Here is a 143,407-nt window from a genome sequence, read left to right as displayed (position 1 = left end):
GAACTGAAATCGTTCTGGCGAAAGAGCTATCCCACGAACTATGCCCTCTTTTTGCCACTTCCTCGGCATCCTCCTGATCAAGTTTGGTATTTTCTGACGATCTGGGTTCAGTAATCTCCCCATCAAACTAAGCTTGTTTTCCTCTGCAGAACTGAACTCAGGGAGGTCAGGCATGGCAAAAGGAACTTCTTTTTCATCTAGGGAAAGAGCCATTAAGACTTTATCCATTGCTAGCGACATGATTAATGCTCTTCAACAGTAACAAAACTCACAATAAATTTTTCTCACTCTGTTTCCTAGCTTAATGAACGACGAACAGTAAGAAAAACATATGAGATATGTAATAAAGAAGCCAAGTTACACTCAAAACCCAAAATAAGTTTGACAATTTTGTCTAGAAAAGTGTTTAAGACAGTTAAGTCACTAGAACCAATGAGACTTTCTCCTAATAACCACTGGAGAATAAACTTAAGCCCACTAAAGGGTGACTTTTTTGAGAGAATTTTATCTCTCTACTTTATCTCTTTGATTGTATTTCTATATAATTTGGGAGATTACTGTGTGCCACATAGCACTTTATGAATGGTTTTAATTATTATTTATTTTAATTTTAATTACACAGTAAAACTATATTAATATTAAACTCATGAAGTACATTAAGAAATTGTTCCACTAATGCTCTGATACTCTTTTGGGACCAGTCTTAATTTGGGCCATAGCTATATATCAATTTCTAAAATATTATCAGTAATAACAGTGTAACACGTACTCCAATTATTTTTTAATTTGATAATTAGTTCTTCCAATAAGAGTACACCGTGCAGTATTATTTCTCTTTCATTTTCTTTATGATTCAACATTTTGATATTTTCTACAAAGTTTTATTCATATCAGGTTCAAAACTTATTCAACGTATCCATGAAAGTAATTTAACAGTTTTCTATATAACATTCACAATAACTAATCTTAATTAAAGAATATTTTATAATTAAGATAAATGAAATTAATAAAATAAGAAAAAAACTATTACAATTGAAAAGTATATTCATGAAAACTTCAATGTGATTATCTCATTTTTATTTTTATTTTAAATTTATCCTATAAATGTTATAATAATGAAAGTACAGTATAATTCAAGCTCAAGTCAACTTGTTCTCCTTTTCTACAGCTGATTTTTCACTATCAAACCAGAAAACTTGACCAAATATAGATCTAAAAATTGACAATTGAAGCGAGGGGTAATACAGAAATTTCAAAACGGGTCCACAAAAGTGAGCTAATCCAGGGCTAGTTGAGATAGAGAGAAGAGACAGGGCGTGTCTAGAGAAGGTCGCTCAGACTTTTGCACGAACACCTAAAAGTTCAATGGTCCAAAAGGACGGCTCTGGTCTAGAGATAGATAAAGAGAGGACCGCTTCAGAGAACGTTATCACGAAATATCAAATCACCAATTCATCATCCACCACCAGAAAATCCTTATCATACGCCTCTATGCCATTAAGTCCTTTTATCGTACGCATACGCCAGTATTCTCCAAAGTACAAAATAGACAGAGACAGTTAAAGATTTCTTTCAAGTACAAAGCTTTGTCTGAAAACAAATCTTAAGGTCTCTCTCTCTAGATTAGAAATTTTCACCTTTTTTTCTTCTCATTTAATTTAATTTATTTTTTCTTAGCTTATTTTTAATCAATCACATAAAGTTTCATTTTTAATTTGATTGCAAAATAAAGTTAAGATTTTTATGTTTTTTTTTTTAAGTTTCTGGGCTTTCGTTATGTGATTTTTGCTGATAGTAAAATTTCACTATTTTTCTTCTCCTTCAACCTAATGTTTTTTTTTCCAGTGGCTTCTTTTTAATCAGTCACATAAAGTTTCATATTTAAAAAGGATTCGATTGGAAAATAAAGTTCAGATTTTTATATTTGGGGTTTCTATTTGGTGATAGTTTTTAGGGTTTGTTTTTCCTTTTTTTTTCTTGCTAATTCTAGATCTGATTATCTTCTTCCTTTTTTCTTCAGGTATATGATAAAAAAGGAATGCTGTCCCATGACTTCTGTGTCTGCTTCATGCAACATGTTGGTTTAGATTTGGTTACAAAAGATGTAATCTAAACTTTAGGATAAGGTTTTCAGATTTTTATCTTCCCCCTTTTGTAATAGTTTTTGTCAGAGAGCAGGAAAAAAAAGTAAAATCAATGGCGAACCCTTGGTGGGTAGGTAACGTTGCTATGGGAGGAGTGGAGAGTCCAGTAACGTCATCAGCTCCGTCTTTGCACCACAGAAGCAACAACCCAAGCATGCCCCGGTCGGATCCAAGATTGGACCATGACTTCACCAACAACAGTGGAAGCCCTAACACTCAGACTCAGACACAGAACAGCCAAGAGGAACATAACAGCCGAGACGAGGTACTTGCTATTGAACCCGGATCTGGATCCGGGTCTACGGGTCGACGTCCGAGAGGTAGACCTCCAGGTTCCAAGAACAAACCGAAGAGCCCAGTGGTTGTCTCCAAAGAAAGCCCCAACTCGCTGCAAAGCCATGTCCTCGAGATCGCCTCGGGAGCTGACGTGGCGGAAGCCCTAAACGCCTTTTCTCGTAGACGCGGAAGAGGCGTTTCTGTTCTGAGCGGTAGCGGTTTGGTCACTAATGTTACACTGCGCCAGCCTGCTGTATCTGGAGGAGTTGTGTCTCTTCGTGGTCAGTTTGAGATCTTGTCTATGTGCGGTGCTTTTCTTCCGACCTCTGGCTCTCCTGCTGCAGCCGCGGGTTTAACTATTTTCTTAGCTGGAGCTCAGGGTCAAGTCCTGGGAGGTGGAGTCGCTGGACCGCTTATTGCTTCTGGACCGGTCATTGTTATAGCTGCTACGTTTTCTAATGCTACTTTCGAGAGGTTACCTATTGAAGATGAGCAACAGCAACCGCAACTAGAAGAAGCTAAGAAGGAGAAAGAGAAAGATGATAATGAGGGTGGGAATGATGGTAACGAAGGGTCCATGCAGCCGATGTATAATATGCCTCCTGGTTTTATGCCAAATGGTCAACAGATGGCTCAACACGACGTGTATTGGGGTGCTCCACCGCCTCGTGCTCCTCCTTCATATTGATATAATTAGATAGGTGATGGTTGCAACGTGTTCTTTTTAGCTGGGATGATTATGTTTCCATCTGTTGAAATTATTTAGGGGTGGTTAGACTTTTGTTTATTAAGCTCGGATGATGTCTAGCTAGTGTTTGTTTGTCTGTTTGTTTATGGCGGTGATTACTAGTTTTTCTGACTGGTCTCGGATTAGCTTTTTTTATGAATGTTAACTGATCATAGCGTTGATGTTCTTCTCTTTATGAAGTTTGATAGACCTGAGCAAAGTCTTTTATCAGAAATGGTGTGTGTGTTTCTAGTTTCTACATTGAAAACGTTATATCATTCCTTTCTTAATGTCGGTAAGTGTGATTCTTATTGATCTTTAAGTCCTTGTAAGCGTTTGGAGCATTGTTTGAGTCAATTTCTTAGATCTTTACTTTTCAAACTGTTACTTGTTGAGGCTGGTTAGTTTAGTTAGGGTGCATTGTTCTATTATTATGTTCTCCTTGAGTTTGTTATTCGGTGATGCGTCATCAAGGGAGGGGTTTACTTTAAAAGTAGATATGTGGATTTGGGGAGTTCATATATACTTCATTTTTTCAATATCAAGGGAGGGGTTTTATGTTGTTTAAGATCGAGGAGATACTTTCTTACATACATGTGTGCGTTGTTTATCTTCTAGTGAAAGTTGTTTGGTATTTCAACCACGATATTTTCTTTGATGTTCCTAATTTTGGTTTTGGAGCCAACTCTAATGGGACACCAAAATTTGTTGGTGTAATTTCATTTCTAATAAGACACCAAAAATGATCCAAATCTGGATCCCGATCTAACACATGATCTAACACATCTAAAATCTATAATAATCGCGCGCACATAAATAGTTCAGTGATATTACCAAACGAATCTAACAATTGAATTGTTCATTACGCTCTTTCATAATATTAAGGATATACATTGAGTGTCATTGACTATGTTTATCTATAGGCTGCTTTCTCTGTATTGATATACTTAGAAGTTAGAATCTTATGACTCGTATATAACACAGAAACGACTATCGCATTATAGAATTTCTCACATTCATAAGATTAAGGTTTGGTGCATTTAACTCGATTTGTTTTAGTTCCAATTCAGCTCTGGATTTGGTCAAAATAATTGAAAACTACCAATCTTGACCGGTGCAATTGTCCACCCCCGATATTCCTTTCCGGACAACTCCGTTTCAAAACATGATTATATGCTATTTTCTTTCACAATGTTAATTTTTTTTTTACGGCAAACGGTTATTCTATTACTCAAGCTTGAGCTGGTCTGGATAACCAGACCGGAATAGAACAACCAACAAAATGTAACTTCTTATGGAAGAATCTAGCTGTCTTATCTAAAAAGTCTGAGATCTGATTCCGCGCTCTTGGAATATAAGAAATCTTGAAATCCGGGAAGCATATGAGCAATGTCTCTATCCTCTCTAGTTCCATAGCAAAATTTGGCCAAGCATGAGGTTCCTTAATCATAGCAATCAATTCTTTGCAATCTGTTCCGAAATTCTGGCATGTTGAGTGCTGAAGCATATTCTCCATTGCCCATCGCAACGCTTCCACTTCTGAGTGCAGAGCTGATTCTCTTCTGGGGAAGTTCTGTGATCCCATGAGCTGCGTATTTCCTCCACTATCTAACCAGACCCATCCACATCCACTAAATTGCGCATGAGGAGTCAATGATCCATCCAGTAAGCAAATATTGCCCAAACTTATGATTTGGGGTTCCTCTCTATTACTCTCTTGTACTATTGGTGGTATCGTCTCGTTAGCGTTAAACCAAGCTTGACATTCACAATGTTAACTACTATTCAGGTTTTCACATTTTTAGTATTTCGTAACTATTTATGCCATTAATTTATCTGTTTAAATATTTATTTTATTCCAACATTCCAATTATTTTTCTAACAATCAGTCATCACTATCTATAATATTATTTAAGAAGTAAATTTGTTTAGTTGTTATCTTATCCATGATTTTAAAATAAATCATTAGTTTGATTAATATTTTTATCTTAACTAAGTTTATTTGTCTTCTCAATGATTTTCGAATAAATCATTAATTTATTTAATATTATTAACTAAATTTTATTTTAATATAATATATTTATCATGATATTAATATAATTAATAAATAGATATTAACAAAATCTACCGATTTATGTAAGATTATTTTTAAAACTATATTTTAATATACATACTTATCATGATATTTACAATATTTAATTGATAAATAGATATTAACAATGTATATATTAACAAATTCTAAAGATAATATCATAATTATATTTAACTTATATTTAATTTATTTTTTTGTTATTTTTTATTATTTTTATCTTATATTTAGTCTATGATCTGTGACTAAAATTTTGTCAGTTTCTCTGATTATAATTGGAAACTAGATGAATTCCCGCAGTATCGCCGAATGATATCAATTAAATATTATTTGCCGTAAGTAAGTTTTGTATATATTTGAAATTTATAATAATTTTAAAAATCAAATTTGTTAAAAAAAAAACTATATTGAACTTGTAGAGCATTTCCAACAAGCCCCTTCATTTTTTATAGGGTCCACCTTCAAAATAAAGAGTTGAAGGAGTGATTCTCCAATGATGACATTCAATTTTTTTTTCTTGAAAGCTTATATTTTACACTTTAGTCCTCAATTTCAGTAATAGTTCATTACAGTCATTAAAATTTTATAAATTAACAATAAACACATATTAATATTTATTATTGACATAATTAGTAAAAATATTTAATTATAACATCAAATTACTTATAATAAAAGATAAAAAACATAAAAACATAAAATTACATATAATAATAAACATAAACAATTCAAATTACAATATATATATATATATATTAAAAATACAAAACTAATCAATACGATTATTTCGGTAATGTTCCCAAATATGCTCAATCAAAGCATTTTTAAGTGCTAAATGAGCATCCTTATTTTTTATTCGAAGATTACGTGCTAAAAATTGTTGAAAGCGCATATCTTCGTTTATGGTCATTTCAACATTTATTGGCGGAGCCGGTCTTGCATCTCGAATCGGTGCATTGATATCTCGTTCATCTTCAATTATGCAAAATCAAGCAAAAAAAATTAGCTCTCAAAGAAACGGAGGCTGAAAATAAAATCCTATTGAAAAATATAAACTCCATTGATGATATTAACACTCGCGAGTTTATCCGAGCTGAACAAGCAAGAATCATACAAAAAAGAACTCAGCAACAACAAACCGAAGAGAATGCTCAAAATTTATATCGAGAATACTTTGGTGATTTTGGAGGTTCAAGACCAAATTTACCTTAATATTAGTAATATATATTCAATGTGTAATTTTTCAGCTTATGGATTTATCTGAATATTAGTATTGTAAGATATATTTTAATGTGTAATATTTCAGTTTATGTAACTTTTATTTGATGTAAAATATTATGATTGTAATATAATTTTGTATTTGTGTAAAATTTTCCAAAATATAATGTGTGAAATAATATGTTTATATTTTGTTTTTATTGAATATTAGTATATATTGGTATATAATATTTATTAATATATTATTATTATTTAAAAATAATTTTATAAGACCAAAATCATAATATTTAAGTTTCAATATAATTATAATAGTAGAATGCCAAATAAGAAACAATAAGTACACGGTCATTAAACATATATAAATAGAAGGACTAAAGTGAAAAGTAAACAGTGTTTTAAAGGCCTGTACAGTGCCCTTTCATATTTGGAGGTGTACTGTTCACCCCTTTAAAATTTGAAGAGATAAAAGGCTGTTGGAGTGCAAAAGCTTTTAAAAAATAAAGGGATGAAGGGCTGTTGGAGATGCTCTTAATCAGTTAATATAAATTTTTATTACATAATTATGAAAAGTAAAAAATCAGAAGAGAATCCATCATATATGAGTTGTATCCAATATTTATGTGAAATTCAGAAAATATTAAGTTTTGAAAAGACTTTGTTATATTATTTAGATGTTTAATATGAATTTATTTTGGAATTTACTAAATATTAATTCTTAAATTAGGATTCTAGTCAATATTATTTATAAATTCAGAAAATATAAACAAACTTTGGGATGTAGATAATTTTGTTATTTTATAACTACATATTTATATTTTCTTAAATCATGTAAACTGCAATCATATACAACATCAGTTTATTGTAAAAAAAATTTAGCTATTTAAAACAAACTAACAGATATTAAAATATTAAGTCACATATTCTATAAAATATTATTTTAAACACTGTCTCAAGTAGAATATTTAATATAAGATAATACATGAAATTTTGATTAATATATATTTAGAATTACGTTCTAATATTTATACATGTACTAAGGATATAAAAAGTAGTTATACTTATAATAGAATAGATGAAACTAAACTCAGAACTTAGATGTTATTGGTATTATTTGTTTGAGAACTATGAAAATCTTCAAGTTCTGATTAATTATAATTAAATTACGTATATTATATAGTATTTACGTATTATAATGTTTTCACTAATTAAAAGTTTTTACAAATTAATTGATGCATACTACACTACATATCCTATAATAAACATGATTTTAAATATTGGATCGAGCAAAATATTTAGGATTCTATCATAATTCTTATTTATACTTATTTTATTAAATTAAAATAGTTGTATAAACTTAAATTGATGATTCATGAGTTAAATCATAAAAATGATAAAAAAAATATTACCTAAAATATGAAGTAAAATATTTAGAATTCTATCATAATCTTTATTTTATAAAATTTAAATAATATTATAACTTAATTATCATCAGTTAAAATCATAAGAAAATGACAAATAAATAAAGTTACCTAAAATTATGGAGCAAAATATTTGGAATTGTATCATAGTTCTTATTTCTAATTATTTTAAATAATATTATATTATAAATTGACGATTCATAACCTAAATCATTAAATATGATAGATAAACAAAATTGTCTAAAATCATGGAGAACATGACAAATAAGAAAATTCACGTCTCAAATAATATTATAGATAAATGTTTTTGCTTGTTAATATTTAATTATAATTTTTCTTATCTTAATTTTTCTTAACTTTTATAGTAAAAATTGTTTTGAGATACCAATACACTATATATAAGAATTATCTTATTTTTTAGTTTTTAATAATTATATATATTATTTAACTCTCAAATTTTTAATATTTAATATAGCTTATAAATTTTATATTATTAAAATAAAATTCATTTTAGTTAAATACAAAATTCATTAAAGTTATTGTGGTAGATCTACAAGATTAAAGTGCAAACTACAATTAAAATCCAAAAGAATTAAAGATTATGCAAAAAAAATCTATGACGACAGAAAAAAATTATTTCAGAAACCGTGAAGCCCTAAATAAATTGTGAGAAAGATGATGAGTTATTTAGATAAATGTTACTCATTTAAAAGAAAAATCAAAAGCAAAATTGTGTCCCAAGAGAGTCGAACCCGGAGATGGAAGGAAGGCCAAAAACATTATAACCACCAGGCCATGTAATTTTTTTTTGTGTTGAACATACATAATATAAAATTAAACTAAAAACAAGTTATCAATTAATCCCTATATACTTCACGATTTTTATATTAGTCCGACTAGTGTCTACCGTAGTTTTAAAGAGGGTTACTTTCAAATCTAAGCTTTCTAATTAGATTATTACTATACAAATGATTTTCATCCAAAATCTACATATCGTAAATAAAACTGAAACAAAAAATATAATTTAATACATTGATTACCAACATGAATATTTAAGTTCTATAATTTATAAATATTAATTTCAAATTGTTATCTTATTTAATAATTTTAAATTTGCATAAAATAAACAATAGATTTTAAATATGTTGGGTGTATTTATTAGTCCCATCAACTAGTTATTGGTAAATAATCTTCTATTTTATTAACTTTTAATCTTCCATTTTTGACAACATTAACTTTATCCGCTAATCTCTCCAGACCTTTTGAGAAAATTTTATTGCCTTTTTGTTGCTATCCAAGTTTTTTTGACTGAAGATTTCATATTAAAGACAAATAAATTAAAAACATTTACAAACCATAAGCTATATATAATCCTACCCATTAGTTAACATCAGATTCAGATGTGAGTAGTTGGCCCAAATGTTTCACAAAAGCCTAATGATTCTAGAAATTCACCGGTGGTGGTGAGATTGCTTGGAGAGAGAGTGATGGGTTCAGTTCAGATCTAATTTCTGTTATTTGAGATTTATTTCGCATTTTACAGATATTCAATTTTCCAATTTATTTTGTTTCGTAAAAATCAGGATATCCGACTTTTTGAATATTCAAAAGTTTATACACATTTACGAATATTTACCTATATTTATGGATATCTAAACCACTTCGTTCGATATAAATAAATTTTGAAAAACACACAAATTTATCTTCAAAAAACATCTTTAACATAATATGAAGTATAAAACAATAACTAGATCCTGATCCATGCGAAAGAGGATCATAAAAGTAAGTCTATTGAAAAGTGTACACACAGAAATGATTTGGCCAATCATTTCTTAAAATTATGATTTATAGATAGATTATATATATTTTAAATGTGTTGGCTGTTAATATTTTTGTTAGATGCTGAACTAACTAAAGTTATATCTTAATAAATTTGATTCTTTTTATTATATTGATCACTTTTATATTGTATTTGCTTATAAATTTAACCATTTAATATGCTTGTGTATATTAATACATCTATGTTTCTAAACCAAATATCTTATGGAAAATATTTTTTTTTATCTTTTCAATTTAATATGTCCCTAGAATTAATTTATACTAGGTGGTTGCCCGCAAATTTACCGGTACAAATTTTGATATAATATAATATTTTGTATTTTCGATCTACGATAATATATTTTAATATTTTAAAACAGACAGTGAATTTTTAGTAGATAATTTTCAACATATTTTATTTATTAATACTTTATAAAAATTTAAATAGGATTTATGTAGTATTTAGTTAAATTTTTTACATCTTTTACAAATCAATATTTCATTAAATTGTTTTATAATATTATTTTTAGAACATATATATATATATATACCCACATTTGCAACTAAAGTATAAATATACAAAAAATTATTAAAAAGAAACAAAAAAAATATATGTGAATTTGTTTATAAAAAATTAAGAATATAAAAAATTTCTGGTTATTTAGGAATATACTTTTATTCATAATATTCTTTGGATTTTTGTTATGATTGATGTAATTTTCTGGTTACTTTCTTTTAGATAAAATCAAAACAATTTTTTTTTGTTTTTGAGATTTTGAGATTTTGAATTTTTTTTTGAAAATGATGAACTTTTAAGAAAATAATATTTTACGATTGATTCTGATTTGATAACATTTAGAACCTCTTAGAAAGGAAACTATACAATTATAAATAATACATAAAATATTTACAAATTTTAAATTTGATAAATTATTTCTCAGAAGTTTTAGAATCCTTATAAATAGTTTCATAACTCTTTATAAATAGTTTCATAAATCCTAATAAATGGTTTTATAACTCAAGAAACTAATTTGTTATCAATGATCAATAATTTAAAATCTTAACTTTAAATAATGTTATAAATATTTTATAAATATTTTGTAAACTCATATAAATAATTTTATAAAGATTTTTATAACTTCTCTGATGATTTAAAACCTATTAGCCATCATAAACATTTTGTAAAATCCTATAAATAACGAGAAATTCTTCTTTATAAATGGTTTTATAAATATTTATAACATTTTGTATAGATGTTTATATATTGATTTGTAAGCTCTTATTAATGATATAATAATCATTATTGATGATTTAAAACCTTAAAATGATTACCAAATACTTATATAATTATATACTATTATATATATGGTATAAATCATTACTAATGAACAATATTAATGACTTTAAGTTTTAAAAATATATATATATATATATATATTAATCATCACAGATGATTTTAAACTATATGTTTTATATATGTATATTATGACATATAGAAAAATAAAGCTAGTATATTAGTATTACTAACAAATTTTTAACAACATACTTCATATAATTTATAAATAGACTATTAACGAAAAATGAAATAAATGATATCATTTGATATTATAAATGATTATGCATAAAACTATGTAAATAGTTTGGCAAGTAGCATTAATTGATTCTATGATTTCCTTTTTTAAGTTTGATTAAAATAAATAAAAATTAAAAATCATCGACCAATGAAATTATAAGGATTTTTCTCAGACTACTTGTATGAGTGACCTATCGGCAGAAGCTAATAAAGTGATTTTTCATTTAATATATAGGAGGATTGAAAATAATTGAGGAATATAAAACACTTCAAAAAATAAACAGTTTTAAAATTAGGATAATATTAATGTTGGAAACTGAAATGTTTGACTTCAAAAGAATCACGTTTGATTAGTTATTTACATAATCAATTTGTATTTAAACACATAAAAATTTGGAAATTCTATTTTGTAAGGTTAGATTTCCATTTTGTAAGGTTAGATTTCCATTTATTTTGGTTTTAGGAAAGATAATTAAGAAAACATATCTACTAATCAAGTTTTTGGTAATGAATTCTCCGACAAAATCTAATTTGAATTAATTATTTATTTTAAATCCAGTGGCACAATCTGTAATTATTTAGGAAAAGTTAGGGTTTAGTATTAAATGTATTTCAATTTTAATAGTTTAGATTAGATTTTGATCCGCACTTTCAAAACACAGAATTATTTTTGAAACAAACCAAATGATTTGATATAAAATTGTATTTTTGATTGTGTATTTACACTTAAATTTTATACATAAAACGTTATATTCAGTGTTTTGCAACTCGTTCCGGATCCGCTGTTAAAATGATAAAACCAATGACTATATGTAATCTGGTTTGGTTTTAAAAAAATAACTCGTTATTCAAAAATTCTATAAAATCTACAAAAAACCCTCTAAAACATGGGATCAGACTACTGGTTGAACATGTGGGTGATCCATTATGTAATACAATTTAACTTAAATTTTCATATTTAAAGTATTCTAATTTATCAATGTTTAAATGAATAGTAGATATCTTATGAATGTGATGTTCCAATTTTACAAAAGTTAGCTATACAATTTTTTAGCTAAACTAATTTTTTTTTTTGAATTATACAGAGGTATCCTGGCTACACAGAAGTGGTCCAGACTAGTCATGTGTTGTCACATGTCGGTCCTCTGTCCCTGGCGATGCCGAAATGTTAATTCCCAAGTGGCCGGGATTCGAACTCAGGTGACGGAACTCACAGCTGTGAACCCTTTACTAACTGAGCTAGAAGCCCCGGTTAGCTAAACTAATTTATCATTTTATTGCATGAACAATAGATCAATATTTGAAAGGATGCATACAAAAATAGAAATATATTTGAGCATCAACTATTGGTATATGGTTATTATTACAATTTAGTGATTTAAGTTTGAAATAAATATAATAGCTTATTTATTTTATTTAGTTATTTAATTTACTTTTATTGTTCACATGTAATTAGATTTTTCGATATGCTGTTGTTCTTTTATTATAATTTTTTTTAATTTAGTTTCATTAATCATATTAGATATTTAATATTAATTTAATTTATTATATATATATTTATATCAAATAATAATGTTTTTATTAGATTTTGATCTGCGCTTTAAAGCGCAAGAATAATTTTTATTCAAAAACCTATTTATTGAAAATTAGAAATCTTATATATATGTATTTATTATAAAAACTTGTTTTAAAAGTAAATATATAATAAATATAAAATTTACATGAATATAGTTTTTATGAAACTAAGATAATTCATTTACATAACCTGCCGTGTATCAATTTTACTTATTTTTAAAATTTTAAATTATAGTACAAATTTATTTTATTGTTTTATCTTGTCAAAAACTTTTTATTATATTTTATATTATTATATTTTACATTATATAAAATTAAATTAAATTAATTTACATGAATATAATTTTATGGAAATAAGATAATTCATTCATATAACTCGTCACGTATCAATTTTACTTATATTTTAAAATTTTAAATTAGAGTACAAAGTTTTTGAATTTTTTGTATTGATAAAATTTTATTTTACTATTACATTTTTGTCAACATTATTATACAAATTAACTATCGTCTTTCAACCGTCTCATATTTGATAAATATATTAAATTGTTTAATATTTTTGATTAAAATGATATTGTTGGGATTGAACATTTAAATGACATATTACGTTAAAATCGGTTATAAGAGCATCTCCAATGTATTATTTCAAATTTTATTCTAAAATGGTGCAACTCCAAAATGGAATAAGGTTTTACTCCATTGTATTACTCCATTTTTACTCCAAAAATAGTTACTAATTGTTAATAATATCTTATACTTATAAAAGTTTAACAATTAATCCTAAGTATTTTATGTTTGCAAAAATGCATTAAATATAATTTATTTAAATTAAACATTTATTATTAAAAGGTACAAAAATCTTAAAAATAGAATAAAACATAATATATAAGTTGGTTCAATAATAAGCATTAGAATATTTTCTCCACAAATGATCAACTAATATATTTCGTAATGAAAAACGAGCTTCTTTATTTTTGATATTCCTAAATCGAGTAAGAAAATTTTGAAATCGAACATTTAAATCACTTATTTTATGTTGTTTTTATTTTATATTATTTATGTTGTTTAATTATGTTATGCATTTTATATCAAATTATTAAATAATGAAATATCTTGTTTTTCATTTTATTGTATCATTTTAAAATATTATTTAAGTAAAAAATAAGAACATTAAAGATTTAAAGGACCATTTTATAAAAAAAAATTAACTCCAAAATAGAATAATGTGTAAGATTACTCCATAAATGGAGTAATCCTACCTATTATTTTATTTTTGGAGTTGAAAATGGAGTGGGGTTAGAGAAGATTTTACTCCAAAATAATGTTAGGAGTAGAAAATGGAGTATGGTTGTGTTACAAAAAAAAAAACTGCTGCTTTGTATTTTTTTTTTGAAATATTTTGTACCATATAAAAAGGTATCTAATGGTTTGATTGTTTTTTTTAAATTGCAACTGTTTAAACCATATTTACGTCTCACAGATATTTTTGATATAAATTGTTAGAATTGTATTAGATAATCATCTATTAAATGAACGTGTTGTTAGAATTGTAGTATTAGATTATCATCTATTAAATGAACGTGTCATTGTCTTTATGAAACATGGTTAAACATTAATTTTGTGATGGTTGCTGGAATTAGGGATGGGCGTTCGGGTACCCATTTGGGTTTCGGTTCGGGTCTACTCGGGTTTCGGATTTTCGGAGTCAAAGATTTCAGCTCTATTCGGATATTTCTAAATTTCGGTTCGGGTTCGGTTCGGATCTTTGCGGGTTCGGTTCGGGTTCGGATAATCCATTTAAATTATTTCTAAATTTTTAAAATTCATTATATACTTTAAACTTCACAAAATTTATAAACAAAATAATATATTACATATAAATTTGAATAACATGTGTCAAAATACCAAAACTTGACATATAAATTGGTTTGATTTGAATATTTGGATAGAAGATTAATAAATATTTTATGTATTTTTAGTGTTTTGAGAATACTTTAAATATTCAGACATGTACTTTTGACTTTTTGTATATATTTTCAAGTATTTTGGATAATTTAAAAGTATTATATATATTTTAGATGCTTTATAATATACGTTAAATCTAAAACTAGTTTAAATATATAGGCATATTAATCTAGTTCGGATATATTCGGGTACCCGAAATATTTCGGTTCGGATCGGGTTCGGTTTTGATTCTTTAAATACCAAAAATTTGAACCCATTCGGATATTTAATTAATTTTGGTTCAGAATTGGTACTACTTTTTCGGATCGGATTCGGTTCGGTTATTTGGATTCGTTTTTTTTGCCCATCCATAGCTGGAATAAGTGCTTTTGGAGAACTAAAAAGCTTTGTTCGATGAGAAATGGTCAATATATGGCAATAAAAATCCTTATATATTAAAAGAAAAGTATTTACTAAAATGTGTTGACACATATTGACACAAAAATATTTACGTGTCAGTTCACATTTATTTAGCAATTAATGTGTTTACACACTAATTTTTTTAATTTTAACGCAGACAGTTTAATGTGTTCATACACTAATTTTTTTTATTAACTCCTTTTTAGTCTCCGTATTATTATTATTTTTATTTGTGAATTCAAGTTCTCTCCAGACAAGTCCGTTTCGATTTAATTGTCGTAGTAGGGAAAATTTTTCATTTCAAAATAAGTGTCGTTTTAAATTTTCAATGCAAAATTTATTAAAAAGATTCTCCATTTTATTTTTTTATTGGTTAAAATGTGGTTAGATGTATAGATAATTGTCTTTTTATCATGGAAATATACAAAATTATATGTTTTCTCAATCTGTGTACATTAACCTATAACGACAATTAAAACTTGATTTTTACGGTTTTGATGGAAAATTCGATTTTGTAGTTTTGGCAGAAATACATAATTTTACGGTTTTACCAGGACAATTTAATTTGCGTTTATATAAGAAAAAATCAGTTAAATTTTTTGTTTGTTTCGTTTAGTTTTTGTTGAGAATATAAAATTAAAATAATTAAAAATTAAAACAATAATAGTTTAAATGTGTGTATATAGATCTAAATTGGTACTTGTAAATTTAGCGTGTTCTAAATAGATATCTTTAATAGATTTATTTTAAGGGTCTAAATGAATATGGGTGGGTTTTACATGGGGTAGGTTCAAATGGGGTAGGTTTTATAATTTTAGCAAAGCAACGTTAATCTTTGCTGTACTGTCCAAGAATATTTTTGTATTTCAACGTTTCTTATTTTCCACAATGCACGCTTGCAATATTTTCTAATTTGAAGTGGGTAGTTTACAAAATTTATTCTTTATGAAATTCGTGTCTATACTTTAGCATATTTAGTTCGATGAAATTTCTCGAGTGCTGAAAGTATATAAAGTTTTTTTCTTGGTATTAGTTTATTTAGTGCCTCTGCCCAACGCATCGTCACTAGTGCTGAAGCCACGTTACTGAGTACGTGTCCAGGCTGTATGCGTTGGGGTTACTCCAATGTATGCAACTAGTTCTACTTCTTTTGCATTACTCTTTTAAGAATACTTTCTTACATAGATACTGTTACTAGGCTCTAAAACCGAATGGTATAACAGGGACGGATGTAGTATATATAGTACGAGGGCACGTGTCCCCAACTAGCTTTTTAATTTTCTTTAACAAATGCTTAGTGTATATATGTGCCCCCAACTAAAATGTAAAATACAATGAAATTTTTTTTTGTGCCCCCAACTGAATATGTTTCTTCTGCATCTGCCTCTGTGGTATAATCGAGCAAGTTAAATACTTTTGTATAAATAACACCAGTAGTTAATGGTGGTGATTTGTTGATTTTATTTGTTTTACACTTTTACTTTAGGCCCTTAAGCCTAATTTGATTAGTTAGAGCATCTCCAACCCTTAGCTATTTTCATCTCTATATGTTATAATAGAGGAAAAAGTGCTCCATCCCATCTCTATTTCCACCTCTATAATAGAGGAATGCTATTATAGAGGAAAAATAGCATTCTTCTATTATAGAGTCATACTTTTTTATTTTCAAAATAGTCCTTTAACTTTCAAACTTTTATATTTATAACCAAAAAAATTATTTTATAGAGAAATAAAATGTTTATAAAAATAAAATTATATTTTTTGTTTACATAATAGTTTTTGAATACAAATTTAGTTTAAACAAATTCATAATTTTATGAAAATATTTTAAAAAATAAAAGTAAATAGGGTTAGTTATCAATTTTTATAAATAAAAAGTGTTTTTTGTAAACTTAAAATAGAATCTTTTGAGAATATTTTTTTATAGAGGCAAATATAGAGGAATACATTGGAGACAAACCCATCTCTATTTTAGAGTTCCTCTATTTTAGAGATAAAAATAGAGAAATACATTGGAGATGGTCTTAGAGATAAATTTGGAGACACTATATGAAAATACTAGTAGATAGAATTGTGTTCATTAAATTTTTTTCTGTTATGTGTGTTTACGTTGGTGTTTAGCATGCAATGATAAACCAATTTAAGAATTAAATAGTTGATCAGAAAAGTATTAATAAGAATACTAAAAATGTCATTCCCGATATATATTGTTTCTGAACCAACGTATGCACATTCAAATTATCTAAAAATATTAAAAGAATCATACTATTTCATCCGTTTCACAAAGTTACATATCATAAAAAAAATCGTTTCAAAATGATCTATTTTTAAAATTTTCAAAACATATTTTATTAACTAATTGTAAACTTCAAAAAAAATAATTGAACTTACTAGATTTTTATTGACTTAAAATTATAAAAAAAATAATCACAAAAATTTATGCAAATTTAATGTGTTTTACTAAAATGTGTGAAAATCTAGAATATTTAACATTTTAAAACAATGGAGTAATTTACTCCGTAGTGCCAAAAATATCATTTAAACCATAAACTAGATATTACTAGGTAGTAATCTGTGCGTTGTACGCAGAATAAAATAGTTTATTAGATTACTAATTGTATATTGTATTAAAGAATTTGTTGTATAGCTTTTTAGGGGTGTGCATTTATATATCCGTTTGGATTCAGTTGATCTATTCGGAATTTGGATTTTTAGAGTTAGAAATTTAAAATTTGGTTCGAATCATTGCGGATTCGGATTCGAGTTTGGATACTCGTTTTAATTATGTATTTTTAAAAATTTAAATATACTTAAATCCTAAAAGTCCAAAATAAAATAATATAAAACACTAAAATTTGAATAATGTAAGATTAAATATTTAAATTATATAAAATAAGTTGAATTTATATATTTGGATGGAGAACAAATTAAATATTTTTCAGTATTTTGAACATTTTCTGTTAACATTAGATATATATTTGTGACTATATTGATAATTTTTAGATATTTTCATATTTTAGAATATCTAATAGATATAAATTAAAATAATTAACATATTTAATTATATAATTGCAATTTAAGATATTTTGGTATCGCGAATATTTTAGTGTGGATTAGACTTGAGTCTGTTTATATGAATATTAAACTTTTAGATATATCTGCGAGTACTTAATCAATTTTAGTTTGGATTTAATATTACTTTGAAATCTAGTTCAGTTTGGTTCTATGGATCCAAATATTTTATCCAGACTTACTTTTTTTTACTAATATAAAGCAAAATAAATAAATTTTTAGAAAATATTTTTGGCTTATTTAACATACTTAATTATTGAACTATACTTAATAATACCAATAAAAATAGTTGGCCATAATGTCAATATTGTTGGACAAGTTGCAAAATTGATGTAGTGTATAACCATTAATGTGTACTTTCCTATGAAATTTTTTGGTAAATATAGTAAAACACGATACGATCAAGTGAAAAGTGTTATAGATGCATGAAAAATAATGTGATCTCTACACTCGACACTTGAACTTTTTGTCAATCGATTTCACGAATCTCTTTTTAAAGATTTTCTTATTTCTTAGTTTTATAGTAATTTGGTTATATGTTTCTAATTTTTGGTTAAATGTAAAAATTTCGTAAAGAAAAAAAATATTTGGCTGAAACAAAGATCCTATTTTGTATGTGTGCTGTTTTCTACCTCAGTTTTATTAATTTATAACCAATCACAAATACTTATTGCATTCATGTATAGAAGCTTCATCCATAGCTAAGTTCGACAATATATAAAATTATCAGTTTCTAAAAACATTTTCATTCTAGTATTTTAATTGTATTTTAGTTGATGTGAATTTTAATGATTTTTTAATTTTTTTTAAATGATATTATTCAGTAGTTGTACGGAGATAATTCCAGTTTACTAATACAAAGATTAAAAATGCAGAAACTAAAAACAAATTGATTAAAAAAATTAGTGTAAACACATTAGATTATCTGCGGTGGACTTAAAATATTAGAATGTAAATGTATTAATTGTCGAATTATTGTGAGATCGATACGTCAACATACTTAAATTGAAATTGATATGAGATTGTTATTCCAATGTATTACGAAAGTATTAAATGACAATATTATCTTTTAATATATCAAGGATTACTCAGTTTTAAAATAAGCAACATAGACGATCACTCACCAGTTAATAATAATACTGTCGTCCACAAATATATTCATTCTATTTTACAGTAAATTTTATTCTAATTATTTTATTACACAAAAAGTGTCACTTTACAATTTCGATGCAAATTATACTTATATTCAACTGAACATTAATTATAAACTGTATTTATTTTTTATAAATAATTTTATTTATATCAAATACTATTGGTCAGATATGTATAATTAATAACAACTTTATATTTTCATCTCTTTCTCAATCTGTATAAAAAAATATCAAAATGACACTTATTTAGAAACGAATGGAGTATATATATTTTTAATAATCATGCAGGATTTATAGCATTAAAAACACAGCTAGATACGGTGATATTCAACCCTAGAATGGAAGCCTAACATTAAAAACACAGTTAGATAGTGATGCTATTCAAACATAGAACTAGATCTTGACCCGTGCGACCGCACGAATATTAATTTTTACTTTTAGTTTTTATTTATTTATACAAAATAATATATTTATAATATTTGATCGTTTTATATTGAATAAGTTAGGGGTGGATATTTGGGTATCCACTCGAATTCGGTTAAAATCTATTCGGTTTGAGATTTTCGAGTTTAAAAATTCTAACTTTATTTGTGTATTTATAAATTTTGGTTCCGGTTTGATTTGGATTTTTGCGGGTTTGATAACCCGTTTAAACTATTTTTAAATTTTCAAAATTTATATATCTTTAAATATCTCTAAATCTAAAAATAAAATTAATATAACATGTAAATATGAGTAATGTAATTTGAGTAATGTAAGCCAAAATACCTACATTAAATATTAAAAATATGTTTAACTTGAATATTTGGATGAGAATAAATATATATTTTAAGTATTTTTGGTGTTTTGATTATTGTTTATCTATTTTAGATGTTTACTTTTGACTATTTTTTATATTTCAAATATTTTAAACAACTTTAAAATAGCTTATATCTTTGATATTAACTCTAAAAATAACTAACATATTGAAGTATATAAATATGATTTAAATACATTCGAATATCCAAAATATTTCGTTCGGATCAGGTTTGGTTATGGTTCTCTAGATACCAAAATGGTAAAAATCCGTTTGGATATTATCTAGTTTCGGTTCAAATTTGGTAATATTTTTCGTTCAGATTCGTTAAATGAAAAGTTGATATTATAATTTCTATGAAAAGTTGATATTATAATTTCTATGAAAAGTTAATGGAGAAGTTAATGAAGTGTATTTAATTCAAATTTAATTTTGGAAAACACATTAATCTAAGTGAAAAAAAAAACAAAGTATTAAAATAGTATTAAAATAGAAAGTATTATTTAGTTGTGTATTTAATTTTGGAAAACACATTAACTAAAGTGAAAAAGACAAGCATAAAAATAAGAAATTTAATTAATACTACAGTGGCATGAAGTGTAAATAAAAGTGAAAACTAAATGGTATTTTTAAATGAGTACTTCTCTTTTAATAAGATCGATGGAAGCTTCAAGTGGAATTCATTTACCACTGGTCCAAAACGACTTGACTATTCTAAGAAGACATATTACGAACACAAATTGTTTACATATCCCCACATATTCCGAAATTAAATGCAGATGGGATATATACATATGAAATTCATGAAGTTAAAAGTCATCAATTAAATTAATCAATACAAAAAAAAATTAATCAGTACCGACGATCTCGACAGAAGTTAACAACCTCGATATGTTAAATAGTACTAACCTCGTATAATCATAGTTTAAGTAAGTTCAGTTTGCTGTTTAAATAATGAAAGTAGTTAATACTGTAATCTGTCTAGAAATAATCTCATGTTCCTGAATCACCAACATCATTCTCAGCATCACATGCTTTCATAATCCACACCATCAGTTCTTCCTCTTCTTAATCCACCATACGTTAGAACTAGAACCTAACAGTTTATATCAACCATATATAATCTCTTTATACTTCTTTCACAAGGAAACATCTTGCAAAGAATCCAAAACCTAAAAAACATTATTGATGGAGACCTATGTCTTCATCTGGCTACTCTTCATTTGCTTCACACACTTGGCTTCATCCATAACTCAAGAGTTCTCTTTCGTTGGCTTCAAAACCGCCTCTCCAAATCTAATCATGTCCGGAGTTACGGGGATAGCCGACACAGGAGCCCTCAGGCTCACAACAGACACAAGTCGCATGACCGGTCACGCCTTCTACTCCTCACCAATCCGGTTCAAGCCACCCGGTCAAAACCGAACTCTCTCCTTCTCCACCTCTTTTGTAATCGTCATGGTTCCAGAGTACGTCACGCTTGGAGGCCACGGACTTGCCTTCGCCATCACGTCAACTCCAGATCTTCGTGGTTCTCTTCCTAGTCAGTACCTAGGCCTTTGGAATTCAAGCCGAGCTAACGTATCCAGCCACTTCTTAGCTGTGGAGTTTGATACTGTCAGAGACTTGGACTTTGATGATATCGATGATAACCACGTTGGCATCGATATAAACACTCTTGAATCAAGTAATTCAACTCCAGCTGGCTATTTTCTACCTAATTCAACCAAACAAGAGTTTTTCTTAGACAGTGGTCGAGTGTTTCAAGCTTGGGTTGATTATGATTCAAACAAGAAGAGGTTAGATGTTAAGCTCTCTCCATTTTCCGAGAAACCAAAGTTATCTCTTCTCTCTTACAATGTAGATCTGTCTTCTGTCTTTGGAGATGAAATGTATGTTGGTTTCTCTGCTTCGACCGGTTTGCTAGCTAGTTCCCATTACATCTTAGGTTGGAACTTTAACATGAGTGGAGAAGCTTTGTCTCTGTCTTTGCCATCTCTCCCTCGGCTTCCTCGTCCAAACAAGAACAAGAAGAGCCCTGGCTTGATCCTTGGAGTGTCTCTCTCGTGTTGTCTTTTGATAATCACGGTTCTTGTTGCGGGAGCGATGTTTTTTATAAAAAGGGCGAAAGATGATGACAGAGTTGAAGAATGGGAGCTTGAGTTTGGTCCGCATAGGTTCGCTTATAGAGAGCTGAAGAAAGCTACTAATGGTTTTGGGGACAAGGAGCTTCTCGGGTCTGGTGGGTTTGGGAAAGTATACAAAGGAAAGCTTCAAGATTCAGACGAGTTTGTAGCAGTCAAGAGAATCTCTCACGAGTCAAGACAAGGTGTACGAGAGTTCATGTCTGAAGTCTCGAGCATTGGTCACCTCAGGCATAGGAACCTTGTTCAGTTACTAGGTTGGTGTCGAAGGAGACAAGATTTGCTTCTGGTCTATGATTACATGCCTAATGGAAGCTTAGACATGTACTTGTTCGACGAAAACCCTACAGTTATCTTGACGTGGAAGCAACGTTTCAAAATTATCAAAGGGGTTGCTTCTGGTTTACTCTACCTCCATGAAGGATGGGAACAAACGGTTATTCACCGTGACATTAAAGCCGCAAACGTTTTGTTAGACGGTGAGATGAACGGGCGGGTTGGAGATTTTGGTCTTGCGAAGTTATATGAGCATGGGTCGAACCCGGGAGCTACAAGAGTGGTTGGTACGTTTGGGTACTTAGCACCAGAACTTACTAAATCAGGAAAGCTAACAACAAGCACGGATGTTTACGCGTTTGGAGCGGTTCTGTTGGAAGTAGCTTGTGGTAGAAGACCTATAGAAACAAATGCGTTACCTGAAGAGCTTGTAATGGTTGATTGGGTTTGGTCAAGGTGGCAAAGTGGAGACATTAGAGATGTTGTGGACAGGAGATTGAACGGTGAGTTTGATGAGGAGGAAGTGGTCATGGTTATCAAACTAGGGCTTCTATGTTCTAACAATTCACCTGAGGTTAGGCCTACGATGAGACAAGTGGTTATGTATCTAGAGAAGCAGCAACCGTCGCCGGAAGCTGTACCTGCGCCGGATTTTTTAGACAAGAATGATAGCATGTTTGTAGATGATGGAAGTGGTAATGTTGGAGAGTTTGAGGATTTTGTGGATTCAGCTAGGTTTTATAGTAGACCGCATGAGACTACTACTACTTCGTCTATATTCTCATCCACCGGTAACTAAAACCGATGGGAGATGATGGATTTGGTTTCGTGTTTTTTTTTCATCGCGTTTTGGTAACGTTTTAAGTTGAATATTTTTCACCATGGAAAGGGTAAGGTGTATGCTAGAGAGTAAAATATTTTTCATTATGTGATGGTTTTCAGTTAACTACTTTTAGCTGTTGCTTAAAGGTTTTTGAGTTGGTCGAGTTGAGCATGTGGTGGTCATTAAATTAGCTGATTTTGCTTTGACATCACGGATAGTTTTGGAGAACCCATTTCATTTTTCAGCAACATGTATAACTAATTAGCACAAAATATGATTTTTTTTAAAGCACAAAAGTGTTATATGTCAATGAATTCACTTTTTGTCCAGTCAATCAATTCTGGATTCCAAAGTTTTGGATTAGTATTTTAAAAATAAGATAGAATTGACTGAGGCCTAATAGACTCTGATCACACACCTTAAGTGGAGTGTCAGTTTTTGTTGATTCAATAAATGATTTAAATTTTGGTGCACAAATTAACAGCCACATTTGTTTAATCAAATAATCTACAAGGTGTGGAGACCAAAGATCCCATGATAGCATTTTGTAGGTTTTGAATAACCGTCTTTAACAAAAAGTAAAACCTTTCTAAGAGCATCTCCAATAACAGCGCTTAATCCTTTATTTCTTTTAAGAGTTTTTGTATTTTAATAATTCTTTATCCTTTTATTTTTTTAAAGAGTTAAAGTGTAAATCTTCAAATATAAAAGTTATTATTCAGACCATTTAAATATTTTTTAAGTTTTTGTATTTATATAAATTTAATGATTATGTACTTAACATTTTCTTTTCTTATATTATTGTTATGTTAGCACATAATTTCTCTCTTTTTTAAGAAAGAATGACAAAGGAGATCACAGAATGAGAGTACAATACCAACACACTGTAAGAACATAAAGACTAGAACTTTGTTTCTTCTCTTGTCTAAGGTAGCTTCTCACTCTCTCACTACTTCTATATTGTCTCCTTCTTGTCCTTTGCTCAGCTTCCAGTTCTTCCTTGACTGCCTTTGAGTTTTTTTTTAATGCAAATACGGTTACAAAATACGGTCATGACAATAGTCATACAATTTTACAAAAGATTAAAAAGAAATAGGAACATAAATGAACCAGAAACAATCGGATCATTCGATTGAAATTAGTGATAGGGGAAAAAACTCTAGCCACGTCCACCGCGGTTCCCTCGTCCTCGATTTCCAAGTCCGTGATTCCCACGTCCGTGAACTGAGGACTGCCTTTGAGTTTTGTACTTGTCTTTCTTGAAATCTTGTAGAATTCCTCTTTTTGTTTTCTCTAGATTTTGTAGAGAGCTTCTTTCTATATATTTTAGAGATTATGAGACACAAATTAGGTTAGAGATTTTATATATGGTCTCTTAAAAACCTAACACGAAATATACTTTAGTTGGCCAACATAACTTGGAATGAGGCATCTACGGAATTGCATATGTTCCCAAGTGCACATAACCAAACCCATCCACGAAGTTGCCCATGGCAATTCCATCCATGACCGAATCCACATTTCCAATAATATCCACCTTAAGCGTTAGGTCACCTATGCATGTGCTCACTTGCGCTTCCACTTTTTATCCAACCTACCATGCTTTGTAGATGCTTGCCCCGCGTCTTTGGGGTCTTCATTTTCTTAAAACGTAATCATTCTAGTTTCTTTCTTTCTCAGTTACTCGTCTTCAGTCGAACTACTTCTGAAACTTTTCTTCAACTACTCCACCTGGAACTTGTGACTCTACTTACACAGTTCTAGAAACTCTACCAGATAACTCTCCACGCTGCAACGCAACCTTACATTTCCAGGCTTTAGACAAATTAACTCTACCATATCGATTCAATCCTGCAAAATCCACCATAAGCCATCATAGTTATCTGAGATTGTTTCCCCTTTTAGTGAGCGTTGAAAAGTATGCAACTTTGCTGCAACTTCTGACTCGGTATCCTTTGATCCAAGAAGCCTCCTTGCTTACTCCTATCATGCTTCTGATCTTGGATAGACTCTCTTGATTTTATGAAAGACTCACATTCTACTTCACTCACTTCAAACAAATGCAACCCTCAGAATCCTTCTTGAATCCATCAAACCCCTGATTCCTCCTTCTTGAACAATGTTTCTTGGTCTTATCTTTTTCCGCTTGAGCTACCTTCGATTCTGCTCTTGATTATTCTCTGCTCACCTTAGATTCATTCTCTCTTGACCTTTCTGTCATAGAAGAGTATCCACCTTGAGCTACTGACCCCATCCACTTATAGCCATAAGCGGTTGGTCCTTGAATCCGATTCTTTCTGAAAGTCACGTTCCTTGGCTTCTTCTTTTCAGCTCCCTTAACCGACTTCCCCGCTCATTTTTCTGGACTTCCTTGCTCATATACTCACCTTCTCTTCTCTTGGCACATTTACTTCAGCCTTAGTGACCTCGCCTTTGATGTAGTAGAGCCCTTTGTGATATTCTCTTGATATCACCTTCCTTTCAGCTTTGTAAAACTGAACCTTGAAGCCTTCTCCCCTGTACTTGCAACTGACTTCTCAAACATCCCATAGAAAATAAGATTTCTACTCACATCTGGCATGTATTTAACATCTTTGAGTATCACTTCTGAACCATCCGAATTCTTGATCTAAACCTTTCATATCCCCTTGTTGTTAGCATATCTGTTGTTAGCCATCAACACTTTACCACCATCAAGCTCATTGAAGTCAAATAAGATTTCCTTGTCTGGTGTGCTGTGGTATGAACAATCCGAGTCCATAATCTACCATTTCTTTGTGTCATGAGTGCTAACACTTGAAATCATTGGTTGCTCATACTCAGATGCAGTATTTGTAAAACATTTATAGCCTCCTCTCTGGACAATCGCTTTTCCAGTGCCCTTTCATCTTCACAGATAAAACAACCTTTGTTGTTCTTATCAGGTCGAGGCTTAGACTGATACTTTCCTCTGCTCTTAGACCTTCCTCTTACATGTTGGTTACTTCCTCTTGAATCAACATAGAGACCTTCAGCACTTGGTTCCTTCCATACTTGAGAGTTTCTTTTAGCTGGTCATACTTCTCGGGTAATGAGGTAATGAGTTTAGCAGCAAAATAGCTCGGACTTCATCTGACACATCTACACCCAAATTGTTCAGATCCCTACCAGCTTTAGAAATTTATACATTCTCATTTATACTATTCGCATCATTCATCTTGAAAATATAGAACTTCAGATGTAGATATATGCGATTTGGCAATGAAGTCTCCATGTATAATGTTAACCATATGGCTGCTGCTGTTTAACAGTGATTGATCTTCCTTAGCACTTGATTCCCCACATTCAAGACAATCAGATCTTAAACCTTTTTTTTTATTTCTCAAGCTTTACTGGATATATGCTTGGACCAGCATCAGAGACCCCGTTAACCCCTTCTACGGATCCTTTGTAGCAGCTTCCAACTCCTCTGGGAGGAGTCCTCCCTTGCACTAGGTGGATCTTTCAACAGCTTCTCATCTGTGAGAATCATTTTCAAACCCAGACTACCAAAGTGAGATAGCATACGAACCTTCCATAAGGAGAAATCCCATGTTCCATCAAAACTATCCACTTCCATCCTTGTATTCGTCATTGAATCTTCAAGGAGAATCTTCTAATACTCTTCCTCCGGATCTGGAGTTTTGATACCACTTGTGAGGGAAATTCCAACTTGTCTTTGTATCAACCAAACATCTATCACTTGCTAGTTTTGATACACCTTGTTAGGTTTACCCATACACCTAACAGCTATTACTCGGTTCTCTTACGGTACCTCTGGGGTGGGATCCTTTTCCCACAATTTTCACTATCAAGAAAATCTTACAAGTTCCTGTCACTTCTCACTTCTTGGAGAATGACAAAGGCGATCACAGAAGCAGAGTACAATACCAACACACTCTAAAAACACAAAGACTCGAATTTTGTTTCTTCTTTTGTCTCTAGTAGCTTCTCACTCTCTGGCTACTTCTCTCTTGTCTCCTTCTTGTCCTTTGTCCAGTATGTAGTTCTTCCTTGACTGCCTTTGAGCCTTTTGCTTGTCTCTCTTGAGATCTTGTGGAGTTCCTCTCTTTGTTGTCTCTCTCTCTCTCTCTAGATCTTGTAGAGAGCTTCATTTTATGTATTATTGAGATTAAGAGGCACATATAAGGTTAGAGAGTTTATATATGGTCTCCTAAAACCCTAACACGAAATGGGCTTTAGCCACTAAGGCCCAAACATAACTTGGAAGAAGGCATCCATGAGAATGCATCCGGAATAGCATATGTTCCCAAGTGCACATAAGCAAACTCATCTATGAAGTTGCATCTATGGCAATTTCATCCATGACCAAATGCACATTTCCAACACCTGAGTGCAATGTCCCATGACTCGATAATATTGACTGATCCTAATTTAAAGGAGTAAAAATTATTTTTGGCACGTACTGACAAATGCTTTTCGATTCCAACATACCATATCGTGTTTGGATCTTCTTACAATCTCTTCCAAGATGCACTATCTCCACCTGAAATAGATCAGGTGGCTAAAAACTGTCAACAATGGAATCTCCTGAGTGTTCTATAATCCTCTGATGCTCATGCCACCTATATTTGGTGGCCCATTAGGCTCAAATTTTTCGAGAAATGCAAGTCCATGCAGTTGAGAAAATGGTGATGATTTACGTATTGATACAACTACTTCTTTTTTTTTGCTTTTAGGCTGTACACTATAGGGTTTGACAAATATCCTTAAATTTTAATTCGATTGTTATCCGTTTCGATTCGAATCGAAAAGATCGGATATGCACATAACTCTACGAAACAAAGCAAATACCAATATGTAATATTTGTAAGAAACAAAACAAATCCTAAATACTAATAGTTTTAGAAACGGATATCTGATCTGACCCGTTGTATGAATATATTTACATATATTTAAAGAACTACATATATATATAATTTATATAAATATTATATTGTATATAATTTTATAGTATTTTTATTTACAAATTTATTAAATTATTTATTACAATTTTAAAAATTAAGTAATTTCTATTTTTGTGATAAAATATTATTATTTTATATTATTTTGTATTTTTATTTATTTTCTAATTTTATTTATTTTAAAGGTCAAATCGGATATCCGGTCAAAAATCTAAAATTTTCTGAATATTAAGGACAAAATACGAATCAAATCAAATCAGATAATTAATTATTCAGAAGAAACAGATCGGATCTTGAATACTTCCAAAAAATCAGATATTCGAATCATATACATCCCTATTACACCATTCTCATTTTCAGTTTTTAAATTAAAAAGAAAAGAATATTTTTAATGTTTCAAAAAAGTTTATTTTTAAATTCGTAGCCCCAATAATTACGAGCAAACTAGTCCAAAAGACTCCACAAAGTGAAAACAACAGTGTTGTCTAACAATCCAAACCAAGCATGCTAATGAACAATCAACATTTTATAATCATTTAGCAAAGATCCTTTTTGATTTGTAGGGATGACTGATAAAGTACTTAAAATTTCAAACTAATCGCTGCACCAGTAACTAAACTATCATAATTGGCGTCTTTGTAATGGAATTCATGATATACTTATTATATTTCTTATAATATTTGTTACTCTTATATTTTTAGACACCATTTAGAAATTAAGTGTTATTAATTCAGCGTTGCAATGATGAAACATCCCTCCCTCCATATATTGCAATCTGCTATAGAACAATCAAATCGGCCCCGATTGAATTTTTAACGAAACTAATTATTTTATTTTTACCAAAAAATGTCAAAAGTGAAGCAGTAGTTACATTGAAAAAGAAAATCGAAGATTAAATAAAACACGAAAAAATCCAGCAAAAGTAACAAAACTAGAAAGAATCCAGCGCATACACACATATTTACCTATAAATTTTTTTCTTTGATATTAACTTTATCAGTTTATCAAAGCATTGTAAAGATTCTAAAGAAGGTATTTATAGAGAGAGTATAATTCAACCCGCAAGGTTTATGACTTTTTGGTTCTAAGAAATATGGAACTAGGACTGGGACCTCGGTTTAAAAAGATAAAATGTTATGGTTTACGGCTGTAACAGATTAATGATCTAGATCTAGAACATGTTCGAAGAAGCGGTGATATTTTTTTTTCTTTTTTTAGTCAAAAAAAATATCACCACTTCTTCAAAAATAACTCAATGACAAACAGTAGTAAATTAGGCTCTGACTAGTGTGACCATAGCGGTTGCATATATGATTACGGACATTTGCGAATGAGGGTAATTTTAATTTTAAGGTTTTATAAGAAATCTGTACAAATAGTGCAGTGGTTAGAAATTGATGTGTTTGTGGAAAGTTTAACATCAAATGCATTATTTGTTAAATAATAGATTAATAATATTTATATTTTAAATAACTATAAAATATAATATTATAATAAATACAAAATTATATTTATAAAATTATAGTATTAAATTTTTAAAACTTTATAGAAAATTGTGTTTAAATCTTTATAATATAAATTAAATATAATATATATTTAGTTTTTCTATTATTTCAGTTATTTTAATTTAAATTTTTTATTGACTATTTTTATTTTTATATTTTTTTTTGAAAATTATCCTTTTGCAACCGCTCCCAACCGTAGACACTTTTAAATTTAAAAGGTTCAAAATCATTTGAAGCGATTGACAATTTTTTATGATTTTTACAAAACGATAACAACTGTTACATCAGTAAAAACTGCGATCGTGGGTGATATCAGAGAAACTAGTCATGTCATTTAGTTTATCAAAATTGAAACATGACATATTGATAAAAATTATGTCCGATTATGTCTTTCATTTATTTGAAGAGTTATTCTATTAAATTAATATTAAATATAAATATAATTATTTAAAAACTCAAATATAAAATTTAAAATTTTCGCAAAAATTAAAACAAAAATATACAATGACAAGTTAGAATGTGGTTAGATTTTCAAAAATGTTCAATTTTTATGGTCCGTCCAGAAGCAGGCAGATATGTGGCATGTACCCGGTCTTCACTGTTTTTTTTTTTTTGCTAAAAAATATGAGGATCAGACACATGCCACATACCCGATCCTCACTTTTATTTTTGCTTAAAAATTTAGTATTTAATTTCGTCATATATTATATGACTGTTACATTATGTGCCTAATATAATATAACCCTCTGGGTCCGCCTCTGGCCTCATCTCTGTTTAATAAATTCTCTATGCCTAATTAAGCACAACAACAAAAATATTCTTATATATTCGATCTATTATTAATCATAATAAATGTGGTCATATAGTTGTTAGTAGAAATGAATTTAAATTACGGGACCAAATACGTTATAGTAGTTGGTTTATAAATCTGTTTACATAATAACTTTTCTGTGACATTAACCTGTTTATAATCATATAGGTTAAGTGGCAGCTATTTCGTGAAGTCGTGGACTACGTAAGATAAGCGTTATCGTCACATTGCAATATCCATTCTATAAACTAACCTTTTCATACTTATGTATAAGCTATCTTTAGCTAGATAATCTTTCCTTTTGGGCAACACTTGGAAGAAAAAATGTTTGTACTTTAAAGCCCTTTCTCAAAAAAAAAAAAATGTTTGTACTTTAGTGAGATAAGTTTTTATATCTCGCACGTTCAACCCACTACTAACAACAATATGTCAGAGCCCTTTAAAATGTCACCGATTTCCTTTGACTTCAAGGATATTCGAAAATCAATGAAATTTAAGTATTTAATCCATTACATATTTTTCTAGCACATTTAAGTTCTACCACGTTGTTTGGTCTAATGATAACTACTATATGTTCAAATCACGTTCTAACAAGTAACTATTAAATCGATATGATCATAGCGTTGAAAACGAATATAATTTACTATTTCATACTAACATGCTTTGCATTCTCAATTGTTCAAGAGCAAACACTAAAATTGATGAACAGATGCAAAACACAAACATAAAAATCTAAAGTACAAGTCTACAACTAAAAGAGTACGTAGAAACCAGAAGGGAGAATCCTTTATTTACATTTGTATGTCTATCTACTTCCAAAAATCAAAACAAAGGACAAAGAAGATTTGATGTTTGATTTAGGAGTGGTGGGAGTAGTTCTTATTATGATTACTATTATCAGTCCAGCAAAGAAGCATGATGACGCATCTCCTAATGATGTAAAAGCGAGCTCCTTGTTCTCTCACTAGTCTCCCACACTTCCTTGTGAAACCGTGTTTCCCTTGCTTCTTCTGTCTCAACGAGCTCGTGACTCTCGACGTGTCTCCATCATCTCCAAAGGTTTCCTTTTTGGACGATAGTTTCCATATCTGAAACTGCGGCGAGTTTGCAGATGATCTAGTCATTTAACTGAAGATTCTCTTGTTGAAGATTGATGGATTTTGGAATATGTTCTCTTTAAGCTTGGAGAATCAGCAACGATAAAGAGATAGTAGAAGAGTTAAGGAGGAGCGTTTAGGGTATACTTCCTCATTTATAATGGTGTTACAAATAAATATCGTTTTGAAAACAAAAACGGCCTGTCGAGAAATAAAATAAATAAAAGCAAAAATGAAATTTCTTCTTTTTTGCTTTTACTTTACTCAATAGATCCTCGACTGATGAACACTTAAAAAATTCTACACTATTTTATTTCTAACTAGGTGATTTTCCCCACGAGTATAAATTTATAAAATAAATATATTATAATAATTGATTGATATTTAATTTTAATTTTATTAATTTATAAATTTTATGCATAATATTATAATAATTATAATTATATTAAATTAATTTAATTAGACATGATTTTAGATATGTTATATCTAGTTGGTTTATTGTTTTTACGGTTAATTTAGTTATCATTTGGATATATTGAATTGCATATGTCTCTCTAAATTTAAATATAATATTTTTTACTAAATATATTAAATTTTTTAATTTTGTTATTCATATTTAGGTTGTTTGTTTGTCTTAGATATATAAATATATTTAGGAATATTATGTATAACTTAAGATATATTGTGCTTAGATTGAAATAAAAATAAACCAAAATGTCTGATTCCAAATTACATAAATTAATATAACGATAATATATTGTGCATATATATTATTATATTTTTACCAAATAACTAAATTGTAACAGTTGGTTAATATTTTATTTTCATTGTTAATATGTTTTGAGTTATCCTATAATCTATATTTAAAAATAAATTATTATTCTAAAATTATATTTTTTATTGCAGTTAAGTTTATGATTTTATATTTAAGTTGAATTAGTTGAGTCGCTCATGTTGTGAATATATTTAGTTAAATATATTCTTTCAAATTCAAACTTAAATATAATTATTTTATTATATTTAAGTTAAATCAAATTAGTCTTATTTATCATTTAAATGTGCATGTGTTTTTATAGTATTTCTCAAATTATATATTGATTATTAAAAAAATATTAGATATAAGCGATGATCAATAGGAAATTACAATTTAAGTAACTGTTACATTTTTGAAAGTTCATGAATATATATTAATATTACAATAATTAAAATGTTTTATAAATTCTAAATAATTATTTCCTTAGATTTATTGAATTGTAACTAAGCTAAAATTTATTTTAAATAATCATAAAATAAGAATTCAGATTTGTCTTGGTATTTTGATTATGGTTATATTAACTTTCACAAACATTAAAACATAAAATTTAAAAATAAATTTAATATTAAGAAAATAAATAATTTCAATAGTGATAAAATGTAATATACCTACCTTGTCAGTGTATATAGTGCTATGTTATTTTAAATATTTTGTAATTATTTGATCAAAAGATGTTTAGTTTTTTTTTTAGTTTCTAATATCTCTTAAAAATAAGCAATAAAAATAGTGTGCTAGTATTTGAGAAGTCATATTATATAATTAAAAATACAGTTTTAGATATTTATTTGCTCTAACTGAAATATATTATAGTCAACTAAATATAAAAAATAAATAGAATATTTCAATACTAATTATAAAATTTTTTAGTCAAATAAAAATATATCAATTAATGTTACTTAAGAAAAGGATAGATATATAAAAATACTTCTATTACATTGAAAATATATGTTTTTATATTGTTAAATTATATTTTAAAATAAATAATATTTCTTTTTCTATATCACGATTATATGTGTGAAAACTCTTTTATGAAATCACATTATATAAAAATATAAAATTTTCATCTAAGAAAATATTTTATCACTTCAAAAGTATTTTTATGTTATTTAAAATATTTCTTTTTTTTAAATGGAATATTACTATTTTGTGAAATTTCCGTTTTGATAAAATCACATTATATATACATATATTTTCGTTTTAAATTGATTTTTTACTTTATACATGTTCCCTTTATATTATATATGTTATTTGTAAATTTTTAAAAAGAAAAGTAAATATTTCAACAATAATATTTAAATGTAATAATTTTAATTCATTAAGGGTATCACTGTAATCAACCATCGTGAGAGTAAACGTGAGTGCGACACATTAAAAACTGACTTCTCAAATAATATTATAGAGATAGTATTTTTATTTACTAAATTTATTAAGTTATTTATTAGAATTTTAAAAACTAATAAATTTTTATTTTTGTAATAATATTATATTATTATTTTATCTTTTTATTTTTTTATTTGTTTTTTAATTTTAATTTATTTTTACTGATAGAATCTGATATCATGTCAAAATTCTAAAATTTTATGGATATCCAGAACACCGAATATCCGGCTACGGATCGAATCAGATCGAATAATTGATTATTCTGACAAAAAGATCGGTCATAATATCTCGAAAACCCCAGATATCCGATTTATTTTTACACCTACATCTATATGTACAAACGTCTAAGTATAATTGTAATAATAACTAATGTACGGCAGCATGACAATTATATTTTTAAAAATAATTGAACATCAATTTTATTTTCTCAACATGTGACACCCAAAGAAAATGATAACACGCGAAGATGTGAATACGTGCAGAAAAACTCACCTCATATTTTTCTTGTGTCTCTTGACAATATATGAGAGAGTTTAATCACATATCTAGATGTCATTAATTTAATTCATTTTGCTTTATGATTTTTAAAAGAAAATTAATACCAAATAATTTTTTACAATTATCTTTTTTTTTTCTTTGTATTTTAGAAAAGGAAAATTAGTATTGCATAAGTTATTTTACAAAAAACAATTCAATAGAATTTTTAAAAAGGAAAATTTCTATAAAATTACTATTAAATAATGGTTAAATTAAATTTTAATATTAAATAGTTTTGAAATTATTATCAAATAATCCTTTGCAATTATCTTTTGTTTAGGATTTTAAAAAGGAAAATTACTATTAGATAATATTTTTAATTACTTTTTAATAAAAATTGTTTTTGTTAATATCTTAGTATATATTTTTAATTATTAGATAGATAAACACATGTCGCAATCTTAAAAAATTTACTGACACATGTCGCGATCTTGTTAATTAGTAACTTTGAAAAACCAAGTTTTATATAATAAGATATTATTGTTTTTCCTTTCTTCAGTAGCATATTGTAGAAAAGGGTTCAGTTTTAACAACTTCAAGATGGCTAAGAAAAAATAAGTAAATAAGTATAAAAATCAAACAAATAAGTTATCTTTTTATGGTCAAACAAATAAGTTATCTTCAATGAGCGAAAAACAATCAAAGAGAATTAACGACTTGAATATACTTTATATTTTTATCTCTCTTTCCATGAACCAATACATTGATTTTTTTTGATCTAATCATTCATAATCCATTAAATGTAGGTTTTGATTTATTAATACACATGAATGAACGACAAACCTAGCTCTCGTCATACACACTATACACGGAATATCTAGTGTGTATGATTCAATTTTCAACTAAAACAACAACAAATAGTTTAGTCGTTTTTGAGAAACAAATAGTTTAATTAGGTCGTTGCGTAAGGTATAATAATCCACTCATGCGACATGTTAAAAACATTTGCACCCATAAGATACTTTCTATGGATCAAATAAAAATGAATTTAAATATTTAACTTAATCAAAAACTAACATACTTAATAATTATATTGCGTTGTTTTTCTTTGAATGAATTATATCTAAATGGGTTTCTTGAGGAGCAGCTGATTTTGCAATCTCAGTTTTTCTCACCTTCTCACTAATAGATAAAAATGAAAGATAAAGCTTCAGCGGAAAGGAGATTTTGATGCACCAATACAAATCTAAATCACTGACCTTTTACCTGCATAGATAATGTTTGTTGCTTTCTCACAGTACAATTCAATTATTCCCACCAATAATAGTTATATATTCACACTACAACAAATAAACCAAATACCTACAATAGTAAATTGTGTGAGAAATTCCAATCGATAATATGTCACAAAAAAAAAGCGAGAGCGAGAGAGAAAAAAGAGAGAACTTGTTGTCCTCACCTTCTCCGGTCGACGGCTTCGTGTCGTTCGTACTGTGAGAAGGTGCTCTTGTGTTTTTAGTTGGCTTAGATCCTTTTCTTCTCCTAGATGGTACTTTAAATCTGATATTAAGCTTCAGATCTCAGATCTAAGGCGGGAGTATCAAATCGAACTCTACCGACTTCGATCTTAACAGATCCGGTGGTCTGTGGTGATTAGTATCTGATTACCGGCTGTATTAATAAGGTTCGTGTACAGAAAGCTTTCAGGCTTTGCTGTGTTGTGGTGGCGCCTAGGAGGCGCGTGGCGAGCCCGTCCAAGGTCCGATGGCGAGTTTAGTTGGAGTTGGTGTGGCAAGTTTAGTTGGAGTTCGTGTACAGAAAGCTTTCAGGCTTTGCTGTGGTGTGGTGGCACATAGGAGGCGTGGTGAGCCCGTCCAAGGTCCGATGGCGAGTTTAGTTGGAGTTAGAGGGTGTTTACAGCAACGGTTTCGTTTACTAATGTGTCGTTTTGGTTTCTCCCATTATCGGTTTGATTATCATCTAGGGTCTTTAGTGTTTAGTATTGTCTAGTTGTTTGTGTTTGTTTAGACTCCGGGGTGTTTCTTTAGCAACCGCCGGCTTGTGGCTTCGGGTTTTAGGTGTCATCTAAAATTTCGTCTTGGGTTCTCTTTTGCGGTCGTTGGTACCAGATGTTTCAGACTTGTAACCACTCATGTTTGGGTTTGTAATGTGTTCGATTAATAAAATATCAGATGACAAAAAAAAAATAGTAAATTGTGTATCTTCATTTATTAATGTATATTAATTTGCTAATAAATGTTGCTGTCTCTCCTTATATGATATACTTATAGCATCTCCAACCTCAGTCTCTAAACATAGAGTCTAGATTAAAAAAATTTTAACCCAACTATATTTTTTACTTTATAATAAAATAAAATATAGGTTTGTATCATAAATAATATAATTCATTTATTATTTGTTTATCACTCTATTTTCACTATAAAATAGAGTTTCGTTTGAATAGAACAAAAGTTTATCATAGATTTACTCTATTTTAGAGAAAAAAATTAGAGTAAACTATTAGAAATGATCTTATGGAATGTTAAAAGGAAGAAAAATATATATCACCTCGAACAACTGGATAAATATTCTATAAATGAAAATATACTACTTTTACTTTTTCCAGTAGCATTTTCCATATTAAATAATTAAATTACTAGTATAAAATAATTTCTTTTTAAAAAAGAGATTATCTATAACTAAAATACAATTTATTGGTTAAATATTTTAAAACATAACCAGAGTATGTAAGAAAAGAGTCACCTGGTAGCTAGGTTGTCAACTAGAATCAATGTTTTTAAATCTGATTCCAACACTGAGCCGGACTATTTCCTAGACCACTGGATCATGGGATCGATCCTTGGTAAACCATGGGTCAATATTTTAATTAGTTTTAAAATATAATTATATTTAACAAATTGTAACGAATTAGGAATTAGATTTATAATAAAACATATATATAAATAAAATTAATAAATATTTAAAACTTTAATGAGAATAATAAAATAAAATTTAAAATTTAAAATAAACCAAACATCAAAAGGATTTTAATAACATGTCTAACAACAAAATAAAACTAAACAAATAAACAAATGATTATATTTTTGGAAACATAAATTGTAATAGATGTATACGAATCTTTGATGCTCAAATCTATTTATCTTTTTAGTATGCATTCTCTCAAATATTTATTTACTACATTTACAACTAGATTAAAATTACTTTTACTATAAATTTGTATAGCTAACTTTTACAAATTTTGAGCATCACATCTAAAATATCTCAACAATTTATTTAAATATTCATTAATATATATTAGAATACTCTAAATATAATAATTTAGGTCAAATTGGTTTATATAGCAGGCCACATACTGGTTCAACCGGTAGCTGCATCTCGGGTTCTAGCGGACTTTGCAGGTGTTAGGGGCTTTTATAGGTTTTACCAGATTTTTAAATAACAAATTTTTCTTGAAATCCAAACCGAATTATATATTAAGTCACTGGGTTCATCGGTTTGACCACGAATCCGGGTCGAGTTTCAAAACACTGACTAGAATGCTTTTTATGAATGAAATCATGTAAAATTAGTCATTCATGAGTATTCCAAAAGAAAAGATAAAACAAGCTACCTAGAAAAAAACAATTTTTTTAGTTCCACACATTCATGTGGGATAAATAGAAAAAAATTGTGAATCATTTTAAAAATGATTCATGATTAAAAAAAATAATGGAAGGAATAGATGGAACGAGATAATTTAAATATATTTAAAATACATAGATATATCATTTAATTCCTTAAATTATCAATACTCCATTCTATTTTATTCCAATGATTTCAATTCCATTAATTTCATACATTTCTAAGGTTGCAACTGGTAAACTAGTTTTAAATTGGTGGAATAGAAATAAATTGAATGACAGAAATGAATTAAAATAAAATGAAATTTAATACATTCTATTCATACATGAACTAATTTGTTATGGAATAATTATTTTTATATTCTATCTATTTATTTTTAAAATTGATAGAATAACTATTCTATTCCATTCATTTCAAATAATAAAAAAATCTATAGAATTATTGGAATAAACCACTCTATGTTATTTTATTCCAAAATAATTATAGTTTTTTTGTCATCAAAATAAACAGATTTAAATTGGCTATGTAAACCAAAAAAAATAACTATGTAGCCATGTGAACGACGATAGTTGTACTCGAGTTGAGCCTAAATTGAGTTACGAGTTACAGCCCTACTCTTCCAAAACTTATAACATCTCAATAATCAGTAAAATTCATCACATAAATCATTACAAAACTAATACAAAATGAAGCAATATTATTTTAATATACAAAAGTCTCTATTGCTCTTCAGACGCATTAAAAATAAAAGCAAATTCATATCTAACAAAATCCATCTTAGTCAAACACCAAATCTTGTTTTAATCATTGTGATTAGGATCACAATCACCAATTACAGTAATCTGGAAAATCTTACTATATACTTTTCCAGCCACTAAGTATGAAATTTGCATGCATATGTAATGTATATATGTGACCCTCCACTTTGTCGGGTCGCTCTATTAACCTATGATTGGATGCAATTCATTTTATCGGGTCACTCTATTAACCTATGATTGGATGCAATTCATACAATTATTTTCTTCTTCCATTCATAGTTTATCCCTTTGTTATGCAGCTATTCTTGCCTTACCAAGTAGATGAAAACTATGAGATACTATATGTAACTAATAAACAAACGATATAGCAAGTTCTTCAGACGGAGCGAGAATTGCAAAGAAATACATTTAAACCCCAATTCTCAGGCCCAAACTTAAAGGCCAGAAGTTAGAAAACGCATTAACTTCCCAACGTTAAGGGTCCGTTATGTTAACTGAGAGAGGCACAAACAAAGCGTCAAGAATTGACCAGCCATAAACAAATAAATTATCAAATTCCTAACAAGTTTTATAGTGTTTTTTTTCAATTTCCATTTTATTCATCACCTTGCTTCTTCCCAAATGAGATAAGAGTTTTATCTTCCTCTCTTCAGTTACATATCATCGTTTAAATTAGAAATATAAACATCTTACAAATGACCTATATTCAGTTGATAAGCATACTAGACAAGAACGACGACAAACAATGGTTGCCAGCTCAGCTCACAAATCTAATCGCATTATAAGAAATTGCGATAGACAGTTTAACCTACAATTGCATGCTTAAACTTCAAAAACCTTACTACATCTATAATAATTTGCAAAATTTCTTTCTCTGTTAAATTTTAGATATGATGGTGAAACGACTAAGTTTTGGTCAACTACTACACACAAGTGTGTTCCAAAGCAAACAAATAAGTTATAAAGTCTAGCTACATTAATTTGATTTTACATATCTATTCTATTAAAATAGAAGTACACTTTAAAATTAACCCTAAAACTTTTAAAATATTTACAACATAATGCCACTGAAGTAATTAATAAACCTAATATTAAGGATTTTGTCTTTTCCTAATTCAATGCATAATTTCCTAAATTGATTCCACAACAAATTCATGATAAATCTTAAATTTAATATACATTAATACTATAAATAAGTAGATAACCTCTTTCCATAATTATGTAATATATTTTAATTTTCATATATACATATATATATATATTATACATTAGTATAAAGAACAAATTTAAAGTGAAAGCAAATATTTATACGGAAAAATAATTATACGGTCACGGATCAAGCTATAGAAATAAACAACAACATTGCAAAATTATTTTTAACAAATTTATTTTAACAGAAATTATATTTCAAAATATTTTTATATATTTTATGTATTTATAAATTTATTTTATTTGTTTTAAGAGATATTAAGATATTGGAATTGGAAAAAATTATGATCCACCCCTATATTATTTTAGTTAGGATATTTAAAATTTATATAAGAATATTTTATTAAACTTATAAATATAATTTTTATTATAACTGTAAAGATTAATTTTCAATATAAATTTATAATTAAATATTACAAATACATATAATTTAATATAAACAAAAAACTTAAAACATAAAATAAATACCCGCCCGGTCGGGCGGGTCAAAGTCTAGTTTACTTTATTTCCCAGTACAAATTGTACATTATCAGGCTTCCTAGCTAGCCCCAATTGCTCCACTAATCGTCGCATACATCATTTCTAATTGTTTGGAATGTTGAAAAGGAACCCATTACTAAGATCTCCTCAACATGCGTTCATAGTTTATGTGCATATGTTAGAGAGAGAGAAAAAGTCCATCAATGTTGTAAAAATCTCCAACTCGTATATGGTTAATGAGATCAAATTAGAGGAGCTTCATATGAACAAGCATATATATATATATATATACATCACCTCATCACCAACATATTAGAGAATGATGATCGAAAAATAATGATCTTGCTTAGAAAAAAACCCATGGACACGAAAAACAAGGGAGGCCGGTTAGGTTTCACATGAAGAAGAGTCCTTTGATTAACCATTAGATAAAGAGAAGGTACTAAACAAATGTAACATAACAAAAACAACAACAGACATATGCGTCCTCCATACATAAAGCCATATTCTACCAAACTCTTTTATCTTATTGTTGTATATGCAAAATCCATATAAAGCCTACGGATTCTTTAAATATCGGAGCTACGGAATGACAAAGAGGAGCTACAAAATGACTATGTACATTTTGTACTTCATAAGAAAACCCTAAAACCGTCTAGAATTGTTTTACTTAGTCCATACATTGTGCAGCAAAAATTATAACAAGACTAAAGTACGGATTCCACTAATCAATTGAAATACCAAATATATACGTTCCATTCATCATCGTTTCATAATAAAAGTTGTTCACATATATATGCACACTGATCTATCACAAACAAATTATATATGTGTGCTTAACCAGATATATATTTATGCATACCTGTGCAATAGCATTCACCACAAGTCATAGTAGTGGATAGATCATAGATCTAAACAAAAGATCTATATTTCTGGTAAAGTATCCGTTTGAGTATTAGATCATATGAAAAAAAAGCCATTTGATTGCCGCTGCAGCATCATCAAGATTCTCAAACCAAAGAAGATGGGCTCGGAGGAGAACCCATCAAAGAAATATGATTTCTGAATCTTGAAGATGATGCAATAGCAAAAAATGGCTGCCACCACTTCAAAATTAGAACTCGTTTAAAAAAAACTTACAAGTAATCTAGTAATAAAGAGTAAAGAGAACCCCCTAGATCTGAAGAAGTATAAGAGATTTTTGTGGAGACAGAAGGAAAGGGTTAAAGAGTTTAAATAGAAGAAGAGAAAGAGAACCTACGGTCGAGATTGTCTTGTCATATCAGAGATTTAGAAGGATAGAGATTAGGAAACAGTTTAGACATCATAATCGGAGATACCAAAGCTCATTAACCCTTACTGTGCCCAGAATTAATTAAAAAGGAGAGAGTGAGTAAAGCAATGAAGTGTAAAAATAAAAGAGAGATAAGAGATGCGTTGCGTAGTCCACAAGCATTAAGTTTTGTAGATCGATGGAATTGACACATTTGACAGCTCTTTCCTCTCTGCCATTTCGTCACCATTTAGGGTTTAGAGTTTTCCCAGACGTTTCCTTTCTTCTGGTCCCTCCTCTTACCATTTCTGCATCTCTCTCTCATCTCCAAATTTAAATTATTGCGGTTTTGAAAACCTTTTTCTTTAGATTTTCACATTTCAATGTTTTATTATTGTGTTGATTATGAAATTAAATTAAATCTCAGTGTATAGGCAAAAAGCCAAATTTGATGGTCAAAATCCTCTGCTTACTGTATACCTTTTAGAATTAGAAAAAAAAATCTATTAATTTTCCTAAACAAAAAAAAAAAATCGACCTTGAGGTTATATAAATACGAGTTTTAATGAATTGTATATTTATTCACATAGTCAATATTCATATAAGTGATTTGCATCGATCCTCTTTTTTCTCTGAAGTATTAGTTCACAACAATTATGCTTTTTTTGTCAAAAAAAAAAAATTATGCATTTTCATTTTTTATATAATTAATTGACAAACTTTGCGATTTTGGTCTCACCGAGCGTCGTTCTCTACCATCAACTTTTCCTAAGCCAAACATCCAAAAGATCTTTGTCTTATTCAAAAACTAGTTTTGATTGTCATGATTTTGCTGCAATATTATTGAACCTCTACTAAAAAATATAATGTTTCGTATATCATTACCCGATGTTGAAACTAAGGTCTTGTTTGTTTACCTGTCGCACGATCTGTGATTGGTCGCAAGTAGTAGATTATTGTTCGTTTTGATGTCGTGTGACTGATCGCGTGATCAGTCGCATGTTTCGATTCAAGTCATATCGCACGAGTGGTTGCAAATTGCAGATCGCCACATAAACGAACATAATTTTAGTCGTAAATCGCATGTTTATTAGCAGGTGAGAATTTGGAGATGGTACGATATGTAAACAAACTTAATCTTAGTCTTCACAGGTTGCAAGTGGCACAACCAAAAGGCCTAAAACTAGTCTCTTTAGCTATATATAATTACATGTCCATGCAATTTGATTTGTGTCCTCTGATACCAATAAACTTTCAAAAATGTAACAAAATAAAAATGTGTTTGCATATGTATATATAACCCCTACGTACGTATGTGTAACAGAACGCCAGCACATTATAACTTCTAACTAATGTTTTACAATGAGGGAGTTAAACTCTCCTAAATTGTTCTCTTATTTCCAGGCAGCTATAGCTAGTTCTTCAGCTATACTAATATTTCGTCTAAATAGTAAATCCCCCCCCCCCCCTCCGAGCTCGTAGAGCTCTAGCTACTTGTCACTATCTTTGTATGATCGCAAATAAACCCTAACACACAATTTGTTTTGATTTGACAAGTACCCTTCTTTAAAAACCCACTCGATTTCGTGGATCGTATGATGCTTTGCAATTGTGCGTCCTGTTGTGCTACAAGCTTGAAAGGACCTACTTATTTTGGGTCTCACTTGTAAAACTGAAAACTAATAATTCTCCATACTTCTGGATAGAGCTGAGCATTTTACCCGATACATGAACCCGTATCCAAATCCGATTCGAAAAATCCGAACTGAAATCCGAACAGAAATAGCAGAATACCCATCCGAATTGTATTGTTTCAGTATAATCGAATACTTTTAGAATTTACAGATATGCTTGAAAATTTATATTTATAGGCTTCTTTAATCTGCTGCAAATAATATAAAATGATCTTTGGCAACTTACTAATCATATATCTGTAAACATTATGGTCATACAGAAAATTACTGCGCCAATGTACATTTTGCGGAATTTTGTGGAGCGCCCTAGGTTATCGTTAGTTGAGAAACAGCCCAAGTAATATCTCTCACACACATGTGGTACCATAATTATGGTGTCATCGTATTATGAAGGAGCTTGTCGCTCAATCTCTCTAGTGATGAAACAAAAAACTATAACAAGACACATATTAGTTGTCTTATCTTCTTTGTTGTCGAGTTTTTGAGATTAACTAATGTTCATTGAAGAGTAGTGCACATGGGTTCCTGAGATGTGGGCTCGTCTTCGGTTATATACAAAAGAACACATAAATAGCTGTTGCAATCTAATAAACTCCAGATTATATCTTGTCAATACTAAAATTTCATAGTGCCAGAGAAATGTGGGGGAGAAACGAGGATTGCTATAGCACAAAACCCTAGTGTTGCACGTCTGCAAAAAAAAAAACTATAATTTCATAGATATTTAAGAAGCAAAACATTTAAAAACACACACACAAGTGCGTGCGTGCAATATAAATTGGACATACCAAGTTGAAGAATATTGTAACAATAAATTATAAAAGAAGGAAACACGAAGATAGAGACATGGAGGAGATGGGATATTGTCGTCGCTGCATATGCCAAATGGTACGGATTCACGAGAAGCGGAGCCAATGAGTATAATCCTCCTCCTCGTACGGGACTTTTTATTTTTTTTAGTCACATCCATCTCTTCATATTATTTATGTATTGTGTACACTCAATAAGTTCGTATTATTTTCAATAACTAATACTTGGGCTATTCTTTTTTTTTTGACCAAAACTTGGGCTATTCTTAAAGAGCACGTTTAGTGAAGGTTTCTTCCATCCAATTCTCATGATAAAATAATAGAATAATTTAACATTTTACCAAACAAAAAATAATAGAATAAATAGAAAAAGCAAAAAAGTACGACAAAAATGTGAGGTGAGAAAAGAGAGACGATTCGTTATAAATTTATAACATTTATTTATTTTATTAGTTTATATTGTTATTATATATTGAGGTATCCAAGGAGAGAGACTTAATCACTGCGGATGCTCTAAGGACATCTCCAACCCAACTCCATTTTTTTCTCTAAAATGGAGTAAAAGTGAATATGAAGTAAGAAATGCTCCAACTCAACTTCATATCCCACTCCATAATGAAATTTACTCCATAAATGGGGTAATCCATTTTTTGTTTGTTCATTACTCCATTATGGAGTGGAAAATGGAGTTGGGTTGGAGCATTTTTACTCTATATTCACTTTTACTCCATTTTGGAGTAAAATATGGAGTTTTACATTGGAGATGCTCTAACTATCTCAAAATGTTATGCAATCCAAGAAAAAAAATGTTATGCAATCACATCTTAAATATCTTTGATAGTTAAACTTAACTTTCCAAAAAGAAATATTATAAATCTTAAGTTACTTACATAATCCATTGAATTTATTGGATATACGTAGTGCTGGGAATTTGATTCATTATCCGCGGGCCCCGCCCCGTTTGACCCGCCGCGGAGCGGGTGCGGGTCGAGTAATTTGAAAAAAATTGTTCGCGGGTGCGGGTGCGGGTCGAGTGATTTTAACGCGGGGCGGGTGCGGGTCGACCGAATTTAAACTGCGGGTACCCGCCAACCCGCAAAATTAAAAAAAAAAAAAAATCTTTTTAAAAATATGATTTTTTTTAGTAAAAATTATGTTTTTTATAATAAAAATAATAAAAAATACGAATATTTTTAAAAATTTAATTAAAATATATTATTTATATTATTTTTTAAAAAAATATTAATTAAAATAATTATTTTTATTATTTTTTATATTACCCGCGGGTCCCGCGGGTTACCCGCTAATTTATGCGGGGCGGGGCGGGTCTTACATTTTTTAGATGCGGGTCGAATTTTTGAATCGAAAAAATGAGTCGACCCGCAGCGGGGCGGGGCGGGTCGGGGCGGGTCGACCCGCAAACCCAGCACTAGATATACGTCATTTAACGAAAAATGTATCCAGTTGCACTTGCTAAAAAGCTAGTTTGGTTGCAAACTTGTATATACATGCGGACCGGTAATGTCACCGCATATCCTTATGCATCTTAAAACTTGCAATAATCATAATCAAATACTTCAATGAAAATGGAGCTCGCCCATGTGAATGTATGAGACTGATCTATAACCTCGTGGTCCTCGTCTCTAAAATACGTAGAAAATTGGGTCATGACACATTAAATGCTTTCAACCCATGCGAAACATAAAAAAATATAGGACGACTGGTTGTCGAAATTATTGAGTGTAAGATTGTAGTACTTCGCAGGCTTGTGTAGCCCTTAAATTTCGCTGACAATTTACAGAAAAAAAACAGAGAAAGTGAAGGTTATAAGTTATAACTATTGTTACTATGAATATATGTAGTCTATTCTTATTAGCTTTCTTCATTTGGAAAAGCTTTTAGGGCTCTCTTACCCTCTGCATCTGTCTCCTCGTATACCTTTATCACCCTCCTCTCCAACTCCTGCCAAATACTTTAATTTTCATCCAAATTCAATTAATCATAATAAGATGACATATAGTATTCCGTCAAAAAAGATGACATATAGTATTCAGTCAAAAAAGATGACATATAGTAGTTTTTTAGTTACCATACCTTCACGTCAAGTTTTTAAAATAGCCAGCAGAAACAAACAAATAAATTACGTTAATTGTATTTAATTACTCTTAATTTAGGAATTTTGAATTTTGAATTTTGAAAAGAAGTTAAATATGATACTCCCTCCGTTTCAATATAGTTGATGTTTTAGAAGGATAATTTTGTTTCAAATTAGATGAAGTTTTGAGATTTTAAGATTAACTTTAACTTTATTGGAAACTGTTCAACCAATTAGATTTTACTGGCTTTTTTATTATTGGTTAATTGATTCTAAAATAATATTTTTAAAATATTTTTTCAGAAAAATCTAATTTTCTTAATCTTTGTGCACTAAGGCAAAACATCAAGTATTACGAAACAGAGGGAGTATGATATATCATTAGAAACAAATAATCACACAACTTATCTTTTCTCTTTAACTTCGCTGCTTGCTTCAATCATCCTATACCAAATTTTGATCTCCACCTTTTCTAGTGTTCTTTTTCATTTTGATTATGTTGTTAGGGTTTTTTAAACGCTAAGGCTATATATATACTAAAGGCAAGGGAAGTCTCTTAACATGAGTCTCTCAACAAATTTTTAGTATTTCACTATTTTGTATATTTATATAGTCTCTTAAGAGCTTGAGAGATACATGTGATAGTGTCTCATTTATCAAATGAATTTCTCAAACTTTTGAAAATTTCTCCATTTAAATACTAATATATTTATATTTTCTTTGAACATTTAATATATCTGTTGAGAGATCCATGTTGAAATATTTCTTATTGTAGATGCCCTGAAACCCTCTCTGTAAACTGTTCAAGGACTTTGCGATGTAGATGAGTAGATATCATATGAGTTGTTGCCTTACCTAGATTTTTTTAAACGTTAGTCCCTTTGCGTAAAACATTGTTCCCTTACCTGGATTTTGTTAATTACATCTTATGCAGCACATAATGCACGTAGACATTGATAATAAATTAATTAATCACATGGCTTAAGAGAATATATCAAAACTCTTCATTTCGAGACAAAGTCAACATTTATATTTACTTAAGAAGTTATAAACATTTTGGCTCATTGTCTTTACTTTCACAGCAATAATTTTTATTATAATTTTGGTAGATTCAAAACAAGGATCTCACTCTTTTCTGATACTTTTCTACTTGCGGGGAGGTCTGTAGAAGTGTTTGTGATGTTTTCATCAATCTTCTCTTCCCAATTATTTGATTTCTTAATCTCATTGGCAACGTTTTCTCTTATATCGAGTCACAAAAATAAACTTTTCTTTAATCTCCTACTTTTTTCTCATTGAAAGATTATACAACTACACACTTTCTAATTAATTTATTCTTCCACTAATATGTATCATTAACATATTTATTTACGCCGACCAATAAAACATCTTTGATCTTTGTATACACAACCAAGTAAAGGAAGTAAATGGTATTCTTTTAGTCAAAAAAAAAAGTAAATGGTATTCTAAAATAAATTTTGTATAGGAGTTTATGATTTGACTAATTTTGATATATTCTGATTAAGGCGCCTCTTAATGTAGGAACATCCCATTCTTCCCACATTTGTTCCTACTTTTTATCAAAAAGATTATTAAAACATCAAATAGGTTAGCAATCTTAAAGAATAAGAGTAAAATAAAAAGAACCAGTACAACCTGAATTTTATCTCGTCGAGAGACAGTAGTAAACTCATTGTGCTTTAAATTTGCAGAAGAATCTCGTCAGTCTCTGCGTTATCAAATAATTACTCCTGTGAAGGAACGTACTTGTATTGCATAAAAGTAATTATTTATAAATACAATGGAAAGTATTCATAAAACGTAACAAAAAGGCTAAATAAGTTCTTAAATAACAGCAGAATCGATGTCACACCAACATTGCTTTTGAACATTTCTTCCTTTTTAGCACGCACCAAGTTCTTTAAAGAGAAAGATATATAACAAATGAATTATCTATCATTTTAATCTGATTAAACTCATTGCATAAATGTTTGCTATCTTTCCGAACATAATTCACAAAATTCCAAAAAATCTATACGAGTGGTTTACAAAATTTGAGAAACTCCAACTGGTACGGTTTCTCCTACCCTACAATAATTGCAGGAAAAGAAAGAAAAAAAACAAAGAAAAAAATCATTAGAGGTGTCGAGTAACGAAAGATTACTGTTGAATTACAATACAACAAACTGTATTGTAATTATTCCCACCACACTTACCTCACTTCTTCTATTTCGTTCCAAGAGCTTTGTCTATGATGCTTTGATAGTATTGTCTTATCTCGCTTCTAAACCTGAAGAAACGTTTCCATCGATTGTTGATCGTTTGGTGAGAAAGCAGCTTCATCTCTCTTCATCTGAACATACTCAATATTCAAGCCAAGTAACTGGTTGGTTGGGTTTGCTTAGAGTGCTACCTGCTCGATAAAGCGTTTCACCACACGCTTCAACCCTTCCATAGTGCTAAACTTCTTCAGCCTCATAATGGGAATAGTAGCAAGCTCCGGAAATGATATGTGGAAGCTCCACTGAGAGAAGTGGACAGCAAGGAACTCTATCACAGAGAAGAATCACTGTCCTTGGAAGTTTTGGGACTTCAACCAGTACGTAGGCAGCTGCAAAACAGTGAATCTATTAGCAAAACTTTCTACTCCAGAGCCTTTTCAGAGCTGAATTTCAAAACCTTTACGGCTGATACAGCTTCAAGCTTCTTTGCTTGCTTTTCACCGTCATCTGTGGTTTTATATTCCAACATATACATTACCAATGATGCTATAGAAATGAATATACCGCTTGCACGAGAGAGATGATTCAGCCATTGAATACATTTAACCCTTAGGAGTAGGTACCGTGGTCCAATAAATAGTGTAGCAACTCCATTTATAATCTGAATCATAGCATAAAGATCAACACAATTTGCGAAGTGCCCGCTATGTATCTTCTCCACAGCTTCCTGCTTACAAAACTTGAAAGAGGCTAAGAAAACTTAAAGTAGAAGAAAGAACGTTGCAAGGACTAAGAAGCACCTTATTATCTGTAGTCAGAGCCATCTTCAATAACTTTGGAAGTTGTGTAATAGAAACAGAGGGCTTGGTGTAAGACTTCTGCATATCTTGAGAGCACAACTATAACAATAGAATCTCTAAGGCATTGGAGACGCTTTTCTGAATTTCCCTTTGGAATATCGCAGTCATGTAGAAAGGCTTTGTACATGTTGATCAAGCAGGAGACAAAGCATTCCGAGTTAAACACCATACCAAAATGTCTTTCAAGATTAGAAAAAGCCTGCTGCGGTAGAGTCTCTTCACCAGTATTAACACAAAGCTGCACCAATTTACACAATTAAAGTATGACTTCCTCTAGAATATAAGCTATGCATCTCTCTAGATACTAGTATAGTAATCGTTTAAACCAAACAGAGTAGACAACAATTATCAGCTAATAAGTCTAGTCCAATGTATGCGCAACTTCGTTTGTAAGATAAACAATGGATTTTATAGAGCCTACCTTGATCAGTTTTTTCAGCAAATCTGGAAATGCTGCCAAAAAAAAACACACTACAGAAAACTATTTGGGTAAGTGCAAAGATTGTTATCTCCAAATCTGCAGCCTGCTTGACAAGATATATGGATGGTACTACTAAAAAAAGATTTGACGAGTGGTTTTACACTTTCCCATTTTGGGTTAAACCCTGAGAGTGAATCAGCTTTCTGAGAGTACAAAGATCATGACTTTGGAGAATGTCTCGCTGTCTTCTATCTCATAGCATATATCAGGCCTAGTAATTCCTGATGGCTCCTGTCCGTAATGACATGCAGCTCGGTACCAATTTAACAAACTGAAAAATGCTTGAACAGACTGTTCCTCATTGACAAGGTCACAGCAAGAGGTTAAAACAGACGCAGAGAGTACTTTAGGTTTCATTGTGTCTGATCGAGTTTCACCTACCACCTGCATTGGATGATCGATGGCTTCACTTTTACTTTGCTGAATAAACACCGAAACTATGATTATATCCTTAGGATTTTCTTCAAGATCATCTGAAAACACATATGCGAAATTAAATGTAACACAAAGGTATTGGTTTCAGTGAGAAACAAAGGAAATTGGAACAAAGTTCACTTAGAATACAAAAAACTCAAACACACATTACTGAGCCAGCTGTTTGGGGAGATCGGATCGTATTTGTACCTCTTCTTATGTGGCTGTTCTATGTTCTTCTCCTCTTCATCTTCTGCTTCACGACGCCCATTTCCTAAACAAGGTTGACTCAAAGATCTTAAACCCAAAAAAACACTTCCAACAACCGTTGCAAACACCATTAACTCGCCACCACCATTAACAAGCAAGTAGTATCTTCTCTATGATCATAAGAACACCTAACAAAATTACTTTTTTAGAGAATTTGCGTTTGAGAAAGGGCTTCTGCTTCCTGTATCGCTTCTCGGCAGACAGAAGATTCTTCTTGGCAAATTTTCTAGCTTTCTTCCCAAGCTTACCCATTTTGACCTAAGGTTTGGTACTAAGAGTGTGAGCAAGCTGTTAGATTGGGGTTGGACCTTTGCTTGAAAGGGGCTAGCTAGGCCATTCATGGACTTCATAGCGTTATTAAATATTTTTATTCCCCATGTTAGATTGGGTTTGGACCTTTGGTTGATATTCCTGCTTATGTATATTATAATAACCCTCCGATTAATTTAGACAGACATGTTTAAAACTTAAAAGTAATCATGTTTAAGTTAAACCAAAGGTTTCTTTGTCAATCGTTTTGTATGATGTCATTTGTTGCTTCATTCGTAGTTCACAATTAACTCAATACGTACTTATATTATACGTCTCGGTAATTACGGAACATATAAACTGTTTCGGTTAATTATTTGATTATCACATTATTTCATTTTCAGTCACACACATAATTTGTTCACAAAACTATCAGAAAAGGTTCTTATGTACGTTTCTTGAAGTCAAAACAGTATCATGTGTGTGTATCACCATGTTTAATCTAAATCAAAGGTTCCTTTTAAAACATGTATAAGTTGAATCGACATACTATTTTGTAAATAAAGCGCAACAACACCTTGGTCTGGTATATCGTATATATAGTATACAGAAACATTTGTTTATACATAAAGTTATATGAATATCAGGTGCTAGCTCATGTTTCATCAACGTTTCTAGCTAGATCGCAACGTGTTTGTACTAATACTACCCGAAGGTAATATACGGACTCGTACGGTATGACGTACACACCCGCCCTGCTCCTTTCTGTCATTATGTCAGATCTGTTTTTCGTGCTTTATATTTGTTGTTTGTTTGACATAATTTTTCTCACGTTAATGTGTAACACTTTCCATACACTGCGACAACATTTAATACACAAAGACCTGCGAACATAATGTTTTAGCACACGTCAAGTTGTTTGACCAGTCTATCATTTTTTTTTTTGTAAAATTGACCAGTCTATCATGGATCAAATTATCCCCTATATATTAATCATGAAACATTGCAACATTGTTTAGTAGTCACGTGTCATCATGAGAATTATTCTCAGAATTATTAGACAAATAGGTTGGTCCATCTACACATATATTATAGTTTTTATTAAATAACTATTAAATTAATTATTAATATACAAAAGAATATTCTCTATTCTTTCCTTAAATAAAAGCTACGGAACTTCCTAATATGATTGACATATATATCACCATTAATGATTATGAATAATAAAGATTTGATAATAATTTTTTATCCTATATACTTTTCGTTTAATTTTATTTTTTAAAATAAATTAAACAATCACATTAAGCATATAATAAAAAAATTATATTTTTTCTTATATGTTGTATTTCGAATTTTTTTAAAACGAATATAAATGACTAAAAGTGGTACAAGCCTCACATTGAAAATTTGTGATCAATGATAAATTTTTTTCAGTTCAGTTCATTGTTTTTAATGGTCCTTGAAATTTTTTAATGATTAACTAAATAAATCACGTAAATAATAGAAAGTGTTTTGGTTTAAAAATTGTTGCATACCCAAAATCAGTATGAACCATCGTCACGTTCATTTGAAATTTGGTTACAATAAAAATATATGGTTGGGAAAAAAATCCGAATCCAAATAACCGAACCAAATCCAATCCAGAAAATAGTATAGAACTTTAATCAAATTGGTTAGATATATGAACATGTTTAAAATTTTGGTATCTAAAAAACCAGAACTGCCCGATCCGGACCAAAATATATTGGGTATCCAAGTATATTCGAACCAAATTTATATATACTTAAATATATTATTTTTTTTTTAAAAAAATATCTAAAAGAAATATACAAAATACTTAAGATGCTTTTAAATTGTCCAAAATACTTAGAAATATATAAAATAGTAAAAATTATATATTTAAAATAACTAAACATTACTCAAAATATCAAAATACTGAAAATATCTATTCATTTTCTGTCCAAATATTTAAGTTAAACCAATTTTTATGTTAAGTTTAAGTATTTTGGTATACATTATTCAAATTTATATGTAACATATTATTTTTATTTTTATGTTTTGAGAAATTTAAAATATATATGAACTTTAAGTTTTTAAAATATTAAATGGATTATCTGAATCTAAGCCCAAACCGAACATATAAAAATAAGAACCAAATTTGTAAAGATCCAAACCGAACCTAATCAAACCAAATGATACCTATCCAAATGTCATCCCTAATCAAATGTAAAAAAATTATTGATAACAAAAATGTATTATTTATTTAAATACAACATATTTTTTAAAAAGTTCACTCCGCGCAAGGCGCGGGTTATCATCTAGTTTTAGATTATACCACATACACATAAGATGGATCTTTTGGGTAAATGTTAAGAATATAAGGTGGACCGTAATTTAGTCGAGAACTTTTTTTCGTTTTTGATAAAATTGTCGAAGTGAAGTTACACATTTTCTTTGTTGTATTATTATTGGCATCTATATTCATAACAAAATAAAAAAATAAACCAATACTTATATAGTTATGTCCAGAAAAGAGTGATGTTTTTGTTTAGAAATGAAATGAAATAAAATTGAACGGGCCTTGTTGTCAAGTGGCAGTGGACGGGCCTGGGACGCCAACACGTTTCAGGTTCGATCCTCCTGCTATGCGAAACTAAGTCACATTGTTCTGTTCACCTAACGCGGATATGGGTCCATCCTTTAGGACCCATTTGAATGCCCAGGAGAAGGAGTCCATCCGCGGGCTTGCGACTCCCCCGGGGGTTAGGTCTGGTTCCAATAGTGACCCGGGTTTAACCCTTTTCTTTTTCAAAAAAAAAGAAATGAAATAAATAAAATACGTCCAAGTATCGTGGGAGGAGAGGTAGATAATAAATTCACAGGCAAGTGGGTATGTGTTCTCTGATGAAGCTATACTCCATGTTCTCTAAGCATTCATGTGTATTTTGGACAAATATGCACTTTGTTCTGTTTTTATCTGAGCTAAATATGAGTCATTGACATATGAATCACAATTATTTTCACAATATCATATATCTACCAGAAGAAAAAGAAAATCTATCTATATACACGAGAAGTCGAGAAGCTATAAACTTTGATTAAAATTACACGTATGCATATATTATGTTATATTTATACGTAAGATATGGTTGGTGCATAGATATGCATCGTCATCACGAAGTGTCCTTAATGCTCTTCCACCCTCATCGCCCCTAACTGTTTTCCTCTTTTGTTCATTATTTTCATCTCGTGCTTCCTCACTCACTTGTATTTTCCCAACTATTTTTGTTTTGTTTCTAAAATTTTCAATTTTAGTAATCATTTGCATCTTTGGTGTATAAATATATATACGTATACTCCACTCATAAATTTTGTTGTAAAGAAACTTCAAAGAAATTTATGAGCTTCATTAGACTTGACATCATATACTTTCTTTATTTTTTGAGAAAGGGCAACTTGACATCATCCTAATATACTCTGTTGTTGACATTGCTTATTTTTGGTGTTCACGCAGCAAGTAATTTAAAAGTTCTATGAAAAGTATGCATGAACGTACATACATATATATATATATATATATTTTTGATCAAAGAACGTACATATATATAAGTTTGGCGATTATTGAATAAATATATGTTTTTTAAGAATAAATAAAAAATGTCCGACACTTTTCGAATTAATACTTTGGTAACTTATGCACGTATGCCGTACGCTGTACGTCTACATAACCAACGGCAACAACTTGTGTACGTATCGAGTTATGTTTTAGTTTAATTTTTACTAGAGTAATTAATATATTATCTTACACCTTATATATATATTATCATATTGTTGACGTTTTATCATTGAAAATCTGATTTTGTAGACGCTAAAACATTGTTAGGTTGTAGACTTAAACATCATTAGATTTTTATGAAATTCACATATTTTCCTATTATCACCGTTTCACTATTTCATTGTTCGACTATTTTGTTTACATAGCAATTACTGTATTTTGCTTCAAAACAAACTAATTATTCGCTATATGACACCACTATATCTTTCGTACTTGGTTGGAAATGTGACATTTATCTTTTCTTATTTGGAGTTTATCTCATTATATCATTGATAGATCCCTAAATTAACAGGATAAAAAACTTCTCATAATCTCATCACTTCAATAATAACAAGACTACAGACAATTACAAACCTATCTTTCACCATACGTTATAATCTACTTTTTTACATATTTTTGCCTAGAAAATACTAAACTCGGCCAATAATGTATCTTTCTCATAACTTCGGAGCTTCTCTCCACCTGTATAAATAGCCAGCCATCTTCACAACATTTCCACCATCAACAAGTCTCTCAGCTTTGTAGTATACACTTCAAGCACCTCCATTTGAATAGTATCACTCGTAAATATCTACGAAAATGACAACTAATCCATCCATTTTCCTAACCATATTACCTATCTTGCTCCTCCTGAACCCCACCAACGCTGGGATCCCTGGTGTCTACACCGGCAGCTCTTGGCAAACCGCTCACGCCACTTTTTACGGTGGGGACGACGCTTCAGGAACCATGGGTCAGGCCACTCTCTTCAAACCCATTTCAAAATACCGCACTTCATTAACCATTATAACCAACTCTCTAAAAACAGAGCACTCTGTTTTTTTTCTCTCTCTTTTAGGTGGTGCATGCGGTTACGGTAACTTATACAGTCAAGGATATGGTACGAACACGGCGGCTCTCAGCACGGCGCTTTTCAACAGTGGATTAACTTGTGGTGCTTGCTTTGAAATCAAATGTGTCAATGATCCTAAGTGGTGTCACTCAGGCAGCCCTTCAGTCTTTGTAACTGCAACAAACTTCTGTCCTCCGAATTTAGCTCAACCTAGCGACAATGGTGGCTGGTGCAACCCGCCACGTGCTCACTTCGACCTAGCTATGCCAGTTTTCCTCAAGATCGCTGAGTACCGTGCTGGCATTGTCCCAATCTCCTACCGCAGGTAGATTCACATTTACACTTTGAAGTGTTAAGTCCTAAATATATGCATTTTATTTTACTTTCAGTTTATTCGGTTCTTCGGATTTATAAAAAGTAAAACAAATTGTTACAAAATTAAAAAAAAAAATATATATATATATAAAACAACTCTAATGCCTCTGTTTTATAACAGTATATAACATTATACTGTAGTATTTTTTTTACTTGGATGTCCTTTTAAACTTTTTATGCTATAGAACTATTTAAATTGTGATTATTTAGATAGTTAAAAGTTCTAGATGTTTTTGTTTAGAAGATATATGAAATTATAATTTGTCCATAAATCTAAAATGTCAAATAATAAAATATGGAGAAAGTATAATAGTAGTAGTACTAACGGTTAACTTGGTTTGTGTTTGCGAGATTGGACATATAAAAATGTAATGATTCAAATTACTAAGAGTGAGAAATGTGGGATTCGTTATAGGGTGGCATGTAGGAAGAGTGGAGGGATGAGATTCACGATAAACGGTCACCGTTACTTCAACTTGGTGCTGATAACGAACGTGGCTGGAGCAGGAGACATCGTGAGGACGAGCATGAAAGGATCAAAGACTGGTTGGATGGGTTTGACTAGGAACTGGGGACAGAACTGGCAGTCTAATGCTGTTCTCGTTGGTCAGTCACTCTCCTTCCGTGTCACAACCAGTGACCGTAGAACCTCGACTTCATGGAACATCGTACCTTCTAACTGGGAGTTCGGACAAACCTTTGTCGGAAAAAACTTCAGGGTCTAAAGTGAAAAAAGCTCCTTTATCAAGCGTGAGATCTATGACTTTGTATTTTCTGTTTTTTTTTTCTTCATTAATGTGATCTGAAGTGGCTGTTAAGTAAACAGCCCGCAGCTCTTATCCTGCCTGTAATGTCAAATTTCATTAAAACTATAATGTATCATTCACTTATATACAGTTTAAGTATAGTAGCTCAACTGTGTTTTTCTTTTCAATATGATCCTCCTTGTTGCAACCTTATTTTACTAAACACCCTTAGTTATGTGCTCTTCATGTTAAACTGTAGATTCTTTAATACAAAGTTACAACCAATGTAAAAACTCAATTGGTTCTCTTTGGCTCCAATTTTATCCAGTTTTGAGTGATTAACAAAGCCAAATAATCATTTGTAGCGTCAAATGTATTTGGTACAAATTCTTCAAAGAATAGCATTTAAATCTTCGTCTATGGTCAGCTAATGATCTTAGCTGTCTATACGAATGGTAACCACATTTTCATTCAAATAAAGGATTTAAAGTTTTTTTTTGGTTGAGAATCAGTGCTAATAAGAACACTAAATCCACAATAATAACAATGAAAATAATATATATATATATATATATATAAAGGGCTCATATCAAGTGTACATTGGAAGGACCGTCATCGAGGGTAAGAGATAGAGAAAGAAATAAACCTAACAATCGAAAAAGGGAAAAAAAATTAAAAACTAATTTTCTCCATCAATTTCGATTAGGGTTTATTTTTTCTCCAATCCCATGAGAGTTTTGTTCATACTCCCCACTCAATCCTCTCTCTTTATAATCATCGCCCACAACTATTATTTGAAAACAAAAATTCTAGATCCACTTTCAGGAAAAATTAGTTGCAGACTTGCAGTAGAAAACAAATCAGAATAACGATGAAGAAGACGGCGAACTAAGCGAGCTGACTGAAAAGCTAAATATATAAGATGGACTTAGGGTTTTATAATCAGCCAACTCTTAATGGGCTTGCTTTTGGGTAATCAGCCCGGTTCATGATCTATACGCATGGAATATACGATGGGCCTGTAGTTTTATAAGCAACCCACTCTTAGTGGGCTTGATTCAAATAATCAAAGCTCCTTTATCTACTCGGTTAGAACTTATACCAATTTCTATTACCCTTTCTTGGCCTTTGGTAGTTTTTTTTTTACAACATTTGGGTTCACTCCCTATAACGAACTTTTAAATTTATCACCTCTTTAATAACTAGTTAAAATGCCAACTAGATTAATAATAAAATAATTAAAAAATAAATAATGTCATATTTAATAATGTTAATGTCATTATCTAATCTATAAAATCAAACTCTATACCCTAAATCCAATGTCTAAAATCTAAATTCTAAATTATAAACCCAAACTCTATACTTTAAACCCAAATCTTAAACCTTAAACCCAAACCATAAATCATAAACCCAAAAACCTGAACTCTAAACTCAAACCTATATCCTAAACTCAAATCCTAGATTCTAAACCCAAAATATTAATACAAAACCCAAACCCTATACCATCAATATTAAATTTTAAAAGAATAACATCAATATTAATCCAAATATTTAAGGTTTATGGTTTGGGTTTAGAGTCTGGGATTTGGGTTTATGGTTTAGAGTATAGAGTTTGGGTTTATAATTTAGAATTTAGGGTTTAGAATTTGAATTTAGGGTAAGAGTTTGAGTTTATGGATTATATAGTGACATTAGCATTATTAAAATTGATATAATTTGTTTTTTTAATTATTTTGGTTTTTGAAAAAAAATATTTAATATTTTTTAATCATTAATCTAGTTGACACTTTGATTGGTTATTAGGAAAGTGGTGAATTTTAAAGTTCACTATAGGGGGTGAACCCAAATTTTGTCTTTTTTTTTTTTGAGCCGACTCCTTCAACCAGCTGATCAGCATAGAATGTTGTTTATATCACCAGTATGTGAATTTAATATGTCACCAAACGCTTTTATAACATTTTATTTTGATACATGTTTGTAAAATAATAATTATAAATACAATGAGATACAATACACGAATATGGATACTTCAAACAATAGATGAAATGAGACTTATTAAAACTGGCTATGCTTCCAACCACCAAACTCTTCTCCTTCCATTACCTTTTCTTGCTGAAGATTGTCAGTAAAAATAAGAAGGTTAATAAAATTACTGAGGAGAAAAGAGTAAAACAGTAAATAAAGAAAAAGGAAAAAAGTACCAGAACAGAGTAAGAAAGTCCAATGTTAATCTCTCCGACAAAGGACAGATCAGAGTCAACAACGTTGTACTTGGTCGGTCTTAGCTCCATCTTGCCGTTCTCTACTCCCATTTGAAGTAGCTCTTTCACGTATACCCTGTTTGTTCATTTTTTATCGTACACATTATTGTGTATACTTACAAGCAAGTACATAGGGAAAATTTAATGTGTATGTATATATGATACTTACGTAGCTTCACCGATAAAATCGTCGGCGGAGAAAGTATCATGGTCCATGACTTTGAAGATGAGTTTGTAGTCGGTGCCGGAGCCAGGAAATTCTACTCTCCATTTCAGTTTCTCATTCCATGTCGGGTTCCTACCTCCATCTTTTTCATTAAAATAACACAAATTTCAATAAAGTCGTTAGTAATTTATCCTGTAAAATGGAATTCTGAAGGTCTATATGTATGGGATATTGTATTGATTAATTATGGTTATGTGAGCTAAAGAAAACTTGCAATTTACATCATATAGATTTCATTTTGTAAGTTATAATTTTACATATTCCATTATGATAACGTAAAACGATAATGAGTGTATAATTAATGCATTTTTGTAAGCTAATAATATTAACACGTGCATGATCATAACGTAAAACCATAATTTAACACATGCATTTTTAATTGTGAAATACTCTCTGAGAAGAACCCATGAATGAAGATCCCCCCTTATATTTGAAAAACAACTACAACCATTATTAATTCACCAAATCACCAGCATGTGGGAGTTTATAATTAACTATACCACGTGAGAATCTTTTTCTCGAAGAAAAGACATTAACAGTTACTTTATTTCTGACATTTCGATGCCCCAATATTTTCTATAAAAATGATGATTAATGACAATAATGGAGAACTAGCTAGTCTGGACAATGAAACAATACAAGTCAAACTAAAAACGTCAGTAAAACTATGAATGAGATGTGGAGGATACTGAGAGAATATTGTAATTAGTAAGTTAATGATACCTTTTACAACGCTGCTTTTGCGAGTTTGTCCTTTGTATTGGATCTCAACATAAGGATCTATCTTACCTAAACAGCATTAAAATCAAACCATGTCAAATTACAAGCCAAGAAAAAAAAAAAGGTTTTTACAATTGAAAAGGGTAGCAAATGTTGATAAAAAAAAAAGGGTAGCAAATCTGAGAGAAGAGAGAAACTAGTAATTTTACCAAGAAAATCAGATCGTTTGAGACCTTTGCCACTGATCAGGTTAACCTCAAGAATTCCCACAGCCATCTATATATCTATCTCGGAAGAGTCCTTACTAGAAGTTTTGGGTTTGTTTGATGTTTCTTAAACGAAGAAGAAAGAAGAAGATCAATAATGAGAAAGTTGTCGTGTCAGAGAGAGTCCTTAAATACAGAAAAGCAAGAAGAAACGCAGACCTTGTCTCCTTTTTACCTATGTAATTTACTACTACTTGTATTTATCTTCCTATTTTTGTTTTTTCAAACACAACCCGCGTCGTGGTTTCAGGACTTGGACCCAGCCAAACCATCTTATGTAGTGAAGACCACAAAACCTAGGTTATCTTTCTGGTCTGGTCAACCAAACTAGATGACCATATTACCCCACCGGTTCTAGTACCTGTTTAACGTATGATGATTGGCTTCTTGAGAATTTAATGCAAACCAACCAGAGAATAACCAAAAGTCTTGGACTTTAGTCCATAATAGACCAAGGAAACATCAAAAATGTCATATATGGCTTCTACTACTAGATGTTCTTTTTAATTAGTTCCCAAGGCTGCTTAAATAAAATATATTGTCGTCAACCTTGACTTCATCAAATGGAGATTCATAGGAATATAAGACTTCATACAAATATTAAAAAAGAAAAAAAACAAACTGAGAATGATATTAAAAATCATCACATGACGAGATGAATCTTTTTAACAAGCCAGAGTAAAGGAGTTTCTTGAGCACACAGAGAGTTCACTACTATAGAAACAAAGAAACACCATAGAGCGAGAGTTGCACAAAGTTTTGTTCTGAGAAAGAGAATCTTTCTTCAACACAAGTTTCATCTTGGAGACGCTTCCACAGATCTGGACCTGGATCCTGATGGAGACCTTGAAACCTCTCTTCCACCACGACGCCTTTCCTCTGGTTCATAGTCCGGTTTCCTGGTAAGAAAAAAAACACCAATCAATGTCCCAAACAAGAAAATCAGACACAGTCAATCCCCAAGAGCAATAAAAAAATAAGCTCACTCTCTAGTCTCATTGTCTCCATTTGTGTCTCGGTCTTCAGCAGCAGCAGCACCTTCATAGCCAGGGGAATAAGACCTGCGACTGTATTTTGCATCTCCTTCTCCTCGAGGAGGACTTCTTAATGGTGATCGTGGACGTTCCTCTTGTCTTCTCCTTGGCGATGCTGAATAGTCTGCTCCTCTTCTTCTAGGTGCAGGTGAGTAAGACCTGTTACACCATCATGTTTTAACTCATATTGACTTGTAAATGATCTAAAAAAGGTAATAAAAATTATGAAACGTGTTACTATACCTTGATCGGCGTCTGCTTCTAGAATCCGATGGACGACGGGGAGAGCGTGATCTAGAGATTGAACGTGAACGAGACCGTCCTGAAACATAGACAAGTGCGTCACAGTCTAGATAGATTCTCATAGACGTTGGAACCTTGCTATTGAAACACATATCAGGTAGAGAGAAAAAATAACTAACCATGAGAACGACCTCTAGAGCCAGAAGGTTCCCTGAAAAGTTGAGAGACAAATCATTATGATTAGTTCTTGGTATATACAATAAACTTGATCACTTGTTTACTTTATCATACCTGCTACGAGTCCTAGTCTTCACACGCATCTCCTCAGGTCTTTTCCTGGACTCTGAAGCAACAACCACGGTTATCTCTCTTCCACCAAATACTCTTCTGTTCATGCTTCTTTGAGCCTCCCCAGCATCATATGCATCGACAAACTCCACAAAAGCAAACCCCCGAGGTTCCCTGCATGAACCATTGTAAGCTTATCGTTCCAGCTGGTTGATGGCTGATAACAAAAGCACATAACACAACAAGCTTTACCAGCAAAACCACCCTATGTGCAAACCACTAAACTGTATACCTTTCGCAAATACCTCAGCTTCAGAGAACTTCTATGAAAAGCAGAGCTCTACATATACTCTCAAAAGCTGGTCTTTTTCTTAACACACTTCACAAGCACAGTAACTCCCAAAAGACGGAGGAGATATCTTGTAAAATTAAGTACTACTTGATTGATCCCAAAGTTAAGTTTCTCTACTTCTCTTGATAAGGAAAAGGCTTCACTTAATACAGCTTCAACAGAACATACTTCATTTCCAAACAAAACATTCTTCACTACTTGACCCTTAATGTCCTTTTGGGACCAATAAGCTAAAGCATTATTTTTGACGAGGGCTTCATCAAATGTGGGGCTTGGTCTTGTTTTTAACTTCAAGCCATACCCCCTGGGGAAATCAGTCCAACATTTAATTCACTATGACAAACAAAAAAAAAAGCAATCCAAAAACAGAAAACTTCAACGAAAAGGGTCTCTTCTCTACTCACCTCGATAACTTAGTTAAATCAAATAAGAGTGAGGAGAAAAAAAATGTATCTCATCTGCATTGTAGCTCAGTTTGTGCACACCTTGATATGCACACAATATTTGTTCTATCACTCAAAAATAAAAATGACTTAAATCTTACAGCACAAAGCAAATTTAATAACTAAGGAAGAATCATATACTAATGATCAGCAAATAACTAGTCTATCTACAAAGATTAACAAATCAAAGCTACACTTCACTATCACTTGCATCAACAAAAATAGTAACATAGAGAAGAGACAAGGCTCACCCTGAGTAATAGTCTCTGGGGATATAGACATCCCTCACAGGACCAAACCTCTCAAAGGGAACACGAAGCTCTTCTGGTCTACACAAAAAAATAATCCAAAACAAACAAAAATCAAGAAAAGTCTCTCAAAAAAAATCTAATCTTTAAAACAAAAGATAAAAAAAGAAGAAACCTGCAATCGAGAGGAATGTTTCGAACCAAGAGACTTCCATGGCTAGATCCCTTACGTCCACCACCACCACCACCACCACCGTATCCACGTCGCGGAGGAGGAGGAGGGCTTCTGCCACGACCACCGTATCCTCTCCTCGGAGGACTGTAATAAGGCGGACTGTATCTCCTACTCATCACTACAACATCAACAAATCGATTTCAAAGCGAGATCAAGATTAAAGGGTGAGTCTTGGAATAAATTAGGGTTTGCGATCGGAGAATTTACCTGCGACGACGGAGTAATTGAGAAGACGGACAGATCTGAAGTGAACCCCTAAAGCTCTTCTCTTTACAGAGAGACAAGAGGAGAGAGAGAGAGAGACAAGAGTAGGTGACTTCTTCTGTTAATTTGAGGTTAGGCCCATCTTTAAATCGGGCTAGGCTTTTTATACAGTATTGCAGATTTGTTTTCTTTTAGTATTTCGGAATTGTATTTTAACTTAAAAATAAATTTTACTTTGACAAATATAAAAGAGAAATACTTTCAAGTAAAAATACTATATATTGAAAGATAAACTAATAAATGTATCCTTATTTATACCTACATGTTTTTTTTAAGTAAATGATTTTTTTCTATTTTACAGATTTTCTAAAATATATATAAATAATATACAACAATTTAAATATTTTTGTTTCGATTTAGGATTCAGTAGTTAGCGTTATAGTTTTGGATAGTTTAATATTTTGATATTTTAAAGATTTTAACTTCTAATTAATTATATTATTGTAAACTATGATAAATATTGCATAGACGAATTCACAATACATAATTTTACATTTTTATGAGAATTCACGTTTCACTGTACTATTTGAGCTATTTTATTTTTATGAGACCATGTTTGGTGGTACACATTGTATCATATTGAAGATCTCAAGTAATTATTTCTTCTATAATTTGCATAATTTGTATTTTCTAAGATTTGTACTTCGGATCTTATAATGTATAATAATTAATGAATCATTAGTCAGTGAATTTTAAAAAAATTCCACAAAGACTTTTTTACTTTAGTACTTTTGGCAAAACATTATTTTTATTTATGAGATTTTTCCAAAACAAAACACTGGATTGTTTATTATTGTAGAGTTTTTTGTTGGAATGTATTCTTTTCATTCAATTATTTATAATCAATCAACGGAAGGCGTGGAAAATAATCTATTAAACTATATATAATACGGTGTTCAAAAAAAAAACTATATATAATACTAGGGGCGGAGCCCCGCGCAAGCGCGGGGATTTTAGATATACTTGTGGCTGTGTTGTGAAAATGTTGATGGTGGTGGAGTGTAGAAGAGGAAGAGTGAAGAGGTTTATAAAAAGAAGATGGGTGAAGAAGTTTGAAAGTTCATATTAGTTGACAATTTTAATGTGTGAAAATCTTTTATATGGAAATGTAATTGGGAAACGCTTTTGATTTTTGTGAAGATGCTCATCATCTGCAGCACTCGGTAAGATCTCTCAATGGAGCAGACTTTAAAATTGTTCTTAAACAAAGATTCAAGTTGCTTTAGATCTTTAGCTATGTTGGTCCAAATATGAAATGTAAGTTTCTACTTTAAAATAATCAAAATCAGAATATGGGAGAGTCATAAGTCATTGGGTATGGGTTGTGGCACTGAACAAATAATTTTCCAATTTTCTGGGCAACCAAAGTGTGTCCACCACACGCTTGTGTTTTTTCAAAATGAGTTCGTGTGGACGTAGCTGTGTTGATTAAATTTGCAGGAAAATGTTGACTAACTTTGGTAAGTTTATCATTTTGATTATCCACTAATTCATGTTTCGTGTGGACGTAATATTTTTAAAAAAATGTCTTCGCATGCGTAATTTTTTTCGACGATTCTTTAGGAGATGAATGAATATGAAAATGTAAAGTTGTAAAATAGGTTACCAACAACACGAAATATTTCGTCAACCCATTTTGATAATAATTAAAACCAACAATACAAAACCCTTGAAATATGAAATTAAGTCCAAAGTCTAAAATAGAAAATGCAGAAAACAGCAGGGAAATGTCTTCACTCTAGGAAAATGAAGGAAACGAAGGTTGACGTTGTGGCAGATTTTAAGCTTCACTCACGGGGGCGTTGGAGCGTTTACAGCTACTCTCCTCAACTCCACAAGCGAGTGGATTTGGTTCATTCACTTCAGCTGTAGCCTTTCTGCTGGCAGATCCTGATTGTTCGCCACCTTCAACTGGAAAAATTGATTTTCACTGGTCTCGAAATCTGCCAAACAGTTTAATTTGTGTGTTTCAGAGATGGTTTGTAACATTGTAAAAAAGTAAATATAATACCTCTGGGAGATATCGTCTAGGATCGCAGAGACAGTGAAAGTACGGTGGTTTGGGGTAAAATTGAAGGTGTCACACGTATCTGGAAGACAAAATCTTTCCCAGCTAGGTCTTGAAAACATTGTGGGAGTTCTTCGCCCCCACCACCATTCATCTTCAGTTGTAGGCAAGTTTAAGCAAACACCAGATGAGTTGATACATCACAATAGATCAACCGGAACACCAGATGAGTTGATACCTCTCTGTAAACTCTGCGATTGCTTGAAGCTCAGGGTCGAAATAAAATTTCGTCGCTGGCGTTGAGTTGAGGTATAGGTTGCCTGCGGAATGAAGAGTGTTCCGAAGAACATATGGTGGACCAATATTAAATTAGTAAAAAATATCAAATGACAAATCATGCTCAAAACGATGTATGAGTTTAAATTTCACAAACCTCCAAAGATTTTGGGATTGACAGTAGTGACTACCCTGACAGACTGTGTCCTGTCACTTTGAGTTGGTGAGACCCCTATATTTTTTTGCAGCATCATCCCAGATATATAGGTACACAACCACGCTCCTGGTATGCGAATGCGAATGAGGTATCACAATAAAGATATGCAAAATTAGATTATTCAATCAATCATAATCGACATAAGCTGCACTTAAAAATATTCACATTAAGACGAAATCAAAGAACTAAAACTTAAACAAAAAAAAGAACTAAAACTTTCTGGCAATATTAAACAAAATATTTAATTATGCAAGAATTAAAATTCCTTGCATAATCTTCATGAGAGTGAGCCTGATTCTGAAAGTCATCAGCCTTGGCAAAGATATTTACCTAGAACACTTTACTGCCAATATCAAATCAATTCAGAGAGTTTCCAGAACTTGAAAACCCATAAATCCCACAAAGATGAACCAAACGGAGAAACCAGATGTGACATATCAAAGTCTTGCGCTTTCCTTCTGAGTTCGTCCTCTGCACATTTCTCTCTCTGCTCCAGAAACGGCTTCTCAGGAATTTTGCCACACTCCTGTACAATCCATAATCAGAAAATCTGGATATTTATCTGAAATAATGTGCAGAGGAAAGAAACTGAAAGCAAAGGTGCGAATCTACCAACCTGTTCTTGCTGACCATGTCTCCGCCAAGGAAGACATCTTTCTGAGATTCTTTGGAAGCTGAAAGAACAAATTTGAACTGAGAGTGATTGCGAGCGATCATCACAGCCTCAACCATCTCCTATTTATAGAATACGAAATCAACAGACGAAGAATACCGAAACGTTATAGATTTTCTTGTAATTAGTACAACACTTATTATCGAATTTAAGAATACATTGAAGGTCGGGGAAGGCAAAGAGATGAAAATGGTGTGCTTTGCATAGTAAGAGCAACGAAGGCGGCGACTTCCACAATGGAAGAAGGAAAAGATGATGTCCTAGCCTACAAAAATTAAAACGCCCCAGACCCAAAACGTCATCCTCATACGGAGGTCCATCGTTATTGATTTTGTGACATATTCTCTTACCTCAATCACAAAAACAAAACACAGAAGCCCAACCCAAAAATGTAAACCAAACCGACAACAATCAGATCAATCAACGAATCAGACCAACTAAACCGACCACGTGGGACCCACAGGCATTGAAAGGAATCTGACGTGGATGCTCTCTAAAGAGAGAAAAATGTGGCATTATATATATGATTTTTCCGAAGATATTTACTATATTTTACAGACTCAAATTTTAACTTAAAAATATTACAGAGAATACTCCAAATCTCAACATATTCCTCTCCAATGCTACCGCTCAGGTTCCTAATATACTTCCAACACTGTTCAAATTATCTTAACCTTCCATACTATGATACAATATGCTTTATATTCGTTTACTCTTACTCACACAGGAAGCTTATTTTATTAGCAAAGCCCGGATTGTGGAGGTATTAGGTATAAATGGATGGTACTATGTCTCTTGCAGTTGGTGCGGGATAAAGCTTCACAACTCTGCCGCTGATCTTCCTTGCAACCACTGTCTTGATAGCAATGCCTGCGGTGTTGTTAGGTACAAGTTAATGTGTTCATTTCTAACTCTTTTGCAACTCTAATCAATCATTTTATCATTCCTAACAGCTACCGTGTTGAATTATTGGTGGACGATGAAAATAATTATGCTACTTTTTTGGTGCTCAACAACGAGATGCTTAATCTCACCAAACAAGCTGCAGCTACTGCACTTAATGATGAGGTTTCTGTTTCTTACCACATAAAATTTGTGCAAACTCTAACAGTGACTAAAGCATCTACAATCCTGCAGGTGAGTCGTGGTGTGTGCAACAAAGTCCCACCACTACTTGCAGCACTTGAAAACAGAGTGTTTCTCTTCCATGTTCTGCTCACAGCAAACAATACCAGCACAAACTCTCCCCCATTCACTGTTTTAGGAATCAGTGACACTACCAACCCAGCTGATACTTTAACAGATGAAGTGGAAGGAGGTGAATGCAAGCTCCCGAGTGAGTGAGAGGATGAAGTGCCACTGACGTGAACCACCTCTGCTTTCTGTTTATTTTCTATGTTTTTACATTCCCATGCTTTTCCTACTTAGGTTTTTTCATCTTCGCACTATCTACTTATGACAGTTTATGGATTTTCAGTTATTTCAAATTGGTTCACAATTTTATTTGGTTTGTTACCGTTTTTTTCAAATAAGTTTTAGTATAAAAGTTAACTTTTTCAAAATGATATAAGTTTAACTAAAAAACAAAAAATATATATATATCTTAAAACACTAAATTTATAAGTCATACATGTCAAAATAATATTAATCAAAAGTACTATCTTTTTTTTTTCTACCAAAATTACTATCTAATATATAGAAGGGATTCATTAAAAAGTTTTTAAGCTCTATTAATAAAAGGTATGTCAAATAAATATCATATCTATATATGATATGTCAAACAAAAAAAATATTAATCAAAAGTATTCTCTAATATATAAAAGGGATTTATTTAAAAGTTTTTGTAAGCAATATTAATAAAAGAGTTAACACCACCAATAAAATATGTCAAATATATATCATATTTATAGCATTAAGTTAAATAAAAACGATTTGTAGAAACTAAGAAGCTATCCTGAACATATCAACTCATCTTTTGGATATTTTTTACAAAATATACACTCCTTTTCATACCACTAAACACATTCATTCTTCTTATGCATTTTTCACTCTAACACTCCTATCAACTTCCATCAATATCTTCCTTTTTAATCAACTTCTATAAACATTTTCAGTGATTTTATTTCAGATATTTCTAACATCTCCGCGCAAGCGCGGGGTCGTTGAATTTTTCTGGGATTGTTGAATTTGATTATTTTCTTAACTGTATGTCGCTAAGGATTTGATGCAGGTGGTGGAGTATTTTTTTTAAACTGTGCGTTATCTTTGAGTATAATTGTGGCTATAAGTCTATAACTGGTTACAATGTGGTGAATTTAGGAGTTTGTACTGTTGTGGTGTTCAGAGGGCATATTTCGATCTTAGGATTAGATGTTTGTTGTTTGTCTGAATCTGTCATCTGTTTTTATGTTTTATGTTATATCTGGTTATGCATTTTTTTTCATTTTTCTAATGTTTATTAATTTTTTGTTATATTTGGTTAAATATTTCACCATTCGGTTTGATTTTTTTTTTTACAAATTGAGAAAAAATCATTTTTAGATCAATTTTTTTTATTTTTGTGTCATCCTTGCGAATTATATTTGATTATATATAAATTTTTGATTATATGTAATCATATATTGTGTTTTCTCAGTATATTATTAGTTTTCCTTAACTTGAGTTTTAAGATTAAAAGAAAGAAAAGACTTTTAGATTCACTTGCTTGCTTTTTTTTTCTGGAAGCTTCACTTTGATTCTTTTTCTTTGTGCATGTTGACCTGGGATGAATAGAATTTCATACGTAATCCAAATATCAAATAGCATACTGTTGGGATTTAAACCTTTGCCTAGTGCTTTAACCTTAGATATAAATCAATATGAAAAAGCTCTTTCGTATTATTCACTCAAAGAAATCTGTTTTCAAGAACAATAGAGATTACAAGCTAATGATTAACACAAAACCCTAACACTGTAATTGTTTAATCCTTTGTTATCTCTCTCTTGTGCTCTTGCTCTGTCTCTTTTGGATGATCTGTATTCTTCACCTATGGCCTTCTTATATAACAATCACGTATTCCTTTTTCCTCTGTAACTTTGTATATTTTCCAATTGTCTTTAGGAAAATAGTAACCGACCTTTTCATGAGAAAAGGAAACTAACGTTTCTTTGTTTTGTGCAGGCTTTTCGCTGGGCTGGGAATGGGCCTGAAGTATTAAAGTTTGGCCCACTTTACAAACTCCACCTGGCCCAATTTTAATTCTTCTTTGTCTTTCTCTTCGTTTCCATCGACAGAGACCAAAAAAAAATTCTTCCCAACATCACGTACTCCGACGAATTCTCGAGACGTTGCCGGTGACTGCTCCCGTCGTTTCTCTGACGAGTCCATGTAGCTCGTACGCCGCTACAGCTTCACCATCCTCTCTCTCGTTTCTATTCCTTGTCGGTGAATCCATTTTTTCCCCAAATCTGCAGCAAACTCCGATCAACTAAACACCTCCGCAGAACTCCTTTCTCCTGTAAGGTTCTTCATCCCGAAAAAGCTCGCGATTTCTTTTTCCTTGATGATTTTGAATCTCTGTTTTCTTTTTGGTGATGATAGTTGATTTAAATCTCCTTTCAATGTCACAGCTAGAACTTCAGTAATTACACAAATTACGTATCCTCCTGGGAACGTTTCCGGCGACTCTTGCGAGCTTCCTCCGTTCTCGTAAACCCTGTCTCCCTTCAGCTTCTCCAGTAAAGTCTCTTACTTTATTTAAGCTGTTTAAGACCTCTTTATCTTGTCCAGTGATCTGTTTCTTCTTTTGCCAATTTAGATACTCGTCTCCCTTCAGCTCTCCTCTGTGATTACTCTCCACCGTAGTAGCTGTTTAAGACGTTCTCTCCTGTTCCTCATCCGTTGCTCCAGAGCCTTTGAGTGACTTTTCTTTTGTTTCAGCTGCTCCACCTTGAGCTGAAACCTCCGCCTCGCATCTTTTTCTCACAAGTAACTCTCTTAAACTCCGTCTTGAGTTTTCCATTATCAATATAAACCCTGAAACTGACTTGTTTCTTTTCCTCTATCTCTGCGAGCGTGAGACAGCGTTGATAATGGAGTTACCTGGAGCGACGTCCTTCTTAGTCGGAACCGCAGCGAACCTGAACCTCCTGCCCATGTACTGCTATACTTTGTGAACCTTCTTGACTATTGGTATGGATCTTAGATTGAGTTGCGTCTTCTTTAACTCTATCTCCGAAGATTCCAGCTTCCAATATATGTGATACTTTTCTCACAGCTTCATTCTTGAGTCCTGTATACACGTTCTCCTCTTTTCCAGCCTTCTTCCAATCCTCTGCATAAGCTTTAGTTTCTTCTTCCGTATTTAGCTCTTCTGGTGCAGCCAGAACATGTGCTAAGAGATCACCATCTTTATGCCTAACTTCTTTGACAAACAAGAATTCATCCCTTGAAGATTCTGTCCGAGATTCTTCCCCGCTCTCCTTAGACTCAATTTCTTCTGTTTTTTCTGTTAAGAAAGAGTCTCCACCTTGAGCTGATGAGTCTTTTGTTTCAAAACCGAATGGAGTAGGTCCCTGAATCAGACTCGTAGAAAACGTCACCGTCTTTGACTTTTTCTTTCTGATTTCTTTCTCCATACTAGGCATATTATTCTTACTCTTAGCAACTGCGCCTTGTAGATAATAAACTCCCTCGTGATACTTTCCTGATATCACCCTCTTATTATCTTTGTAGAAGTGCACCATGAAATTTCTTCCTTCATACTTGCAACCTGATCTTTCTAACATCCCATAGGAAATTAAATTTCTTCTCACCTCCGGTATGTATCTAACACCCGTGAGAATCACTTCAGAGCCATCTGAATTCTGAATCTTTATTTTCCCAATTCCTTTGATCTTACATTGAGTGTTATTAGCCATTAACACTGAACCACCGTTGAACTCCTTGAGATCAAACATAACCTCCTTGTTTGATGTACTATGATAAGAACATCCCGAATCCATGATCCATTCTTGCTTAGTGTCTTGCACACTAGCTGTCAACACTAACGGTTGCTTCGGCTCTGTAGCAATATTTGCAGATTCTCTATGTCTCCTTTCAGGACATTCTCTTTTCCAGTGTCCTTCTTCTCCACAGATAAAACAACCTGTTTTGTTTTTATCGAACCTTTGCCTTGACTTAGATCTGCTCCTGCCGTTAGTTCTTCCTCTGTCACCATTTTTCTCTGATCTGCCCCTTGACTCCACGTACAAACCCTCTGCATCAGACCTGGATTTATTCAACAATCCCTTTTCCTTTAACTCCACTTCCTTGGAGTATGCTGAATTAATCACGTCATTCATCGTAAGAGTTTCTTTCGCCGTCCCATACTTGAGCGTGTCAACTAGTGAATCAAATTGTTGGGGCAAGCTAGATAAGACTTGAATTGCCTGGTCTTCATCGCTGATGTTGATGTTAAGACTTGCAAGATCTGAAACTAGCTTGAGAAAAATATCCAGATTTTCTTCAATGCTCTTGTGATCATCCATCTTGAAGCTCGCAAACCTCTGCTTCATGTAGATCCTGTTAGGAAGTGTCTTTGTTTGGTAATCTCTTTCCAAAGCCTTCCAAACCCCTAACGCAGTTGTTTCTTTCATCACCTTACGCAGAACCAAATTTCCTAGGCTCATGCATATTAGATTCTTCGCCTTCTTGTCTTTCAAAGGATCTACCTTGACGTCTGATTTATCTTCGTCTTTCTCTGTGTCCGTTTCAGAAGTCGTTTTTGAAACTTCCTGAATCGTTGAATCTAACCCTAGAAGCTCCAACTGCATTATCATCTTGTACTTCCATAACCCGAAATCTCCTTTTCCATCAAACCTTTCGATCTCGAACTTGAACTTTCCCGGTATTGATTCCATATCTCCTCCTAGCAAATTGCAATCAAACCTGGATTGCTCTGATACCACTTGTTGGGATTTAAACCTTTGCCTAGTGCTTTAACCTTAGATATAAATCAATATGAAAAAGCTCTTTCGTATTATTCACTCAAAGAAATCTGTTTTCAAGAACAATAGAGATTACAAGCTAATGATTAACACAAAACCCTAACACTGTAATTGTTTAATCCTTTGTTATCTCTCTCTTGTGCTCTTGCTCTGTCTCTTTTGGATGATCTGTATTCTTCACCTATGGCCTTCTTATATAACAATCACGTATTCCTTTTTCCTCTGTAACTTTGTATATTTTCCAATTGTCTTTAGGAAAATAGTAACCGACCTTTTCATGAGAAAAGGAAACTAACGTTTCTTTGTTTTGTGCAGGCTTTTCGCTGGGCTGGGAATGGGCCTGAAGTATTAAAGTTTGGCCCACTTTACACATACAAAATCCAAATTTAGCTGTGTTTTGTTTTGGTTTTGGATTCTAGACGTACTAACCCAAATAACATAAGTCACCTTCGTACATATATCCCGATTCTATTTGAAGTAGAAATGCAATCTTTCATTAGTTTCCTTCATGTAAACATAAAAAACATCTATATCAGGATTTGAAACAAATTCTTGGTGGTTATCTCCTCTACTGATCTCCTTCAGAATTTCTTTTAGACTGTTTTTGTAATCTGACTCCGGTACATTAAGAACATAAGAAGTCATCACACCCGGACAACTCACACTTTTTCTGGACAACTTACACTTTTTCTAGAATATGCATATTGTTTAACTCTGACATTTTCTCTTCGGTAAACTCTGAAAGTAAGACCATTGTAACTTCTTCCACAACCAGGAGGACCGAGCAACGACATACTGTGAGTGATAAGCTATTCATGAACTGCTTCATATTCCGACTTAAAGAGTAAGGTCACTGAACCTCACTTCCACAGTTGGAGCACCATAGAACCCTACAGTTACATGTGCTAAATGGATTAAAAGGTTGTGATAAAAACACAATAATCAGGAACATAAATACAGATTATAACATGGCTTACACATCTATTATCTACCTTATCTTTCTGAGTAAAAGGAGGTTATCAGCCTGGATTTATTTGATGAGCTCTTTAGTCGACAATTTTTTTCTCATCAGCCCTTCATCCGACGTTTAAACTCTTCTCTGAAACAGAAAAGTAGTAATTCTTTTCTCAACTTGGGAACACTGTGACCAGAGCTCATTGTCAACACAATTTAGAGAAGCAAACTCAGCTTGTAAAAACTTCTCCTTCTCGTCATCATCTGCAACTGTTAGAGCCACTATCACAAAAAAAGGCAAAGTATCTTAACTAACAGCAAGGAGAAGCAAACACATATGGAGAAGAAGCCACTGAAGTTTGATTTTCTTTTTAAATACAAAAAGTCTCAAATACATTAATATGACACGAACTTTTAATGAATTGTCTCCTTCTTGATGAACTTTCCATCTCAGAAATAGAGTAACCGCCTTACTACCTGTTGGAGAGGAAGTTGAAGATGAAAATTATTGGGAGTTAAAAGTAAAAATATCTTAGAAATCAAAATTAGCAAAGTATGAAAGAGGATTCTCAATACAAAACCTTCTCATCAACAACAGCATCGGAGGAAGACGTTCTCAAAATATCTTTCTAGGCTTGATAAAGAAGATTAACTGAGAGTGATTTTGGAGATTCATCCTGCTCTCAAGTCTCAACCCTCTACTGTTTATAAGTTTGACGTGAGGAAAACTGAAAAGTTGACATCTTTATTGGGTTAAATGCGAATAACATTTATTGCAAAAGTTAAGAGGAATACTTTGAACGATAGGGGAGATAGGCCATGTTCGTTTGCTGGTCGCTAGCGTCAGCGACCAACTTCAGCAACCAAACGTTGTTTGTTTACTGGTCGCAGGTTCAGCGACCGGTCGCAGCGACCAAACGCTAGCGATCAGCGATTAAAAATTTTGGACGCTAGAAATTCTAACGGTGGAATCAAAATCGTGCGATCAAAAATTTTTTTTTAAAAAAAACAGTCGCTGCGATTGAACGCGCGACCTCCAAACGAACACTATCAGCGACATTAAGTCGCAGTCGCTGACTCTGGTCGCTGACGCTAGCGACCAGCAAACGAACAGCGCCTAAGAGTTTAGAGAAGAAATCGTTGTATTTGCAGACTAAAGATTAGCGGAGACGTCGATGTCAGAAGAACAATGAAGCCCTGATCTATTCAAACATAAAACGCAGAGTTTGACTTTTAAATTGAACCAAACTCAATGGAGAACCAAAATCAGACCAAACGCCAAACACAATCACAAAACTAAACCGAAAACCGTGGGTCCCACAATCATTAAAAAGAAGCTGACGTGTACACTTTTAGGAGAGAGCAAAACTGTGGCATTATATTATAGATTTTTCCGAAGATATTTACTATATTTTACAGACTCAAATTTTAACTTAAAAACTAGATCTTGACCCGTGCGACCGCACGGGTATTTATTTTATGTTTTAGTTTTTTGTTTGTATTAAATGATATATTTGTTATATTTGATCATAAATTTAGATCGAAAACTAATTTTTTGCGGTTACAAAAAAAAAATTAAAATTAAAATTTTAATAAAATATTCTTATATAAATTAAATTATCATAATTAAAATAGTATAGGTGTGGATCATAATGCTTTCGAATTCCAAATATTTGGAATTTTTATTAATATAAATTTGTTAAGAAAATAATCTCACTCGATATTTAATTTTAAATTTTAATTTGTGTGTGTACTAAATGTTATATTTGTAAATGTAATCATATTAAATTAAGTAATTTAATAAATTTTCGTTTAATTTAACATGTATCACCGACACTGGAGATCACCTAAACAAATCTAACATTTATATGATTAGATGTATGTGTAAGATATATAGCAAACAAAGTTTTTGAATGATAAGTATGATGCATTAGTTATAAAATTTGTAAGAAAAAAATAATTTTTAGACTTTTAACAAATTTGTGACATATAAAAATTAAGATTAAAATTTGTAAGAAAATGAAATGTAATATAATATATATTTGATCTAACTGCTAATTAATTATAAATGATCTTACGTGTTCAATAATTTTTAGATTGGATTTTGACAATTAGTTTTATAATTATTGTAGACCGATGAGAAAGTCAATGGAAAATAATTTTTCAAAAATAAATAAGGTGATTCTGTTTCTATATCTTGTAGTAGGGGTGGACGTTCGGATGTCCATTCGAGTTTGATTCAGGTTTCTTTGGGTTTTAGATTTTTGGGGTGAAAGGTCTTAGCCTGATTCGGGTATTTATAATTTCAGTTCATGTTCTGGTTCGGATAACTCAATTAAATTGTTTAAAAAAAAATCTTAAAATATAAAGTAAAAATATATATATATATATAAAATACATTTGAATAATGTATGCCAAAAATTTAAGCTTAACATAAAAATTGGTTTGGTTCGAATATTAAAAGATAGTGATGGCACAATAATTTTTCTACCATACCATATGCGATTTTTATTATCATTAAATGTGGTAAATTTAGAATTAGGAAATGTGTTTATTAAACTGAAAAGATAGCAATTAATAAAACTATAAATAATTTCGAAATTGATTTAATAGAGAAGGAAAGTTAAATTTTATATTTGGACAACACATTAACTCAACTCAAAAAAACAAACATTAAAATAAGTAACTTAATTTATATTAGGACATCACATTAATTTAACTGAAAAAAGACAAATATTAAAATAGGAAACTTATTTAATTCTCAGTGGCATAGTAGTGTAAATAACATTGAAAACTTAGGAGCAATTTATATGGGTACTTCTCTTTTGATAATATAGATATTACAGAGAATACTCCAAATATTTCCTAGAAAAAAAATCTATAAGCAGACATTGGATACAATACGGAGTTTTGAAAGAAAAAGTATTGTGAACACATCTTTCAAAACATGTCATGTAGCCTAAGTGTTTGTTTCGTGGAAGAAAATGGAATCTTACACCACACGAGGAGACATGAGACCTAGCCACAGTCAGCAACCACATCTTTATATACCTACTACAATCCCACAAGTCTTTTGATATCTTTACTTGTGTCAACTTTAGCCGGTAACCATGCTTGCCTGCAGTTGCATCAAGGCTCGGACCACTTGGTCCATGGTTGGTCGTGACTTTGGTTCAGATGAGATGCACTGCACAGCAATGCTTGCCATTCTCACTGCCTCTTCGGGTTTGTACTGTGACTTAAGACGAGTGTCCACCATTAGTAGAACTTTTCGCTTGCTTGTGAGGTATGGTCGTACCCAGTCCACAAGGTTTTGCTCCTTGGTCGGTAGGCTATGGTCCAATGCTTGCCTTCCAGAGAGTATTTCTAGAAGCACTACCCCAAAACTGTACACATCACTTTTAGCATTCAAGTGACCTGAAAAAATAGAAAGATAAAGGATGAAACAAGAACTAAATCCGCATAAATGTTGGTGCTGTTACTGATATACTCTAATTTTTACTATTTTATATGGTTTTTAGTGTTTTCTATCTATGTTTTAAGGTATTTTAGCTGTTTGGATGGTTTTAAAGAATGTGGTGAAATTTTAAAAGTTTTCGTGATGATTTGAAAGGGCAAATGAGCAAAACAGTAATGGATTGGTTACTCTTGAATATTCACAATACAACCAGTTTGTCTTATGAGGATTGATAGAATATTGTACCTGTTGACACATACTCAGGAGCAGCATAGCCAAATGTACCCATGACCCTTGTACTAACATAGCTTGTTTCTCCCATTGGACCGTCTCTTGCTAGCCCAAAATCTGAAAGTTTCCCATTGAAGTCCTGTTGTGATAAAATAGAACCAAGTCAGTACCTCTTTAAGTCCATCATTTAAGACAACAATGAGACTTCGAAAAGAGCGTATACCGAGTCGAGCAAGATGTTTGAGGCCTTGATGTCTCTGTATATGACTTTAACAGGGTCACTATGAAGAAACGCAAGCCCCTTAGCTGCATCAAGTGCAACCTTAACCCGTAATAGCCAAGAGAGCGGTTTACACTTCACACCATCTGCTTCAAAAAACCATTCAAACATATAAGAAAAAACAATCTCCTAATATTTTAAATAAAAATATTTATTCTTTTTTTTTGCTAAATAATAAAAAAAAATTGATTCATTACTTGTGAAGAGATGATCTTCAAGACTACCCTTGTGCATAAACTCATACACAAGAAGCCGTTGCTCATCTTCCAAGCAATAACCAATCAGTTTAACTAAGTTCGGGTGACTTAACTGGCCCAAGTAGTTGATCTCTGTCTGAATTACAACAAAAAAAAAAAACAGAGTAAGAAGATTAGAGAATCAAACAATGATAGTTTGAGATTTGAAGAGACATATGTGTGTACCGTACCAGCCATTCTCGGTGACCTTGAAAGCCATCAGGGTTAAGACGCTTAACAGCAACTACAAGACCGTTACTAGATTTAGTTGGAACCAGAGTTGTCTGATCGATCCAACCTCTATAGACAGAACCGAAACCGCCTTCTCCGACAACAGAGTCCGATCTGAAGTTTCTCGTTGCGAGTTTTAGTTCGTTGAAGGTGAAGCTCTTAACGTTGGCTTTGCTAAGTATCTCTCCTTCTCTCTTATCAGCCGCCGGTGAGGATGATGATTGATAACTCAGGGCGTCGAGACTACTGCTCTTATCTGCAGAAACACACAAACAGAGCGTTGACTAAAGTCAAAACAGAGGAGAAATGAAAAAGGTGAAAACTTTTTTAGTAAATCACGTGAAGATTCTCACAAATTATGAACTGATAAAAGATTGAATTTAGAAGAGAGGGACACGTGAAAAATCTTAAATTTTCCCGCGAAAATGTACAGAATAGGAGATTATGAAGAACAAGATATAAGATAGAGAGAACGTACGGTCAACACGAGAGCTGAGGCAAGAACCCATTAGTAGAGAATGGAAGCAAACGAAGAATAAGGCTTGCTTTGCCTTTTCTGACCATAAAAAATGGCTTCTTGAGCTGTATTGTGTAGAACAGATTATTCAGAGAGAGAGAGAGAGAGAGAGAAAGAGAGAAACAAAGAACTATAAGGAAATGAAGAAGAATATAAGCTCAATTGGTTATTTTATTCAAAATAAGGAGATGAAGAAAAGTTGTTCTTTCTCAAATGGCAACATTATTTTGTAGTAATTTAATTTATGGTGTTACTTTTTCTCTGGTTTGGTTTTACTTTTTTATAGATTGGTTTTGTTCTTCAATGTAAATAGTTTAAAATAAGCTTAACGTACAAAAATATATCATTAAAGATAATACTAGTTTTTTTTTTGATCAAATAAAGATAATACTAGTATATAAGTCCGATCTGAAGTGTAGACCTGACTGAGATGGTCATGAGATTTTGGAATCTTTGCCGGTCTTTATTCGTCGTGGTGGGGCTAGATCCAAAATTGTATTTTAGTTTTCTCGATAATATGTTAGATGGTCATGTCTAGGCCTGGGCGCGGATCGGATATCCGGGTTTTTGAAGGTATTTGTGATTTGCTTCGAATGTTACGGATATCTAATTTTTCGATTTGCTTTGCTTCGGAAAAATACGGATATTCGGAAAAACGGATATCCGGAAAATAAATAGATATTTGCGGATATTTGCGGATACTTACGGATATCTCATTTGTTTTGTTTATTACAAATAATCTTAAAAATTCAATACAAATTTATTTTGTAAAATATTTTTTTGCTTAAAAAATATAGCGAATCTACATATTTTGTAAATTTTTAAACTTAGTTAACAATTATAATAATACAAAACTTAAGAAAAATATTATAATTGTCATAAATGTTTTCTCTTCTTTTTATGTAATACTTTTATATAAGTAATAATGTGAATAGAATCTGTCAAATCATATGTTAAGAATAATAATTATATAATTTTATATATCTAAAACTTTAAATATAATCAAAATATACATGTATTTATATATTGACGGATCGGATCGGATATTCGCTTCCCAAAATTTTAGTATTTGTGATTTGCTTCGATTTTAACGGATATTGAGTTTTAATATTTGCTTTGCTTCGAAAGCTTACGGATATTCAAAATTTTCGGATCAAATAGCAACGGATAACGAATCGAATCAAATTTAACGGATAAAATGCCCAGCCCTAGTCATGTCACTTCGATTTGTATGCTTTGGCTGTGGACACATATTTCTAGGAAAATATCTACTTCTTTGCATAATTATAGTATACGAGTAGGTAAGAAAATGTTTATCTTGTGGTAGAGTTATTGTTTTGTATTAGAAGGAAGAAATGGACCGAGGTTAAACGTTAAAATGTCAAAAAAGTAAAGTGAAAGAGTTTATCCAGCTCTCTTGTTAGTTTGTTTAATAAATAACATCCTCTGAAAATTTTGTATAACCTCTAAAAAATGTTGAAGAAATCTTGTTATTTGTTACTTGTTAGCAGAATGCTAAATATGGGGTAGTAACACGTTCAGCTTAATTATTACAAACCATTGCCTATGAGATTATGGAAATAAGCGCAATGACATGATTTTGTTAACAGAACATGACCTTGAAGTTTAGCAAAAAAAAAAAAAAAACATGACCTTGAACGTAGAGTACCTATCAAACTGGTTGGTCGAGGTATTAATGTATTCACAATACCTACAGACTGGACTGCGAAACTTCCCCAAATACAACGACTTCGTCAAACCTCCCTTTTCTAGTTTCTACGGTCGCAATTGTTTGCTCGTTACGCACATAAGTTCAAAGTCAACTAAATAATATAATACTCCAAAAACTGAATCCATGTCATTTCTTACAAGTTACAAGAATTACATTTTCCCCGAGAAGTGTACGGAAACTTAAAATACTAGTAGTATTAAACTATTAACGAGTTCTCTATACGTATTGGTTGACTTGGGGGATCAAATGTAATCAAGTTTGTGCGCTGTGAGTCACGTATTGTATTATTTTATGTCTTTGTTGTGTTGCTAACAAACTAGTATAACATCAGTTGGATTTTTGAGTGGTCAGGTCAAAGTTCATACTCATATTCATTACATTGACTTTCAGTATTTGAATACTAAAAATTTGAATTATTTCAACTTTTTAGGAGCCCTTATTTTGGAACATGCTACTTAATCAATTTCTTAATTAGTTAAGTTGAGTTAATTATTTCTCTACAAGACTACAACCCGAAAAAAAAAACGACACTCGTGGGAACATGCATGATCTCTTATTTCTCCATGATTTTCGCCTAATGTGTTAAATGTTTTTCATGATGACCGACTAAATAACAATATTCCATAAGCTAAAAAGTCAAAATTGATAAGCTAAAAAAAGCAATGAATAAATAATCAAAGGGAACACCCACTCGGCGACAGCTCACATGGCCAAACCTGTGAGTTTCATCATTCAGAAAATTTTATACCTTTTACAAAAAAGTGGCTGACACCATTATTCAGAGATCAAAATATAACAAAATAATAGTGGAAGTGGAACAAATAACATATCAGATGTAGTTGACTTTTTACACCAAAAAAAATATATCTAGTTGATTATTGGAAAAACAGTAAATCAGATTTTTGGGACGAGATTTAACGGTAACTATACAAAGATAGAATCATAGGAGGGGGAGAGTGAAAAGTTAAAACGTAGCTATAGCACCACCTATTTGTACTGTTATTGTGTTCACCGCCGCAATGATTTGACACAACGAAGTTATACCACATCTATGCAAAAAAAAAACACTGATGGTACCAAACATGGACTGCGACAGTACAACCAATTAGAACAGAAACTAAAGATAAGGGCTAATTGTTACTATCCATGTGATTTGATCTGATTTATAAAAATAGATGAGCCGGGGCCATATGTGATTTGAGTCGAAATCAGTTACACTGAACTTTGGGTTTGTGGTCCACTGAACTTTGGGTTTGTGGTCCAAAAACACTGTCGAGGCTAGGCTGTTCTTTTTTTATTTCCTTGTTTTCCTTTTTAATTTTATAGCAATCCCTATTAAAAATAGAACAAGGAATACAAACACAACTTCACTAGGGAAGATTAGAAAAGGGTGAGATTTTGTGATTTCAGAGCTAAACAAAACGGCCAAGAAAAAGTGTGTTGCCTCCTCAAGACAACATACAACTGAAGCAAAAGAGTATCACAATAACACTGTATCAACTTATTCATTTTTTCGATCAGAGTTGAGACTGAAGAAGCAAAAGGATTTGAGATTGTTTCGTGAAGCCACTAAGCGCTTTTCTTCACCTCAGCAGCCTTGATGATGTCGATAAACTCGGGCTGCAAAAGCAACAATCAAATAAGAATAACCACACATTAGATAATGGTTTACAAACAAAGACATTAGATATATTTACAAGGCAAAACACACCTTTAGAGAAGCACCACCGACCAAGAAACCATCAACATCGGCCTGACCACCTAGCTCCTTGCAGTTACCACCATTGACGGATCCTGAATATTTATTTGCATAACCAAAGTTAAGTAATCACAGAAACTTCGTGGAGACATGTGGTTAAATTAAAAAGTACACTAGTATGATTATGTTATATTATTTACCTCCATAAATGATGCGGGTTGCAGCAGCGACATCAGCGCTCACGTTCTTTGCAAGCCATTTCCTCAGCTCATCATGTACCTGTGTCCATCAACGAGAAAGAATATTGGTATTCATATCAAGTACTGATGATAAGCAACAATGATTCGCTCACATAGAATATACAAACTTACTTCTTGAGCTTGGGCTGGGCTAGCGACCTTTCCGGTTCCAATGGCCCACACTGGTTCATAGGCTACGACAACATTTGACCAGTTCGACACCCGGTCTGCCATTACCGACAAAAGGAAGTTCTATGTAAGAAAATGGCCAACGAAACATTTATTTGCAGTTTGGAGATAAACACTAACAGATAAGATAAAGTCACCATGTACTGGCTTACTAAAGCAGCTATGCACTTAGAGCAAGTAGAAACAAAACTAATACCCTCATAAAAGGCCCACAGTGTCAAAGAGAAAGAACTAATATAGCAAAAAAGAGATTATACCAGCAATAGCTTTAGTCTGGGCAGCCACAACATCCATGGTCGACCCAGCCTCCCGCTGCTCAAGAGTCTCGCCAACACAAGCAATCACTTTCAAACCTTGAGCAAGAGCATAGGCAACCTTGTCTCCAACAAACTACAAATATAGGGGATTGACGTCAAATAATCAAATCCAAATGGTACAGCAGAATTTTTATTTTTATTTTTTATCATGAAAGGTCACCGACCTCGTTTGTTTCATTGAGGAGTGCTCTCCTTTCAGAGTGACCAAGGATAACCCATGGGATGTCCAAGTTCACAAGCATCTCAGCACTGCACACACAAGTTACAGAAGAGTTAAAGAGGCAGGAAACAATATGTAATTAAGACAAAGAAGAGCATCTTTCAACACAATCTAATGCAACTTCAAAAGCCAAATAAATCTCACCTAACTTCACCAGTGAAGGCACCTCCTTTCTTGACCCAGCAGTTTTGTGCCGCAACATGGAAGTCAGGCCTCAATATGCTCTTAACCAGAGGAAGGAACACATATGGAGGGCTAACGACAACCTCTGCATTTGTAACATTACCAGTCCGTTATTATTACCGATAACAGGGATAGCTATTGCTATAAACATCACATAAAAACCAAAGCATATATGCATATATAAACAAAAAAATATTAAACCAATAACAAGTTAACAATTACTTGATAGATTTGATTCAACCTTGCACACATAATCGTTTGCATTCCCAAACTCATGTGACAAATAAGATTGTTTCAAGCACAAAAAAAAGGAAATTCTTAAACTCATCTAATTAGTTATTAGCGCCTCCTGTTCAAGCAGTTTCAAGATCTAATTTTCTACACATATTTTCACGATCCCTGAAGAGTTCATAGACATGCAAAAACCAAAAACAGATAACTATATTTTCTACAATTCTATGGAAAAAATAGAGAGAAGCTGAAGATACCAACGAGATCCTGGGAAGGAACTTGAGCTTCGTTAAGAGTATTGACAATCTTCTTCACCTCCTCACCAGTTCCGTTCTACATTTTTTCATTCAAAAATTCAAAAACATTAGCATCATAATAACAAATCTCTCTCTCCCAAGAACCAACAGAGCGATCCAAATCCAGATCATACTGAACTGAATCAACAAATCTCAAACCATCGGAATCAGATCACACAACAAGGATCTGAAATTCAAAATCAATCGACGCAAGCAATGAACAAAACCTTAACAACGATGATCAAATCCGGATTATCCGTTCTAGTTCACTTGATAGGTGAGGAAACGAGCAGATCTAAGGACGAGAGATGAAGTAAAGAAGGTTAGGGAGAAGAGGAGATGGCTTACGCATTTCCAGTTGCCTCCGACGAAGAACTTTCTGGCCATCTTTTCTCAGCGATGATCACGAGGATGAAGATTAGATAGATCGATCGAGTGTGTTTGAGTGGGCGATGACTAGGGGTCACGTATTTATAAAATAAAATAAATATATTCAGAATATTTGAGCTAGGAAATGACGATTGTGTCTAGGTGTTGAAGAAGCTAGAATAAGGTAAGTAGAGGGTAATAAAGTAAATGATCACGGAGGAGGGGCGTGTTGCTCAAGGTCTGGTTGGTGGGGGTAATCACGGCATGGAGAGTGCTGCTTATGAGAAAGTCTTAGCCCACTAAAAATACATAAGGCCCATTAACAATTTTTCATATTCTTATTTTGTTTTTAGTCTGTTAAAAATTATATTGTGGTTTTTTTTTTTTTTTTTTCTAGGACATGGCTGCGCCTAAGGTTTTGAACGACGAAAAAGGTGATTCTCAGATCTGACTACTCTGATGGCGCCTGAGATCGTGGAGACCCCTGCAGACCTCTCCTCCGCACAAGGAAGACTACCGACACTTCTTATTAGCGGCCCTCTCAGTCTGGATTACTAGTAACCTTCTAGCTTTTGCTACGATTCTCTCGGTGGTTTTCTCTGAAGCCGCTGAAGATTTTCATATCCGAGTAACGTGCTCCTCAAGTATACATCCCTCTAGCGTATTGCTAAGCTTTCAAATCGTCTACCTCTAATCATCCCTTTGGAAAATGAATCCACAACTGAATCTGATCCGTCTTGGAGGAACATCAGCGGTGGTTAAACGTCGTCTGGAACTGGATCTGGAAGATGAAATCATCAACCTCCCGGCTTGCGATCTCAATGAAGCATCTGAACGTTTCAAGAAGACCCTCATAGGTCGAGTCCTGCACAAAGGAGGAAGAAGCATAGAAGCCATGATTGCCCTACTCCCTCGGGCAAGGATCTGGAATGTTGAAGGACGGGCTCGTGGTACAAACTTGGGCAACGGGAGATTCCAGTTTGATTTCGAGAAAGAAGAGGATCTCATCACGGTTTTAAACAAAAGACCATGCCACATAAATCAATGGATTTTTGCTTTGGAAAGATGGGAACCTTTCACGAGTGATAACTTCCCGAATACGATTTCCTTTTGGATTAAGGTGACAGGAGTGCCTGTGCATTTTTGGAATGATCAAACTTTCGAAGAGATTTCAAAGGCGCTAGGGAAGAAAATGGCTTTGGACTCAAAGAATGCTCGGCTACAAGTTTCTATCGATGTTGATAAGCCACTACAATTCAACAGAAGAATTGGATTTCCAAACGGAGATATTGGAAAGGTCTCCTTTGAGTACGAGGGCTTGAGCCGCTCCTGCTTTGCGTGCAACAGAATTTCCCATGATGTGTACTCATGTGAGGAGATCTCGAAAGAGGAAAGAGATATCTTTATTAAGGAATTAAGGGAAAATAATGCTATGGCGAATCAACAACAGACACAACTAGCACTACCCCCAAACTTCCGCAATAACAAGAGACCAAGATCCCCAACGAGTGAAGGTCAGAAGAGGTCCCCGTCTCGCTACCATCAGGCCGGAGCATACAGGAGTGAAAAGCGGATAAAGGAGTCGGAGAACTACTGGACTGCAAAGAGACACGAAGGTTATCCTCACCGTGAAAAAGAACTACTAAATAGAGAGAAGGAGGCCCCAGAGAGAAGAAATCTCCGAAAGGATGACAAGAACATAAGCATTTGGAACAGATTGGAAAAAATGAACATCGATGATGATGGTCGAGACCAGAGAATTAGCAACAGAACCGGGCCAAACCATAGCTCCCTGGGAAGCTACATGAGACAGGATACTAACAGAGGTGGAACCTACATAAAGGGAGAAGTAACGCCCGGAGCTACAACCGTACTTCTCCCCAATCCCAGTTAATCTGGCGACCTCGTAGTCCCCCAAAAGATACTCCAAAAGATATCTCAAATGGGTCTGCGAGATTGGAGCAGCGAGAATCTCCACAGAGCAGACATGACTCGCAGCTAACTGTATCGGAGCTCCCAACTAGGAGAAACCACAACCCTGGTTCTGAAAATGAGCCGAGAAGTGGAGTTCTGATAGTACATCAGAATGAAACCTCGGAGGATCGCCTGCGACGGTCAAAAGGGAAGGCTATAATGACCGGAAACCACCAAAGTACTCCGACATCGGCAGAAAAGAGACTCCCTACTAACAGCCATCACGGAAGAGGAGGTACTTTGGTCATACGTAACGTCCCCCAAACAGAGTACCAGACAAGCAGGTACTCCCCTCACAAAGCAAAGGAAGATGATGTATTAGATGTGGACAAGGTGATGAAGCTCGAGAATATCGATGATTTGGAGTTGACCAAGGAAGATGAAGCAGAGATAGATAGAATGGTCACTGAACACAATGACTTTGTGATGGATGAGACTATGATGGATAATGATGATCTTTTGGGAGATGAGCCGGGGCTAGACGAAGAGAAGATAGAAGCCATCTCACAGTTGTCTCCAGCAAATGCTGTGTATGATGACAAGGAGTCATCTCCTGTACGAGCGCAAGAGGACAGGTTTGCTGCAACAGAAGAATAGAGGAAGGCGAAATCTCTAGGCCAAGCTGGACGTAAGCCCCTCCAAAAAAACGCAGTAGCCAAGGGAGCTAGTGCATCCAAGAAACTAAACCCGACAAGAGGAAGGCAATCGCCTAGAAAACAAAAGAACTCGGGTAAAACCAAGAATATCCCAAAACAATATGTCCCTCGTATTGAGGTGTTTCCTTCTGCTAAAAGTAAGAACTCGTGTGCTGTTTCAGGTTCGGTGGTGTCCCAGAAACCACCCAATAAGAAGATATGAACACCATCTCGTGGAACTGCCAAAGGGCCGGAGCCTACTTGACCAAGCAGCATCTCCGGGAGTTACATCGTTTTTTTGCACCTTCTTTTTTTTTTTTATCTGAAACAAAAAACACTCGTTCTTTTTTTGCAAGATTTTCAAGTTTCTTTTGGTTATAATAAATTGTTTACCATGGAGCCGGAAGGCAGAAGCGGTGGTTTGGCTTTGTTTTATATGGATGCGTATGATGTGTCAATCCTCTACTTTGATAAACGTATGATCGATATTTCAGCTATGATAGAGGGACACAAAGTTTTTATGACTTTCGTCTATGGAGATCCGGTCATTGAGTGCCGTGAATACGTATGGGAACGTCTTACCCGCATGAGTACCACGAGAACTGGAGCTTGGCTTATGTGTGGAGATTTTACTGAGATTATGAGCAACCAGGAGAAGAAGGGAGGGAGAAAACGACCAGAGACATCATTCCTTCCTTTCCATTTGATGCTTAATAACTGCGGTATGATAGAATTCCCGTTTAAAGGTAACCCAATGTCATGGGTAGGGTACATGAGCTCTGGAAAGGTCCAATGTAAACTTGATAGAGCAGTAGGTAATGAAGATTGGCACCAATGTTTTTCCCACACTAATGTGGAGTACTTAAAATTATGGGGCTCAGACCATCGGCCAGTCTTGACACGAATTCAGTCTCGCCTAGTAAGACTGCAGAAAAGCTTCAAATTTGATAGACGATGGCTATACAAAGATGGATTCAAAGAGGTAATCGAAGAAGGCTGGGGTTCTACTCATCATGATCAGAACCGATCACTCCACATAAAGATCAGAGATGTTAGGCGAGCAATCTCCAAGTGGAAGCGAAAGAACCCATCCAACACAAAGGAAAAGATCGAGCTGATAAAGGAGCAACTCGAGAAAGCTCAGGAGGATCCAAACGTCCCAAGCAGTGAAGTGTTGAACCTAAAATGGAATCTCTGCACAGCTTTCCGGGAAGAAGAGCTATATTGGAAACAAAAGAGTCGGGTCCTCTGGCTAAAAGATGGAGATAAGAACACTAAGTTCTTTCACGCCCTGACGAAACAAAGGAGAGCTTGAAACCGCATCACTAGACTTAAAAAGCCACAAGGTGGCTGGGCTGAAAGTGACGAAGGAATTGAGCAAGTAGCAGCCGAATACTTCCAAATATTATTCACGTCATCTCAGCCAGGAGATTTTGATGATGCACTCCGGTACGTTACCGAGAAGATCACCCCAACGATGAATGAATTGCTCACATGTCAACCATCTGACGCGGAGATTAAAAAAACAGTCAAAGAGATTAATCCCGAGAAAGCTCCGGGTCCGGATGGAATGACTGGCTTGTTTTATCAAAGCTTTTGGGAGACAACATCAAAAGATATCATCAGAACGGTCAAGGAGTTCTTCAACACTAGTACCCTTGACCCCCAGCTGAACCAAACAAATATATGTTTGATCCCCAAGACGGAGCGTCCGAGAGAGATGACAGAATTCAGACCGATCAGCCTATGCAATGTGAGCAACAAAATCATCTCAAAAATAATGTGTCAACGTCTGAAGAAACTCCTCCCGAAAGTAATATCGGAGACTCAATCCGCCTTTGTGGCGAAACGGCTTATCACAGATAATATCTTACTAGCACAGGAAGCGTTCCATGCGCTGCGTACAAACCCAATCTGCAAAGCAAAATTTATGGTGATCAAGACCGATATGAGCAAAGCCTACGACAGAGTAGAATGGAATTTTCTCGAAGCTCTTATGATTAAAATGGGATTCGCAGAGAAATGGGTTACATGGATCCGGAAGTGTATTACTTCGGTCTCGTATCAGGTGCTCTTGAACGGAGAACCTAAAGGAAACATTACACCCACACGAGGGCTCCGATAAGGCGACCCCCTATCCTCGTTCCTCTTCATTATCCTCACAGAAGCTCTAATATCACAACTTAGAGGAGCAGAAGAGGAAGGAAGAATAACAGGCCTGAAGATAGCCAGAGCATGCCCATCTATCTCCCATCTCCTTTTTGCCGATGATAGCATCTTCTTCTGCAGAGCAGATATCCAGCAGTGTGCTGAGCTTTTAAAAATCATCAATATCTACGGCAAAGCATCGGGGCAGCAACTAAACCATGGCAAATCGTCTATTTTATTTGGAAGTAAGGTTCCACCGGCGATAAAAGGTGCCTTAAAACAAACTCTTGGTATACACAAGGAAGGAGGCATAGGCATGTATCTCGGCCTACCAGAAAAGATTTGTGGATCCAAACGACAAGTGTTTGCTTTTGTAAGGGACCGGCTCAATGAACGTATCAATTCTTGGACAGCAAAATTCCTATCCAAAGGCGGCAAAGAAGTTCTTTTAAAATCTGTAGCTCAAGCCTTGCCTACTTATGTTATGTCACGTTTCCTCTTACCCAAAGAGATCATTAAAAAACTTCAGGCAGCAATAGCGAAGTTTTGGTGGAGTACGAAGGCTGATAATCGCGGTCTACAGTGGATAGCTTGGGATAAAATCTGTAAACCATATGAGAAAGGAGGCTTGGGGTTTAGAGATTTGTATGACTTTAATCTGGCCTTACTTGCCAAGAAACTATGGAGACTGCTTGTACACCCAACATCTCTACTTGCCCGAGTTCTAAAAGCAGGTACTATAGACATATTAGCCCGATGGAGGTGAAAACCTCAAACTCCCCATCTTTTGGGTGGAAAAGTATTATGGCAGCTCAAGACCTCCTTAGAGCAGGATTGCGAAAAAGGATTGGATCGAGATACAATACTCGTGTTTGGTCAGAACCATGGATACCAGTGATCCCGCCACGGACACCAAAAGACATCGGCAATAACAGAGATCATGATATGTTTGTCAACCAACTGATTGACCAAACATCGAAGTCATGGAACACAGAGCTTCTCCAGTCTATGTTCGACCCTGGTGACATCCCGTTAATACGGAGTCTACGCCCAAGCCACAACTTCAGCGACGATGGCTTCCGTTGGGTTCACATGAAATCAGGATCCTATACAGTTAAATCAGGATACAAACTGGCGACACAACAAAAGGAAGAGAAGGCGACGACACGAGGACATGAGCCTAGCCTAAACGGCCTAAAGGACTTGATCTGGCTCCTAAAAACACCACGCAAGATCAAACTTTTCCTCTGGCAAGCGCTCTCGGATAGTATAGCAGCCAGTAGCAGACTCGTTGATAGACATTGTGGCTAGGATCGGTCTTGCCAAAGATGTGGAAGTGACGACGAAACCATTAATCATATCCTGTTTATCTGTCCTCCTGCACTACAAACGTGGGCTCTGTCAGACATCCCAACGGGTCCGGGGTTCTTTCCGAGCAACTCCCTATATGGGAACTTTGATTATCTACTTTTACGTGCGAAGAAAACTGGAGTATCAAGTACAGTGCTATCTCGCTTCCCATGGATAATGTGGTTTATCTGGAAAGCAAGAAATGATAAGGTTTTTAACGGAACCGACATCGCACCCTCGAATACGGTGGATCACTCAATACAAGAGGCAGAAGAATGGAGTGTGGCGCAAGTATTACAGCGACCAGTACTTATGTCTGGGACGCCTGCTGCAAGTGAAGATGTGCGGAGTGAGTCATGCTTACCAAGATGCCAAGTGGACGCATCATGGATGGCAAACTCTAACATCTTCGGAGGTGGTTTCGTTATGGAGCTCGAGGCGAGGAAATACTTATACGGCTCGACCGGGAAGGATCAGGTCCTCTCCCCCCTACACGCCGAGTTCTCATCCCTACTATGGGCAATGAAACACTCGTTGCATATGGGAGTTACATCTATGTCTTTTGAATCGGATTGCTTTCAAATGGTTAAATTGATTAAGGATGAAGAAGAATGGCCATCACTGGTCTCGGAGTGGAATGAATTCGTTCATCTACACTCATCTTTTACTAGTTTTTTTTTTCTTTCGTGAACCGTTCTTTAAATGTAAGGGCCGACCTCCTTGCGAAAGGGGCTCGTGCTCAGAATACGATTTTCTCCCATGTAAACACCCTGATTCCGGTATGGTTAGCTCCAAAGGCTAACCTGTTTGAATCATCTTAATAAAAACATGGAGTTAGATGTAAAAAAAAAAGGTTCCTTTTTTTTCTTTGAACACCATTATACTCTTAAATCAGTTTTCTCCATTGATTTCTTCGTGAGGGGGGAGTTAATAACTTAATATTACAGACATTAAAAATTGAACCGCAAAGCCTAATACACATGTTATTCCTATTTACCAACTCATCATTTGTTTTTGTTTTCCCAAATTTCTAAAAGTTATTTGTTGTTCAGACATTTGAATTATATACCTTCCTATGTCTGCTTCTCACGTTGTCAAATGGTGTGAGGCGTTCCGCTGAGGCTATTTTCTACGGAGGATATGCATACATATATATCTCAATAAGAAGTTGACTTCAAAAACTATTAAAACTTCAACCAACAAAATACATAATCGTATAAATATTCAAAAAACTGAGGCTATTTTCTACAGACTGATGTTTTGTATCAGTCAGCTTTGAACTTTGATGTATGTGTTTTTAGTTGTTAATGATAATCTTCGGATGACAAAAAAAATATATATTCAAAAAAATATAAACATATAAATATAAAACTAAATTATGAAAACTGTGGACTCCAAAAAGTAATACAAGTACACCCATTTTTCTAATCCATGAAGCCCATGATAGGGTGAAAATGTGCAATTCATACAAGAAAACGTGGATGTATCACCTCCCACCAGATTGTATCTGTGGATGGGCAAATAAGAAAGTGTTCAGAGCTTCAAGCCACATCAAATCTTTTCTGATGAACATATCCAATTTCTACCGGAAACACCTTTAAACTGAAGAATAATGGTAAAGATGAAGTTCACAAGTGTCTCAAAAAGCACAACTGGATCTGAGCAATCCGATGCCATTGTTTCACCTTTCCACTGCATACGTTTTTTTTTTAAGTTGTTTTATCAGCTGTGGATGTCAATTGATTGAGACATCGCAATCGTCGTATGCCGGTCTTTAGACTTTCTCCAACCAAATTCCAAAGCAATACTTTAGTATGATCTTCACACTATTTTAATATAAACTTCTCCAGCTCAACACTAAAAATTATATTATTATAATGTTACATATTTTGGTATTATATTATAGAGGTTTAGTGTTAAAATAATATTTAAAAGTTTGATTGGAAACGATTTTTTTTTTGTGTTGAAACTACACTAAAACAATGCAACTTTGACACTATTATAATGTTACGGATTAAAAATGTCCTTAAAATCACTAAGGTGGACATAAAAAAGATAACCATGATTTTTAAATGTATTTATGATCTACCTCATTTGGATCATCATTTTTAAGACCTACTAGATTTTGATCCGCGCTTTGGAAGCGCGGAATATTTTACGATGAAAAATTTCACTAATAATTTAACAAATATTTTGGTAATTCTTAAAGAGTATGTATTTAAAATATTTTTGCATTTAAATCAGTGTTTTTAAATTCAACCCGATTGTGATTATACCGGTTAATCCGGAGATCTGACAATTCAATTTAGGTTTTTAAAATATACATATTTAAAAAAATCACTAAAACCCGAGACTAACCGATTGAACTGATGGATGACCGATATGTAATCTAATTGGATTTAAATTGTAATAGTTTCATAATTTGTAATCTTATAATCCAAAATTTAAAGTTTATTATTTTGCAATTTATGAAATTATAACGTTTCTACAAAATTTTAAAAAGAAAATGATATATATAAAATAACTAAGATTAATTATTGTATTGTTTGGAAACATTGATAGTAGTATAAAAATATATTGTTTGGAAACATTGATAGTAGTATAAAGAAATAAGTATATTGTTTGGAAACATGGATAGTAGTTTAAAGAAAGGAACATTAGTGATTTAATGTAGGTTTAACTATAAAGTATAAAGGTGTATTTAATTTAAAAACTTACAAAATAAATGTTAGGTCCAACAGAATGTTTCTGTTTTAATAAGATAGATACTTACTCATAATTATTTAGATATTTTTATTTGGTAAAATTTATATTTTGACCAGATATCCATCTGATTTGTAAAAAGGTTAATCTTTTATTTAAAAGAAAAGCATGATTATACAGATATATAATACTATGAGATTCATATACAATTATTTATCTATGCATATATGAGATTAGATTAGAAATTTGTTTTAGTGAATATAACATATGTTCTTTTTCTCCATACAGAGTTATAAATATCCAGAACTTTCAAATCAAATCAAAATTGATAACATATTGAAACAGATTTACATCTTTTCCATCCTAAACTATTGATAGGACTCATAGGAGGCCATTACAAATGGTCTGATTTAAATGGGTCATTTGTGAAGATTGTCTTTGTATATAAGATGATATTTCATTTGCATAATAAGATTTTGTTCATTTCTGTAATTGATGCATCATCTAAATATAGAATATGAATACAACATTTAGATATTGCATCAAAATGTTATTTGTTTTCATAATTAGTATTTGCATTTAGATTTAATATCTAAACTAGAACTTGCGGTTGTTTGATATGATTTGTGTTTAACGTAAATTCATAAATCGTTGATTTTATAAACAATTATCATGTATATATTTATGTTTTATAATTTACATATAGAGTAGAATATATTATTTTATGATATAGATGTTTGGTAATATTTCTTTTTATTTGTACATAATACTATATTAATTTTTTATACCTTGATTCAATTTTATGTAATTTTATTATTCATATATTAGTCTGTTATTTTTCTGTTAATTCATTTTAAAACGTAACAACATACTAATTTTTTTCATTAGTTTTCTATGCATTATTATTAGTTTGTGATATTTTATTTTTTTGAAAATTGAATTATCTAAATTTTTATATTTGACTAAACTAAATAAGATAATATTATATTTAATTTTTTTTATATAGTATGTATTACATATTTCAGTTTGTGTTTTTTATTTTCACCACAAAGAAATAACAACCATTTTAATTAATTAATTTAAATTAATTTTAAATATAGTGGTAGAATTTATAAATAAAAAGAAATACAAAAAAAAATACTTAATTTATTGTAAATGAAATGACTAAATGTATAAATAAAAAAAATATTTAATCTGCTATCTATGTTTCTAAACATTTTTCATTTATTCATGTTTCCAAACAGTAATGAAAAGTACTTAATTTTTAATAAGTAGATATTAAGTTGTTCATTTTTTATTTTATATTAACATTTGAATATTATTAGTTAAAACACTAAAATGGGACATGATTTTATTCTTAATAATGAACTAACTATAACATTTAAATAAATATATATAAAATTAATTTTGTATTGTAGTGGAAACTATGATTTTGTGGTTTCGCGAAAAAACTTAATTTTAAAGGTTTGGTAGAAAACAAGATTTGGATTTTGAAAACTAAATTTTTTTTTTGGTTTCGGCAGAAAATGCCGTTTTTCAGTTTTGGTTAAACAAAGAGTTACGTTTAACAGGCTAAAGAGCCAGAGCTTCCTCAACTTCATACTTTTCTATGTTCGAATTTGTTTGACTGCAGTCGGTAGTGTCAAAGTCATACGATTTCATTCTACAAAGTACAAACACGTGTCAATATAACTATAATCAGAAACCACGTCGATCTATCTCCCCTTTCACTTTTTCTTAATTCATTTGCTAACTACATTACCCTAATAAATAAATTCATTTGCTAACTATATTAACCAATCACACATTTGCTAACTACATTAACAACAATATGAATCACTCTAATCAATAAATATACTTTGTTCAAGAAAAACATGTCCGATTAAGGACACTAAATTAGGATAGTAAAATTAATCTGATAATTTAATTTTTTAGATAAACAATAAAACAAGCTTAAAATTTGGATTACATTTAGATAATTTTAGTATTAACAGCACAAAAGATGACAAGATAAAAAACTATACTTAGCCAAATTAACTAAAAAGACAACAGATAATTTTTCCTTTTCAAGAAAATCAGGCTGGTCTTTACTAAAAATATACATATACACTAATACCAGACGTATACGTCTATACAAATGGTCATAACTATTTATCTATTATTTTCTCTTATATATAGCCTCTCAATAATCATCAACTCTCTCGTCATTAGAAAAAAAAAATAACTCAAACGATTCACGGGTTCCACTTTGAATCGTTTGATTTTCCCATTTTCCGAAAATAGTAAAAATGGCCAAAGCGCCACCGTCAATATCTCTCCTCCTCCTCCTCTCCGCCGCCGTATTTCTCGCCCTCCCGGCCGTGATCTCTGCCATAGGCGTCAACTACGGCACTCTTGGAAACCTCCCACCACCTACTGAGGTGGCGAACTTCCTCAAGACTCAGACTTCTATCGACAGCGTCAAGATCTTCAACGTGGATCCCAACATCCTCCGTGCCTTCGCCGGTACCGGAATCTCCGTCGTCGTCACCGTCCCTAACGGTGATATCCCGGCGTTAGCTAACGGAAGGCGAGCTCGTCGATGGGTCTCGGCTAATATATTGCCGTTTCATCCTCAGACGAAGATCAAGTATATCTCCGTCGGAAATGAGATTCTGCTCACTGGAGATAATAACATGATCTCGAACCTTTTGCCGGCGATGAGGAATCTTAACAAAGCTTTGGTTCGTGCTGGTGTCAGAGATGTTAAGGTCAGTTTTATTTCTATTTTTGTAAACAAATCAATTGAATATAGTTCAATGTCATTAGCATACTAATTTCAGTTAATTTGCTAAATTTATGATGATCTTTATAATTAAACTTTGAAGATATCTGTTTAAATTTTGATATTGTTTTTTAAAACAAAAAAAAATTGATATTGGAAGTGACGAAGTATTTTTGCGTACGTACAGATATCTAATTATCATTTGCTGACTTTTCAAGAAAAAGTGACGAAGTGTTTTTGTTTACGTAACTTTATTTTTTTGAAAAGTCAGCAAATGATAATTTTTCAATTTCCTACCGTATTCCATATAGACTAATCCCACGTGTTGTCTCACCGTCCAAGGTTGTCTTTACATTAGGACATGTTTTTTTTAAGTGCATTAGGACATGTTGAGTTGATAACATCAAGTTCTTTCATTACATCATATATACGTATGTAACTTGTTACTGACTGATAAGTAATCATTTAATCTAATGTACTTTTTTTTGTGCAATTGGATTCAGGTCACAACCGCACATGCACTTAACATCATAGCCTATGACCTGAACGGTGCACCAAGTACCGGTCGATTTAGACCTGGTTGGGACAAAGGCGTATTGGCTCCAATCCTAGCTTACCATCGCCGAACCAGGTCTCCTTTCATGATCAACCCTTACCCTTACTTCGGTTTCGACCCCAAAAACATCAACTTCGCCATCTTCCGTTCACCGTACAAAGCGGTCCGTGACCCGTTCACCCACAAAATCTACACAAACATGTACGATGCTCTCTTGGACTCGACTTACTCAGCCATGAAAGCTCTTGGCTACGGTGATGTTAACATTGTCGTCGGTGAGACTGGCTGGCCATCTGCCTGTGACGCACCTTGGTGCTCTCTTGAAAACGCGGCTTGGTTCAACCGCAACATTATCAAACGTTCACAACGACAAGGAACACCTCTCATGCCTAATAGACGGTTTGAGACTTACCTATTCGGTTTGTTTAATGAAGAAGGCAAGCCCGGTCCAACCGCGGAGCGAAACTGGGGGCTTTTCCATTCAGATTTCTCCCCGGTTTACGACGTTGGTCTCCTAAGAAACGGGCAAGGTGGTGGCGGCCGGCCAGCACCAGCATTGCCTGCTCCTAGTACTGGCGGTGGTAAATGGTGTGTGGCCAAGTTGGGAGCCAGTGATGCGCAGTTACAAGGAAATATTGATTGGGTGTGTAGTCAGGGAGGTGTTGATTGTAGACCGATCCAAGCTGGTGGTTCTTGCTTTAACCCGAACAGCATGAGGACGCACGCGTCGTTTGTGATGAACGCTTATTTCCAGAAAAACGGTCGCACTGATGGGGCGTGTAATTTCAGCGGAACTGGTGTCGTGGTAGGGAACAACCCAAGCAATGGTGCTTGTAGGTACTAAGTGAAGTCTCTTAAGAGATTTCTCTATATAGCATTTGTTTGGAAAGACCCTAACATAATAATGGTTCATGTGTTGTTCTTATAATTTAAGGTTTCTATATTCATTCTATTTTTGGTGTCAATTTCTTTTATTTGAGTAAATAAAAGTTAACTTCTAATGATACTTGCTTTTGACATACCCTTGAGCGCGTTGATTTCGGTGTCTTGTGATCTTTATGTTTGATTTAGATGGTCCATCAACCTATAAAGAAATATTAACGTTAGAGCGTACTGCATAATTGTGTCTGCCAAAATTCTCCTTGGTTCCGATTCCTCGACAAATCATCCTTTGGTAGGTAGGGGTAACATCTATATACGTGAATCCACTCTCAATTTTAGATCTATATTTTCAGATCCGTACAATGTAATTACGCAGTCCCCATAATAGAATTTTTAATATACAAAATTTCAAAGTGTAGTTCATTAATCATTATAATGTATGAATTTGTAAACATTCTTGATCAGTTTGATTAGAATTACCTCACCAATGACCACGAGTGTCATCGAGGATCACTACTAGTGGGCTGTCAATGAGGTTGGGAATCGTAAGGTATCACTTTTTCTAACTCAATTTTTATGAAATTATATTAGTTAGAACCCAAAATCAAATGTCGATTTTTAGTCTCTTCTAATTTTTGTTGTACAATTTTGTTTCTAAGAGCACCCATAATCCAGGATCAACAGGCTCGATAACCAAAGTACACTTTTTGGAATATATATTTTTTTTTTCGTCTGAATTAAAAAAAAACTAATCTATCGTGGACCACCACGTGTAATGGGGCCCGCAAACAGTGACGTAACTGCATATAAATTGGTCCTTATTTACGGACTTTAACAGATCAATTGTGGCACAGAAACCTAAAAACATAATAATTTAATATATTTTTCCTGCTAAGGATTCCTAAGTTACTACCGTTGCACATGCTCTAATACTGTATATATTTTCTCTAAACTATAGAAATAAAAGAAAGTTTCACAATAACATATTCTTCTAAATTATGATTCGAAATATGTGTATATCCTATGATTAGTGATCAGTCGCACTCTTTGATCAACCGTCTGCTTCATCTATGGTTCGCAATAGATTATATAATCTATATGCTTTGTGTAGTAGGGTTCAAAAAGATATCTTGTAACCTTTCTTTTCATTGTTTTGTAACTCTTTACCGGTTCGTTAAACAAAGAAAAAAATGATTAGCTACTTGAATTATGGCTCTAATTAGTAAGGTAACCATTGGTTTGTTCACTATTTTTAAACAAACCAATGCTCAACAGAAAAAAAATATAAATGTTGTTATTCCTCGGTCACTTGTTTTCTCAAACATGAGCAAAATGCAATTATAAAAGTTGGCTAACATCGCACTGGCAATGATATTCTACGATGGTGACATTGCATTGTTAACATAGCGTGATATTGACAATGCTGATTTAGAATTAATAACATTTTGTCGGTCAAATATATAAAACCCCTGTTCAAGAACTCGTTAGGCGTTAGTCGGGCGGTCGGGTTGGGCCTAGCGCCTAACGAGAAAATCGGGGATTAATCGGAAATTACGCGGGGCGGAATTTTTAAACTTTATTTAATTTATACGTATATATACTAGATAACTTAATTTATTTACAGAGAATCAGAAGTGGCCCAGTGGCCATCGTTATTAAATTGCCCAGAGTGGGGCTGGGTTCGAATCTCCTATGCCTAATTTTTGTCATTTTTTCAACTATCCTTTAATGAAGGGTAAAAATGATATTTAGCTTTCATCTTCTTCCTTTAGATCACGACCTCAAACCCTAAAAACATGGCGGCTACCTTTTTTCTTTCGTTTTTACAGTGATTTTTTTCATTCTTTTGCTAGATCTGTACTAACTACTGATACATCTATGAAATATTATTCGATTTGTGGAGTTTAAATGAAGAAAAATGAAATTTTTTCACAACACCCGATTTTTTGGCCGATTACCACCTAATCCCGGCGGCTCCGTCCCGCCTCGCGACTTTCCGGCGACTACGCGGCCCTCGGCGCCGCGTTTTAGAACAGAGTATAAAACAATATACGTATTGATGAGTTTTGATCTCATTCAAGACATACTTGACTTGTCATGAATCATGATGTAGAAATAAACACATTGCGACACTTGTTTTGGATAACTAGACCACATAACATCGACACCTCCAAACTAGTACCAAAAGTGCAAAATACTACAAAAGCCACTATCATTAAAATGATAACAGAGATAAAAAAAGAGCAATGTTAAATAATATTTGTAATAGAAGATATTATTTAAAGAAAAAATCTCAAAATTACTAATCAATAAAACATTAAATTATCTCCATCCTAAATTTTAATTTTTAATCTCATCACTAAATACTAAACCTTAAACTCTAAACAATATAAATATTTTTATTTTATTTTTAGTGAATATTATTTTGGTGATTTTCTTGTGTGTGTTATTTCTGAAAAAGACTTTATTTATTGTTATTTAAAAGTATTTTTCATAAAACCACTACAAAAAAACTGTTGTTTAGCATCATTTATTTTATATTTTTGCATTATTTATAAATGATGTAAATAAAGTTTGTATCACTTAACTAAATGACTCTGAAAGTGGTGATGCAAATAATTTGTATCAGTTTATTAATAATTGATGCAAAAATAATAAATATTTGTATCATTTACTATAAATGATGTCAAAATGTATCAATTACACAGAAATGATATTAACATTTACATCAATTTATTTAAATGATGTTAGTAGTTGTATCGGTTGAAATAACTGATTTCAATTATTTATATCATTTATTAATAACTGAAACAAATTAATATCATTTTAAAAAGTGATTTTAATAATTATCTAATTTTAAATAACAATTTAAAATATTCTTATGAAATTTAAATAATTTAATTAGATTTTCGTATCAAATAAATTTATTTATGAAAATAAATTAAACAAAATATTTTTCCATTTATAATTTGTTTGTACACACAGGTATGAGAAAGGAAAAAATAAAATAAAAGCTTTACAAAAAAAATCTCAGAAAAAATGAACAAAGAGAAGCTAAGTGAATTCCCCACATGAGTTCTTCAATCGACATTTTGTCATCTTCATCTCTTTTTCATCTTCGATCTCCATTAGTAGCATATAATCGTTTGAGTGATGTTAATAAGATTGGAGAATCCGTCATCACTAGACTAGAACTAGTTTCCTCTTTCAATGATTCATGCCTTTGGTACTCAATGACAAATTATGTAATCATACGATCAAGTCTCTTGCTCCGGAGATATAAAATAAGATTGATAATCATCTCTTTAGTAAAATCTGAAACAATTACAAGGCAAGAAAAAATGAGTACAGCAAAGAAAGATCGTTAAGTCATAAACATAAGGCTGTAAATCATAACTTCATTTAGAAAGAAAAAAAAACAGAAGAATGGGAAAGAAAAAATAAATAATACCTTCTCAGATTTCCAACCAAATTCGTGGTCATCATCATATAAGAAAATAATGGTTCACTTCACGACTGGCTTCTATCTCTTGGCTCGTATAAAAGAAACAGATAGAACAATTAAACTGTTAAGAAAGTTCAAGCATTAGAGAAGAGAGGAACTGCTAAATAGGATCTAGGTTTTGATTAAAAAGAATATGCTTTTTTTAGATGAAACAGTTAAAACAAAATCCAATTAAATTGCAGCCATAAGAGAAAAATATTAAACCCACTAGATCTCAACTGCATCACGTTTTTTTATTATCTAGGTTCTTTATTTTTTTTTTGAAAAGAGCTTTTATTATCAAGGTTTTTTCAAGTTTTGTATCAGAAAAAGGTTTTAAGTGATGCAAATTTAAATAAAATAACATCATTTTAATTAAACTGATGTCAAAAGAAAATGCAGTGAGAATTTTTTTTGTTAGCGTCAGTTTCTTATTGATGTAAATATTATATCAATTTACTAAGTGATGTTAACAAAAAAATCATTACATCAATTATTTAATTGATATAAATAAATATAATCGTATCGTTTAGGTTCAAGTGATACAAAAATCATATCACTTTGTTTAACTGATGCCAAATCAATTAATATAACATCATTTAATTTAACTGATGTTAGATTATTTATATTAGTATCATTTGTAAATAAGTAATTTAAAATAAAATCACTTAGTTTTGTGATTCAATTTAAGTGATTTAACTCAACTCTTTTTTTGTAGTGAACAATGAATCAAACTTTACCACAAAAAATAAAAATAAACGGAACTATTTTTATATGAGTAAAAAGGAAAAAAAAAAGAAAAAAAAAAGATGGCCACTCTAGTGAGCCATAGCAAAAGGAGGGCAAGAAGCGTAATTAATAGCTTTCTGGTGGGGCATTACAAGCATCGCCGTATGATCCATGAAGTCTTTCAAAGCCACCACCGCCTGTAAGATTACCTTTAAGTCTTCCGCCGCCGCAAACCCCTCGCCTCCGGCGTTTCTCACAGCGTATACGTAGAACGTGATGCACCCTTTCCTGAACTTGAACCTCGCCATCTCCCAGCTCTTTAACTTTCTGATCATCTTCTTGTTCACTTCACCGAGCGGAATCTCCGACGGCCAGAGTCCTCCCTCCGCCGCCGTGACCGCCGTCTTCATCGCCTCCGTTTCGAACACGAAGACTATCACTTTGGACTTCCTCGTTCCTAGCCCGAGGGTGAGCGTGTGCCATGCTTGGTGAGCTAAGATTGTGAAGTTGGTCGGAAGATACGCCGCCATGGAAAGAAGCGGCGGAGATGGTGATGATGAAGAAGGGAGGGAGAGGAGTTTGAGGAGCTCGAGTGTTCTTGCTCGCCGGATTGTGAATGATTTGACGATTACCTGGCCGCCGAATTTGAGGCCTTTGACGGCGGAGGAAGGTTTGAAGGAGATGTCCGGCGAGGATTTGGTATCTTTCTTCTTCTTGATCTTCTTGATCTTCTTGATTTTCTTGTTTTTCTCTTCCATGGCCATTGTTGTTTCTTTCTTTCTTCTCTTCTCTTTGGTTTTTGTCTGTGATGTAGTTGGTAACTTTGGTTGGTGCTTTTGATTAAGCCTGTCTCTCTTTCTTTCTTTTCTTTTGTTATTTTAATATTCTGAATTATGTTGTTTCTTGATTTTGTAATATTATTTATTTCAGCGTTATGACTTATGAGACAGGTCCCAGTCTCTTTAATTGGAAAGTTTGTTTAGACATCAATTGCAATAAATGCGATTTGTGCAGTTTCTTTTTTCTTCACTCAAATTTGTACAGTTTGAGCTAAGCTCGGTCAAGTAAAACCGAAAATAATTAAGTAGCTAAGCATCCGTAGTCAACGAGAGAACTAGTTAAGTTGATCCATAAATAGTCAATAGTAATAATTTACTCTAATATTTTACTTTTTAGTAACTGCTATGTTTTCTTATGAACAAGACCAACACTGATTGGTGTTTCATTATGGTATCTTTGCCACTAGATTATGTTTTGAAAAATCATCTACTAAACCGAATAGCTTAAAGTGAAAACATTTGAAGAGATGAGCATTGCGATCTATAGCTGATTAAGACTTAGCTAGCATAACAGTTTTAGTCTTAATCTACATACTAACTGCCTAATGATGAATGTCTGAAAAACGTAGTATATATACAACAAGTGTTCACCCCAACATTTTTATATCAAACTTTATCGTAAGATCACATACCTAAAATTAATTCACCATAGATGCATAATGCTTGTATAATAAGTAAGAACATCAAGTTAGTTTAAGTTATGTTTTAAATGGGTATGTTTCTTTTCAAAGAAGGTTTTGTTTGGTAGGTTGCTTAGTAATGCATTTAGGTGAAGTCTCGATCCCGTTCTAGTAAGGTATGAAAACGCATTAAGTACATGCAAGACTAGTCACAATCCTCCTTTTATATTTTTCATCAAAAATTGGCTTGTACCATCCAGGAAAAACGTAACTTTAACGTCAAATATATTTCAATCGTAATCAAAGTTATAGTGAAAAGTTTGCAGCATTTTGTTTTCTACGTGAATTAAATCAACATTCAGACTACGCGCGGCTTCGCCGTAAGTTGAAGCGTCTTTAGTAATTATATATGGAGAGAGACATAAAAGAGTGATTTAGAAAATTTTGTATGACACTAATATTGTTTCAGTAAAACAATGAAAAGGAAATAAAGATTTGATGATGAAGCTAGTAATGATGGTACCAAATGTCTCACACACGACATGTGAATGAGTGCATCCATTAAAAGCATGTTTTCGCAGCAGCAATTGGAGTGGCTCCACAGATATACTTTTCTTTCTTTCTAAAGTGATACATTATCAAAACGAGACCTCGTCACCTCGATCTATTTTACGTTTTGGATATTGTAAAGCTATGATATCAGTATATTTCATATCACATGTATATATATATATATATATATATATATAATCATATGATATTTGAGTGTATGCATATGTTGTAGACAGTAGCGGCCTGTCCAAAGAAGCATTTGCTTCTGGTCCTAGGTTATGTAACAGTTCGGCTTTGTTTTGAACAAAAATCTTTAGGAGTGTAGATGGTTTATGATTAGTATTTATATGTTTGTGATGCTGAGTTCAAGTACATCCATCTACATTTTCTATCTTTTATATGTAACCAGCCAAATTTGTTTTTTTTTTTCTTTTTTGCTAGGGTCTGGTTGAGATCTTTATGTAACGCACCAAATGTAAAGGGCACATTTTCAAAGAGAGTACTATTTGTGTTTAGTTGTTCTAACGTGGTTGTCTAAATGTATATAAAATTATCATTTGTTAAGTGGAGTGGATGAAGTTATGGTGGAGGAGGTTGAGGACGTGAGCAAATCTACCTACGTTTAGGCGTTTGAGAATGATCTACGTCTATGTTCTTGTGATGACAAATAAACTTGCGAGAATACCTTGCTCAAGGTAGGTTTGAAATTGTCTACCATGGTTAGGGCTGGGTTCACAGCTGCTCGCCAATCTGCAAATCTTTTTATTCAAAATTTCAATTTGCATAACATGCAAAAAACAAGTTGTATATCCGCACCTGTTCCGCTGAGATTTGCGGATAAATTTAATAAAGTAATTATTTTATTATAAATTAATTATTTTTATAATAATATAAATTATATATTTATATTGAAAATTATACAATTTTTTAAAAAATATTTTCTATTTTTTACGAATTTTTTTATTTATACAATTTTTATTTTGCGGATTGGTGGATGGATATTCGCGACTCAGATTTAGTCGATTCGCACTCGCCCTGCTTAAAATTGACTCAATCCGCGTATTCGCTTATTGATTTTTTTGGATTATTGACCGACATCCATCCTGCAACCAGTAGTCCCGCGGGCAATCTTGCTAATACGAATAATTTAGTATGTATAAAAAATTTCTCATAAATAATTAAAAAATTAAAGAGCCGGTTTACAGTTGACAATAAAGATCCGGTTTACATTTTGCTTCAGGTGATGATTGTTTCTATTAATTTTTAGTTTTAGTTTTTGGTTTTTAGATTTTGGTTTTTGGTTTTTGGTTTTTAACTTTTAGATTTTTGTTTTTGATTTCAGATTTTGGTTTTAGTTTTTAGATTTTGGTTTTTCTGTATTCTTAGGTTCTTATAAAATAATCAATACATTGTTTTAATATAATAAAATAAATAGTAATAAAATATTTGAAAACTACCATTTAAATTTATCAAAATACAGTGGTTGTTATTTGAAATAAAAAAAACATTATCATGTTTTATAGGTTTGTAGTTTGTGGGACAAGTTTATAGGTTTAGTTTTGTTTTTTTTTGGAATCTGTAGGATGAGAAAGAGCTGTTTGAAAACAGTTGTTTCATCAAATGCCATGTGTTGCAAGGAAGGAAGATAACTACTCTGCTCTGTCAAGATATCAGAAACAACTTGAAGAAGTTTTGTCTCAGAATCCACATTTTGTGCAGCCTTCATACCGTCTAAATGAGGTTAATCTCCAAATAATACTTACGGACATTTGGTGATATTATTCAGTAGCACAAGGATTTGATGTAGAGGAGGAAACTAGCTCTTTCTGTTTTAATCCTTTTTTCTAGTAGGCTTCTTTCTATATGTGCAAAGTTGGATAAAGAGTAGCTTAAGGAATTTTTCGATTTCTCGAGCATTAGTTGATTGGGGGATCCCTGTTCCTGATGACGGTTATGTTTGGTTTGACGCTCTATTGGGGTAAACTTATTTTCCTTTCCTTGGAGAATTATGTATGGTTAGTATTTAGTTCTTCATCAATGTGTTCACACGCTGATGTAATGTTTCTACCAGTTCACCAAGTACCGTTTTTTTGTATCAAATTGTGAGATTGAACTATAATCTCATTTCTCTAATCTTTCATTACAGTTACATATCAGCTATAACAGAGGACAATGAGCAACAAAATCTAGACACTGCCGTTTCCTTAGGCTGGCCTGCTTCATTACATCTGATTGGGAAGGTTTACCAAATCTAGTGATATTAAACCGATTCACCTTCAATGTTTGCTTATAATTGATTACTTCTTGGAAACTTTCTGGAAACATAAGAATCACATGGTCATTTTTCTCTGCAGGATATTCTGCGATATCACGCCGTCTATTGGCCTGCTATGCTAATGTCTGCTGGTCTGAACCTTTCAAAGATGCTGTCTGGCCATGGATTCTGACAAAGGGACTTGCATATTCTCCCTGGTTGATGGTTAAATCAAAGAGTTATTGTTCTTGCCTACTGAAGGATATCATTGCTTCTATGGTTTATCAAACTAAAGGATGGAATGAATATGGGAAAAAAATTGGGGAATACTCTAGAACCTTTTGAGTTGGTTCAAAAATTTGGTCCAGATGCTGTTTGGTACTTCTTCCTTCGGGAGGTGGAGTTTGGAAACGATGGGGACTATTCTGAAGATGGGTTTATTAAAATTGTCAATGCACATCTCGCCAACACGATAGGTTTCTTAACTAACTCTTCAGTCTGCCTTAGCCTTTTGGTTATATAGTTCTAAAAATGTTTGTTGTATTTATCTTCAGGAAATCTCCTTAACCCCTACTCTTGGCCTTCTTAAGAAGAACTGTGAGTCCACTTTAGTCGTAGCTGAAGGACAGTGGAGAAGCTGGTAAAGTTCCTTATGGCAACTTAAGGAACTCCAATAAACAAATGTGACGAGCGTTTCTCTTTTACGGATCAAACACTAAAGATGAAAACGAGAGCCTGTGATGAGGAAACAAGCCACTCTAAAACCAGAGAAGCAAGAAGAGAAGGCGAGGAACAGAAAAGCAGCAAAGCCTAAACCAATGGCTACATCTGACTGCAAGCAGAAGGCTTTGTTGTCTGTACACATGTCACCTCCCCTCATGGTTCTAGCTAGTGCTGCTGCAGCTGATCCTGCCGATAGCAACAGGTAAGAGAACACCTGCCAATACGCACATCTCAAGTTATTACACAACTGTTGCTGCTCACTCTCAACTTCATGACTTGTCTCTTTTGTCTTAAATATTTCATTGGGTTAATTTAAAATATAAAGAACAACTAGATTTTGACCCGCACGCCCGTGCGGGTGTATATTTCAAAAATATATTGCTATTTATTTTTTATGTCAATATCAAAGCTGGATAAAAATTCAAATCTGAAGAACCGAACCGATCACGATCCGAAAGAGTAATACCAAACCCTAACCAAAATTGATTAAATATCCAAATTTCAAAATTTTGATATTTAGACAACCGAAACCATAACCAATTCGTACCAAAATATTTTGGATATCAAAATGTATCCAAAAAAATTTTGTATACTTATATATATATTAATTATTTTTAGTTTTAATGTATATAAAAACATCCAGAATATATATGATACTTTTAGGTTGGTTTGAATACTTACAAAATATATAAAAATAGTCAAGTATAAATATCTAACATAGTGGAATTACACTCAAAACACCAAAAATATTTAAAATAAATACTGAGTTTTGATCCAAAATCTAAATCAAACCAATTTATATGTTTTTTTAACAACACCAATTTATATGTTAAATTTAGGTATTCTGACATAAATTATTCCGATTTATATACAATATATTATTTTATTTATAGATTTTCAGAAATTCAAATATATAATGTTTTCTTTTTAAAAAGGGTTATCCGAACCCGAACTAAACCCGGAAAGATCCGAATATAATTCGAACTAAAATTTAAAAATATCTGAATGGAGCTGAAGTGAAATCTTTGACCCCGGAAACCCAAAATCCAAACAGATCCTGAATCGAACCCGAATGGATACCTGAACGTCCATCCCTAGTCACTATTATGTATCATATATATGTCATCATATAATTAGTTGTATTGGTCCATCATATAAATAATCATATAATTAATATTATTTTATATGTACCATCTTATAAATAATCATGTATATTATATTCTTAAAGTTTAATGTAAAATGTAAAAACCATAACTTAAGTTGGTATATGAAATTAATCTTTTCAATGTATTTTTCTTATATATACTGAAAACATTTTTTAATAATGGTTATTGGAAAATATTTTAGTAAAAACAAAATTTTGAATATATGCATATTTTAAATCAATTTTTGATATTAATCAACTTTAAATTATTATTTTGATTTGAAATATGTATATAAAATTTAAATTTTATTTAATGATTATTTTAGACAAAACAATGTTTTTAGGTAATTAGATTAGTCCATTTTGTATATTTTAAAATTGATATAATGGATTTCCATTTTTTATTAATAACATAAGCCACTAATTTTTTCTTCTTGACATACTTTTATCCATGTTTCAAATTTTAATTTTTTGCATTAGTTTTCTATGAATTATTATTAATTTTATGATATTTTTTTTTAAAAAAAATTGAACTCTTGAAAACCGTTCTTTTTAGTTTTGAAAAGGAAATTTAAGTGCTTCTATGTAATTGAAAAACCGTTCTTTTTAGTTTTAATAGTTTATCATATTTGGTAGTAGATTAGAGATATAGACTGATAACAACAAAATAGCATACAAATAATGTGGTTTAGTTTCTTGGATTTTTTTGTATATTTAACATTTTGTTTGATATATTTCTGTATAAATCGATATGTGGGATAAAAAGCAATGAAATTAATGTATTTATTCAAAAAAGGAAAGAAATATTTCATGCTTATTTTCAGGAAGCTCGAGATTTTGTTTCATTCTTAGTTAATTTATGTTTTAATGCTGATTATTTAATGTGGTTAATGAAAATAAGACCAGTGGCAATCCTTTGTAATTATTGTGAAAAACTAAGGGTAAAAAATTATTTGTACTTCACTTTTAATAGTTTAGATAAATAATTAATCTCCTTAAATTCTTTGAAGCAATCTGGAGTCATTACACTGTAATTTTTGCTCACTTTAAAGTTTAAACTCATGTCTTGTTTGTCTTTTTGATTTTAATTATTCTTTCTTTTTCATACTTACTATTAAAAATATTATTTTTAAAAATTCTAATTTTTTATACTTACTATTAATTACAGAATGTATTAGTTTTATAAATATTTTTATTTATTTCAAATATTATTTGTTAATATATGTAATTAATAACAACATAAATATATTTCAATCATAATCTATGTGGAAATGTTGATACTCTTCATAAAACGGAGAAAATATTTAATTGGGGTTAAATAAATATATAAAGTTAAACAACAAATTAATTAAATTCAATTAGAAAATTGAAAGCAATCTGAATTACCAACGGTAAGTATTGTTCACATTCAACTTCATGTCTTGTCTCTTTTGATTTTGTTATTTAATTAGGGTTAATTCAAACTATAAAGTTATAAGCGATAAATCAATTAAACCTTTTTAGAAAATTGGAAGCAATCTCAAGTTATTTACACTAGTATTTGCTTACTTTCAAGTTTCAACTCCTATGTCTTGTTGTCTCTTTTGTTTTAGAAAAAAAAATGGGGTTAATTAAAAATAATCAAGCTAAACAATAAAATAATGATCTCAACTAGAAGCGCAATGATTGAAACATGTTTGCATTCAAAGAAGTGATTTTTAATCAATCACACACCTGGTCATGGCCAAAGTCGAACCAGACTTGAAACGCTTCAGGCCACAACGTAGTTTCTCTGGAGAACTCCCAAACGCAAGTCCCCATTTCGAAGACCGAATATAACGCCACGATCGCGTTTGCCACGAACGCGAATCTGTTAACCAAAACGCGATTTCTGATCTCAGTTTACCAAATTCGCGTTTGATTTTTTTTTCTTTGGAATTGAGAAGCGGAGAAAGGAGAAACCGAACCTGAAGGCGTCGAAGTCGTACCAGTGAGGCGAACCGGAGCCGTGGGAATTGGTGAGAGTGAAGATGGCGGAGGCGAGTGAGAAGGAGAAAGAGGCGAGGCGGAGGAGGAGGATCAGGGAGTTGAAGCGACGGAGCTTCTGAGCTGCGACGGTGGAGTGGAAGTGAGTGAGGTCACGCGAGGAGGGAGATTCGCCGTTGCGGAAGGCATGCGGCGAGCGCATGGCGGAGGAGGAGGAGATCAGAGGAGATGGGTTGTGGTTAACTGTGATGAAGAAGAGAAGACAAAGGCTCATGAGAAACGCGGCGAGTTTAAAGAGGTTTGCTTTGAGAGAGAGAGAGAGAGAGAGAGAGAGAGAGCTCGATAAACCGGTTGGTACAACCGTCACTTTCTTGATTGTTTTGGTTTAATGCTCGTGGTTCGATTAAAAAGATTGTTATTTCATATTGATAATTTTCTTAACTAATTAACTAACATGACACCATCAGATTAGGGATGGCAATTGGGTTCTCCCGTCCAGTCCCGTCCTGAACTGCTGCACGTTTGGTTTCTGGCGGTACACGGCGGACCTGTCCCGTACAGAATGCGGTCCTCAAACTAGCTGCCCAATCCCGTATCACGAAATATACAGGTTTTCGCGGGCCGTCCCGCGGGACATCGAAATTACATTACTTGTTTCTACATGCACAAATAAATATAGACAAGAATTGAGTTTCAGCTTGCACATGATCGAGCAAACTTTTACAAGATCAATATATTAAGCTTATACAACAAATATTTTTATTATCATTTATGATGGCTTGAAGCAGCTCCACCAGTGCAGATCAGACACGCTTGGGAGACCGGAAGCATCATCGACCCTGAAACCACTATCAACGAAACTCCATAATGTCTAATTCTCTCTCTCTCTCTCTCTCTCTCTCCCTCTCTCTCTCTCTCTCTCTCTTCCTCTCTCTCCTCTCTCTCCTCTCTCTCTCTCTCTCCCTCTCTCTCTCCTCTCTCTCCTCCTCTCTCTCTCTCTCTCTCTTCTCTCTCTCCTCTCTCTCTCTCTCTCTCTCTCTCTCTCTCTCTCTCTCTCTCTCTCTCCTCTCTCTCTCTCTCTCTCCTCTCTCTCTCTCTCTCTCTCTCTCTCTCTCTCTCTCTCTCTCTCTCTCTCCTCTCTCTCTCTCTCTCTCTCTCTCTCTCTCTCTCTCCTCTCTCTCTCCTCTCTCTCTCTCTCTCTCTCTCTCTCTCTCTCTCTCTCTCTCTCTCTCTCTCTCTCTCTCTCTCTCTCTCTCTCTCTCTCTCTCTCTCCTCTCTCTCTCTCTCTCTCTCTCTCTCTCTTCTCTCTCTCTCTCTCCCTCCCTCAGGTGAAAGCAGAAATGGAGACTTAGAATTGTCTTCAAAATCCCGCGGTTTAACCCATCCCGCTTTCGGCCCGTTCCCCTTTGAACCCATCCCGCTTTGAAACCCGTTCCGCTTTGTGCCCGTCCCGCGAGGCCCGCAATTTTGCGGGATTATCAAATGGAGGCCCAATCCCACCCTGCAACAAGTCTTTACGGGCCAGACCCGCGGTCCAGGTCCTTGATTGTCATCCCTACATCGGGTACAATTAAAGGATGATTGGTTGGTGCCTAGATTTTTTGCTTTAAAAAATAAACGGTGAATTTTTTACTTTGGTTTTAACTTTTTTGCCGTAGAATTATTTTCAAAATATTTAATAAAAATTATAGAAAATTGATTTTGAAAGCTAACATATTTCATTTTATAAAGTTTTTGCTCTAGCTTTACATTTTAAATGTAAAGCATGATTACTTTAAAAAATTGCTTTAAAAAAATGGCTGTCCAAAAACACTTACAGCCACTACGAGTCAACCTCTTAGTAATTTTGTGGAATTGTAGCAATCATCTTTAAAAATAGAAAATACCCTAGTATAAGCACTAAATTTTTTTTTTGTCACAATATAGCATCTAATAATTAAAATGATCAGAATATTTCATTAGAGAGGTAATATACACTTATATTTATTGGATTAACTAATCTAGATATTAGGGTTCAGAGTTAAGGATAGAGATTGAGATTGAAATTTAAAATTTTATAAATATTAAAATTTTTAAAATGAAAATTTTAGGAATAATTTTAAAAAGTATTTTCGAATTTCTAAAAGAAAATTTGAAAAACATATTTGAAAAAAAAGTTTCAAAAAAATAAAAATTAGAAAAAGTTCGAATATGAAAACATATAATCTGAAAGCTTTTTTAATTTTTTATTTATTCATTTTTATTTATATATTTAGGGTATAAATTTTTTTTTACCTATTAAATAAAATGTTTGGTCATTTTTCTCCATAGAGTTTTTTTTTGGGACAAAAACTTGAAAATATTCTATTTAGGTGAATTTCCCTCAATTACGTATTATTAGGGCTAAGTAGCTAACTAAATCAGTTAACTGAATTATAAATAGTTCATATTTAAAGACATAAACCACTTTTTAAGAAAAATATTTAATGAAGAAGGATAAACGTTGCAACGGTACCAAATCATTAATGCAAAGAGCTTTTTGTGTAGTGGTCAGATCGATTTTACCAAATGTGGCTGAGGTCGAGGGACTGCATCTCGGAAGACGGAAGATAGTTGAAACCTCTGGTTATCACATTACACTAGACATTTCTTACGAAACATTCATTAAAGCAAATATTTTATACCCCCTCTGTCTCGCAATATAATCCTGAACCAATAATATTTTTAAAAATACAATTATTTAAAAAAGGTCAATTCACCATGATCTTTGTGAAACAACATTCATTTTAAGACATTTCAGGAACCGAGAGAGTAATATATAGTTTGAGGGTTGATATCATCAGATCAAAACAAAATTAAAAGAGGAATATGAAAAGGAATCCATTAACGAGTGTGAAAATATAATCCTAAAAGGTGGTTTAGATTTGATTCCACCACAATATTCCAAACCCTTAAAGACAAATCCAAAACCAAAAGAAAAGCTTTTGATGAGCACACAGATTCATCTGCTGCTTCTTCTTACCTTCTCTCTCTCTCTCTTAGCTTAGGATAGAAATTAATTTCTAAGATACATAAAAACGCAGGAGAGATGAATCACAGCATCTCTTGCGATCTTCTCACACAGCGACTCACTTTCTTCCTAAACTCTGCTCTGTTGTCTCTCCATTCCTTTGCTGCTTCCACGTTCGCCGGTGACTCGTCGTTGGGACCCGAGAGCATCGATATGATACTCAACACAATGCTCTCTACCTGCAATCGACATACACAACAACAACAACCCATTAGCTCAAAACACTATGGATGAGGAGGTTCAGAGAAAAGACATCAATAACAAGCCCATATTCAAACGTGTATTTAACAGAAACTACAAGTGTACTTACTGAAGCTAAAATAGGGCAAAAGAAAAATGAAAATGAATTGGTTTACCGTGTGAACAGGGTTCCAACGTTCAGAGGCAAGCTCGTATCCATTAGGATCGTTACCAGGAGGATGAAGAATCGATATGCAAACTTTTCCATCGGAATAAACTGCGGTTCCAAAGGTTATCAACAATCAGAAGACTCAAATCTAAAAGAGAGTTACTTTTTATTTTATTTTTCAGAAAAAGCAGTACGCACCATTAGGATGCCACACCTCGGAGGTGAACTTGACAGTTGGTGGATTATTAGGATAATCCGGTGGAAACGTCATAATTGCATTAAAGAAGCCCCCTTCACTGCAAGCAGTTACAGATCAAAGTTCAACTCAATAGAATTTAAGAAAAAACAGAGATTAGCACAACAGAACCGTTCAAATACAGCTAAGTTAATGCAAAACAAAAGATTCATCATGTCACAATGAAACCAATCAAATACAGCAAGACAATGAAACAGCCACAAGCCAATACAAAACAAAGATTCATGACACAATTAAAAAAAAAAAAAAAAGAAACTCACTACAAGGTATCAGGAGGACCCATAATCGAAACGCTCCACTGGAAAACGTTATTTTCATCAACGAGACCAGCAGAGAAACCATCAACCGGGTTCTTGCACAGATCTGCAAACAAACCCCAATCCACAATTTAGCTTAAACCCAAATCGAAATTCAGCTCAATTCGTAGAGACCCCCGATCGGGAAATCAAACCCAATTCAATCGAAACCTAGATCGATAAAAGGAAAACGCGAAAGGAGAGAAACCCTAGAGACGAATGGAAGATAAAAGGAGGGGACCTTTGAGCTGTTTCTGAAGAAGAAGGCTTGCTTGATCCTTTGCCATCTCAAGCCACCGGCGATAGAGATCCTAGAGAGAGAGAGAGAAGTAGATTCGGGGAGGAGTATTAGGGAGCCTAGGGTATGATGATATAATGGTAAAAGGCTAGGGGGCGGTGCCATTTTTTTTAAAGTCTTTTTATCTTTTTTTTTTTTTTATTTTAGAATGACAATTTTTTTTTTTTCTAACTAATAACATCGGGACAACTAGAAAACAACTATGATGCAATACTAATAGTAACAAAAACAATTATGTAAAAAAAATTGTTAGTGTTCACGACGGTGCAGTACATGGATATTGGTTACCATTTGAAGCTTTAGATGTTAACTAGATCCGGATCCGAATAACCGTGCGGATATTTATTTTATATAATTAGTATATATTATTAAGGTTACTTATTTATTTAAATGTATATATTTTTTAAATACAATAATTTTATATTTTTCATACTGTAAATTAATTAATTATTTCAAATCATCATCTATATATTGTTTTTAGAATATATTTGTCCTATTGAACTTGCGTTTAATAATAAAACCAATTTTTAATTTATTTTTTAAAATATCACAAATGAAATAAATCATGACTTCTATTTTAATATATAAGATAAGAAATAAAATATTGGTTTGTTAAGAGATCCAGTTTTGTAGAAGTTGATGGTTAATTTAGGCTTGATATATTATTAAACACATTTTTAATAATAAATGAATGATAACTGATTTCTAGTTAGAGTCTATTTAAAAAAATCACACATGAATTGTTTTAATATATAATATTATAAAATATAATTTCGACATATGTACATATTTAAATATATGATTTACATTTTGTTGTTATTTATAATGTAGTTCTATAATTTTATTCTTTAACTTTTCTTATTTGACGTTATTAACGTATAAAGATTTATTTTACACATTTTACTTTGTAATTATATAAATTATAATCTGAAATAATCAAATAGATAAACCCCTTAAAATATATATTTTTAATTTCTGCTATTTGCATACAAAATGTCTCTTAAAATTTATTTAGTTATACTGTAGAATATAAATTTGTTTAGAAAAAAATTATATTTTCTTGCTGTGTTTAAAAAATATACTTTAGCATGTATAGTTTTAGTATATATCAGGATTTTATAAGTAAATATATTGTTATGTTTAAGCAATTGAGAATAATTATTTTATTAAATTTTATACATGGTTTACGAATTTAAATACCTTTTAATGGTGAATGATATTTTAAATGAAAGATTTTTATAAAATAAATAAGTTAATTTATTAATTTAATATAATTTTTCTATTTAGTTCATATAGTACTTCTACTTAATATAGTATAGATTATGATTAGAAATTGTATGAAAATAGCATACAAATTTTTAAGTTTTGTTTTATAATAAAAAACTGATTTGAATAATATTATGGTGTTAATTACGAAATTAATGATGCATTATTATATCAAAATATTTAATTTTAAGTAGGATTTTGTTAGATTTTTTTCAATAAATTTGGTATAATTAAAAATAAAACTAAAACAGTTTTATAGGTGAAGTTGTTATATTTGTTGAGTATATAAGATGTAATATTTTAATGATGCCAAAATATTAGTTAGAAATAAATGAAATATGATTTTCTAAAGAAGGTCCATTATTTTTAAAAAATCACACATGAAAGGAAGTCATGACTTATCTTTTAATATATAAGATTTTTTGTTCATCTAATTATATTTTTGTTCTGACGATTTTTTGATGTGCATCAATCCTATGAAGTTGAGTTTTAGTAAAGTTTAGTTTTTTTCATGTTGATCGAGTCTCCTACTATTTATCTAGAATATCAATTATCTCTTGATTACAAAAGTTGGCTCTTGATTATGAGTTGGTATCAATCTTTGCTACATGTTTTGGGTGAAATATCCTAAGATAGTCAATATTTGAGTTTTGGACAATGTTTTGGGATTTGGTGCATAATTCATAAAAGTTGACTTTATCGTATAGGCTGCTGTTATAACACAGTCTTTCTCCTAGTTCGACTGAAGCTTTTCTGCGATTTCAACTCTAGCATTTTGAGAAAAAGATCTTGTGATTGGTGTCGACTGAAGGAAGAAGAGGATTCAAGCAATTTCAAAGTTGGAGATCGACGGTCTTGGCAAGATTTTTGGCTTCTCTTCATCAATTTTAAAGCAACGAAGCCACGAAAAAAACACGTGTGTATCCATATTTACCTTTGTTTTGGGTCTAATTAATAAAAAATTGACAAAAAGAGGAAAAGTATTCAATAACAAAGGCTCAATTTTATTATTTAGAGATTATATTTTTCTTTGAATTCTGGATAATAGTAATATCACTAAGAGAATATATTTTTGTTAGGAGGTTTTAACAGGGAGGTTCAAATAGTTAGGTATGACAGAAATATCAAAATAACCATAATATTAAAAGATACCCAATAAATCATTTTTGAAAATTAGACTGCAGATTAACTCGGTATAACTACTGGTTGATTGACTAACCGGTTGAACCGGTCAACCAGATTTTAAATAATATTTTTTTTTTGTCAAACTTTTTTTTTGTCAAACAGATTTTAAATAATATATATTCAAGGAAAATCCAGAGAAAGCTAGGCCTGCGCTTCCAGCTAATCCAGTCCAAAAGAATGTTAAATGAGTTTAAATTGTTGACGTAGAGAAGATTAACATTCAAGTCAACATGAATATTTTTCCTGATGGTAAAATTTCAAATCTTATATATATGGAAAAGTTAGAAACAAAAAAAAATAAGAAGAGAAAGAGACTTATAGCTTTCTTTATATAGAAAATCTGAAATAAAAGTGAAAACTAAAATAATAATAATAATTATTAAATTTTTTATCATAAAACTCTTATAAGCAATTAAAATCATAAATTATGTTTTGATTTTGAAGAATCCAATTTTTTATTTGACCTGGATCATATGTTTTTATTTTTTTGACCAGTTTTCCATTTTTTCTTAAATTCAGATTTTAGAGCCAGAACAAACTTGACTTATTAAACGAGTCACCGTTGGACTGGTTCAACCGGCCGGTCCGGTTTCAAAACACTGCAATAAATTTAAACAGTGACTCTAAGTTGGTTGTGGAATGAAATTTGGAGATCAATAGATAAATATTTAACTTCTCGAAATATGTTTGTGTTTTTCAATGTAATGTTTCAATCGATATCTGATAATTAGTTAAAATGATATTCTGATTAATTTCATCCAATATAGTCTAAGGATTTTAAATAGATTTAGTTGACTAATTAATAAGATATGGCATTAAAAACAATAATTAAGAATATTTCATTTAAAAGTATAAAACGGGGAAAGAAGAGTGTTAAAAATGGGGGAAAAGAAGAGAATAATTAGTTTAAAACATGAAAATGTTAGGTTTTAGCATACTAGCCGCACTGAAAGATACAACTTTTCGAATTGTGTTGTTTAGATTACATAGGAGGTAAAATATGCGGTGGAAGAAAAGCTCCCGATAAGCGACAATTAGAAGGCGATCATAAAGACGATTATCTTAACTTTCTTTTCCTCTGCAATTTTCACTGGCAGTGTTGATTTTGTCACCAGATATATGTTTTCTCTGTTTAAGATTCCTTTTCTCTTCATGACCTTGAAAGGCTAAATATTTTTTTAATGAAGAGGATCCAAAGAAAAGATCGATTCCTAAAATTATTTTTTCTCCATAGAATAATTATGGCCAGTCCGTTTGTGTTAATCAGTCTCTCTCCGAAATAGCTTTTGCTGATTCTATTTCAAAACAATTTTGATGGGGTTTGTTCTTTCTCCAATGGAGAATAAGTTTGGAGTTACTTATAGCGAATTGATTTTTTTACTCCTTTCAATTCGTTGTTGTAATCTCTGGCGTGGACTTTGCGGCCATGATCGACGACAAGAAAATAAACTATTGACCTTGATCACATATTTAAGTGGTAGGATATTTATACTAACCGTTTTGCTTTGGAAACAACTGTCATAGAAACAACCATGAAAAGAATGATTCGGAATCAATAAGTTAGAAGACGATGGACATTCTCATTTTTCGTTTCATTGAAAAGATCAGTATATTGGACTCTTAACAATCTAGGATTCATAAGCCAAACTGTGATGCAACCACAAAAGTATTTGAGATTTACAGAGATTAAAATTCGATATATATATATACACTAGGTGTTTTCCTGCACCATGTGCAAAAACAAAAGTTTTAAAATTTAAATTTATTTTAAAATACAAATTTTGATAATTTTTGACTTTATTATTTGTTTACAATATATAATCTTAATTTAATCATATGTAAAACTTTAAGATTAAAAAAATATTTTTTATTAAATGTGTATTTAGTAATATATATGTATATATTTAAAATTACAATTTTGAAATATTCTTTAATTTTATCTTTTTGTTAAAATATATTAAATTAATTTTTTAAAATGTAAGAGAAAATTTTGTTAAGTGTATAATTATCAAAACATGAAACTAAATAATTTTCTAAAATTTATGGATATTAAAAATAAACTAACAGTATTGGGATTAGAAAATTACATTTAAACTGTATAATTTTGAAGAATTGTTTCACTAATAATAATTATAAAATAGAATTAAATTTTGAAAATTGCAAAATAATATTATATTTATATTATAAAATTATATTATTTATTTTTATATCAATGATGATCTATGAGTTATTACCATATTTTAAAAACTTATTAAAAATACAAATTAACGATTAATGTAAATGTCCATATGTCATTATTTAACGAAAATTATTCTTTTAAAAAAATGAATAGTATTTTGAAGAATTGTTTTTGTAATAAAAATTATATACTTATAAAAATATAGCTAAATAATATTTCGAATTTTAACTATTATTATATTTATATTTAATTTATTATTTATCATTATATTAATTATGATATATAAGTTATTACCATATTTTAAGAACTTACCTTAAATATAAATTAATATTAAATGTAAATATGTCATAATGATCTATAAGTTATTACTATATTTTTTAAAAATATTAAATATAAATCAACACTAAATGTAAATATCCATGTCATAATTTATTTCAAGCCATGTCATCAATGTTAGTATGTCATGTCATCATTTTTCTTTCAAAATTAATATGGTGATGATACATGTCAAAATCACTTCTCAAATATAGACTAGGGGATATATTATATATATATATATATGGGTTATTAGATGGACATTAATAATCAATACTGGAGAAGAAATTTGCATGGTGATGTTCTTAAGATCGTTGAAGATTGACAGTTCTAATTTCCTGAGAGAACCATTATACTGAAAGTTGACAATGTAATACAACAAAGAAAACATGCAAGGAAAATTGGGAGATTCATCACGTGGTATCCAAACATAAGGATCAGAAGAAAGCTTGTTCAAAATTTAATTTCTGTGTTATAATATTCTCTTTTGTTATTAGATTTTCATTTTTTTGCAATTTTATTATTTTATATGGATGTTATAGTTTATATAAATAAAATAGTTGAAACAAGGAGGCAGAAATATATGTGTGCCCAACTTCTCAATTGTCTTTCACTACTAAGACATCATGTTTATTTGGTAGAGGTTTGAACAGTTTGGCAAGATTGGATTATCCAAAATGACTACACAATAAGAAGAAGAGATTGTTTCAAAAATGTAATTCTAAGTGGTTTGTGCTGAAGAGTTTGGCTGAAAAAGTCTATACCAAGTGATGATAGATATGATCTATCAATTCACTTAACTATGTTGAGTCTAACCGAGTATAATTATCATCATTAGTCAATTACTATTATTATTTTTAACTGCATTTTGATTAATCAAATTTGAGGCATAATCATGATGTAGCATATGAGTAGCTGAAAGATTATTTACGTTCCTTCCATATTACATACAAAGATATCTCCAACACGTTTAGTAAGTAGAAAAAAAATCTTTGTTTGAATAATCAAGAAAATTTTGTCCCAAACGAATAAGTGTATAAATGCCAAAAGAAATAGATAAATGGCATAAAATAATAATTATTTATTTAGCATCCTGATCGCAACAAAATAACAACTATTCGAATTATTTATGTTATTTATGTTATATAGGACGCAAAAGTATGAGTGTCCAACTTCACAAAACTTGAATATGTATATACTCTTTGTTTCTATTTCACAAACTAAATATTGTGTATTGTGTATTTGAATTAGGATATCTAGTCTAAATATATTTTGTTCAATATTTTGTTTTGTTTGCTTCATGCTAAATATTAATGTGTATACAAAAATTTAGATATGTAATATCGTGGGTGTTCAAACAGAAAAGATACTCCATCTTTTTAAAAGATAGTATTTTTAGTGTTTTAAGAAAACGCATTAAATCACTATAATAAACTTATTTTTGTAGTTTTCAATTTTCAACAACTTTTGGCCAATAGTAATCTAATAAAACTAATTAATTTTCTTAAAGTTTACAATTTTTTCATAGAAAACATAAAACAATCATCTTTTAAAAACAATTTTTTCAGAACAACCATTTTTTAGGAACGGAAGGAGTATGTAATATCGTCAATAATTCATTATCATACTGTTTAGAAAAAGATAGGTCATGTTCGTTTTTGTATTTGATGCATTATCCAAATTTAGATCTTAATATAACATCTAGATATTGAATCCAAATGTTATTTGTTATATTTAGTAATAGATTTTGACCCGCGCTTTGAAAGCGCAGAATATTTTTTTTGCAGCTAAATTTATCAAAGAATATTTTTTTTGCAGCTAAATTTATCAACCCGTTTGTTTGTTTAGTAATATGTTTAGGCTTGGGTTCAGTTTCAGGTTCGGTTTCAATTTTCTTTTTTTTGGTTTTCGGTTAGGTGATGTTGTGGTTTTTTGTTTATTTTTGGGTCTTGAGATATAGAAACCACTCAGTTAGTTATGAATTGAGTTTGATTTCGGTTTGATTATTATGGTTTCAAGTTTGGTTCGAGTAACAATGTTAAAGCCCGATAAAATTTGGAGTTCAGTTATGTTCTGGTTTGGTTCCTGTTTTTAGATAATCTCCGATACTTTGGGTAAAATTCATATTTTTGGATTAAATATCGGATAACTCAGATAAATTTTAATATATGATAAAAATTATTCGAATAATTCAGTCCTATCGAAATAGTAAATTTAAATATTCCGAATAAAAAGTGATAGGATAATCATGTTTTGGATCATTTAGTCTATAAATAGGATTGTTAGAATATTTGATAAAATGAAAACTAAATATAATTAATATTTTAAGGTATATAAGCTATAATTTGGATTTTTGACTATACATTCGGTTTTCGATTTGATTCCGATTTGATTTCATGTTTTCTATTTCAGAGATATATGAACTATTCATATATTTGTGAATATTGATTTTTTTTTTTCCTTTTGTTCCGCTTCAGCTTCATTTTTGATTCTTAATCTGTCAAATATTAAGTCTGTTTGTACAATATGTCTTCTATCCAATAAATAACTAATTTAAAATTATTAATGATAGATTTATAATTATATTATATTTTTAATGTTTTGAAGTTTATAACTATGCATTTTTATTAGATTTTCTTGATAATATACAAATTTGATTGTGTTTTGGTAATCTCCATAACTCTTTGAACTACTTCTCTATACTCATTTTTCATTTAAAAACATCTCTACCAATTGGAGAAGAGAAGAAAGTACTCATTTGATTTTTAGTTAGAGTCTTTTAGTTAGAGCCTTTTATAGATTGGAATGCAAACATATAATTGTGTTTGTGTGTTCATCGCTGGCCAAACCAAAAAAAAACATATAACTTTTTTTTAATAACTGAAGCATTTATTGAGCAATTTAGTTTTCTAATAGTTAGGAACAAAATCGGGAAATCTTTAATATAGTTGAGTTGTCTCGATTTTCTTTTTAATTAGGTGATAAATAATAATATGTTTACCTTTAATTTAGGAATGGCACTGTTGTAAATACTTTAGAAAATTATGGAGATGTCAAAAAAGTGCTGCTGTTTTAATTGTATTGATTCTTATCTAGATGGATAGTGAAAATATGATACAAGGGCATCTGATGGATGAAAGTAAACGAAAAAGAAGATATATATATATATATATATATATATATATATATATATATATATATATATATTCAATTTCTTATATTTTTAAAGAAGAAGAAGATATATAATATTTTTTGTTTTAAAAAAGAAGAAGAAATATATTATTTTGTGCTAATATAATGTTAAACTACAAAGATGCCAATGGGGCCTACCGGCCTAGAGCTGTATTTGTGTAAAGAACGAGACTTGAACATATGCTTCTCCTTTTATTTTTTATTTTTTTTTTTGTAACGAGCTTCTCCTTTTATTTATCTTATTTTTCTGCTGTTGCTATTTTTGTACTTCAATTATCTGGTATATTTCCTAAATATGTAGCCCATGTTCTGTCTCACGTTTGCATATATTGGAATGAGTGTATGCTTCTTTATTTCCTTAACTCTAGTGGTAATATAATGGATGGGATTATGGGAAAGAGAGTGATATGATTTTGGGAAAGAAACACTTTATTTTAGGGCATTGGTTATTGCAAAAGCAGATCCAAAAGGCTCAGATTCCACAATCTCTTGGAGATTGCCACTCATTATGCTACCACGATCATTCTCAATTAAGCTTACTTTAATTAATCAAAAGAAACAAAATTTACATATACAATAATTTGATTTTTAAACTTCATTTTGAACTTGTTTCCATTGCCAAATTGTAGATTGGTTTTTTTCATTTATTTAAACAAATAAGGATTAATTTAGAGTAATGTTACATTGTTAGTGGTGAATCTTTTCATCTTTTGGCCTCAATAGATCTATGTTATTGTTGTTCTTAGAACTCGCATTATATCATAGTACCAAAAATCTATATAAATGTTTTTGTTTTTGCTTGTAAGGTGTTAATTTAGTATCACTAAAAAATAAATCACATTATATACAAAAGGGTTTATGTAAATATATTTAAGAAAATAGTTGAAGTTGCCTCAAATTCAACGACTAGTGCATTGCTATTTATGTCGAATCCGAATAGCAGTTTGACAAGATGAAATTGAGAGAATCTGGAAAATAGTGAACAATTGAATATGATATTCTCTATCTTTTATAGTTTACTTTCAGTAAAAAAATTCTCTCTAATGAAAGCCTTTTAAAAAAAAAAAAAAAAATTCTCTCTCAAGATATTTTTTTTTGTCAGCCTCTCAAGATAAGTGGTAAGTGTGTACTATATTGATGTATATACCCATATATGTTCTTGCTTTTGACTCATTAGTCTGCGTGCAGTGTTTGTCTTATGTTAGTTTTGTCACATGGGACAAAAAATCCCAGAATTCCTTATAACTGAATCTTGCATTGTTTTTTTCTCACATATTACACTTACATCTGTATTCGTCTTCTTCTTGGCTGCCAGCATCTGATAATACTTAAGAATGCACTTGGCTCTTATATGCAAGTCTCACTGGCTTAGGTTTATATATGGGAATTTGGCAAAAAAAATCATAAACATGCAGTGCCGGACTAATCTTTTATATTGCCCCAATCCAAATATAAAATTATGCCTTTGTGCATAATTTTTTTTGTCAACAGCTTGTGCATAATTTTTTTTGTCAATACTTTGTACATAATTTATCAAGACCACAAAACAGTATAAAAAAAACTTAAATTTTTATTTAGAAAAATCAAATTCCATAGTCTACTAAAAATATTGATATTAAGAATATTTAATGTTGAAATACAGATCTTCTTGCATTTTTCCCTGCAAAATCATCCATTAGACTTCTATAGTCAAGTCTTTCAACCATATCTGTCTCAATTGATAACATAGCCAATCCATTTAACATTTCTTGTGACATGGTAGACCGCAAATAATTCTTTATCAGCTTCAACTTCGAAAAACTTCTTCCAGCTGTGGCGACCGATACCGGAATGATTAACAATATGCGATAAGCAATTTCTGTGTTTTGATAACAATCCTCCATTCTTTTCAAAAAGTCAAGCACTTCAATAGGCTTTCGAACTACTTCGGGTATTGATTCTCGAAGAATTTTTAGTTCCATAAACAAATCATCACCAACTATGTCTGAATGAGTACCATTGCGTAAAGAAGCTTCCAGATTCAGACATGATGCTCTCAATGTATCCTCACTTGCATCTCTTAGCTTTTTTAAATCAAACAAAAATCCAAAAGTTTTTTCATACCTTTCGAATTGTTCAAATCTGGACTCAAGGGAAACTAGAGCTTGATCCATAAGTGTGTTGAAATAATCAATCCTGAAACTATCCTCTGAGTTTTTTCATACCTTTCGAACTGTTTTATTTCTGACTTTTAATTAGGGTTTTAACTATTGTATAAAATAGAAATTTACTTATAAATTGAATTTTTAACAAATTCATAAAAACTGTTGAAAAGTCCAACAAATCTTATTTTAACTAAAAATGTCTAATAAGTAATATTTTAACAAAAGAACCTATAAAATTTATTTATTTATCAATACTAATAATTTTTTTTGAAAAATATGTACTATTAATTTGGATATAAAGTCTAACAAATCTTATTCTAAATAAAAATGCCTAATAAATAATATTTTAACAAAAGAACCTACAAAATTTATATATTTATCAATATACTAATAATTTTTTTTTTGAAAAATATGCCCCATTAATTTGGATGCCCCAATCTTTGGCTTGGGTGGCTTCCCCTCTGGGCCGGCCCTGTAAACATGGCAAGAATTGCCATAATAAATACGAACATATTGGCTGGCCAAAAAAACACCGAACTATATTTGACTTTAAACAGTAAGTTATCGCTGACTCGTCAAATTAAACACACCGTTACATAATGATTAAACGATCGTTAAGTAAAACGACGTTGTTTTGAGATGGAATGAAACGACGTCGTTTTACCTATTTTTATTATCAAAAATTTGTTGTTCGCGTGGATTGAACCTGAGAACTCATGGCCAAATGATGAGGTTTCTTACCACTAGACTACTGTCACTTTTAAGAATATCCATAACATGTTTTCTTTTATTGAGTATCAAACAAATCTCAAAAATCTAAATTCTTTTAAAAAATTCCAAAAAATCTTAAAAATTCAAGAAAATTCTGAAAAGTAAAATTAAAATTGAAATTACAAATAAGTTTTTTTAAAAAAAATCAATACATTAAAATTTTCAAAAAAAATCTAAAATAATTCAAAAAATGCAACGAATTAAATTTAATGATTAAAAAACTTGAAACATATTTTTAAATAAATTAACGTATGTAATATAAAATAAAAATGATATTTATCACACTATAGATTTTAGTATGAATAATGTATTTAAGATAAAATAGACAAATGATAATTAAGATACAATAAACAAATGATATTATCACAAATTTGTTTTCTAAAATATGATAATAATTAAATGAAAAACATTTGTAGTGTGATAAATATCATTTTTCTATTTTATCTCAAATATATTAATTTATAAAAAAATGTATGATTAATGTATTTAAGATAAAAAAAACTTGACAATTAGTTATCTCCGGGAAATTTGGACAAAACATAAACCGACGTTTCTTTTCTTATCTGAAACGAAACAACAGTTTGATTTTGTTCAATCCTTTCAATTTCATTTTGGTTTTACCCACCTCCACACTGTTGACCCGAGAGGCAGAAGTGGAGGTCTGGCTTTATACTATGATTCCTCTTTAAAAGTGGATATTATATCTTCGAGCAATAGGATTATTGATATCGTTACCAATTATAAAGGCAAGCGAATTTTTATATCATTTGTGTACGGAGAACCAAATCAAAGCCTTCGGGATCAGGTTTGGGGAGGCTCACGAGGATGGGTATTATTAGGGATGAACCGTGGTTCATTATTGGAGATTTAAACGAAATAACTGGAAACCATGAAAAAGATGGAGGGCCTTTACGTCACGCCGATACATTTTTGTCTTTTAACAATATGATAGAAAATTGTGGATTAATGGAGTTTCCGAGTTTAGGTAATACTCTTTCATGGAAGGGAAGAAGAGGAGGACATACAGTCAGATGTTGTCTTGATCGGGCATTGGGAAACAATGAATGGCATAACCTTTTCCCATGCTCTTTTGTGGAGTACCTTGGCATGGTTGGGTCGGATCATAGACCAATTGTGGCCACTATTGATGACAAGGTTATGAAATTTCGGAAGCAATTTCGATTTGATAAGAGATGGGTTGGAGGAGAAGGACTTATGGATTCTATAGAAAGAGGGTGGACGATGCGGAGAGGTGGCCAGAGAGGGAGTATTGTGGATAAGATCTCTAACTGTCGCCATGAGATCTCGGTATGGCGAAAGGATAATCCCCCTTATGGGAAAGAAAAAATATCATCATTACAAAAAGCTCTTGAGGAAGTTCAAACTGATATGACAAAGTCGTATGAGGAAGTCCTAGAGGTTACGCGTAAGTTGAAAGAGGCTTATCGAGATGAAGAGCTTTATTGGGAACAAAAAAGTAGAAATACTTGGCATATGTTTGGCGATCGAAATACTGAATTTTATCATGCTTTAACAAAACAAAGGCGCAATCAAAATAGAATAAGTGGTTTATACAATGAGGCAGGGGTGTGGACAAATTCGGAAGCAGAGATTGAACAGGTGGCAGCTAAATATTTTGCGGATTTATTTCAATCGACTTCACCGTCAGATTTTGATGGGTTTTTGGAGGAGATACCCACCATAGTAACTCTGGATCAGAATAGAAGGTTAATGGCTCCCGCATCGGAGGAGGAGGTAAGAACTGCGGTTTTTATGATGCATCCGGAGAAAGCACCGGGACCGGATGGGATGACGGCTCTTTTTTACCAACAATCATGGTCGGTAATTAAGCAGGATGTTGTTGAAATGGTTAATAATTTCCTGCAATCTGGAATTTTTGATGACAGAATAAATTTGACAAATATTTGTCTTATCCCTAAGACGGTTCGCCCGAACCGAATGACGGAGTTACGGCCTATTAGTCTGTGTAATGTGGCTTACAAAATCATTTCCAAAGTTTTGTGTCAGAGATTGAAACGCTTACTCCCGGCGCTAATCTCGGAAACACAATCTGCCTTTGTTTCAGGGAGACTTATTTCAGATAATATTCTTATTGCTCAGGAGATGTTCCATGGGTTACGAACCAATAATGCTTGCAACACTACAAGAAAACATGTATGTTCCGACTACGCAATTGGTAGCAAATCAGTCGCAAAATCACACTTAACGACTGAATTGCGACCGAAGATGAAGTCGGAAACCAACGCGTCGCAAAAATCAAACGGTCGCAAATCGGTCGCAAAATAACGACTGATTTACAACTGTTTTACGAGTACAGTATATAGTGAGAGTCTAGTCTTAATTCAGTCGTAATCTTGGCGACGATTTTGCAACTATTCTTACGACCACTTTGCGACTTCCTGTAGTCGTTATAAGGTCATCTAATGTCGTCGCAGATCAGTTGGAAAGTATTAGTCGTAAATCAGTCGTAAAATTGTGGTCGGGAATCAGTCGTAAATAGGTGGTCGGGATTCAGTCGTAAACTTGTGGTCGGTAATCAGTCGTAAACTTGTGGTCGGTAATCAGTCGTAAATTGTGGTTGGTAATCAGTTGTAAATTTTGCTACTAATAAGCAACTGCGTTGCTACTGTTTTTTTATCTAAATACTGAATGATAAACGACTATACAACAAGATTTATTTCCAAATTTTGTGATTTAAATTTTATTTTGCTGGATTTTTTTCTTTCTATTGTTTGAAACAATTGACATAATAAGAAACTGGAAATTTTAACAAGCTTATGTTTTGATACAAAAGAACTCCTTATTTAGGAGTTTAACAAGCTGAAAATACTTTAACACCTGATCATAAGTTTGAAAGTACACAAAAGAAAGAACTTAGATTCTAAGAAAAAGAGAACTTAATCACCAGACTTGTTAGCTGCAACGAATTCAACGTACTGAGGATTTGTTGCAGTCATAAACTTGTTCATTACCGATAACTCCTTGAGCTGTGCTCCCTGCTCTGCATTATGAGCAGCCTGCTCTTCGATGATGCGGAGATTGTTTGCATTTTGGGCAGCCTGCTCCTCGATTTTGCGGAGAGCAATTGCATTCTGGGCAGCCTGCTCCTCGATCTTGCGGTGAGCTTCATCAAGCTGTTTTTGCAGGTCCAGGATTGAAGAGGATGCACTGTACTTCCGCTTTCCATTGACGAGAGTACTCTTGAGGCTTCCAATTCCATAATGTTTTCCTCTTTTGTCTGTGAAAGTAGACTGCAAAAACAAGAAGAACCAAGTATGATGTATCAAAAACAAGAAGAAACAAGTATCCTGTATCAAAAAATAAACTATAAATCAAAGAAAACTATAAACAAGAGAAACAAGTATCACATAAGGAAACAGATTATAAAAGCAGAGGAAACAGTATGTATTTCATCTACCAGAAACGAGAAGAAACAAGTAACAAGCATCAAGTATAAAAAATAAAATATAAAAGCCAAAGAAAACAGATTATATATCAAAAACAAACCAAACTTAAGAGAAAAATTTACCAGGAGGAATATCTCATTATCCTCATCTATAGAGAGCTCTGGAGCTTGTGAACTAGACTCTGAAGGGTCTGCGTTTTCAGCCTTAAGGTCCTCCAACCTTGACTGTTTGTTCCGCCGATACACCTCAGCAACCTCCTGTGCTTTCATATCCACAAAGGTCCCATCCTTTTTTGTATGAGTCTTAATGAAGACTTCACTAAGAGTCACCGGTCTGCCCAATTCCTCTACCTGAAATGGTAAACAAAGTAAAGGCTATCAAGACATAATTTTTTTTTAACTTGTTCAAAGAAAATGAAGTTACCAATTCTTGCTCGATTTGTTTGAAAGACTTCTGCCCAGAGTTGTGCTTGTGAGGACCAAGACCATTACGGTCAGACATCCGAGCAACTGAAGCCGTCAAACTCTTTTCTTTGGCTTTATCAGTGTCCCAAAAAGCACACATTTTTCTCCACAAAGTTTTCTTAATCCAGTTTGGTCTCTTTATGGCTATTAAGACGGATATGAGCAAAGCTTATGATAGGGTAGAGTGGGCATTCATGGAGCGCCTACTGTTGAAAATGGGTTTTTCCACAACATGGGTTTCCAGGATATTGAAATGCATTTCCTCGGTACAGTATAAAGTTTTGCTTAATGGCCAGCCCAAAGGATGCATTGTTTCAAATCGGGGGCTTCGGCAGGGGGATCCCATGTCACCTTATCTATTTATTATGTGTACGGAAGCTCTAATTGCAAATATTAAAAAAGAAGAACGGAATAAAAAATTAACGGGGCTAAAAGTTTCGCGAGGGAGCCCTGCGATCTCCCATCTTCTTTTCGCGGATGATAGTTTATTTTTCTGTAAAGCAAATTCAATGGAATGTGAAGTTATACTTAAACTACTTAAGGATTATGAGACGGCTTCTGGGTAACTAATTAATTTTGATAAATCTTCATTGCAATTTGGCCATAAGGTACCTGAGAATATCAAGGACGAAATTAAAATCCATTTAGGAATTGACAAAATAGGTGGAATTGGGAGTTATTTGGGAATTCCAGAAAGTCTTGGAAGACCAAAAACGCAGGTGTTTGGTTATGTTAATGAGAGAATTAATCAGAAGATTAATAGTTGGACGGTTCGATTTCTCACTAAAGGGAGAAAGGAGGTTATGATAAATTCCACAGCCACGGCAATGCCAAATTATGTGATGTCTTGTTATAGATTACCTAAGACAGTTACTAAGAAAATCACAGGGACAATTTCCCACTTCTGGTGGGGCGGTAGCGGCAATAAGAGGGGAATGCATTGGTTATCATGGGACAAAGTTTGCAAACATAAAGCTGAAGGAGGTTTGAGCTTCGAGATTTGCAAGATGTTAATACTTCTTTATTGGCAAAACAGTTGTGGCGATTAATTGACAAACCAGACTGTCTGTTTTCAAAAATGTTTAAAGCTTGATATTTTCGTAATACAGATCCGTTGGATCCACACAGATCTTACTCTCCATCTTATGGGTGGAGAAGTATCTGCTCAGCTAGATCTCTGGTTAATAAAGGGCTAATAAAAAGAGTAGGAAACGGAAAATCCATCTCCGTATGGACAGATCCGTGGCTTCCTGCTCCTCGCCCGAGACCAGCAACCCCAAAAAATCAACTCATGGACCTACCTGATGTTAAGGTGGACTTTTTTATCGATCCGGTAAATTGTTCCTGGAAGGTGGATTTGCTTAATGCATATATCCATCCAGAGGATGTAATCCTCATTCAAGGTTTGGCAATCAGTCCCTTTGGTAGACCAGATTCTTCTGGCTGGGCGTTCATAGATACTGGTCAATATACGGTTAAATCGGGATACAACATCGAATCTAAATTTCCAGATAGAGATTCTCAGGTGACTCCTTATGGTCCAGACACGACCGCATTATTAAGTTATACTTGGAAATTGAATTGTTCGCCTAAGTTAAGGCATTTTATTTGGCAAGCCATTAAGGGAATCTTGTCGGTGGCAAAAAAATTAAGGTCGCGAGGTATTACGTGTGATTTACGGTGTAGTCTATGTGGAGCAGAGGAGGAATCCATTAATCATATTCTTTTTGAATACCCGCTAGCGTTACAAATATGGGCACTGTCGAAAATACCTTTTGCCCCGGGATTTTTTCCCAGTCCGTCCATGTTCTCAAATTTCGATTATTTATTTTGGAGACTTCCGAAAGATAATAATTTTGATTCTTTCGCTTGGATATTATGGTATATTTGGAAGAATAGAAATAATAAGATCTATACTAACAAAACGGGCGATCCCCAGGAAATACTTAGAAGAGCGGAAGTGGAAGCGGAAGTTTGGGCAGATGCCCAGAAGATGATACCAAATCCTGGTTCGATTGATAACCCGTCGTCTGACTGGCTATCTGTAGAAACTTCTAGAGTTTGTTTAATTGATGGTGCATGGAGTTCAGACGACAAATTTACCGGCCAAGGCTGGTTCTGCAGGAAAAATGGAGTAACCGAGAAGATGATGGGCGCCATGAGTCTCCGCCGAAGCTTATCCGCTTTACATGCTGAATGTGAAGCTTTGATATGGGCGATGGAGTGCATGAAAAGGTTCTCAACTTCTCAGACGTAGTCTTTGCAACAGACTGTTCTCAATTGGTGAAGATGGTGTCATCACCTGGAGAATGGTCAGCTTTTGCTACACATTTGGAGGAATTTCAACGCAGTAAGACTTTCTTCCCTACTTTCACAATCCGACATATTCCGAGGGCGCAAAATCAAGTGGCGGACAGGCTGGCACGAGGTGCTAGACGTTCCCCTTCAGCTGTGTTTTATGTCGACACTATGCCTCCGGCTTGGTTCTCTGAGTCCGGCGCGCATACATCGTAGTTGTTAGTTCTCAGTTGTTGTCAAAAAAAAAGGTAAAAAAAAACTCAAATGATCTTAGATACATTAATTTTTATTAAAAAAAATTAATGTTTTGATTTTTTTTAAATATTTATAATTTCAATTTTAATTTTAATTTTCAGAATTTTCTTGAATTTTTAAGATTTTTTGGAATTTAAAAAAAAATAATTTAGATTTTTCGAAATTTGTTTGATACTCAATAAAAAAATTATGTTATGGATATTCTTAAAAGTGACAGTAGTCTAGTGGCAAGAAACCTCGTCATTTGGCCATGAGTTCTCAGGTTCGACCCACGCGAACAACATATTTTTGATAATAAAATAGGTAAAACGATCTTTGTATTTAACCACCGTCTTAAGTTAACTGTTACTTAACGGTGTTTTAATCTGATCGGTCAATCAAAGTTTCTTAATAAACTGATAAAAGTCAACAAAAATTGAAGCTTTTTTTAGCCAACCTCGAATTCATATTTCTTTTGGCCATTCTTGCCATATTCAGTATTTTTTTTGGCCGAATTCCCGTTTATATATGACTTCCACATTTTGGTCCTCCTTCTGTCAGTAGAATCTACTATAATTTCTTTAGATGACTGATATTAATATATTTCTGGAAAGTTTATCAAAGTTAACAACTCTGATCCTAAAATCACCATGAGTTTTTTGATTACATGATTTCTTACAATTATGTCATGCAGATTCTAAAAACTTTGGGATTAAACACGTTAAAACTGTGTTTTTTTTACTGTGAGTACTGCAGTACATGCAACCACTATGTCATCAGTTTAGCTTTTGATTCACCAAGAATCTATTTTATTTCATACGTGATGCTTGGAATAATTTTTTTTTTCTGAAAACAAAAGATTATCTCATCATATGATCGGATATGATTAGTACCATATTATTTATCTTGTTATGTATTACAGTTTCATGTTATAATTAATAGTTTTGTTAAAAGTTTTCAATTAAATAAAGTGGATACATATTTTCTTAACTATGTTCTGGTTCGAATTATAATAGCATGTTTTCTTGCGAATCTACATTTTTTTTATTGAAAGTGAAAATTTCGTTGTTAACTTGTAAATCATACAAACGCAATACCTAAAACACAACTAATAATAATTTTGAAAGTTTTTGTTTTAATTCATAAGTAGATGCAAATGCAAACCAATTAAATTGCGTTTCAAAATTTTAGTCTTATGCATTACATAGGATCCTTTCCGTGAGTTAGATAACAAAGAAAGTTTTATTTTTCTTCTTTCAAATGTTTTTCTATGAAAAGGAAAAACACAACATTATTCTTTTAAGAATTTAAAGTTTCAGAATATAGGTTGGACCAAAGAAGTACATCATATGTAATTATATCATCACGTATATATAAGTATTAATGGAACAGTCGTCTCTCAATTAGCATATCTGTATTCCACATTACTTATTTTTGATCATGAAATTCTACTAACTTACGTTTGACATATATACTACATGCTCTATGTACATCTCATCAACTGATAATTCCATAGATTTTTATTATTTTTAATGCGAAATTATTCAGTGAACACACAGAACCAAAAATATCCATTAATACCAATTCCTCAAGTCGTACATAACCCAAACATTTATATATAGCCAATAAACCCAATAATGCTAAAACACAAATACCACCAGAAGCCTACCAGAACATACTCACACTTTAAAGATCGTCTAAAAGATCAAAAAAGATAAATTTATAACCGTACCTTTCCGTTGATTCCCAAAATTAGCCTTGGATCATGTATATAATAGCTCCATGGTTTGATCTCTCCCCAGTAATATATATCTCCCATGACAAGCGATCCATGTACAACCCAACCAACAAAATAATCATCAAGACTAGAGCTGAGTACTTAGAATGAGAGATGACCTGTTGAGTTGTTGGAGGTGAAACCGGTCCAAGAACTATTAATGCTACTATTACCTCCCCATGATGTGTATTCATCATTCCCTGAGGGGTTTAAGTTAATATTCCCCAAAAAGTTTGTAGATAAATTATTCACTCCGTTCCCATCCTTATCAAGATCCTGATCATTCTCTTCCGCCTTCACATTTCTAGGTTGTTCTATATCCATCAAGGGTTTAGACCTTAGCTGACTAGAATAGTCACTACTCTCTTGTCGGGGATTAGCTTGGTTAACACCTTCATTGCCTTCTAGTAATGGATACAACACATTTGGAGATTGATAAAACCCTGAAGTGTTGCTCAAGAAAGGGAATTGCTGAGATTGTTGTAATGAAGACATTCTCCATGGATCCAACATCCCACCACTAGAACTCATCCCACTCATCTGAATACCGCTGAAATTTAATCCAATGTTGCTAGAGTTGTAGTCTCCATGGCTTTGGAAAGGAGGCAATATAGGCAAGTTGGAAGTAAACGCTGGGACTTGACCGTAGCTAAGAAACTTGCTAGGGTTCGAGTAACTTGGATTACAAGAAAGCGATGAACTAGTATTATTGTTATCAGCTGACACCACGACTGTTGATTTCGATCTCCCACCACCATTGGACTTGCTTCTCTTGTTCCTACGAAAGCCTCCTCCGACAGGAACATTCCTTAGTGCACCACCACGTGTCCAATAACGGCGACATGTCTTGCAAAAATGGCGAGGCTGAGTAAGGTTGTAGTTGTTGAAGTAACAAAACTTTGTATTGGTGGAGTCACACCTAGGGCACTTTAGAGCTGCTTCAGGCAATGGGATTTTTGCGATCCGAGCACGTTCCACCATTGAATTCACCCTGGCTTGGCTTGATCCAGCCTGAGAAGCCGGCGGTGATGAGAACTGTGGTAAATTGAAATTAGGGTTCTGGTAAGATGTGACACGGTCTTGCTGTTGTGTGTTACCTTGCTGCATATTTAGCACAATTCTAGGTTTTTAGGAGTGTGATGAAGTAAAAACGCTTTTTTAAAGAATTCGACTTGGGATTGAAACGTTGTTCGGAGACAAAAGACTATATATATATATATATATATATATATATATATATATATAAAGAGCAAATGTGCAGATGTATAATATCTTTTCAACAAAGCTGCAGAAAGAAGATGGATTGTTAACTAAAACTAAAGTTATAGTAACTTTTTTATTTGATTTTTGTATAATCCAATGGCTGAAAAAGAAAAAGGTAAATGATAATAAACAAAGAAAAATTCATCCTATAAGAGAATTAATTGGAACAAACAAAGATTTGCGTCTTGAAATTAATTAAAGGCCAAATAAATCATCATTATATAGTTCATGGTATATTCGAAAGATAAGAAAAATAGGTTTTATCAATTAAGGAATATCTGTAAGTATATACGGCGTCCACAAAGAAAAAGAGGCAAACAAGCTAGCAATTTTGTCAAAGCATATATATATATATATATATATATATATATATATATGATCGAACTTGGAGCAATATATAAACAGATCAAGAACATATATAGTATTCTAGATTCATCACCTGCTGCCAGTCGTGTGAATCGAACTGATTAACTGGAAGAGAAGAGAAAACCATCTTTGAAATTAGCTTTAAATGCTTTTTTAGGTTGCATATATAGTGGAAAATCACATCACATAAGAAAGATCGATCCACAGGGAGAGAGGGAGAGAGATAAGAAGAGAGAAGGAGGAGCTGAATGAGATAAAAAGAAGAGAATAAGTTTCCTTGGTTAATTTATATAAATATCTTTTCCTATATCTATTCTCCTTTTTCTCCTTTCAATGTACATCATTCTCTTTAAGCTCTTTGTTTCTTTTTGTTTTCATCAAAAACCTTCTTATTTATTGCTAACCTTTTTGGAATTAAGTGTTTTTTTTTTTTGCTTAAACTTTGGAATTAAGTTGATTAGAACAAGTTTTACTTTGCTTATTTTCCGAAGTCAGTCATCTGTTGCGTCATTTTTCTTGTTTCTATCACTATATATTAAATCAAATATGAATTGCTTCATGTATAAAATATTTATTTTCAATATGTTTAAATCATTTACTGTATGAACGTGATAATTGTGCATGGTAGTATGGTACTATATGATATTGTATGGTGTACATGATTTTATATACAACATCATGTAGGTTTAAATTCGAATAGTGACCCAAATTAATTTATTTCAAAGCATATATCATTATACAGATTTGAGTTCAGACGGTGACACATAAACAATATTAATAATAATAGCACTAGTGTTTTATAAGTATATACACGTTATTCTTTCAACTTCAAAAATATGCTACTGTTGCATAATAGATAATGGAAAGTGTTTTGGGTTAAAACAAAAAAAATATATGCAACTGTTTCATTTATATAAGCATTTATATCAAAATCCAAAATTTGAACATATTAGGTGATTTTCTCAAAAAAAAACATATTAGGTGATTGCATATAATTTTTATAAATACTAAAATTTACAAATACACATGTCAAATGGTTTCAGTAATAATTAAGATTTATTGATTTTATTATTTTCTCTTAATATATTTAAACTTCACTAGATTAATTAAGTTTTAAGAATCTACTAGATCAGTAGCACACAATTTTATATATCATTTTAGTTTCATATATTATTGATTACCATCGTGTTTTAGAAACAGAAACTGAACAAAAATTTATAACTAATATATTAACTACATAATAATTTGTTTTTTTTTTTTTTGCTAAAGGATTTACATAATAATTTGTTCATATTGTTGTTATTTATTCTTGTTGTTATAGATGCCTTATAGCTTAAAATGATGATGTAGCCAATTAAACTTTAAAACTTATATTTTACATATCATATATTATTAAAAGATCATAAGCATCTCAAATATGTTTATGTTTGGACTTCTGAATAACAGAAAATACAGTAATTAGATAAGATTCTGCCTTTTAGCGATACGTGTTCCTTTTTTTTGAACAACTCGATACGTGTTCCTATATGCAATTGATCACATCACTTCACTACAACATCTGGTTGAAAAAATATATATCATATTGTATTTTGTATATTTCTTTTCAATCAATGAGCAAAAGACAAGTGAATCTAAGTTGGTAGTCTGGTAGATAATTCACTTATCTTGTCCGATGCAATCCCAATTACTATAAGAGAGTACACATATTATATAATAGTATTTCATTAGAAAGTATATATTTTAGATTAACATAACATAGTGCAAAAAAATTATTTTATGAGAGAAACGATAAGGACAGATAGTTTTCTTAGCTTGTAAGCCTTTTATTTTCTTTTGCAAACGTTTACAGTCGTCCAAATTTTAGCAAAAAAAAAAAAAAACGTTTACAGTCGTGCCCGGAAAGAGATGCTAAACCGGAAAGAGCGAGAGTGGCCATGCAGAGAGAAACCCTAGGTACCCCCCTTCCCTTTTATATTAAAAAGGTCAAAAAACAACGAGGGAGGCGAATAATTAGATTAATTAAAAAATCAAAAAGATTTAGAAATACTAAAGAAACAGATAAAGGTGAATTGGTAGTGGGGTGGTCTTTAGTGGAGTTGTCACAATCGAGTGTACCTTTGTTTTCCTCAGGTAGGACCCAAATTTAGTTTTTCATGGGATCATATTATGTAGTTTTTCATCCTTAACATTATTCTTTTTTTTAAATGTCCTTAACATTATTGTCATTGTGTTTTTTTGTCGTATTAATATAATAACCTCTGCATGGAGATATTTTTAGAGTCCGAAAATTCAGTACAAGAATGATGTTGGATTCTTTAAAAGTTGGGATTTCTAATGAACATTTGTAATTTCCTTAGATCGCTAGCACTAAGAATATCCAATATGGTTAGAAATTATAAAGAGATTTATAAAACAAAAATATTAATATCATAATTATTTAACTATATATTTTTTGAATTAGTTAACCATATATATGAATGATATGTGTCTTTTTAGTATTCCATAGTTTTTTAAAAACTCATAACTAAGATTTTTTGCTCATTATCTTTTCTAATTTCATTTTTTTCTTTTTCTTTTTCTTTAAGTGATAAGAACTCCTCATAATACTACCATTGGAGGTGTTTACAACAAATAGCTCTAAATTTGGTGTGTCAGCGTTAATAGGAAGGATGTTACAACAAATAGTAAATATAGGAAAAAATGATGCAAGTTTAAGTTTAAATGTCACTTGTTATTCTATAATATATTTGTTACTAAATAAGTTTTCATTATTTTTTTAATAATAACAAAATGTGTTTTAAAAAAAAAATATGTAAATATTTTTAATGATTTGTTCAAGTTAAGTTGTATAAATATTTATGTTTTTATCAATTCAAGTATGATAAATATTTCAAAAATTTTGAAATTAAAATATTAAAAAATTTATATGGTGTATAATTTAATTTAAATGATATTAAATGTATATATATTTAATACAGATACCTATTAAGTAATTTTTTTGACTCATATAGTTATATGATCATTTATATATTTTTAAATATGTTAAAATGATCCTCAAATAATATATAAAGAATATATGTTTTTTTTTTTTGCTAAAGTAAAGAATATATGTTGTTTCATAATATTCTTTGATATGTATTGTTCTATAATCCTACTAAAATACTAGAGTAATTAAACCATATGTTATGGAACCAACTTTATGTCCCTAATAAAGAATTATATATAAATGATGCATGTAAGAGAAGAAAATATAGCTCAAATGTGCTGATTTAGGTAATTTGGAACACAAAACTAAAACTATGAAGCATAAGCCAGCAAATCAAATCATGATTGATTCGACAGAGATGTTTCCTTTACTTTCTTGAGACTTGTATGTAAGCCCTGTAGACCCTAATAATATAGCTTACCGATAAAATTGATCAACTGGAGAGAAAATGATCTCGACGATCTTTATGTTTACATGAGGGGTACGTAAGATTATGAAAGAGGAACATGTTGTAGGAAGGTGTCCCAGTCTTCCGCGTTTTCTAAAAGAAAGATTTATGGTCCTGATTTGATACCAGACCTTCTTTTAGATGGACCATGCTATGAGGACACATAACATCAAACATCGCTAACTATATAATTCAGAATCAAGAAATATCTAATGATTATATTTTTATATTTATCAATGCTAAAAAAAGATAAGGAGAAAAGGAATACTACTATATATTTTGTAAATTATGTAGGAGGGGTAGCTTTATTTAATCCGCACTATGCAACGTTTTTTTTTTTTGACTAAAGACTATGCAACATTCTTCGACTCAAAGAACATAGATATTATTAGTATATCTTACAATTAGCACGACAAAACTTCGTGGTTTCAGATTGTCGTGCTCATGATCACACATATATTATTAGTATATCCTCTTCAACAACATCTTAGACTAGACTACCACCAATCAAATTCATCAAAAACTCCGGTTTCTAGAAACGAACCATCCATTTGAACATCATCCAGTTAACCTTATAGTCGATCATTATTTCTATTCTATAGTATTTATATTATTTAGAAGAAGTTCGTCTTTATAGAAATGTGCATGTGGCCATACTAGTAATAACTCATTTTCACGCAACTAAAGAGGATTTCTCTTATCTGTAGTGTACATCTCAAAAGCCCATATTCATGGTAATAAAGCAGACCCTTTTTGCAGCTTTTTCTGCATCCATATGTAATATTATATGCATAGCTACACATAATATATATTACTAATTAAGTGATCAAATATGTCCTCGTATAATTTGATTCTAGTTCCCAAGAGTTTTTTAAATGGGAAACTTTGATATAAAATCAGATCAAAATCGCTTGCACGTGCCATTCTTTGTTAGAGAGATACCTAGATTCCAACAAGAACATGCACATTTTCATTTTTCTAAGAGAAAAGCTGCAAGAAAATGGGTATAATTTGGCTATAGATTTGATATATGTATACCATAGTCGAGAAGATACCGTAATGTATTTGTAACGCCCCGACCGCCTACGGCTAATGGGCCATCTACGTCCGTTTTCTTGATCCGTGGGTCCATTCCATCTGACGATCGGTCCATTAAATTTTCAAGGCTCAAAATCAATGTTTACTGACCCTGCAATCTCCACATGACCTTTCCCCGTGCTTTGGTCTCACTTACACGGTATCACGAATCACTTTCCGATAGGTCACCCATCCTTTCACTACTCCAGCCCAAGCACGTTTAACTCTGGAGTTCTAAACGGATGTGTGACGGAAAGGTAAGTAACTTTGGTGACATAGGCAGCCAAATCAATTCTCTTAAGTCTTTCCATATATCATAACTCGGGATGTTACAATTCATCCCCTCTCAAAGAACGCAACATCTTCGTTGCGCCCCACGACATGTCTCAAGACGTCTTTCAGGTCAGAACTGAGACGGCTAACCAGCTCTGATACCACAAGTAACGCCCCGACCGCCCACGGCTAATGGGCCACCCACGCCCGCTCTCTCGGCTCGTGGGCCCCATTCCATCCGACGGTCGGTCCGTTAAATTTCCAAGGCTCGAAATCATTGTTTGCTGACCATGCAATCTCCACATGACCTTTCTCCGTGCTTTGGCCTCACTTATACGGTGTCGCGAATCACTTCCCGATAGGTCACCCGTCCTTTTACTACTCCAGTCCAAGCACGCTTAACTCTAAAGTTCTAAACGGATGTGTGATGGAAAATGTAAATCAACTTTGGTGACATAGATAGCCAAATCAGTTCTCTTAAGCCTTTCCATATATCACAACTCGGGATGTTACAGTATTCAACTGCAAAAGTTTTTCTAAATTATACTGCTCTAAGCGTATTATGTTAGAACTGGATGTTGCCTGTATACTATATGTTTAATGTTAGACTTATAGAGTAGATAAATTAACGATCAAGCTGTGGTCGTCTACTGGATAATTAAATTATACACTGAAAATAAAGTTTTTTTAGAAGATGCACATGTTGCTCATTTAAACAGTCTCACTTTGTTAAGCGAAACTCTTTTCATTTATACTCTCCGTTTCAATTTAAATATCATAGTAGAATAAAAGTTTTGTTACAATATAAATGTCGGTTTATGATTTCAGTATAGCTTTTACATTAATAATCTTTTATTATCCCTAATTAAAATATAAATGCTATAAAATTTAAACAATTAAATAATAATAAAAATAAACATTTAATTATTTTCTTAATCTGTATAAAAGAATTAAATAACACTTAATTTATAACAGAAGTATATATTTAGTTATACTATGATAGTTGATTCATTGACATATCATTGTACACTAATGCAGTTTAATTGCATGTTGTCATCTTCATATATTTGTAAAAGAATAGGTTGGCATTATAATGCTTGCAATAGTATGTGCTATGAACAAACGCGAATCAACTCCAAGAAAGCAAACATATGTTTTCCTCTCTGTTGCTGCTATTATCATGACTAACTGAGCTTTCGAAAAACACAGTCGTCTCAGAAAGGTAACAAAAGAAAATGTTTTGGCTTGATCTTGATGTTGTGGTTCTTACTGATGTTGTTTTAGTACTGCAGATCTTTGATATGGGAAAGATGGTAAACCAAAGTATCCAAGAAGATGGCTGATCTTGCCTCCATTCCTCTAGACGATCCATTGTTATGACCTTAATCCTTTGTTTTGAAATGTTTTGTAAGTTGGAGATGTAGAAATGTGTTTCTTTGTATTGCATATATAGTAAGTCCATCATAATTAATATTATTGAAAGAACATAGATCATACTATCAAGTATCCCCACACAAATGGTTAGAGAGTTCATCTCTCAAGACTGACGAAGCCTCATCGACAAGCTTGCAGCTTCTTTTCCTGTAATCAACATCATGTTGGTGAGACAGAAGACTATCATGCAAAGTTTGATCATCCATATCTATAAGAATGTTGTGCAGAAGGCAACAAACAAAGATCATCTTGGTAACCAGTTTCTATTAGGCATCCACATCACACCATTTATCCTCCACTTATCTTTAAGCGACATTGGGTGCCTTGGTATGGAGTGAGAAGCCATGGAAGAAGAGGGAAACCTGAATCACCTACTGGCTACTATGTATTATTCTCTTAGTTCTGTTCTTCTCTTTGGGAGGTGAATGCTTTCTCCATTGAGTCTCTTCCCTTTCTCAACGAGTCTGAAGAAGCCTAAGTTTTTGAGGACAACATCAATGCTTAAGCTTCCATGTTGACTCAACAAAGCGCCAAATGATTTGGAAAACAGTTGACTAGTTCATCCCAAAAGACTCTCCAATGACTAAGAGAGACTCACCAGAGCCAAGCCTCCTATGCGCCACTGCTGTGAACTCATCTTTCACAAGAGAGTAAATGTAGTCAATTGTCTTATTTATTACTTTGAAAACTGACTCAAATGTCTTAGGAGATAAAAAAATGGACCTGAAAGGGAAAGCAAAAAAAAAGCATGATTGTTTCAAGAGTAACAATGTCGAGTCGAACTTGTTTCTCTTTATAACAATAACATATATTGTTGTTGTGACATGGTTTGTGCCCTGACTAAGCTTTATAGGTCATACAAAACAGTAAAGGACTAGCTTACTCCAACTTTACAAAAACTAAAGAAGAATGCAAAATCTGAAGAGCTAATTTGTACCTATCAATTGGTGGTCATAGGAGAGACAATGGCTAATATCACTCACAAAGGCATAACAGAACTCTTAGACAGTAAGTTACATGAGAATTATATAGAAAAATAACTTCCCAGCATAGCTGTGCCTACGATGTATTGAAAAAAGGCATTCACCTCAATCTCCGATTAGTATAACTTTATTTTGGGCTCCAAAATTTAAAATATTTTCTAGTCTAATAGTTTATACTTAAGGGCTGTTTGTTTCACCATCTGTAATCTCCATTCAAATGATCCATTTGTATGGTCCATTTACATGATCCATTCAGATTTTACAAGATGTTTGTTTGTTCATTTAAGTGACTCATCTAGATGAATCATCTAAATGGATCTTATGTTTGTTTGTCCATCCAAATGACTAATCTAGATGAATCATCAAAACAAATTACTAAAATACCCTTGTTTGATTTAACCACTACTTGATATTAATTTCAACTATAATAACTTTAATTATTTAATCTAATATATTTATAACATAATTATTTTTAAATTAACATTTTAGTGGGAAAACGCGTTTTGGCAGGAAACCGTATTTTGCGGTTTTGCAATTTTGGCGGAAAACGCGTTTTGCGGTTTTCAAAACCGCGTTTTTGCAGTTTTGGCGGGGAAACCGGGTTTTAGCGGTTTTGGCGGGAAAACGCGTTTTACGGGTTTGGCAGGAAACCATGTTTTTGCGGATTTGCGGTTTTGGCGGGAAAACGCGTTTTTGGAGTTTTGACGGGAAACACGTTTTTGCGGTTTTGGCGGAAAATCGCGTTTTTGTGGTTTTGGCGGGAAACCGGATTTTAGCGGTTTTGGCGGAAAATGCGGTTTACGGGTTTGGCGGGAAACCATGTTTTTGCGGATTTGCGGTTTTGGCGGGAAAACGCGATTTTGCGGTTATGGCGAGAAAATGAAAATTTTTCGATTTTTGCGGTAAACACGTTTTTGTGGTTTTGGCGGAAAACACACATTTTGCGGTTTTGGTGGCAAAACGCGTTTTTCGGGAAAAACGAGATTTTCGGTTTTGGCGGGAAAACGCGTTTTTGCGGTTTTCGCTGGAAAATAAGTTTTTTTTTTATTTTGGCGGGAAACGCGTTTTTGTGGTTTTGGCGGGAAAACATGTTATTGCGGGAAAATAAAATTTGTCGGTTTTGGCGGGAAAACGCATTATTTGCCGTTTTGGCGGAAAACACGTTTTTGTGAGAAAACGAGATTTTCAGTTTTGGCGGGAAAACGAAATTTTTCGGTTTTGGCGGAAAAAAGTTTTTATGCTTTTGCCAATTTTTACTGGGACAAAATGATAGTTTAGGTTTATAATTTGTGAATTACATTAGGGGCATAATAAACATTATACCATTTTGAATGAACCATCTCCATTCAAATTGGTTCATTTGAATGGACTTTAAAATTAAGCATAGATTTCTAAAAGTCATCCGAATGATCCATCTGAATGAATTGCACTTTTAGTGTCTAAACAAATAAAACTCTCATCTTCATCCAAATGGCTCATCCAGATGGAAAAACAAAGAGGCCTTTATTTAAAATTCCTTTCCATGGGAGTTTGAATAACTCACCTTTTGAATTCATAATTTTTCGTATATATTATAATTATAACATATTTTTGTAATATATTTATTATTTTACAGTTTTGGATTTGTGTAGTTTGGTGAAGATTATATATTGTTTTAGAGAAAAAACTTCATTATAATTATAAATAAGTTTCTTTTTAAAACTTGCCTTAGGCTCCTAAAATCCTTCGCATGAACTGCTTCCAAGACGGGTAGAGAGACACAACTTCTAGTCAGAGAGTCTGGTAGTAACAATCTTCAACATTACATAACAGGAGAGAGATCAATAAATCATACATAATACCAAAGCAATAAGCAGGAAACTACTACGAACTCAAAGCTGCTTGATTTCGAAGAATCAATAGTAACCTCTCAGTTAAGTTAGA

At 32.2% G+C, this 143,407-nt stretch overlaps 15 protein-coding genes, 2 long non-coding RNA genes, 1 other non-coding gene and 1 pseudogene across 20 annotated transcripts in view; 5 read left to right on the top strand and 14 right to left on the bottom strand.

The window, feature by feature from the left end:
- LOC108851197 (uncharacterized) overlaps positions 1-228 on the bottom strand; it is a 1,458-nt gene extending 1,230 nt beyond the window's left edge. Inside the window, exon 1 of the mRNA XM_018624607.2 lies at positions 1-228. This exon is cut by the window's left edge and continues 1,230 nt beyond it. Within this exon, the coding sequence (XP_018480109.2) occupies positions 1-228 (228 nt within the window).
- A 1,111-nt stretch (positions 229-1,339) lies between these two features.
- On the top strand, positions 1,340-3,519 carry LOC108849001 (AT-hook motif nuclear-localized protein 15-like). Its single transcript, XM_018622490.2, has 2 exons — positions 1,340-1,608; positions 2,021-3,519. Exon 2 carries the CDS (start codon positions 2,197-2,199, stop codon positions 3,106-3,108), a length of 912 nt encoding a protein of 303 aa, XP_018477992.1. The 5' UTR covers positions 1,340-1,608; positions 2,021-2,196; the 3' UTR covers positions 3,109-3,519.
- Positions 3,520-21,205: 17,686 nt separating this feature from the next.
- On the top strand, positions 21,206-23,562 carry LOC108852385 (L-type lectin-domain containing receptor kinase S.4-like). Its single transcript, XM_018625884.2, has one exon. It carries the CDS (start codon positions 21,404-21,406, stop codon positions 23,432-23,434), a length of 2,031 nt encoding a protein of 676 aa, XP_018481386.1. The 5' UTR covers positions 21,206-21,403; the 3' UTR covers positions 23,435-23,562.
- Positions 23,563-48,662: 25,100 nt separating this feature from the next.
- Positions 48,663-50,944, bottom strand: LOC108851195 (protein REBELOTE-like; annotated as a pseudogene).
- A 4,321-nt stretch (positions 50,945-55,265) lies between these two features.
- LOC108851660 (expansin-A16) lies at positions 55,266-57,401 on the top strand. The gene is made up of 3 exons (XM_018625119.2): positions 55,266-55,509; positions 55,615-55,933; positions 56,399-57,401. Exons 1-3 carry the CDS (start codon positions 55,356-55,358, stop codon positions 56,706-56,708), a joined length of 783 nt encoding a protein of 260 aa, XP_018480621.1. The 5' UTR covers positions 55,266-55,355; the 3' UTR covers positions 56,709-57,401.
- LOC130512252 (small nucleolar RNA snoR125) lies at positions 57,309-57,512 on the bottom strand. Its single transcript, XR_008945808.1, has one exon. It is a non-coding gene; the product is annotated as a small nucleolar RNA snoR125 (small nucleolar RNA).
- Positions 57,513-58,652: 1,140 nt separating this feature from the next.
- LOC108854362 (16 kDa phloem protein 1-like) lies at positions 58,653-60,381 on the bottom strand. 2 transcript variants are annotated; one of them, XM_057009214.1, is made up of 6 exons: positions 60,362-60,381; positions 60,146-60,268; positions 59,940-60,005; positions 59,160-59,298; positions 58,931-59,066; positions 58,653-58,841 (listed from the first exon to the last, which is right to left on the bottom strand). In XM_057009214.1, the coding sequence occupies exons 2-6, from the start codon at positions 60,210-60,212 to the stop codon at positions 58,785-58,787; spliced, it is 465 nt and encodes a 154-aa protein (XP_056865194.1). In that variant the 5' UTR covers positions 60,213-60,268; positions 60,362-60,381; the 3' UTR covers positions 58,653-58,784. The 2 variants fall into 2 exon arrangements, with proteins under 2 accessions (XP_056865194.1, XP_018483405.1); XM_018627903.2 differs by lacking the exon at positions 60,362-60,381 and having other exon boundaries at positions 60,146-60,350.
- A 376-nt stretch (positions 60,382-60,757) lies between these two features.
- On the bottom strand, positions 60,758-63,403 carry LOC108848349 (serine/arginine-rich SC35-like splicing factor SCL30). The gene is made up of 8 exons (XM_018621686.2): positions 63,253-63,403; positions 62,986-63,163; positions 62,814-62,891; positions 61,771-61,941; positions 61,659-61,690; positions 61,480-61,558; positions 61,189-61,395; positions 60,758-61,101 (listed from the first exon to the last, which is right to left on the bottom strand). Exons 2-8 carry the CDS (start codon positions 63,159-63,161, stop codon positions 60,999-61,001), a joined length of 846 nt encoding a protein of 281 aa, XP_018477188.1. The 5' UTR covers positions 63,162-63,163; positions 63,253-63,403; the 3' UTR covers positions 60,758-60,998.
- Positions 63,404-64,856: 1,453 nt separating this feature from the next.
- On the bottom strand, positions 64,857-66,781 carry LOC108853396 (uncharacterized). The gene is made up of 7 exons (XR_001949721.2): positions 66,642-66,781; positions 66,427-66,545; positions 66,141-66,336; positions 65,751-65,876; positions 65,556-65,637; positions 65,321-65,471; positions 64,857-65,252 (listed from the first exon to the last, which is right to left on the bottom strand). It is a non-coding gene; the product is annotated as an uncharacterized LOC108853396 (long non-coding RNA).
- A 331-nt stretch (positions 66,782-67,112) lies between these two features.
- LOC130511729 (uncharacterized) lies at positions 67,113-67,945 on the top strand. The gene is made up of 3 exons (XM_057009213.1): positions 67,113-67,368; positions 67,437-67,551; positions 67,621-67,945. Exons 1-3 carry the CDS (start codon positions 67,178-67,180, stop codon positions 67,825-67,827), a joined length of 513 nt encoding a protein of 170 aa, XP_056865193.1. The 5' UTR covers positions 67,113-67,177; the 3' UTR covers positions 67,828-67,945.
- A 4,823-nt stretch (positions 67,946-72,768) lies between these two features.
- Positions 72,769-74,565, bottom strand: LOC108827119 (uncharacterized). Of its 2 annotated transcripts, XR_008944937.1 has the most exons (4): positions 73,986-74,562; positions 73,817-73,881; positions 73,443-73,686; positions 72,769-73,340 (listed from the first exon to the last, which is right to left on the bottom strand). It is a non-coding gene; the product is annotated as an uncharacterized LOC108827119 (long non-coding RNA). The 2 variants fall into 2 exon arrangements; XR_001945598.2 differs by having other exon boundaries at positions 73,443-73,881; positions 73,986-74,565.
- Positions 74,566-76,140: 1,575 nt separating this feature from the next.
- LOC108849309 (probable serine/threonine-protein kinase PBL1) lies at positions 76,141-78,552 on the bottom strand. Its single transcript, XM_018622858.2, has 6 exons — positions 78,318-78,552; positions 77,800-78,095; positions 77,570-77,705; positions 77,316-77,458; positions 77,108-77,231; positions 76,141-76,821 (listed from the first exon to the last, which is right to left on the bottom strand). Exons 1-6 carry the CDS (start codon positions 78,346-78,348, stop codon positions 76,502-76,504), a joined length of 1,050 nt encoding a protein of 349 aa, XP_018478360.1. The 5' UTR covers positions 78,349-78,552; the 3' UTR covers positions 76,141-76,501.
- Positions 78,553-81,439: 2,887 nt separating this feature from the next.
- LOC108848673 (triosephosphate isomerase, cytosolic) lies at positions 81,440-83,969 on the bottom strand. Its single transcript, XM_018622095.2, has 9 exons — positions 83,811-83,969; positions 83,424-83,499; positions 82,897-83,020; positions 82,697-82,781; positions 82,473-82,605; positions 82,159-82,253; positions 81,988-82,066; positions 81,800-81,882; positions 81,440-81,708 (listed from the first exon to the last, which is right to left on the bottom strand). Exons 1-9 carry the CDS (start codon positions 83,847-83,849, stop codon positions 81,658-81,660), a joined length of 765 nt encoding a protein of 254 aa, XP_018477597.1. The 5' UTR covers positions 83,850-83,969; the 3' UTR covers positions 81,440-81,657.
- A 10,864-nt stretch (positions 83,970-94,833) lies between these two features.
- On the top strand, positions 94,834-96,965 carry LOC108849814 (glucan endo-1,3-beta-glucosidase). The gene is made up of 2 exons (XM_018623418.2): positions 94,834-95,391; positions 95,909-96,965. Exons 1-2 carry the CDS (start codon positions 94,930-94,932, stop codon positions 96,803-96,805), a joined length of 1,359 nt encoding a protein of 452 aa, XP_018478920.1. The 5' UTR covers positions 94,834-94,929; the 3' UTR covers positions 96,806-96,965.
- A 2,823-nt stretch (positions 96,966-99,788) lies between these two features.
- On the bottom strand, positions 99,789-101,982 carry LOC130511019 (uncharacterized). Its single transcript, XM_057007797.1, has 2 exons — positions 100,295-101,982; positions 99,789-100,158 (listed from the first exon to the last, which is right to left on the bottom strand). The coding sequence occupies exon 1, from the start codon at positions 101,818-101,820 to the stop codon at positions 101,146-101,148; it is 675 nt and encodes a 224-aa protein (XP_056863777.1). The 5' UTR covers positions 101,821-101,982; the 3' UTR covers positions 99,789-100,158; positions 100,295-101,145.
- A 3,977-nt stretch (positions 101,983-105,959) lies between these two features.
- Positions 105,960-109,562, bottom strand: LOC130511502 (CASP-like protein 4C1). The gene is made up of 3 exons (XM_057008556.1): positions 109,135-109,562; positions 108,902-109,037; positions 105,960-106,258 (listed from the first exon to the last, which is right to left on the bottom strand). The coding sequence occupies exons 1-3, from the start codon at positions 109,425-109,427 to the stop codon at positions 106,037-106,039; spliced, it is 651 nt and encodes a 216-aa protein (XP_056864536.1). The 5' UTR covers positions 109,428-109,562; the 3' UTR covers positions 105,960-106,036.
- Positions 109,563-111,999: 2,437 nt separating this feature from the next.
- Positions 112,000-113,489, bottom strand: LOC108848702 (ubiquitin-conjugating enzyme E2 14). Its single transcript, XM_018622132.2, has 5 exons — positions 113,345-113,489; positions 113,068-113,170; positions 112,750-112,847; positions 112,559-112,659; positions 112,000-112,381 (listed from the first exon to the last, which is right to left on the bottom strand). Exons 1-5 carry the CDS (start codon positions 113,388-113,390, stop codon positions 112,226-112,228), a joined length of 504 nt encoding a protein of 167 aa, XP_018477634.1. The 5' UTR covers positions 113,391-113,489; the 3' UTR covers positions 112,000-112,225.
- A 13,732-nt stretch (positions 113,490-127,221) lies between these two features.
- LOC108848558 (uncharacterized) lies at positions 127,222-128,615 on the bottom strand. Its single transcript, XM_018621951.2, has 3 exons — positions 128,305-128,615; positions 128,004-128,231; positions 127,222-127,725 (listed from the first exon to the last, which is right to left on the bottom strand). The coding sequence occupies exons 1-3, from the start codon at positions 128,443-128,445 to the stop codon at positions 127,372-127,374; spliced, it is 723 nt and encodes a 240-aa protein (XP_018477453.1). The 5' UTR covers positions 128,446-128,615; the 3' UTR covers positions 127,222-127,371.
- A 3,810-nt stretch (positions 128,616-132,425) lies between these two features.
- On the bottom strand, positions 132,426-134,544 carry LOC108848557 (dof zinc finger protein DOF3.6). The gene is made up of 2 exons (XM_018621950.2): positions 134,357-134,544; positions 132,426-133,755 (listed from the first exon to the last, which is right to left on the bottom strand). Exons 1-2 carry the CDS (start codon positions 134,408-134,410, stop codon positions 132,757-132,759), a joined length of 1,053 nt encoding a protein of 350 aa, XP_018477452.1. The 5' UTR covers positions 134,411-134,544; the 3' UTR covers positions 132,426-132,756.
- Between the last annotated feature and the right edge of the window lie 8,863 nt (positions 134,545-143,407).

This window comes from Raphanus sativus, chromosome 4, assembly GCF_000801105.2.
Source record: "Raphanus sativus cultivar WK10039 chromosome 4, ASM80110v3, whole genome shotgun sequence".
Taxonomy (NCBI): Eukaryota; Viridiplantae; Streptophyta; class Magnoliopsida; order Brassicales; family Brassicaceae; genus Raphanus; species Raphanus sativus.
The sequence above is the reverse complement of the archived record's forward strand: the minus strand, read 5'-3'. Positions and strand labels throughout refer to the sequence as shown.

Coding starts and splice junctions, on each gene's coding strand:
- LOC108849001 (XM_018622490.2), top strand. CDS start 2,197: ATGGCGAACCCTTGGTGGGTAGGTAACGTTGCTATGGGAGGAGTGGAG.
- LOC108852385 (XM_018625884.2), top strand. CDS start 21,404: ATGGAGACCTATGTCTTCATCTGGCTACTCTTCATTTGCTTCACACAC.
- LOC108851660 (XM_018625119.2), top strand. CDS start 55,356: ATGACAACTAATCCATCCATTTTCCTAACCATATTACCTATCTTGCTC. Junction 55,510..55,614: donor CGACGCTTCAGGAACCATGG/GTCAGGCCACTC, acceptor TCTCTCTTTTAG/GTGGTGCATGCGGTTACGGT. Junction 55,934..56,398: donor GTCCCAATCTCCTACCGCAG/GTAGATTCACAT, acceptor GATTCGTTATAG/GGTGGCATGTAGGAAGAGTG.
- LOC108854362 (XM_057009214.1), bottom strand. CDS start 60,212: ATGGCTGTGGGAATTCTTGAGGTTAACCTGATCAGTGGCAAAGGTCTC. Junction 60,006..60,145: donor CAAACGATCTGATTTTCTTG/GTAAAATTACTA, acceptor AATGCTGTTTAG/GTAAGATAGATCCTTATGTT. Junction 59,067..59,159: donor GATTTTATCGGTGAAGCTAC/GTAAGTATCATA, acceptor ATGAACAAACAG/GGTATACGTGAAAGAGCTAC.
- LOC108848349 (XM_018621686.2), bottom strand. CDS start 63,161: ATGAGTAGGAGATACAGTCCGCCTTATTACAGTCCTCCGAGGAGAGGA. Junction 62,892..62,985: donor AACATTCCTCTCGATTGCAG/GTTTCTTCTTTT, acceptor TTTTTTGTGTAG/ACCAGAAGAGCTTCGTGTTC. Junction 61,942..62,813: donor CCCAGAGACTATTACTCAGG/GTGAGCCTTGTC, acceptor TGGTTCATGCAG/GGAACCTCGGGGGTTTGCTT.
- LOC130511729 (XM_057009213.1), top strand. CDS start 67,178: ATGCTTTATATTCGTTTACTCTTACTCACACAGGAAGCTTATTTTATT. Junction 67,369..67,436: donor AATGCCTGCGGTGTTGTTAG/GTACAAGTTAAT, acceptor CATTCCTAACAG/CTACCGTGTTGAATTATTGG. Junction 67,552..67,620: donor CTACTGCACTTAATGATGAG/GTTTCTGTTTCT, acceptor ACAATCCTGCAG/GTGAGTCGTGGTGTGTGCAA.
- LOC108849309 (XM_018622858.2), bottom strand. CDS start 78,348: ATGGGTTCTTGCCTCAGCTCTCGTGTTGACC. Junction 78,096..78,317: donor CCTCAGCTCTCGTGTTGACC/GTACGTTCTCTC, acceptor GTGTTTCTGCAG/ATAAGAGCAGTAGTCTCGAC. Junction 77,459..77,569: donor TGAAGATCATCTCTTCACAA/GTAATGAATCAA, acceptor TTTTTGAAGCAG/ATGGTGTGAAGTGTAAACCG.
- LOC108848673 (XM_018622095.2), bottom strand. CDS start 83,849: ATGGCCAGAAAGTTCTTCGTCGGAGGCAACTGGAAATGC. Junction 83,500..83,810: donor TCGGAGGCAACTGGAAATGC/GTAAGCCATCTC, acceptor GAAAAAATGTAG/AACGGAACTGGTGAGGAGGT. Junction 83,021..83,423: donor TCCTTCCCAGGATCTCGTTG/GTATCTTCAGCT, acceptor TTACAAATGCAG/AGGTTGTCGTTAGCCCTCCA.
- LOC108849814 (XM_018623418.2), top strand. CDS start 94,930: ATGGCCAAAGCGCCACCGTCAATATCTCTCCTCCTCCTCCTCTCCGCC. Junction 95,392..95,908: donor CTGGTGTCAGAGATGTTAAG/GTCAGTTTTATT, acceptor AATTGGATTCAG/GTCACAACCGCACATGCACT.
- LOC130511019 (XM_057007797.1), bottom strand. CDS start 101,820: ATGGCCATGGAAGAGAAAAACAAGAAAATCAAGAAGATCAAGAAGATC.
- LOC130511502 (XM_057008556.1), bottom strand. CDS start 109,427: ATGAGCCTTTGTCTTCTCTTCTTCATCACAGTTAACCACAACCCATCT. Junction 109,038..109,134: donor TACGACTTCGACGCCTTCAG/GTTCGGTTTCTC, acceptor TTTGGTTAACAG/ATTCGCGTTCGTGGCAAACG. Junction 106,259..108,901: donor TCGACTTTGGCCATGACCAG/GTGTGTGATTGA, acceptor GCGTATTGGCAG/GTGTTCTCTTACCTGTTGCT.
- LOC108848702 (XM_018622132.2), bottom strand. CDS start 113,390: ATGGCAAAGGATCAAGCAAGCCTTCTTCTTCAGAAACAGCTCAAAG. Junction 112,660..112,749: donor CGAGGTGTGGCATCCTAATG/GTGCGTACTGCT, acceptor TTGGAACCGCAG/TTTATTCCGATGGAAAAGTT. Junction 112,382..112,558: donor GTTGGAACCCTGTTCACACG/GTAAACCAATTC, acceptor TGTCGATTGCAG/GTAGAGAGCATTGTGTTGAG.
- LOC108848558 (XM_018621951.2), bottom strand. CDS start 128,445: ATGTGTGCTTTTTGGGACACTGATAAAGCCAAAGAAAAGAGTTTGACG. Junction 128,232..128,304: donor AACAAATCGAGCAAGAATTG/GTAACTTCATTT, acceptor TTACCATTTCAG/GTAGAGGAATTGGGCAGACC. Junction 127,726..128,003: donor ATAATGAGATATTCCTCCTG/GTAAATTTTTCT, acceptor TTGTTTTTGCAG/TCTACTTTCACAGACAAAAG.
- LOC108848557 (XM_018621950.2), bottom strand. CDS start 134,410: ATGGTTTTCTCTTCTCTTCCAGTTAATCAGTTCGATTCACACGACTGG. Junction 133,756..134,356: donor ATTCACACGACTGGCAGCAG/GTGATGAATCTA, acceptor CTAAATATGCAG/CAAGGTAACACACAACAGCA.